This window comes from Scyliorhinus torazame, chromosome 5, assembly GCF_047496885.1.
Source record: "Scyliorhinus torazame isolate Kashiwa2021f chromosome 5, sScyTor2.1, whole genome shotgun sequence".
Classification (NCBI taxonomy): domain Eukaryota; kingdom Metazoa; phylum Chordata; class Chondrichthyes; order Carcharhiniformes; family Scyliorhinidae; genus Scyliorhinus; species Scyliorhinus torazame.
In genome coordinates, this window is record NC_092711.1 from 81,929,240 (window position 1) to 82,073,418 (window position 144,179).

Here is a 144,179-nt window from a genome sequence, read left to right on the forward strand (position 1 = left end):
ACAAGATTCACAAACCCTGGTTCGACCACACCTTGAAAGCTCAGCTCTGGGCAACAAACCTTAGGAGAATAGAATGGCCTCTGAGGGAGTGTAGAGCACAGATTTCCCTGAGTGATCATAAGATAATAAGGGGCTGTTTAGCACAGGGCTAAATCGCTGGCTTTGAAAGCAGACCAAGGCAGGCCAGTAGCACGGTTTGATTCATGTAACAGGCTCCCTGAACAGGCACTAGAGTATGGCGACTAGGGGCTTTTCACAGTAACTTCATTTGAAGCTTACTTGTGACAATAAGCCATTTTCATTCATTTAATTTCATCATCAAATCCCTACTGGTCAGAGAGGGGGCCATTCAGCCCATCAAGTCTGCACCAACCCTTCAAATGAGCACTCTTCCCATTTATGCTTCCTCCATCCACCCCACCTTATACCCATAACCCAGAACTTAACCTGCACATCCTTGGACATTAAGGGGCAAATTTAGCATAGCCTGCACATCTTTGGACGGTGGGAGGAAACTGGAGCACCCAGAGGAAACCCACGCAGACACGGGAGAATGTACAAACACCACACAGAGACCGGAATTGAACTGGGTCCCTGACGCTGTGATGCAGCAGTGCTAACCACTGTGCCACTGCTGAATCCCAAAGTTAAATTATATGGTGTGATTATAAAAAATAGAGAGTCATTGTGGCACAGCAGAGGTTATTCGGCCCAGTGAGGCTATGCTAGCTCCCGAGAGCAATCCAGTCAGTCTAATTCCCCTCTTCCATCCCTCTGTCCTCGTAGGTTTATTTCCATTAAATATTTATCCAATTTCCTTTTGAAAATATTCATCGTGTCCATTTCTGCCCTCCCCTCAGCCGTAACTTTAGGGTCATTACCACTGACTGTAAAATCGGTCCCCTTCACATCTCCCATATCTTTTACCCAAAACCTGAATGTGTCCCCGAGTCCTCGTACGATCAGTGAATGGGAACAGATTTTCTTTGTATATTTTACCTAAACCCATCAGAATCTTCGACGCCTGAATCAAATCTCCTCAACCACCTCTGCCGGAACCATTCTGCAAAATCTCTTCTGCACCTTCTCATGGACCTTCACATTCTTCCTAAAGAGTGGTGACCAGAAATAGACACAATTCTCGAATTGTGGCCTAATCAGAGCTTTATAAAGCAGTAAAACTTCTATTTTGTGCTCATTAACACCATTTATCAGCTCAAGAGGCAATTTAATAAAAGCAAAATACTGCAGGTTCTTGAAATCTGAGATAAAACAGAAAATTCTGGATAAACTCAGCAGATCTGGCAGCATCTGTGAAGAGAGAATTAGAGTTAATTTTCAGATCTAAATTATCTTTCCACAGAACTGCTTTGCTAACTACTCTCTGAATATATCCTGTCACTTCAGAGAGAAAAGCAGTTAGAAACCCCAGTCCCCTGTGTCCCTGCACAATCTTTAGCACTCTGCCATTAATTATATCTTTCCCCTCCCTAACCCCTTTGCCACCTGATTATGAGGGTTGTAATCCTTGGAATTTAGAAAATTAAAAAGGAATTGATCAAAGTTTTCAGGATGTTAATTGGAACTGACGAGGTAGATAGAGAGGAACTATTTCCACTGGTTGGGGAATCTCGGACGAGCAGACACATTCTAAACATAGAATCCGGTTCTGGCACCTTTTCAGGGAGAGAGTTCCAGATCCTGAAACCTCGGTTGCTGCAGAAACTGCTGAGTTCTGAAGGTTGTAAAGTGTTGAATGGAATGATGAGCTGCTGTTCCCCGAGCTCCCTTTGAGCTGCATTGGAACAGTTCAGGAGGCCAAGGGCAGTGAGGTCAGTGTGGGAGTGGGACAGATAATTAAAATATGAAGCAATCGTCCAGCATGCAGCCAAATCCTTGATAAAAGTCGCACAAACAAAGAAGAACAAAGAACAAAGAAATGTACAGCACAGGAACAGGCCCTTCGGCCCTCCAAGCCCGTGCCGACCATACTGCCCGACTAAACTACAATCTTCTACACTTCCTGGGTCCGTATCCTTCTATTCCCATCCTATTCATATATTTGTCAAGATGCCCCTTAAATGTCCCTATCGTCCCTGCCTCCACTACCTCCTCCGGTAGTGAGTTCCAGGCACCCACTACCCTCTGCGTAAAAAACTTGCCTCGTACATCTACTCTAAACTTTGCCCCTCTCACCTTAAACCTATGCCCCCTAGTAATTGACCCCTCTACCCTGGGGAAAAGCCTCTGACTATCCACAGTCTATCATCCTTCTTCTTGTGAAGTGATGAATCATTTCCACTTTCACCACCCTCCAGGGCTGTGAGATCCAGGTTATCACTCTGTGTAAAAAAAGGTCTTCATATTCCCCGCTGCATCTCAGGTTCTCTCATGTGAACAGCTTTTCTTTATCGACCTGATCTATGTCTGTATTAATTTTGTACACCTCCATCAATCTCCCCTCAATCTCATTTGTTCTGTGTAGAACAAGCCCAGTTTCTCCAACCTAACCTTGCCGCTAACGTCCCTCCTGGAACCATCCTGAATCTCCTCAGCACTCTGTAAGGATCCTCATATCCTTCATAAGGACTGGTGACCAGAGCTGGATATAATGTTGTGATCTAACCAGGACTTTAAAATTTCTTGTTTTAGTGCTCAACACCTCTGTTTATGCAGCTCAGACCCCTGATTTATGAACTAACCAGTTATAAGAAATGGGTCCCACGAATGCTTTGGTCATGACCCGTACTCATAAAGCATCAATGATGACACAAGTTTTAAAATAGTTCCTGTAATATTTGTCCTGAATACCAGACACCTTCCCCCAAGTTCTGGAAAGGGAGGGTTAATAAAACCAGGTACTCACAGTCTGCACAAACTTCGAATGTGACTCCAGACCCATTTGTAAAACTGAACAAATAAATCGCTGAATTTATTCTGACTCTTTTCTGTATCCCAGCTCCAGTAATCACTGATTGGGAAGGGACCAGAATCTCAGGAGGCTTCACACTGCTGTCTTCTCGCATGGAAGTGATCTCCTATCAGATTAATGTGCTTATGCTGTGAGTATTCAGTACAATATCTGAACCTGATTCTGCTTCCTGTCCACTATCCCCCCTCATCCATGGATCTTCCGTTTTACCAACTGGGGAAAAGGTTTGCCTGATTGATCTCGATGGTGGTGAGATTACCCAGAATGCCCAATCGGTCAGAAAGTCCCCTATCGGTGACTAAAGGAACCCAGGGTGAGGACGCAGGGCTGTGCTGTGTTCTGAGCATGCTCAGAGTGGCTGGTGGAGACAGACTGAAGGGGATCAGGCAGCTCAGGGAGGAGATTGTGAGCACAGGGGAGGAACTGGAGCCGGGAGAGGACCACAATTAGATGAGCCCAGACGATTATCAGACTGGCGATTACCACGATGTAGGTGAGGGAGCACAGAGGTGATGGTGAACAAGACCTGGTGTGAGTGAGGGCAGGAGAAGATGAGCTTTGGATGACCTCCAGTTCCTGTGAAGTTGAATCTGGGAGATGGACAAGACCCACATTAGAATAGTCCAGTTTAGAGGAAACAAAGGAATGGATGAGTTTCAGCAGCACATGAACTAAGACAGGGACATAACTGGACAATGTTACTGAGTGGAAATAGGCGGTGACAGTGATATGTGGACAGAAACACAGCTTGGGGTGAAATATTCCCGTACCAGCCTCCCCGAACAGGCGCCGGAATGTGGCAACTAGGGGCTTTTCACAGTAACTTCATTGAAGCCTACTCGTGACAATAAGCGATTTTCATTTCATTTCATTTTTCATATGCCAGAGATTGTGAAGAGTGTGATTCAGTCTCAGACAGTTCCCAGGGAGAGAAATGGAGTCGGCGGTGAGGGAGTGGAGTTTATAACTGGGAATGAAGACAATGGCTTTGTCCATCCAGTAGTGTATGTCAGATAAGTCAGGATGGTGTGCGAGTTGGAGGGGAACTTGGAAATGATGGTGTTCACATATTCCTGCTACCCTGCTCCTTCAAGGTGGTGGAGGTCGATGGTTTGGGAGATTCTCTCAATGTTCTGCTTGTTCTGAAGATATATTAAATACTTCTTTCAATCATTCAGCCTCTACTACTCCCTTTCTCTCTCCTTCTCGCAGTGTGTCAGAGTCTCGTGTAGTCTGGTCGCCACACTACCAGAAGGATGTGGAGGCTTCATAGAGGGTGCAGAAGAGACTTACCAGAATGTTGCCTGGTATGGAGGGCATTAGCTATGAGGAGCGGTTGAATAAACTCGGTTTGTTCTCACTGGAACGACGGAGGTTGATAGAGGTCTACAAAATTATGAGAGGCATACACAGAGTGGATAGTCAGAGGCTTTTCCCCAGGGGAGAGGGGTCAATTACTAGGGGGCATAGGTTTAAGGTGCGAGGGGCAAGGTTTAGAGGAGATGTACGAGGCAAGTTTTTTACACAGCGGGTAGTGGGTGCCCGGAACTCGCTACCTGAGGAGGTGGTGGAAGCAAGGACCATAGTAACATTTAAGGGGCATCTTGACAAATACATGAATAGGATGGGAATAGAGGGATACGGACCCAGGAAGTGTAGAAGATTGTAGTTTAGTCGGGCAGCATGGTCGGCACGGGCTTGGAGGGCCAAAGGGCCTGTTCCTGTGCTGTACTTTTCTTTGTTCTTTGTTCTAGATCCAGACCAGTTGGCAGGTTCTCTTCCCTGAAGGACATTAGGGCAGCACGGTAGCATTGTGGATAGCACAATTGCTTCACAGCTCCAGGGTCCCAGGTTCGATTCCGGCTTGGGTCACTGTCTGTGCGGAGTCTGCACATCCTCCCAGTGTGTGCGTGGGTTACCTCCGGGTGCTCCGGTTTCCTCCCACAGTCCAACGATGTGCAGGTAAAGTGGATTGGCCATGATAAATTGCCCTTAGTGTCCAAAATTGCCCTTCGTGTAGGGTGGGGTTACTGGGTTATGGGGATAGGGTGGAGGTGTTGACCTTGGGTAGGGTGCTCTTTCCAAGAGCCGGTGCAGACTCAAGGGGCCAAATGGCCCCCTTCTGTACTGTAAAGTCTATGATAAAATTCTATGAACCAGTTGTGTATTTACAACAATCCAGCAGGTTTCATGGTGTAAGGTTTTCGGGCAATTCGGCCTTTTTGGAACTGCCCAAGAATAAAAACTCAGAGACTGTAAACTGACTTTTCAGCCAAGAGAACGGAACCAGTTTTCCCAGCAGGCCTGGTCCGCTGAGCTGAGTAGGGAACATAAGTATTTACAAACCCCCCCCCTAGGAGCTACAAGGAAGAAGGAGCCAGACAACGAGATAAGATCAAAACACAGACCAAGGGGCACGGGAATACACAGGGGGCTTGCCTGCAAGCAGGACAATGGGATGGTCATAGCCCCATGCAGATGTAAATGACCTGGCCTCCACCAGAGCAGAATCCAATCAACACCCCATCAACATAGCAGCTATCTCCGGAGCAGATGGAAGTCTTTGAAAATCTTCAAGGGAGCTCAACCTCGTTATCTCAAAAAAACAGACTGGAGGCGGACCTAGGGGAGGTACTCCCATCTCGACAGGTCTGACCGGCTCAAAGGGGGCGGGACCAGCGGGAACTTTAAATCTTACCTTTTTCAATGCAAAAGGGGCTGGCCGATCACAGGACAAAGCCAGGTAAAACAATATAAAAGGGGCTGTGTTTTCGATTGGGGGTCTCTTCGTTCTTGGCTCGACCTCTGCACCCCTGACTTGACCTCTGCAGCCTGTGACCGTAAGTATCCTGCAGCAGCTTGCGAAACTCCCTTGACTTTAATAGTGGTTGAGGCTTTGGGGAAGGGAACTTGTTTTGTGCTTTGTGCTATTGCTAAAAACTGTGTAATCATAAGAATTTTCGTTGTGTCCGCTATATTACTTTTGAATAGACATAGTGTATATTAGAGCATAAGATTGTATTGTGTTTCTTCTGTTGATGATTTTGACCTGGGTTTTACAATAAACCTTGATTTGATGATAATTGGAGTCGTTTAAATTCTTCAATCCTTCACCAGCGATCTCTGACCAAGTCATTGTTAAAATACTCCTCACCTTAATTCCGGGTTCAGGAATCGAGGGTCATCTTGAGCGATTCACTCAGGACAGACTGCTGGTTAGGGAATAAACAGCAGTGTCCTATTCTCTCTCTTGGGAAAGCTACTCTAGTGGAGTAGGAACCGGGTGAGTGTTGCACCACCGGCAAGAGAGAGAATCACCTGGGTATTGGTAGGGGTCTGGAGATCTGTGTGATATAAGTCTCAGGCTGTCGGTTAGGAATAAACGGCAGGCTTGAATCAGTGCTCTCTTCAGTGGAAGTGTCCCAGCGCGACATTCCCTGGCCTCTGAAGTTTCAGTGCCAGCTGGAGAGAGACACACACAGATATTCAAACCCCAGATATCGGCCCAGTAGTGGAGTAGCGGAGATGGCACCCTCTACAATGGCGACCGCGGCAGGAGCCCGGTGGTTTGGAGTATGTGACTTGGCAGAGGGGGTGAGGGAACGAAGCAAAATGGAGGAGAGAATATCCTCATATTTGTGGCAAAAGGTCAACCTCACCAAACCTTGGGTCTCAGAATTGATCAATGCGGAGCAACCGGTAATGGCAGCGGCTGCATGGACAGAAAGCAAGGCGCACAAAAGGCACTTGGAGAAGGCAGTTTGGCTGGTTTGCCTGTCCGAGCAGGTAGTCAAGACAGAGGATAGGGTCGAAGAGTTAGAGCAGGAGTTGAGAGAAGTGAGGGCCAGCGCAGGGGACAGCGCTAGCGCAGCGGAACGACTGCGGGAAGAAATGGCAGAAATTAAACAGGACAGCGCGAGTGTAGCGGAACGACTGCGGGAAGAAATGGCAGAAATGAAACAGGAAAGCGAGTCTAACCGGTGTGAGAAGGACTATCTCCACTGCCAGATAGTGGAGGGTAAAGAAAAGGAACGGAGGCTCCAGGAACTCTATGCTCGCAGTACAGAGCAGTGTAGGAAGCTGGAGGGGAAGTTCCGGGACATCCAGGCAGCATACCGAGTGGCTCGCGAGGAAGTAGGGGACTGTGCCCATGGGCCGTGCCAGGCACGAATAACGGAGTTGGAGGAGGCCTTGTCCAGGTTCAGGGGACAGATACACCTGGTAGGTCCAGGGGGGTTCCCTAGGGGTAAGGTGCTCCTCGCAGCGGATGATTCCCCAAAGGCCAAGGGGAATAGACCGCCTCCTGAGGCACCGGGATTGTGTCCGGGCCGGCAGGGGGGGATCGGACTGCACGTTCAGGGGCAAGTCCAAGGGGGGTCGGCAGGGTACCCCCAGCTGGCGGCGTGTCCGCCTGGTTTCGTATGTGGGTCCCCATGGGATGGGGACAGACCGCTGCCTGGGATGCCGGTGATGGGGCCGGGTCAGCAGGTAGGGTTTGGACCGCCCGGTAAGGGGCAGGTCCAAGGGGGGTCAGTGGTGTATCCCCAGATAGCGGCGTCTCCTATATGGGTAGTTAGCCCGGGGACAGGGGGGCTACCCAACGAGGCAGGAGAGCTGGACAGTGGGGAGGAGGAGCAGGAACCCCAGGTAGGGCAGATGTGCCCTGTCAGGCAAAGAAGGTATGGTCCCCCGGCGGGGATGGCAAACAGGGGACCGGTTGAGGGCGACATTATCGTTCCTCATGGGGCATCCGCGCTCAGGGGGATGGTGGCCCACGTTCCCAGACTAACTCCAAAGGGGGATCCGTCGCTGCATTTTATGGAGGTGGAACAGGCTGCCAACATCAATGACTGCGACGAAGGGGAGCAAATAAAGATGCTCCTGATAACCCTAGATGCCCAGCTATGCAGGACAGTGACCTCTGGGAATGGGGGAAGACCTGACACCTGGGCGGCAGCACAGACTGCTGTTCTGGAGGCAATGGGCTTGAATCTGGGGAGCCCTTTCATGAGGGTGGGGGAAACCAAGCAGCAACCAGGGGAATCTCCCACTATGTTCGCAGACAGGCTGTGGACTGTCTATGTGGAGGCGTGTGGGGCTCCCGCGGATAGGCAGAATTTAGATGAGAGAACAGCCCACTGGCTGAAGACCCTCGTAGCTAACTGTCTCCCTCACATTAGGGCAAAGGCCGAACACTGGTTCGACCCGCAGAGTCCGGACCTTAATGAGGCAGAGGTCCTTAGGAAACTCACCCTTGCATATCGTAATGGGGAGAGGGGTGAGGACAAGCCCCTTAAGGGTAGGGTGCATGAAATCGCGCCAGCAGCCCCTAAGAGAGAGTGGAAGCATGAGGGCACCCGGACCTCCGACGAGAAACCGGTATGCTACGGGTGTGGGAAGGCCGGACATTTCAAGAGGGAATGTAAAAACCCTAGCAAGCAGGAGAGGGCTCCCGCAGTAGAGAGTCAGACCCCGGCGGTAGGAGCAGCTGCCCCGGGAACCATCGAGATAAGTAAAATTTTAGCCCTTTTGCAAGGCTCAGGACAGGGGGCAATGGCAACGGGCCAGGGCCTGCCCGCACCCACACCACAAGAACACGTATGACTACCCAGGGAGCAGCCTCAGGAAAAAGGGAGCGCAGGGGTAGTTCTAGCCCCAGACCCTGGTCCGGTCCAGGTGCAGGGTCCCATTCTGGAGGCTGCCTCAGGGGCTATTTGCAGTTTAAATCCCTTAAGGTGGGACCCATGCGAACGCCACATCAGTCAATTTAAATTGTTCCACCCCATAAGGACAAAAAAGAACAAGGTGGGGGGAAGACGGGGGGTGGTAGTGGAGAAACCCCCCGTAGAATTAACGACGGTGGGGGAGGTCCCTGACTCCACGGTCACACAACCGGTGACAAGGTGCTGTCCCGAAGGGGCAGTCCCAAAGAGACCGACAGTGCTGCAAGCACCCAACCCAGGGACAGTGATGATTCCCAAGCCCTTCCCTGTGGGTCAGGTGGCCTGCCTTAGTATAGAGGCTAAGGAGGCGGAGGAAGTGGAGGTATCACCTTGGGTTTGGGAACCAGTCAGGGGACGAAGGAGCAATCGGGTCTCCAAGCCCCCGGTAAGATGGTCCCCATCACACCTCCCTGTCACCCGGTCCCGCAGTAAGGGGGCCCGAGTAGAAGGGAGCGATGAGGGATCACCGAACCCTGTTGGGAAAGGAGAGGCAAGGGGCAGCCCGAACCCCCGGGAGGGGACGGTCTGGCCCGAGCCGTTGGACCAAACAAGTGGACTGCCCCAGTTTAGCGGGGCACAGTTTTAATTTGGCCACCCGGAGACGGGTGGCATTGTATATATCATATTCCTTTTTCTTTCCCCCTGCTAGTTCTAATTAGTGTGTAGTTGTGTGTGAAGTATTTAGGATCGTGGGAACACAGAAGCGCCTGGTGCAAGGGTAAAATGATGAAGCACCAGGCACTAGGACCCTGGGGAGCCGGGCTGTGGACACAGAACCACAGACAGGCTGCGGCAACTTCAAAGCAGGAGCTGCTGCTGCCACCGGATAGCGGCAGGCACTAGGACCCTGGGGAGCCGGGCTGTGGACACAGAACCACAGACAGGCTGCGGCAACTTCAAAGCGGGAGCTGCTGCTGCCACTGGATAGAACCCATGCACTTTAAGGTAGGTAGGGCTGTAGAGGCAAGAATGTGTTTTGTTTTTTACAGATGGGGCACCCGACGATGTGGAGTTTGAGGATCTTGGCGATGGTGGGACCGGGAGAACTCCGCAGAGGCGAGACAGAAGAGTCCTTCGACTGACCGGGTTAGGGTGACTGAGGGCAGGCGGGTGTGTTTAACCTGTGAGGGGGACGTTCCTTTGGGGAGATGGTGGTGGCCCAGGAAGCTGAGGCTGGACATGAGGGATCGGTCCTCGGACTGGGAACGCCTGGACACCAACACCTACCGGACCATCACGGGGTCACCGGGTAGGATCACCGTTTGCTGGGATAAGTGGTGGGCTTCTGACCAGGGCATTTATTTGTGTTCATGGGGATCTACCAAGGCATGTCCACAAGGGGCATTAATCACTTTTGTAAGGTGGTGGCAGAACCCAGGGAACGGGATGAATTGACCGCACTGGGGAGGGATGTGTAACGCCCAGGGAAGGGATGACTGTAGAAGCTACCGAACTGCTGGTTCAGGTAAAGCGACCCCTGCCCACAGCCCCACCGATCGACCCTCACAACTGTCCGATCACCACCAGGGGGGGGGCCTGAGAATGGTTTAGTGTTTGCCCCCACAAAGGAAATGTTGTACAGGGGGTACATTATGCTGTCGCCTCAGTTGGACTAAACCTCTCAGCTGCAGGTATCGACGATGGAGGATAAATGAAGAGCCTTCAACGGGAAGAAACGAAGTGCAGCCAAGAAAGGAGGATCCTTGGTGAAATAAAGAGATGCAATTGTAAATAGTTGTATGGATTCGCGGGTTTCAGTTACTTGATTGTGATATATGTACAGGGACCCTTACGTTTGGGGTTCCGGTGAAATGTGTACTTGATTGTGATATATGTACAGGGACCCTTACGTTTGGGGTTCCGGTGAAATGTGTATATGTTACTGTGTGTTTAAATTAGATATGGTCTTGTCTTTCCCTTTCATTGAAACCAGGGGTAGCCTAGATTAAGGGAACTGTCTTGGGAATTGTAATTTCGCATGTTGTTGGGGGGGGCCTACGGTCCACACAAGAGGAAATGATTGCCCTTCACCTGTGTCGATACGGTCCAAGCAGGTAGGGACGTATCGAAGGGGCATCTGTAAGGTTTTCGGGCAATTCGGCCTTTTTGGAACTGCCCAAGAATAAAAACTCAGAGACTGTAAACTGACTTTTCAGCCAAGAGAACGGAACCAGTTTTCCCAGCAGGCCTGGTCCGCTGAGCTGAGTAGGGAACATAAGTATTTACAAACCCCCCCCCTAGGAGCTACAAGGAAGAAGGAGCCAGACAACGAGATAAGATCAAAACACAGACCAAGGGGCACGGGAATACACAGGGGGCCTGCCTGCAAGCAGGACAATGGGATGGTCATAGCCCCATGCAGATGTAAATGACCTGGCCTCCACCAGAGCAGAATCCAATCAACACCCCATCAACATAGCAGCTATCTCCGGAGCAGATGGAAGTCTTTGAAAATCTTCAAGGGAGCTCAACCTCGTTATCTCAAAAAAACAGACTGGAGGCGGACCTAGGGGAGGTACTCCCATCTCGACAGGTCTGACCGGCTCAAAGGGGGCGGGACCAGCGGGAACTTTAAATCTTACCTTTTTCAATGCAAAAGGGGCTGGCCGATCACAGGACAAAGCCAGGTAAAACAATATAAAAGGGGCTGTGTTTTCGATTGGGGGTCTCTTCGTTCTTGGCTCGACCTCTGCACCCCTGACTTGACCTCTGCAGCCTGTGACCGTAAGTATCCTGCAGCAGCTTGCGAAACTCCCTTGACTTTAATAGTGGTTGAGGCTTTGGGGAAGGGAACTTGTTTTGTGCTTTGTGCTATTGCTAAAAACTGTGTAATCATAAGAATTTTCGTTGTGTCCGCTATATTACTTTTGAATAGACATAGTGTATATTAGAGCATAAGATTGTATTGTGTTTCTTCTGTTGATGATTTTGACCTGGGTTTTACAATAAACCTTGATTTGATGATAATTGGAGTCGTTTAAATTCTTCAATCCTTCACCAGCGATCTCTGACCAAGTCATTGTTAAAATACTCCTCACCTTAATTCCGGGTTCAGGAATCGAGGGTCATCTTGAGCGATTCACTCAGGACAGACTGCTGGTTAGGGAATAAACAGCAGTGTCCTATTCTCTCTCTTGGGAAAGCTACTCTAGTGGAGTAGGAACCGGGTGAGTGTTGCACCACCGGCAAGAGAGAGAATCACCTGGGTATTGGTAGGGGTCTGGAGATCTGTGTGATATAAGTCTCAGGCTGTCGGTTAGGAATAAACGGCAGGCTTGAATCAGTGCTCTCTTCAGTGGAAGTGTCCCAGCGCGACATTCCCTGGCCTCTGAAGTTTCAGTGCCAGCTGGAGAGAGACACACACAGATATTCAAACCCCAGATATCGGCCCAGTAGTGGAGTAGCGGAGATGGCACCCTCTACAATGGTCACTTTTTCCCAGTGCCGGCCCCACAAATGACCAGATTCGTTCAGCTCAATTTCACAACCTGCCTTTGTGTTTTTGTGGGTTCTCTCGCACTCCCTATTTTCTGTTTTAAATCAGTTTCACAGGGCGTTCGAAGGAGAGGATTTGCAGTCGGGAAACTTCATCAGATCAGGATCAGCTCCATTGCTCATTTACCGTAACCTGAATATCAGCGGATTTTGAACATGGAAGGAAACAGCACCATTCACAGTGGGGAGAAACCGTACACGTGTTGTGTGTGTGGACGAGGCTTCCGTCGTCATCAGGCCTGTCGAGACACAAGCAAAGTCACTCTGGGGAGAAGCCGCGGAAATGTGGGGACTGTGGGAGGGGTTTCATTTCCCCATCAGAGCTGGAAACACATTGATGCAGTCACACTGGAGAGAAACCGTCCTCCTGCTCCAAGTGTGGGAAGAGTTTTACTATTTCGGCTAACCTGCTGAGACACCAGCGAGTTCACACTGTGGAGAGACCATTTCAATGCTCAGACTGTGGGAAATGCTATAAAAGTTTCCAGGAACTGATGCTGCATCAACGTGTTCACACTGACGAGAGACCGTTCAGGTGCTCTCACTGCGGGACTGGGTTCAGGCGATCGTCCCTACTCACTGTACACCAGAGGATTCACACCGCGGAGAGGCCACTTATCTGCTCCAAGTGTGGAAGGAGATTCACTCAGTCATCTGACCTGCTGACGCACAAGAGAATTCACACTGGGGAGAAGCCCTTCACCTGCTCCGAGTGTGGGAAGGGATTCACTACCTCATCCACCCTGCTGAGACACCACCGAGTTCACACAGACAAGAGACCTTTTAAATGTTCAGACTGTGGGAAGGGCTTTAAAAGTTCCTGGGAACTGATGTACCATCAACGTGTTCACACTGACGAGAAGCCATTCAGATGCTCTCGCTGCGGGACTGGGTTCAGACGATCATCACAACTCACGACCACCACCAAATTCACACTGGCACAAGACCTTTCACCTGCTCCCAGTGTGGGAACGCTTTCACAACCTCATCCAGCCTGCTGAGACATCAGCGAGTTCATAAATAACTACAGTGATTGGAATTTTCCGTTAATCACAACCAGGACTGACCCAGGTTCATTGGGGTCTGGTTCTGCTGATGTTAATAAACCCCAGCCCACTTACAGGGACTCATATTCTGGCTAAAAGCCAAATAAATCAGCTTTGTGTTAAATACAGTGTGTTGAATCTTTTAAATATCTCAGATGCAAATTGGTTCCTTTTGATGAGCTCTCCCTCTCCTGTCTCCTCCATCCTCACCTCCAACAAGCGAGGAGCTGATGGAGCTTCTTTGTCACTGAGATTGAGACAATCTGATCAGCTGCCTCTGCTGCTTCCCTCCCTCCCACTAGCCCACCAGCCAAACTGTCCCTAAAGCTTCCTACTGCCCAAGCCCTGAATTCACATCTTTCTCCAGTCATTCTGAAAGATCTTGTCAAGATTGTGACGTTGAATTTTCTGTCTTCAAATCCCCTCTCTCTAACTCCCAGTAAGAGGAGTTTAGAGGTTTTCAGTGGAAATGCAGGATAGAAATTCAGAACAGACCATTCCAGTTTCTCTGGTACATTCCCCCAAATCTATGAATCTCGGTCCCACACACTCCCATCCCTCTCTGCTCATTGTTCCAGATTCAGTCTCCAGTTTCCTCCTGATTCTTTTCTCCTCTCCAGATTCTCTCTCCTCCTGTCCTTAAACTGGTGACTCAGACTGTGGCTCAATCGCACTCCTTCACTCTCATTCTAAGAAATATCCCAGCTCACAATTAATCATCTTTAACAACTTTATAATAATAATAGCTTATTGTCACAAGTAGGCTTTAATGAAGTTACTGTGAAAAGCCCCTAGTTATTACTGGTAATTTTCATGTTTGGGAAGAATCACCTTTTCCCAATTGTGGAGAACAGAAATCCAGCGGGCAGCTCAGAAATTCCTCCTCCCCAGGACTGTTTTAACAAGCTGCGTGTATCTGAGTTACATTTATACAGACTCACTCACTCAGTAAGTGATCAGATCTCAATGAGCTACAACAAGAGCTCTATTTATAATGAGTTTTAAACATGATAAAATGTGCCAAGCAGTTTCACTGGAAAAGGGGGACACATTGGGTCAGATGACCAAAGTCTTGGTCAAAGAGTTTGGTTATAAGGAGAGTTTTGAAGGTGGAAAATGAAGGGGAGGGGTTTACGGATGAAATTCCAGAGATTGGGGTCCAGGCAGCTGATGGCACGGCCCCCAATTGGGATGTGATTAAAATCAGGGATGAAGGTCATCCAGGAATGGTGCTCCATGTCATAGATTATCATAGAATTTACAGTGCAGAAGGAGGCCATTCGGCCCATCGATTCTGCACTGGCTCTTGGAAAGAGCACCCTACTTAAGCCCACACCTCCACCCTATCCCCATAACCCAGTAACCCCACCCAACACTAAGGGCAATTTTGGACACTAGGGGCAATTTAGCATGGCCAATCCACCTAACCTGCACATCTTTGGACTGTGGGAGGAAACCGGAGCACCCGGAGGAAACCCACGCACACACGGGGAGAACGTGCAGATTCCGCACAGACAGTGACCCAGCCGGGAATCGAACCTGGGACCCTGGAGCTGTGAAGCAATTGTGCTAACCACTATGCTACCATGCTGCCCTAAATGTATGTGGGCCTCAAAGCCCAGACTTTTGGGACAGTTTGACCATCCCTGGTCTCAGATAAAAATAATTCCCTGATAAACATCTTGTAAGATCTTGGTTCATCTGTCACATAAAAAGTTCGGACCAGTTGAGTCCTCCTGTGCACTCGATGGGGATTGACTTTAACAGATTTAAAATCCTCTCAATCTCAGGGTCACATCAAGAATATATTTCAGTCGAGATTTAAATATATAAATATTGAAAAACTGAACAGAAATGGGGACAGACAGCAGCTCAATCATTTTAAAGTGAGAAATGAATGGTCTCTGTTTCAGGGGGACTCCTTCAGAATGAACACTTCCCACCAGCAGCACCAACCCCCCTCCCCCTCCCTGTTCACTGAACATTCCTTCACCCACTCATCCTCCCATTGCACATCCACCCAATGGCCCCCAGCCTGGATTCACATTCAGCATGAACTCAGTGAAAGACTGAGCTGGCCCCGGGATGTAAGAACGGACAAGAGCTGGAAGTGGTTCCAGTCAATACAGTTTGTGCATCATTATTAAATAAAGAAATGTCATATCTTGTTAAACCCCCATTTCAGACACTTGGTGAATTACAATTTGGAGCCCAGACCCTGTTGCTTCTACTTGGTGCATCCTGTGTGGTTTCAGCAGAGGTAGAGACAGGCTGCTCACATCCCTGCTTTCACTGCCCAGAGGCTTGTGGTCTCCACCCTCTGGGTTTCAGAGCCCCTGAGGGTCCTGGGACAGACTGACCCATCTGTACCTGTGCGGGGCAGATTCAGCTGGAGACGGGGCGGCATGTTGGATACTGCCTGTGGGTTTGGGGGGGAACGGGTCTAAGGTGGGAGCTCTTTGAGTGGAGTTCACAGATCCATGTCGCCTTCCTCCACCATCCCTCTCCTGGACCAGCGTCACATCATTCCTCCCACTCTGCTGCTGACCAGCTTGGTGAAGATCAGTGACATGTTGACAGTATCTGTCATCCTGTTCAAGGCAGAAGACATCTCCTGCACGGCCGTTGTCATGACCTACACTGACCCATTTCAGAACCGTGCTTGAAGCTCCATGGAGGTAGCCACTCTCTCCATGACACAGTCTCTGGAACCTCCTCTAGCCCTACAACTCTCCAAGCCCCCTCACTCCTCCTATTAGGGGAGAAGGTGGCATCGTGGTAATGTCACTGGATTAGTGATCCAGAGGCCCAGGCTAATGCTCTGGAGACACGGATTCAAATCCCAAATCCAATGAATAAACCTGGAATTCTAAAGTTAGTCTCAGCGGCCGTGACAACTATCATCGATTGTTGGAAAAACCCATCTGGTTCACTAATGTCCTTCAGTGAACTGAAGTAAATCTGCCCTCCTCACCTGGTCTGGCCTACATGTGACTCCAGACCCACAGCAATGTGATTGACTCTAGTGCTGAGCTGGCCACTCAGTTGAAGGACAATTAGGAATGGGTAACTAAACCCGGCCTTTCCAGTGACGTCCACATCCCATAAAACAATCACAAAAAAATCCTCACCCCCTTCAGCTCCTTGACTTGCTTCACTCCACCATTGGCAGAGGCACTTTCACCTACCGAGGTCCTGAGGGCTGGAAACCCCTCACTAAACCGGTCTCCTTACCTTTTCCACCCAGCTTCTGTCCCTCTGTGAAGGGTCTCCGACATTTTAACCTGTTGATGGGTTAATGCCAGTTGTTGTTGTCGCTGCCTCACATTGGAAAACTCAGGAATGTCACAAAAACACTCGGAAACTTCAGACCGAAGATTCTCAGCTGGAAACTTCACCTTCAGTCAGGAACAGATCACAGCTTTGCATCATCTCTCATTGGACAGCACATTTTGTAAAACAAATCACCATCTAATAATGTTCTTAAATGTCAGAAATTCATTGACTGTGAATAAAATGAGCTCTCTCTGGCTCTCAGTAACAAAGCTTCCACAGCAGCTTGCTGGGTGACACACACAGCACAGGCCTGTTCTCTCTGTCACAAACCCTGAAACCAGATTTCTAAACTGGAGAAGGTTGGATCTGACGACCCGAATATAAACCAACTGTCTGAGTAAAGGTTAAAACGGTTCGACAGGAAAATCACTTTGGACAGGAAAGATTTTCAAAGTGATCGGTGCTGGATTCAGATTAACACCAAACACTCTGACTGGATCCAGGGGAAGGAGAACACAAGAATCTCCAGCCCCGGAGATCAGCTCCATCTGTCCGAGTGTCTGATCCGGGATCAGTAAACCATTCCGAGGAGACCGACACCTCCAGCCCCGGAGATCAGCTCCATCTGTCCGAGTGTCTGATCCGGGATCAGTAAACCATTCCGAGGAGACCGTCACCTCCAGCCCCGGAGATCAGCTCCATCTGTCCGAGTGTCTGATCCGGGATCAGTAAACCATTCAGAGGAGACTGTCACCTCCAGCCCCGGAGATCAGCTCCATCTGTCCGAGTGTCTGATCCGGGATCAGTAAACTATTCCGAGGAGACTGTCACCTCCAGCCCCGGAGATCAGCTCCATCTGTCCGAGTGTCTGATCCGGGATCAGTAAACCATTCCGAGGAGACCGTCACCTCCGCCTGGAGATCAGCTCCATCTGTCCGAGTGTCTGATCCGGGATCAGTAAACCATTCCGAGGAGACTGTCACCTCCAGACCCGGAGATCAGCTCCATCTGTCCGAGTGTCTGATCCGGGATCAGTAAACCATTCCGAGGAGACTGTCACCTCCAGCCCCGGAGATCAGCTCCATCTGTCCGAGTGTCTGATCCCGGATCAGTAAACCATTCCGAGGAGACTGTCACCTCCAGCCCCGGAGATCAGCTCCATCTGTCCGAGTGTCTGATCCGGGATCAGTAAACCATTCTGAGGAGACTGTCACCTCCGCCTGGAGATCAGCTCCATCTGTCCGAGTGTCTGATCCGGGATCAGTAAACCATTCCGAGGAGACTGTCACCTCCAGCTCCATCTGTCCGAGTGTCTGATCCGGGATCAGTAAACCATTCCGAGGAGACTGTCACCTCTAGCCTCGGAGATCAGCATCTCCCTGATCCAGGACCAGTGATCCATTCTCACATGTAATTGGTCACATGTATTTTCTGCCGATTTAGCTGGTGTACCGAATCTAAACTGTTGCTTTTTCATAAACTGGTTTAAAATCACCAATGACTTGGATCCCCTTTTTGGGTAAACTGACTCCTGGAATAAAATCTTCCAGTTTCCAGCACTCATCATTAATCTTGTTGCCTCTAAGCGCAGTTGTAAAGGAGCCTTGTCTGTATCTCGGAGCTCTGAACCATGGAAGGGAGCGACTGAGGCACATTTCTTACACACCTCAGGGTTAACCCACACATTCAGTTCTGGATCTGATTGACAGCAGCGAAAACAGCTGAATCCAATCCCTGGAGACACTCATGAAGTCGCTGGTGTTTCAGCATAAGTTGTAAGTCAGTGAATCCATTCCCACACTCGGGGCAGGTGAACGATCTCTCTCCAGTGTGAACTCGCTGGTGAATCATCAGCCCATCGCTGCTTCTAAAGCTCTGCTCACAGGCAAAACATTTAAAAGGTTTTATATCAGAGTGAATTTGTTGGTGTTTCAGTAGGTGATAAGACTGAAGGAATCCCTTCCCACACACAGAGCAGGTAAACGGTCTCTCCCCAGTGTGAATTCGCTGATGTACAGTAAGTTCAGATGATCGCCTGAAGCCAGTCCCACAGTGAGAGCATCTGAATGGTCTCTCGTCAGTGTGAACACGTTGATGATATGTCACTTTCCCGGAAGTTTTAAAGCACTTCCCACAGTCTGGACATTTAAAAGGTCTTTTATCAGTGTGAACTCGCTGGTGTTTCTGCAGGTTAGATGTAGCAGTGAATCCCTTTCCACACAAGGAGCAGATGAATAGCTTCTCCTCACTGTGAATGAGTTGGTGTCTCAACAGATACTTTTTGCTTTTAAATTTCATCTCACAGTCAGAACATTTGAAAGGTGTCTGATCAGTGTGAACATACTGGTATGTCAGCAGGCTGGACGACTGAGTGAATCCCTTCCCACAGGTGGAGCAGGTGAATGGCCTCTCCCAGTGTGACTGCGTCGATGCATTTCCAGTTCAGAAGTGTAACTGAATCCCTTCCAACAGTGCCCACATTTCCACGGTTTCTCCATGGTGCCGGTGTCCTTGTGTCTCTCCGGGATGAATGGCAAGTTGAACTCTCGTCCACACACATGACATGTACGGTTTCGCCCCACTGTGAATGGTGTGATGGTTTTTCTGTCTGTGCAACTGGTTAAATCTCTTTCCACAGTCAATTCACTGGAACACTCACTGTCTGTGTGGGTCTCTGTGCTTTTCCAGTCACACTGATGTTTAAAATCTTTTCCCACAAACTGAACAGACAAACATTACTTCTTCCACATTCAAAGATATTCAGGTTCTAAAGAATTGAGTGACTCTTTCAGATCTTGATGTTTGGTTGGAGTTTTCTGTCGGCCAATCCTCTGCTTCCAATATCCTGTAAAAGACGTTAATAAAAGTCATCACTGTCAGTCCAGGATAGAAATTCTGAACAGACAATTCTAGTTTCTGTGGAACATTTTTTCCTCTCTTGTTCCCCCAAAGCTGTCAATCCCCGTCCCACACACTCTCCCTCCTCCCTGGGCTGAAATCCAATCCCATCTCACCATCTGCACCATTTCTTTCCTCCACTCCCAGTTTTCTCCCTCCCTCTCCTCTGCCCGGGTTCAGTTCTCCAGCTCCTGTCTGCAGACTGACAATAAAATCAATGGGTCTTATTGGGGGGTTTACGGCCTACACTCAACCGCCTGAATCCAGCTTCATACCTGCACTGCGCATGCTCCAGCTCACAATCGCTGGGGAGTTATTGACGGTGGCTGCTGACCAATAAGAGGAGAGCGATCCGGGTCTGGATTTTCCATGGATTTAACGGCCGCCATCTTGGGAAAGGAAGTCGGGTCTTTTGCTCTTGGAGCAGGGCGCTTGGGCGGCCATCTTAGTATGGGAAGAGGGAGTGGGCGGGCCTTCCTCCCCACTCAAAGGCCCCGGGGAAAACAGCGACCGCCGCCATCTTGGGAATGGAAGTCGGGTCTTTTGCTCTTGGAGCAGAGCGCTGGGGCGGCCATCTTGGTTAGAGAAGAGGGAGTGGGCGGGGCTTCCTCCCCGGTGACAACACCCGGGTCACCCGGCGGCCGCCGCCATCTTGTGGCGGGATTTTCTACCCGGGTCTTTAGTGAAGGACAATGAGCTGGAGCTGAGGTTGGAAAGTGTTCAGAGGAAGGTCTGAAATCAGATTTACAGCCAAATATCTGTAAGAACCACAAAGTTCACATTCAGTATGTTTGCCAAATGAAATCACAATGCTGCAAACACTCAGTTGTGAAGAAGAATCAGATTGCATTGGAAATGTTAACTCTCTCTCAGAAGCTGCCAAACCTGCTGAGGATTTCCACAACTTTCTGTTTTCACTTCACATTTCCAGCTTCTGCAGAGTTTTACTCAAATTATTATGTTTTTGAAATACTGTTACATAACCTGTTAAGAGTAAAGCAATTGTCACCATTTAAATGTCCAAATCAGTGATATTTATTTGTTTAACTGAGACTGGGCTGTTCAGGAGCAAAGTCAGAAATCACTTCACAGAAAATATAGTGAAATCTACAATTCTGTTCAGATTCTGTCAATAGAAACTATAAAAACTGATAGATTTAAGTTTGTGAGACAAGAGTATTAATGGTTATAGAATCAAGGGAGTTGGATGGATTGAAAAACAGATCAGGCATCTGCAAACTGGAGCTTCATGTCTGAGGTTGAACTGATTCTGGTTTTGTTTTGAAGGTGGTGTTGGTTTCCTGTCCTGTCGATCATCTCCACACCCGTGGGTAATTTGCTGGAGGTGAGATAATCTTTATTTGTGTCACAAGTAGGCTTACATTAATACTGCAGTGATTAACTATGATTAACACAAACTGATTTGACTTGATTTTTATTCAGAATTTAATTTCTTATAACAGGCTTGGAGTTTATGCATCATAATAATAACGGTCTTTATTATTGTCACAAGTAGGCTTATATTAACACTGCAATGAAGTTACTGTGAAAATCAACTAGTTGCCACACTCCAGCGCCTGTTCGGGTAAATTGAGGGAAAATTCAGAATGTCCAGTTCAACTTACAATTCACCTCACGTCTTTCAGGACTTGTGGGAGACCCATGCAGACACGGGGAGAATGTGCAGACGCCGCACAGTGACCCAAGTGGGAATTGAACCCAGGTCCCTGGTGCTGTGAAGCACCAGTGCTAACCTCTGTACTACCGTGATGGGGAAAAGGGTTCATGCAGTGACACAGCCCTGTCTGATCCCAGTCTTCGCTGAGATAGTGTCTGGGGTGTGTCCATTGATGAGGATCATGGCTTGTGTGTCATCATTGTGCAGGCGGAGGATGGTGGCCAATTTCTGAGGACAGCCAAATTTGAAGAACATACTGAATAAAACATCACTTTGACGGTGTGAAGTGCTTTTGTGAGGTTAGAAAAGACCAGGAACTGTGATTGATGCTGTTCCTTGTATTTTCCTTGGGTTTGTCAAGTAGTGTAGATCATGTCTTTGGTGCCTCCATGAAGGGAGAAATCCTACCTGTGACTTGGGAAGGAGCTCTTTGGCCACGAAGAGGAGATCATTGAGGAAGATCCTGGCAATGATCTCTGTGGCAGACAGCAGGGAGTCGCCTGTGCAGTTACCACAATCAGACTTGTCTCTCTTGAATATAGTCACAGTGTCTCTGAGATCCCCCGGCATGCATCCATCTTCCCAGGTGAGGAATATGAGATTGTGTAGCTATGCCAGGAGTGTAACCCCGCCATGCTTCAGAATTTCAGCAGCGATTCATTCTGCTCCAGAGGCCGTGTTGTTTTTCAGGTGTTGAATGGCTTTTTCACTCTGCTCCCGATTGGGGTCCAACGTGGACTGAGCCGGACGCGATACTGGGGAATGGACTTGAGGACGTTAAAGCCAAAGACAGAGTCTCGGTCGAGGGGTTCTTCAGAATGTTCCCTCCAGTGAGCACTGACTGACTCTCTGTCCTTGATGAGTTCCCCTCCACACTTTGCTCTCAGCCATTGCCTGCTTAGGTCATCAATTGTATTGGCAGCGCTGGTGAAACCGTGCATGCCATTGCTTTCCATGAGCTGTTGGCTATCCCTCACTCTTTCTACCCTCTAAAGGCTTCAGAAACGTGGAGCAGGCACCTCAAAGGCACTGGAGTAGTACTTCCAGCAGTGCCTTCAGAAGATGCTCCAAATCCAGGGGCAAGGAGGGCGATCCAACAGAGGGGAGGGAAAGAGAAAACTGGGAGTGGGGGAAAGAAAGTTGGGGGCAGATGTTAGTGTAGTGGCCATCACTAAGGAGAAGGTGCTGGGGAAGCTGAAAGGTCTGAAGGTGAATAAATCACCCAGACCGGATGGACTACACCCCAGGGTACCGAAGGACATAACTGCGGAGTTTGTGGAGCCATTGGTGGTGATCTTTCAGGATTCACTGGAGTCAAGGGGCTCCCAGGGGACAGGGAAGTGACGAATGTAACACCCCAGTTTCAGAAAGAAAAGAGATAGAAGATGGGAAATTATAGGCCGGTTAGTCTGGATGGGATTACGGAGTTCTTGGAAGTGCATCGTGAAATAGGACTGTCAGCACGGTTTCATCAAGGGGAGGTCATGCCTGATAAATCTGTGAGAATTCTTTGAGTAGGTAAAAACAAAGGAGAGCCAGTGGATGTGATCCATTTGGGTTTCCAGAAGGCCTTTGACAAGGTGCCATACAACAGGCTACTAAATAAAGATAATAGACCATGGAATTAGGGGCAAGGTACTGGAAAGGTTAGAGAATTAGTTGACAGGCGGCGAGTGGGGATAAAGGGGTCTATTTCAGGATGGCAGCCGGGGACTATTAGGGAACCACAGGGGTCAGTGTACATTAACGATCTGGAAGAAGGTATAGAGGGCACTGTTGCTAAGCTTTCAGATGATAGAAAGATGTGTAGAGGAACAGGTAGTGTTGAGGAAGCGGAGAGGCTGCAGAAGGACTTGGACAGGTTAGGAGAGTGAGCAAAGAAGTGACAGATGTTATAGAATATGGAAAAGTGTGAGGTTATGCACTTTGGAAGGAATAATCGGGGCAAACTATTTTCCAAATGGGGAACGACTTCTTGTTAGGTGAATTGGACATTCTGAATTCTCCCTCTGTGTACCCGAACAGGGGCCAGACTGTGGCAACGAGGAGATTTTCACAGTTGCAGGGTTAATGTAAGCCTACTTGTGACACTAATAAAGATCATCATTATTATTATTACCTGGAGTTCTGTGTACAGTTCTGGTCGCCACATTATAGGTAGGATGTGATTGCACTGGAGGGGGTGAAGAGGCGATTCACCAGGATGTTGCCTGGGATGGAACGTTTCAGTTCCGAAGCGAGGTTGGATAGGCGTGGGTTGTTTTCGCTGGAGCAGAGAAGACTGAGAGCCGACCTGATCGAGGTGCACAAAATTGTGAGGAGTGTGGTCAGGGTGGATAGGGAGCCACTGTTCCCCTCAGTTGAAGGGTCAGTCACAAGGGGACACAAGTTCATGGTGAGGGGCAAGATGTTAAGCAGGGGGGTTGAGGAAAAACCTTTTCACCCAAAGGGTGGTGACGGTCTGGAACGCACTTCCTGGGAGGGTGGTAGAGGCGAGTTGCCTCACATCCTTTAAAAAGTACCTGGATGAAGACTTGCATGTCAGAACATTCTAGGCTATGGATCAACTGCTGGCAAATGGGGTTAGGTCGGTAGGTCAGGTGTTTTTCGTGTGTCGGTGCAGACTTGATGGGCGATAGGCCTCTTCACTGCTGCTGTTGATACAATGTTAGGTGGCATTGTAGGCAGCCCAGACGATGGCATAAAATTGCAAGGAGATATTGACAGACCAGGTGAATGGGCAAATTTGTGGCAGATGGAATTCAGTGTAATCAAGTGTGAGGTTATCCGTTTTGAACCAAAAAAGAATAAAACCGAGGACTTTCTAAATGGAAAGAGGTTAAGTACAGTGGATGTCGAAGGTGCACAGATCCTTAAAATGCCACAAACAAGTGCAGAAATCATCAAAAAGGAATGCCAGCATTTATATCTAGAGGATTGGAGTATAAAGTCACAGAGGTTATGCTGCAGCTATACAAAACCCTGGTAAGACGCCACTTGGAGAACTGTGAGCCATTCTGGGCACCACACCTTCGGGACGATATTGTGGCCTTGGAGGGAGTGCAATATAGATTTACTAAAACGATACACCACGATACCTGGACTACGGGGGTTAGGTTACGAGATAGATTATTGATTGATTGGTTTTATTTATTGTCACGTGTGCCGAGGTACAGTGAAAAGTATTGTTCTGCGGACAGTCCATAAAGATCGTTCCATACATGAAATAAACCCATAGGACCTACATAAATACAGAGGCAAGGGGTGAGCATACACAGTGCATTCCTACTCAGTAGAGAAGATGTGTGAAGAGATCAGTTCAGTCCATAAGAGGATCATTCAGGAGTCTGGTAACAACGGGGAAGAAACTGTTGTTGAACCTGTTAGTGCGTGTTCTCAGACTTTTCTCTGATGGGAGAAGTTGGAAGAGAGAATAACCCGGATGGGAGGGGTCTTTGATTATGCTGCCCACTTTCCCAAGGCAGAGGGAGGTGTAGACAGAGTCAGTGGATGGGAGGCAGGTTCGTGTGATGGTCTGGGCTGTGTTCGCGATTCTCTGTAGGTTCTTATGATCTTGGACCAAGCAGTTGCCATACTAGGCTGTGATGCAGCCAGATGGGATCCTTTCTATGGTGCATCTGTAAAAGTTGGTAAGAGTTAATGTGGACATGCTGAATTTCCTTAATTTCCTGAGAAAGTATAGACACTGTTGTGCTTTCTTGGTCGTAGAGTCGGCGTGGGTGGTCCAGGACAGATTGTTGGTGATGTGCACACCTAGGAATTTGAAGCTGTCAACCATCTCCACGTCGAACCATTGATGCAGACAGGGGTGTGTACGATGCTTCGCTGAAGTCAATGACCAGCTCTTTAGTTTTGCTGACATTTAGGGAGAGATTGTTGTTGTTACGCCACTCCACTTGGTTCTCTATGTCCCTCCTGTAGGTATTGAAGATGTCGAGGGATATGATGGATAGTGTGTGAAAACGGTGCTGAGGTAGATCAGCCAATGATCCCATTGAATGGTTCAGCAGGCTCGATGGGCCGAATGGCCGACTGCAGCTCATATTTGTTGTGGTCTCCTGGACAGGAAGCTGTGAGCTTGGATTTGTCAATCAGCCTGAATCAGCACCTTCAGGAGAATAGGGAGGGTGAATATTAGATACAGCAGAGTGAGAATAGAGGGAGATTGTGTGGGATGGAGATTTTCAGCTTTCAGGGAATAAGAGAGGAAAAAATGTGACATAGAAACTAGAATTGTCTGTTCTGAGTTTCTATCCTGTACTGACAGTGATGAGTTTTGTAAATTGTTTTTACAGGATATTAGACGAGGAATTACAGACAGAAATCTCAAACATCAAGTCTCGATCTGATAGTCACTCGATTCCCTGGAACCTCACTATCTCCCGCCTTTGAATCGAGAAGGTGAAATGTTTTCCCGAACTGACAGCTAAAGATTTCAAACATCAGCGTGACAGGAAAAACACCGAGACCCACACAACACACACCCGAGTGAGAGTGTTCCAGTGAACTGACTGTGGAAACATCAGTGTGACTGGAAAAGCACCGAGACCCACACAACACACACCCGAGTGAGAGTGTTCCAGTGAACTGACCGTGGAAACATCAGTGTGACAGGAAAAACACCGAGACCCACACAACACACACCCGAGTGAGAGTGTTCCAGTGAACTGACCGTGGAAACATCAGTGTGACAGGAAAAGGACCGAGACCCACACAACACACACCCGAGTGAGAGAGTTGCAGTGAACTGACTGTGTAAACATCAGTTTGATTGGAAAAACACCAAGACCCACACAACACACACCCGGGTGAGAGAGTTCATAGACTCCCAGAATTTACAGTGCAGAAGGAGGCCGTTTGGCCCATCGAGTCTGCACCGGCCCTTCAAAAGATCACCCTGCCTAAGCCCACACTTTCACCCTATCACCGTAACCCAATAACTCCACCCAACCTTTTCCGACACTAAGGGCAATTTATCAAGGCCAATCCACCTAACCTGCACGTCTTTGGACTGTGGGAGGAAACCAGAGCACCCGGAGGAAACCCACTCAGTCACGGGGAGAACGTGCAGACTCCAAACAGAGAGTTCCAGTGAACTTACTGTGGAAAGAGCTTTAACCAGTTACACAGCCTGAATAAACATAACATTCACAGTGAGGAGAGACCATACCCATGTTGTGTCTGTGGAAGAGGCTTCAATAGATCATCCAACCTGCAGAGACACGAGGAGACCCATAACATGGAGAAACCGTGGAAATGTGGGGACTGTGGGAAGGGATTCCGAGCCCCATCTGAGCTGGAGACCCATCGACGCAGTCACACTGGGGAGAGGCCATTCACCTGCTCTATGTGTGGGAAAGGATTCACTCAGTCCTCCAGCCTGCAGAGACACCAGCAAATTCACACTGGGGAGAGGCCATTCACCTGCTCTCAGTGTGGGAACGGATTCACTCTGTTATCCAGCCTGCGGACTCACCAGCGAGTTCACACTGGGGAGAAACCATTCACCTGCTCAAAGTGTGGGAAAGGATTTACTGAGATATCCACCCTGCGGACCCACCAGCGAGTTCACAATGGGGAGAGACCATTCACCTGCTCTCAGTGTGGAAAGGGATTCATTACTTCATCCACCCTGCGGAAACATCAGCGAATTCACACTGGGGAGAAGCCATTCACCTGCCCTCAATGTGGGAAAGGGTTCCGTTTATCATGCACTCTGCGGATCCATCAGCGAGTTCACACTGGGGAGAGGCCATTCACCTGCTCTCAGTGTGGGAAGGGATTCATTACTTCATCCACCCTGCGTATCCATCAGCGAGTTCACACTGGGGAGAGGCCACTCACCTGCTCTCAGTGTGGGAAGGGATTCAGTGATTCATGCACCCTGCGGAGACATCAGCAAGTTCACATTGGGGAGAGGCCGTTCACCTGCTCTCAGTGTGGGAAGGGATTCTCTCGGTTATCCACCCTGCGGAGACACCAGCGAGTTCACACTGGGGAAAGGCCGTCCAACTCTCAATGTGAGACGGGATTGCATGCTTGATCGGACCTGCTGTGACACCAACAGTTTCACAATCGATTCCAGAGGTTGGATTCTGCTGTTATTGTTTCTGCTCTACACCCAGGACTGCATTTTGTTCATTCTGACAGGTGGTCAGTGGGGATGGTCGGAGGGTTTCTTTCTGCTGGACTGGCCGGTCTCACCACTTTGCCTCCAGTGGGCTGATGCTCTTTGAGCCTTGTTGCTAATACCTGGCTTCAAATTGCACAAGGATCGCAGAATGAAAGCGTGTTTGGAAGTTGAAAATATTTATTTTCCATTTCTGTTTCAAACCCCTCAAAGCGGGCCACGTTGGCATGGAGATGGACCCTGGTGGTTACATGGTTCCATTTATTTGTGCGTTACAGAAGAAAACTATCAGGATGTCAGGATTAGGGTAGCACAAGTGATTAGCACTGTGGCTTCACAGCGCCAGGGTCCCAGGTTCGATTCCCTGCTGGGTCACTGTCGTGTGGAATCTGCACGTTCTCCCCGTGTCTGCGTGGGTTTCCTCCGGGTGCTCCGGTTTCCTCCCACAATCCAAAGACGTGCAGGTTAGGTGGATTGGCCATGATAAATTGCCCTTAGTGACCAAAAAGGTTAGGAGGGGTTATTGGGTTACGGGGATAGGGTGGAAATGAGGGACTAAGTGGGTTGGTGCAGACTCGATGGGTTGAATGGCCTCCTTCTGCTCTGTTATGTTCTATGTTCAAGGTGAGGGTCAGTTTGTCTGAGGTGGACTGGGAAACTGATTGGTGCAGAGAATACCTAATATTTAAGGAATTATGAATTCCTGTGGCGGCTATGAGGGAGTAAGTCGCACATTTGGTGGCTCCCGCTGTGGCTGGACATTTGGACCTTTCCCCCTGACTTTTTTTCGGTTTTACATGCTAAACTCTAAGGTGGAGGCAATTGGGCACTGTTTCCACATATTGGTGTGTTTGGAAAAAGAACCAGACGTGCACAAAAGGCAGAAATAAGAAGACAAGCAAGGGCTGGGTTGAAGCTGCAGCAGAAGACAACATGGCTGATGACTGGACCCCTGGTGTGACGGCCCAGCCATCAACGGAGCAGTTGATGCAGGTCATCCAGGATGGCTTTGCAAGGCAGACACAGGACTGGCTACATCCGATAAAAGAGTCGATTGATCGGCTGGAACACAGATTGGACGCCCAGGATCGGGCGATCCAGAAGCTGGAGAAAGTGCTAGCGATCAGGAGGAGCACCAAACGGTGGTGGAGCTGGAGGTGGGGATGCTGAAGGATCAGCAGAAAAGGCTTCTGGAGAAGGTAGAGGACCTGGAGAATAAGTTCCGCCGGCAGAACTTAAGAATCGTTGGACTCGCGGAGGGGACTGAGGGAGCTGATGCTGGCACATACGTCGCGGGTATGTCTCAGAAGCTTCTGGGAGATGGGGCATTTCCCCGACGTGGAGGTGGACAAGGCATACAGAGCGCTGGCAAGGAAGCCGCAGCGGGGGACCCTCCGAGGGCGATGGTAGTTAGGTTCTACAGGTTCCTTGACAAGGAATGTATTCTTCAGTGGGCCAAGCGTACGCGGAGCTGTAAGCGGGACAATGGTATCCTGTACGTTTACCAGGACCTGAGCGTGGAGGTGGCCAGGAAGAGGGCCAGCTTCAACCAAATCAAGGCAATCTTTTTTAAGAAGCAGGTGAAGTTTGGGTTGTTGTATCCGGCTCGTCTCTGGGTCACATATGGGGACCAGCACCATTATTTCGAGTCGTCCGAGGACGCAATGGACTTTGTGAAAAGAAAAGGGCTGATGGCGAACTCAGAACTTTTTGAACTACGATGTAACTTTTTGATGCCTGTTTGTCTTTTTTCTCTTCTGTATTTGAGTTCTGTTTAAGAAGGGGGAAGTAAGTTATTTGTTTCTTTGTTCTGGTGGGGGTGGTGGCAGTGCCTTTTACTTTGAATTACTTTGAATTGCACTACTGTGGGATTTTCTTTTAACTGGGTGATTGTTTGGGGACGGCTAGATGAGAGAAGTTGTTTGGATGAGGGGAGGGAGGGAACAATAGATGGGAGACTATCTGGCGCCGGAGGCGAGGGCCACCAAGCTAGCTGGGTGAGCTAGCTCACGGAAGCAAAGTGGGGGGGGGGGGGGTATATGGTTAGTTTATGGCATGGGTTAGGTTACAGAGTGTTGTTGCTGGGAGAGGGGAAGGGGGGTAGTTGTTCTGCTGATGAGGGAGGGACTTGGGTTGAGGGACAGAGTGGAGGTCGGGGCTGCCGGGGGGTGGGCTGGAGGAGGCGCGGCGCCAGACACAAAGACTGGAGGGGTCGCAATTTTGATTAACAAGCGGGTGCTATTTGAGGTGGGCAGCATAGTTTTGGATGGGGAGGTCATTATTTTATGGTTAGTGGTAAGCTGGAAGAGATGAAGGTAGTTTTGGTTAACGTGTATGGGGCAAATTGGGATGACGTGGAATTTATAAAGAGGAGTTGGGGAAGATACCTGACCTGGACTCGCACAAGTTGGTCATGGGAGGGGACTTTAATACAGTTATCGATCCCGGTCTGGATCGGTCGTTTTCAAAAACGGGTAGGGTGCCATCAACGGCAAAGGAACTGAAAGGGTTCATGGAGCAGATGGGGGGGGGGTGGGGGGGGGGGTGGTGCGGGGGGCGGTGGATCCATGGAGATTTAGGCAGCTGACGGTGAAGGAGTTCTCTTTCTACTCCCACGTACATAAGGTTTATCCCCGGATCGATTTCTTCATCTTGAGCAGGGCTTTATTGGCGGGGGTGGTGGATGCGGGGTATTCGGCGACTACTGTCTCTGATCATGCTCCACATTGGGTTGAACTGCAGGTTAGTGAAGAAGGTTATCAGCGCCCGCAATGGAGGTTAAATGTAGGGCTGTTGGCGGATGAAGCGGTGAGCGAAAGGCTGAGGAAATGCATGCAAAATTACCTGCAGGTAAATGACATGGGGGAAGTCTCAGCAGCGGTGGCCTGTGAGGCGCTGAAGGCAGTGGTGAGAGGGGAGCTGATTTTGATCCGGGCCTACAGGGATAGGACAGATAGGGCAGAGACGGACCGACTGGTAAAGGAGATTTTGCAGATAGATAGGAGATACGCGGAGACCCCGGGGGCAGAGCTTTTAAGGGAACGGCGGAGGCTGCAGGCTGAGCTTGGCGTGCTGACCACAGGGAAGGCAGTGGAGCAGCTTAGAAAGGCAAGGGCAGCGATCTACGAACACTGGGAGAAAGCCAGCAGAATGCTTGCACAGCAACTCAGAAAGAGGGAGGCAGCTCGGGAAATAGGGAAAGTAATTGATGGGGAGGGGAACTTGGTGGGAGATTCGGCAGGGGTGAACAAGGCATTCAGGACTTCTATAGTAGGCTGTACAGGTCGGAGCCCCCCACGGGGCCGGAGAAGATGAAACGTTTCTTGGAGGGGCTGACTTTCCCAAACGTGGGTAGGGAGCTGGTAAAAGGGCTAGGGGCCCTGATCAGGGTGGAAAAGATATTGGAGGGCTTGAAGGCCATGAAGTCGGGTAAAGCAGGGCCAGACGGGTACCCAACGGCATTCTATAAAAAGTTCTCCGGGATATTGGGGCTGGTCAAGGTTTTCAATGAGGCAAGGGACAGAGGGGTTCTGTCCCCGACGATGTCACAGGCCACAATTTTGTTGATTCTGAAACGGGACAAGAACCCGGAGTTATGTGGGTCTTACAGGCCGATATCCCTGCTGAATGTGGATGCCAAACTGCTGGCCAAAATTTTGTCCTCCAGGATTGAGGATTGTGTGCCGGACGTTATCATGGAGGACCAGACGGGGTTTGTTAAGGGCAGGCAGTTGGTGGCCAATGTAAGAAGGCCCCCGGAAAGTAGGGAGGTGGAGGTAGCAGTTGCGATGGATGCGGAAAAGGCTTTTGACCGGGTTGAGTGGGATTATTTATGGGAGGTACTGGGACGATTCGGATTTGGGAGGGGCTTTATCGACTGGGTCAGGCTGCTGTACCAGGCTCCTGTGGCAAGTATACGGATGAATGGGACAACTTCTGACTATAGATTGCACCGGGGGACGAGACAGGGATGCCTCCTCTCCCCACTGTTGCTCACATTAGCTATAGAGCCACTGGCAATTGCTCTGAGAGCTTCAAGTAGTTGGAAGGGGCTGGTCCGGTGTGGGGGGTGGAACACAAGAGTCTCGCTTTATGCCGACGACCTGCTCCTATACGTTTCGGATCCAATAGAGGGGATGGACGAAATTATGGGAATATAAGGGGAATGTGGCCAGTTCTCGGGGTACAAACTAAATATGGGGACAAGCGAGATGTTCGTAATTCAGGCGAGGGGTCAGGGGAGGTGACTGGGTGAGCTGCCGTTTAGGTAGGGGACAGTTTTAGATATCTAGGTATACAAGTGACGTGGGACTGGGGCCGGTTGCCTACATTGAACTTGTCCCGTTTAGTAGAGCAAATGCGGGGCGACTTTCGGAGATAGGATGCACTCCCATTGTCGCTAGCTGGGAGAGTGTAGATGGTGAAAATGACGGTCCTCTCGAGATTTCTGTTTGTATGTCTCCCCATCTTCATTCCGTGGTCCTTTTTTAAGCGGGTCAACAAAATTATCATGGGCTTTGTGTGGGCGGTGGAGGTAGTAGTTGCGATGGATGTGGAAAAGGCTTTTGACCGCGAGTGAGGAAGGCGATGCCCGAGCGGAGTCGGGGAGAGGGGGAGCTGGCGCTGTCGAATTTTAGTAACTATTACTGGGCGGCTAACATAGCCATGATTAGGAAGTGGGTGGTGGGGGCGGGGTCAGCCTGGGAGCGGATGGAGGCGGCTTCGTGTAAAAGCACCAGTCTGGGGGCGTTGGTAACGGTGCCTCTGCCGTTCCCGCCAGCGCGGTACTCCACCAGCCCCGTAGTGGAGGCTGCCCTGAGAGTTTGGGGACAATGGAGGAGATATGTGGGAGCATCGGTCTGGTCCCCAATTTATGATAATCATCGGTTTGACCTGGCGAGCATGGATGGGGGGGTTCCGAATATGGTGGAGGGCGGGGATTGAGAGGATGGGGGATTTGTTCATAGAAGGGAGCTTTCCGAGCATGAGGTCTCTGGAGGAGAAATTTAGGTTGGTGAGAACAAAGAACAAAGAACAAAGAAATGTACAGCACAGGAACAGGCCCTTCGGCCCTCCAAGCCCGTGCCGACCATACTGCCCGACTAAACTACAATCTTCTACACTTCCTGGGTCCGTATCCTTCTATTCCCATCCTATTCATATATTTGTCAAGATGCCCCTTAAATGTCCCTATCGTCCCTGCCTCCACTACCTCCTCCGGTAGTGAGTTCCAGGCACCCACTACCCTCTGCGTAAAAAACTTGCCTCGTACATCTACTCTAAACTTTGCCCCTCTCACCTTAAACCTATGCCCCCTAGTAATTGACCCCTCTACCCTGGGGAAAAGCCTCTGACTATCCACTCTGTCTATGCCCCTCATAATTTTGTATACCTCTATCAGGTCGCCCCTCAACCTCCTTCGTTCCAGTGAGAACAAACCGAGTTTATTCAATCGCTCCTCATAGCTTATGCCCTCCATACCAGGCAACATTCTGGTAAATCTCTTCTGCACCCTCTCTAAAGCCTCCACATCCTTCTGGTAGTGTGGCGACCAGAATTGAACACTATACTCCAAGTGTGGCCTAACTAAGGTTCTATACAGCTGCAACATGACTTGCCAATTCTTATACTCAATGCCCCGGCCAATGAAGGCAAGCATGCCGTATGCCTTCTTGACTACCTTCTCCACCTGTGTAGCCCCTTTCAGTGATCTGTGGACCTGTACTCCTAGATCTCTTTGACTTTCAATACTCTTGAGGGTTCTACCATTCACTGTATATTCCCTACCTGCATTAGCCCTTCCAAAATGCATTACCTCACATTTGTCCAGGTTAAACTCCATCTGCCATCTCTCCGCCCAAGTCTCCAGACAATCTAAATCCTGCTGTATCCTCAGACAGTCCTCATCGCTATCCGCAATTCCACCAACCTTTGTGTCGTCTGCAAACTTACTAATCAGACCAGTTACATTTTCCTCCAAATCATTTATATATACTACAAAGAGCAAAGGTCCCAGCACTGATCCCTGTGGAACACCACTGGTCACAGCCCTCCAATTAGAAAAGCATCCCTCCATTGCTACCCTCTGCCTTCTATGGCCTAGCCAGTTCTGTATCCACCTTGCCAGTTCACCCCTGATCCCGTGTGACTTCACCTTTTGTACTAGTCTACCATGAGGGACCTTGTCAAAGGCCTTACTGAAGTCCATATAGACAACATCTACTGCCCTACCTGCATCAATCATCTTAGTGACCTCCTCGAAAAACTCTATCAAGTTAGTGAGACACGACCTCCCCTTCACAAAACCGTGCTGCCTCTCACTAATACGTCCATTTGCTTCCAAATGGGAGTAGATCCTGTCTCGAAGAATTCTCTCCAGTAATTTCCCTACCACTGAAGTAAGGCTCACCGGCCTGTAGTTCCCGGGATTATCCCTGCCACCCTTCTTAAACAGAGGAACAACATTGGCTATTCTCCAGTCCTCCGGGACATCCCCTGAAGACAGCGAGGATCCAAAGATTTCTGTCAAGGCCTCAGCAATTTCCTCTCCAGCCTCCTTCAGTATTCTGGGGTAGATCCCATCCGGCCCTGGGGACTTATCTACCTTAATATTTTTTAAGACACCCAACACCTCGTCTTTTTGGATCACAATGTGACCCAGGCTATCTACACCCCCTTCTCCAGACTCAACATCTACCAATTCCTTCTCTTTGGTGAATACTGATGCAAAGTATTCATTTAGTACCTCGCCCATTTCCTCTGGCTCCACACATAGATTCCCTTGCCTATCCTTCAGTGGGCCAACCCTTTCCCTGGCTACCCTCTTGCTTTTTATGTAAGTGTAAAAAGCCTTGGGATTTTCCTTAACCCTATTTGCCAATGACTTTTCATGACCCCTTCTAGCCCTCCTGACTCCCTGCTTAAGTTCCTTCCTACTTTCCTTATATGCCACACAGGCTTCGTCTGTTCCTAGCCTTTTAGCCCTGACAAATGCCTCCTTTTTCTTTTTGACGAGGCCTACAATATCATTCGTCATCCAAGGTTCCCGAAAATTGCCGTATTTGTCTTTCTTCCTCACAGGAACATGCCTGTCCTGTATTCCTATCAACTGACACTTGAAAGCCTCCCACATGTCAGATGTTGATTTGCCCTCAAACATCCGCCCCCAATCTATGCTCTTCAGTTCCCGCCTAATATTGTTATAATTAGCCTTCCCCCAATTTAGCACATTCATCCTCGGACCACTCTTATCCTTGTCCACCAGTACTTTAAAACTTACTGAATTGTGGTCACTGTTACCGAAATGCTCCCCTACTGAAACATCTACCACCTGGCCGGGCTCATTCCCCAATACCAGGTCCAGTACCGCCTCTTCCCTAGTTGGACTGTTTACATATTGTTTTAAGAAGCCCTCCTGGATGCTCCTTACAAACTCTGCCCCGTCTAAGCCCCTGGCACTAAGTGAGTCCCAGTCAATATTGGGGAAGTTGAAGTCTCCCATCACCACAACCCTGTTGTTTTTACTCTTTTCCAAAATCTGTCTACCTATCTGCTCCTCTATCTCCCGCTGGCTGTTGGGAGGCCTGTAGTATACCCCCAACATTGTGACTGCACCCTTCTTATTCCTGATCTCTACCCATATAGCCTCACTGCCCTCTGAGGTGTCCTCTCGCTGTATAGCTGTGATACTCTCCTGAACAAGTAGCGCAACTCCGCCTCCCCTTTTACATCCCCCTCTATCCCGCCTGAAACATCTAAATCCTGGAACGTTTAGCTGCCAATCCTGGGGGGGAACAATTTCAGATATCTACAGGTGCGGGACTTTCTGCACAGACAGATACCATCCTTCCCACTCCTGCCACTAAGGGGGATCCAGGTCAGGGTAGTTTCCAGAGGATGGGTGGGGGAGGGGAGCGTCTCTGACATCTACAAAGTACTCATGGAGGCAAAGGAGACGCAGACAGAGGAGCTGAAGCGTAAGTGGGAGGAGGAGTTTGGAGGTAAGATGGAGGATGGCTTATGGGCGGACGCATTGAGTAGAGTCAACGCGACCGCAGCATGCGCCAAGCTTAGCCTGATCCAATTCAAGGTGGTCCACCGGGCCCACATGACAGTGGCCCGGATGAGCAGATTCTTTGGGGTAGAGGACAGGTGCGCAAAATGTGCGGGAGGACCAGCGAACCATGTTCCCATGTTGTGGGCGAGTCCAAAACTTAGGGGATACTGGCAGGGGTTTGCTGACGTCATGTCCAAGGTATTAAAAACAAGGGTGGCGCCGAGTCCAGATGTGGCGATTTTTGCGGTGTCGGAGGACCCGGGAGTCCAGGAGAAAGAGGCGGACGTTCTAGCCTTTGCTTCCCTGGTAGCCCGGAGATGAATACTGCTAGCTTGGAGGGACTCAAAGCCCCTGAAGTCGGAGACCTGGCTATCGTACATGGTGAGCTTTCTCTGCCTGGAGAAAATTAAGTTGGCCCTGAGAGGGTCACTCTTGGGGTTCGCCCGGAGGTGGCAACCATTCATTGACTTCTTCGCGGAAAATTAATCGTCAGCAGAAGTGTGGGGGGGGTGTCAATTAGGCAGGTCCTGGGGTGATGGGAGTTGTATTGTTCCATGTAAATTGTTTATATTGTTGTTTACAATGCCAAAAAATACCTCAATAAAATTGCTTATTAAAAAAAAATATTGAAGGAATTATTACATATTTATCAGGGGGTCGGTTTGCTCAGTTGGCAGGATGACTGGTTTGTGATGCAGAGCAAGGCCTACAGTGAGGATTCAACTCCCGTACAGGCTGAGTTTATTCATGAAGGCCCCGCCTTCTCAACCAAGCCCCTCGCCTGAGGTGTGCTGACCCTCGGGTTAAATCACCACCAGTCAGCTCTCTCTGTCAAAGGGAGAGCTGCCTATGGTCCTCTGGGATTTTTGGACTTTTATTTCACATATGTACAACAAATATAGATTCCTTTAAGGAACAAAAATCATTCCAACAGGAAAAAAAATGTAACCGCGGCGAACAAGAAAAGTTAAAGATCCCATCAGATCAATGGAAGAGGCTCACAACCTGGTCAAAATAGTAGGAAACCTGAGGATTGGGAATTTCCGTGAGAATTCAGCAAAGGAGGACCAAGAAACAGATAAAGCAAAATATAATATGAGAGCAAACTGGGGAGAAACATAAAAAACGACTGGAAAAGCTTCCATCGGTATGTAAAAAGGAAAAGATTGTCAAAGACAAATGTGTCCATTCCAGGCAGAGACAGGACAGTTCATAATAGGGAATGAGGAAATGGCAGAGAAACTAAACAATGTGTGTCCGTCTTCACAGAGGAAGATGCAAAAATTTCCCCAAAACACTAGAGACCCAAGGGCCTCGTGAACACAAGGGTCTGGAAGAGATAAGAATTAGTGAAAAAGTAGTACTGGAGAAATTAATGGGGTTAGGAGTGAATAAATCCCCAAATGCTGATGATCTACATCCCAGTGTTGGAATGAGGTGGCTGTAGAGATCGTTATTCCTCATTCTAAATTCTCCTGGCTCTATCTGAATGGACAAACCTTTGTCTGAGCCAAACGTTTCCTTTTTACGTACCTACAGAAGCTTTTAGTCCATTTGTATGTATTTTGCTGGTTCACATTCATATTCTATTCTCCCTCGCTTTCTCAGTATCTTGGTCCTTTGCTGTATTATAAAATCCTCCCAATCCTCAGGTTTATTATTATTTCTGATAACTTTATCAGCCTTTTCTTTCAATCTTATCCAATATTTCACTTCCTCTGGTAGTCACGGTTCTCTTGATGTTTTGGGGTTCTTCAGCCTTGAAGGAATGTAAATTGTGTAATAATTATTGAAAGTCTATCCATTGCCTGTGGACTGTCACACCTTTTAATGTATTTACCCCAATCCACCTCAGCTAATTTGTCCCTTCTACCTTCATAATTTCCTTCAAACTTAATACTCTGGCTTCAGATTGGAATACCTCATATTCAATATTCTGGTCACTCATCCCTAAAGGTTATTTTTCAGCGTGATTATCAATTAGCCCTTTATCATTGCATAATATTAAATCTACAAAAGCCTGTTCTCAAGTTGGTTCCTCAACTTACTGCTGTAGATAACTGTCCCTAACACACACACCGGAAACTTGTCCTCCACAGCATTAGTGCTCATTAGGTTTACCCAGTCTATATGCAGATTTTATGGTGCCCATTAATGTTTTACCCATTCTGCATGCTTCTCTAATCTGATTAATACCATGTCCCACACAACCCCTGCTGTTTGGTGGCCTACAACAGCTCTTACCAATGTTTCCTGCCCCATGCTGTTTCTTGGCTTCACCCAAACACATTCCACATTTTGTATTCCTGATCTGAGATCCACCCTTACTAATGTTCTGATGCCGTCCCTTATTATCCGAGCAACACCACCTCCTTTTCCTTTTTTCCTGCATCATCAACAAACTCAGTGACCATACCTTTGGTCCTGTCATCAAAGTCATTGATATGAATTGTGAAACGTTGATGTTCCAGCACTGATCCCTGTGACACACCGCTCATGACATCTTGCCAACCAGAAAATGGCCTATTTGTGCCTACACTCGGTTTTCTGGCAGCTCGCTAATCTTTCCCTGTGAAAGACAGTTCTGGGATTAAAGACTGCCAGACGGCGAAAAGAACGGAAGTAAATCCTCGGGAATGAATCATCACTTTGGACTGATTCTGAGACAATTAAGTTTCGACTTCCAGGGCAGACTAACTAATCGTGGAGTGCGACTTTAGATTGTGTAACTTTGGTACGGTAGCACAGTGGTTAGCCCTGTTGCTTCACAGCGCCAGGGTCCCAGGTTCGATTCCCACTTGAGTCTGCACGTTCTCCGTGTCTGAGTGGGTTTCCGCCAGGTGCTCCAGTTTCCTCCCACAAGTCCTGAAAGATAATAATCTTTATTATCATAAGGTGGCTTATATTAACACTGCAATGAAGATACTGTGAAAAGCCTGTAGTCACCACACTCTGTTGACTGTTAGGGTACACAGATGGAGAATTCAGAATGTCCAATTCACCTAACAGCACGTTTTTGGGGGCTTGTGGGAGGAAACCAGAGCACGCGGGAGAACCCCACGCAGACACAGAGAGAACGTGCAGACTCCACACAGTGACCCAAGCCGGGAATCAAAACTGTGACAATGGAGCAGTGAAGCAACAGTGCTGACCACTGTGCTACTGTGTTGCCCACAATGTGCTTGTTAGGTGAATTGGACATCCTGAATTCTCCCTCAGTGTACCCGAACAGGCGCCTGAGTGTGGCGACTAGGGGATTTTCACAGTAACTTCATTGCAGTGTTAATGTCAGCCTACTTGTGACAATTATAAAGATTATTATTAATATTATAAACGGGCAAAGTTCTATGTGTAAGTTAAAGTAGCTTCTAGTTTATTTGTTGCATTAAAAGTCATAAAACGTGAAGTCCGTTGTGTGATTCTTTAATTTGTTGACTGAGAATTCAATTTCTTTTTCTTGCTGACCTGCATGGAGGTTCCAATCCACAAATATTGACTTCCCATTTGAGTCTCGGGCACCTTTCTGTCTGTATCGCTCGTGTCAATGACAGCCAGGTGATGGAGCTGAGGGCTGAATTTAGCTGAGCATAAAGGGGCCTATCCACTAATACACAGGAAGGCACTGGAGGCCTGACTGGGAAACGGATCTCGTACTAATCGGGGGGGGGGGGTGACTGGGTCTGATCGTAATGCGACCCCCAGGGTTCAGTGCCCCTGTGTCCAAAGCACGGAGTCGTAGGAATGGAGTACAGAGGAGCTGAAGGAAAACCATTTGGGACCGGAAGATTGTGAACATCTTTTTACTCTGGTTGTCTTTAATCCTCAAGTAATTTTCTGTTAGTTTTTTTAAACCATGTTCTGTTTCGTCAATTAACTTTTAACCAGAAAATATTTGAATTTGTTGGACTTTTCCTGATTGAATATGTTCACTTTCGGGAGAGTGGGTGAGAGGGATTGACAGGCTCTTTAACAGAAAGTGAGTTCCTCTAAGGTAATTGGCAAAGGAGCCAGAGGGGTTGAGGAGATTTGATTTTTCTTTTGACACAGTGTTTGAAAATGGGTTTAAGGAATCAATCGTGACTGACGAATTTATCAAGGTTCACTGAGGAAGTGACAAGGGATGTCAATAAAGGGGAACCTGTAGATGTGCTTTATCTGGATTTCCAGAAGATATTTCCCAAGGTGCCACATCAAAGGTTATTGCACAAAATAAGAGCTCAGGGTGTGGGGGCAACACATCAGCATGGATAGAGGATTGGTTAGCTAACAGGAAGCAGCCAGTAGGTATAAATGGGTCATTTCTGGGTGGGTAAGATGGGACAAGTGGAATGTCACCAGGATCAGTGCTGGGCTCTCAACCATTTACAATCTGTATGAATGTGTTGGATGATGAGATTGAACGTATGACTCAAATGCAGGCAGGGAAGTAATTTGTGAAGTGGATTGTATGTGTGGAGCAAACATTTCAACATTTGTTACTGAAATGTGGCAACAAGATGGAACAATCCACAAACAATTCAGGGGCTGATTTAAAGGAATAACTAGGCCGTACTTGCATTACTGTCTGTGCGGAGTCTGCACATTCTACCAGTGTCTGCGTGGATTTCCTCCGGGTGCTCCGGTTTCCTCCCACAATCCAAAGATGTGCAGGTTAGGTTGATTGGCCATGATAAATTCCCTTAGTGTCCAAAACAAAAAGGCTGGGTAGGGTTACGGGATAGGGTGGAGATGTGTGCTTAGGTAGGGTGCTCTTTCTAAGGGCAGTGCTGACTCGATGGGTCGAATGGCCACCTTCTGCACTGTAAATTCTATGGAGGGAATGTCACCATGGGAACAAAAAGTCCCTGGTTTCAGTTGGTGATTGGGGAGAAGGGTTAGGACAGGTGAGGGAGAAGGTTAATACTGTCATCATTCAGAACAACACAGACTATAAAGGAACAACTGAGGAACTTCTCTGTCCAATTTAATATTCACATAATATATTCAGAGACAGAATGACAGGAACTTGCAATCAGTTTGCAGATAACTCCGATATTTTCCATTCTTAAATATTTTGTCTTGAAAGATACCAAATGGGATGAAGCCAAATCTTTAAAAGGCAAATTCTTTGGTTCAAATCGCCACTGTGCTGTCAGTGGAAAGGGTTAACTTCTCTGCTCTCAAGGGTGTTGGAACAAACGTGCTCAAATGTGCACAACTCAGGACCTGAGGAAGGAGCAGCGCTCCGAAAGCTAGTGACATCGAAACAAACCTGTTGGACTTTAACCTGGTGTTGTAAGACTTCGTACTGTGCTCACCCCAGTCCAACGCCGGCATCTCCACATCATAATTACTGTGATGTGGAGATGCCGGCGTTGGACTGGGGTGAGCTGAGTAAGAAGTCTGACAACACCAGGTTAAAGTCCAACAGGTTTGTTTCAAACACTAGTTTTCGGAGCACTGCCCCTTCCTTCTTCCTGAGGAAGGAGCTGCGCTCCGAAAGCTAGTGTTTGAAACAAACCTGTTGGACTTTAACCTGATGTTGTAAGACTTCTTATCATAATTACTGAGTGAAAGTAAATCTTTAAGTATGAATTGCAATTTATTTGTACAATTGTAAAAGGCAGAGAAAAGTTGGATTCTCTTAAGTTAAACTTCAGCCTTATCGTTGTGCATTGGGTTTCACAATCATTTGGAAGCTCCACCCTCTTTAAGTCTTTTTGGTCTAAGAAGGTTGAAGCTTTGGTTACCTGTGAAAGCTGATTGTTTTACTTTTATTTTTCTTTAGTTTTATTTGAGTCATTTGGAAAAGTGCCTGAAGAAAGAGGAGAAAACACATTTGGGCAAAGCAGAACAAGTTGCCAAAAGAATTGAGAAAACAAAGTTTAAAATGGTGTTACGTAAAGTCCTGACCTGAGGAAGGAGCAGTGCTCCGAAAGCTAGTGACATCGAAACAAACCTGTTGGACTTTAACCTGGTGTTGTAAGACTTCTTACAGTAATTATGATGTTACTTTTCTCAGCACAGACTCCTTAGATAAAATCTCAATTGTTCACTTCTCTTGTAGCTGGTGTGTGGAGAAGATCATGTTCACTATAGACATGTCAGCACAGAAACCGCACTGTGCTTCTGGACACACTCAGTCTGCAAGTAGATGAATCTTGTAAACTTGACCCTCATGAAGGTCTTCCCAGTGATGCTAAGGAGTGAGACATCCCTGTAGTTGTTGCAATCTCCTCTGTCACTGCTGTTTTTATAGGTTATGATGATTTTAGCATCATACACATGGAATTGTTCCAACTTCCCAACAGAGGAGGTCATGAAGGTGTGACAGTCGATGGGATTTTGTGTTTGAGGAGTTCAGCTGGAATTCCATCCTTGCCGGGCACCTTTCTGCTTGCTCAGCAATCAATGGCCTTTTCCAGCTCAACCATGACAGGAAGCTGCAGGAGAGTCAGACAGCGACTGGGAGATGTCCGTCTGACGGAGCACAGCTGTCAGTCATGTTCAACCCAGCGGGACATCTGTTTACATCTGTCAGGATGTCACTCTCTGAGATTTCAGGGAACAACTTTGGTGATGGTCAGACCCAGAGCCCTCTTCTTCCCAGCACACAGAGATTTCTGTTATCTTTTTAATATAAATTTAGAGTAACCACTTATTTTTTTCCAATTAAAGGGGCAATTTAGCATGGCCAATCCACCTAACCAGCACATCTTTGGGTTGTGGGTGTGAGACCCATGCAGACATGGAGAATGTGCAAACTCCACGCAGACAGTGACCTGGGGCCGGGATCGAACCCAGGTCCTCAGCGCCATAGGCGGCATTGCTAACCACTGAGCCACTGTGCAGCCCGAGATGTCCATTATCACAGGCCGTTTGGAGTTATTGACGTTGGCTGTCCAGTGTTTATTTGCACAATCTCTCCATGTTTTACACAACTGTCTTGACTACTTTCAAGTGATGCCTTGTTCTCGGTGTTGGGTTTATGTTGTACATCAGATCGGCTTTGCTTTTTGCTTCAATGACAGATGTCATCTCTGCTGAGGGGCTCTCAAACCAGTCTGTGTTATGGGTTCCACCTTTCCCATAGAATCCTGTCGGATCTTTCCAGTGCAGACGGAGGCCATTTGGCCCATCGAGTCTGCAGCGACCCTGTGAAAGAGCACTCAACCTCGGCCCACTCCCCCGCTCTATCCCCCTAACCCTGGCTGCTGCTGCTGTGTCAGAAATGATTGAACTCAGTGACTTCCAAGTTTCATCAATATCAATGTTGATTGATGAAGTTTTTATTGATGTGCCTGTGAAATATTTCAGTTTAGTTTAATGCTCCTTGATAATGTCATTTCACAATGGACATGTTACTGTGAGGAATGTGAGAGTAACAATTGTCAGCAAGGATTAATCAGCACTTTCTAATTGGAGATGTTAATCAGTGGAACCTTTCAAACTCTGAATTGTAGATTTTGTATCAAACGTCATTTAGGATGATCCTGTTAAAGAGTTCTTAAATGAAGGAGAATATCAGACGGTGTGCTTTGAAAATGGGACATCGCAGCCTTGAAAATTAGTGACATCTTAAAATATTAAACTGCAGCCAGTTCTATGGTTTGTTCACATCAGCAGAATCAAACCAGATATGGTCAGATCATCAATGCTGGATGTGAATAACAGCAGCATAAACAGTAAAATCCAATCCCTGCAGTCACTTGTCAACTTGCTGATGTCGCAGCTCATATTGTGACTGAGTGAATCCCTTCCCACAGCGTCGATGGTCGGTCTCGGCCCTTTGTGAATTTGTTGGTGTGCACTGAAGGTGGATGATTTCCTGAGTGTCTTTCCAATGAAACTACAGCTGAATAGCTTCTCCATAGTAACTTCACTGGTGTCTGAGCAGACTGGATGATTGAGTGAATCCCTTCCTGCACACTGAGCAGGTAAACGGTCTCCCGGTGTGAACACGATTGTGTACACTGAGATTAGATAAAGACGTGAACCACTTTCCACAGGATATGGATATCTGAGGACTGAGTAAATGTGTTGGTGTAACATGAGTCTAGCTGACTGAGTAAATCCCTTCCCACACACAGAACAGGCGAACAGCCTCTTCTCAGCATGATATCGCTGGTGTAACATGAGGCCAGCTGATTGAGTAAATCCTTTCCCACACTCAGAGCAGGTGAATGGTCTCTCTGCTGTGTGAATACGCGGTGGGTTTCCAGCAGGCATCGATAATTGAATCCCTTCCCACCGTCCCCACATTTCCATGTCTTCATCATCCAGATGTCCTTGTATCTCTCCAGTTCGGACACCCAGTTGAAGCCTTGTCCATGCAGAATACATGGATGTTTCCTCCTCCACACGAATGGTGCAGGCTGTGTATTTGGTTCAAGCACTTTGCGCAGTCAGTGTTCTGGAACTCAGATGTGCCTGTGTCTCTGTGCTTTCCCAATCACATTGCTGTTCGTACTGTTCTCCCACAGATAGAACAGACAAACATTTCTCAAATAGAACATAGAACATTTCTCCTTCACATTCAATGGCCATTGATTAACAGCTACTCACGAAGCCATTAACTCCGCCAAATGCTGTTGTAATATTTGGTTGAGTTTCCAGTCTTTGAATTCTCCCCTTTTAATCCCCTGTAAAAGGAGTTTACAAAATCCATCGCTGTCAGTACAAAATAGACATTTAGAAAAGTCAATTCTAGTTTCGCTGGAATGTTTGTTCAATTCTTGTTCCCCCAAAGCTGTAAATCCCAGTCCCACACACTCTCCCTGTGCTGAAATCCAAATCCATCTCACCATTTCTTTCCTCCACTCCCAGTTTTCTCGCTCCCTCTCCTCTGCCTGGGTTCAGTTCTCCAGCTCCTGTCTGCAGACTGACAATAAAATCAATGGGTCTTATTGGGGGGTTGGGGCCTCCAGCGGGTGTTTGTGAATCCTCCCCACCCACCTGCCAGGGTTTCCTTCCTTCCCAGAGATCAGAGTCCTCATTGATTTGAGTGCAAAGTGAACACTCTTATTTCTTGTCCTCCTCCCCCATCCTCTGATGTGAACCATCCTCCAGTGTCTGAAGCAGGATGGTGCCCGTTAACCTGGGCCTGTTCCCAGGTTGCGTTTTGTACTTTAACCTGGTGTAAGACTTCTTACTGCGCTCACCCCAGTCCAACGGTGGCGTCTCCACATAATGATTGTGAAGGGTTTGCTCCAGCTCACAATGCCCGGGGAGTGATTGGCGGCTGGTCCTCCAACCAATCGCAGTGAATGAGGGGCGGGGCTGAGTCAGGATCTCCCTCATTGACTGAGAATCTGCATCATTCTGAGTTCTTCCCATTGGCCGCGGGTTCCACAACTTCATTTCTTGCCTGAGAGGTGTTGACCAATGGGAAGATTTGAGGACCGGATGGACTCGGTCCTCCAGCCAATCAGACTGCGGGCTGTGTGTGAATTACGACTGAGTTTACGATTGAAATGTCTTCCTGAGTCAAACCTCGGAGTAAAACACTTTGTTTCCACTTCAGCGGACTTTTAAAAAAAATTCCATTGCCCGTTCTACAGAACTGTTACAAAAAGCAACAACAAACGTTAACCCTGTTTCTCTCGCCACATGTGGCACAGTCGGTACCACTGCTGCCTCACAGCGTCAGTGACCAGTGTTGAATTCCGGCCTCGGATGACTGTGTGGAGTTTGTGCATTCGCCCCATATCTGTGGGGGTTCCCTCCGGGTGCTCCAGTTTTCTCCCATGTGCAGGTTTGGTGGATTGACTATGCTAAATTGCCCCTTAGTGTCCAAAGATGAGATGGGTTTACGGGGCTAGGGGAAGGGAAGTGCACCTGGGTGCGGTGCTCTTTTGTGGGGTAGGTGCAAACCCGATGGGCTGAATGGCCTCCTTCTGCACTGTAGGGATTCTCTGATGCTGTCAGACCCGCTGGGTTAATGTCGCATTTACTGTTTTCAATCTACATTATACACATTTTTAATCCACTAATTATATTTATTGAACCACTGTACCATCAACTGCTCGGAGCAGTGTGTTGATGTTTCAGCTACTTTGTAGGATTTTCGCTCTCACAGTCTGATGGGTCTGTCTGGGGGTATTTCCCTGGTACTGTCTATGTGTTTGGGTGTTTGTGTATTTTAGGGAACATGTAGAACTTCCTTCGTTCTGCCCGTTGTCCCCTCAGATATTCCCATCTGTTTTTGCTTAATGTGTCTGGGGTCTGAGTTCTTCTAGTCTGTCTCCAATTCTCCTTCCTGTCTCAGGCATATGGGTCAAGGTAGCTTGGTGTTGTGATTTGTGTTGTTTACTTGTCTGTCTGTCTCCAGCAGGTATTGTTGTCTCTCGATAATGATTGTGCTGATACCCTTATCTTCTGGTCTGATGAACATATCCGTGTTGGATCCAAGCTCCCGGATTGTCTGTCTTTCTCTCCGGGTAAGATTCTGTTTGTCTCTTGTATTTCACTGTGACAGGGCAGAGACCCGATTGAAGGGATTCAAACATGGGAGTTCTGGGAAAGATGGGCAAGGATTTGGGAGGTGACAACATGTTCAAAGAGTTTGGAGAGGAGAGGGAGGTTGAAGATGGGGCAGTAATTTGTAAGGATGGCAGGGTCAAGGGTTTGTTTTATTGAGGGGGTGATGATGGCAGATTTGAAGGACAGAGGGACAGTAGCTGAAGAGAGAGAAATGTTGACAATATCCATGGACACAGGGTAGTTGGCTGATCAGTAGCTCAGTGGGAATAGCGTCGATGGAGCAGGAGCTGGGTCTCATGGACAACAGAAGAATATAAGAATTAGGAACAGGAGTAGGCCATCTGGCCCCTCGAGCCAGCTCCGCCATTTAATGAGATCATGGCTGATCTTTGTGGACTCAGCTCCACTCTCCGGCCCGTACACCATATCCCCGAATCCCTTTATTCTTTAGAAAGGCATCTATCTTTTTCTTAAAAATGTTTAAAGAAGGAGCCTCAACTGCTTCACTGGGCAAGGAATTCCAGAGATTCACAACCCTTTGGGTGAAGAAGTTCCTTCTACACTCCGACCTAAATCTACCTCCCCTTAGTTTAAGGCTATGCCCCCTAGTTCTGCTTTCCCCGACCAGAGGAAACAACCTGCCCGCATCTATCCTATCTATTCCCTTCAGAATTTTATATGTCTCAATAAGATCCCCCTGCATCCTTCTAAACTCCAATGAGTACAGTCCCAGTCTACTCAACCTCTCGTCATAATCTAATCCCCTCAACTCTGGGATCAACCTAGTGAAACTCCTCTGCACTCCCTCCAGTGCCAATATGTCCTTTCTCAGGTAAGGAGACCAAAACTGAACACAATACTCCAGATGTGGCCTCACCAACACCCTATGCAATTGCAGCATAACTTCACTAGTCTTGAACTCCATCCCTCTCGCAATGAAAGACAAAACTCGATTAGCCTTCTTAATCACCTGTTGCACCTGCACACCAACATTTTGCGACTCGTGCACCAGCACACCCAGGTCCCTCTGCACAGCAGCATGTTTTAACATCTTACCGTTTAAATAATAATCCATTCTGCTGTTATTCCTCCCAAAATGGATAGCCTCACACTTGGCAACTTTGAATTCCATCTGCCAGACCCTAGCCCATTCACCTAACCTATCGAAATCCTTCTGCAGACTTCCGGTATCCTCTGCCCTTTTTGCTTTACCACTCATCTTAGTGTCGTCTGCAAACTTTGACACATTGCCCTTGGTCCCCAACTCCAAATCATCTATGTAAATTGTGAACAACTGCGGGCCCAACACTGATCCTTGAGGGACCCCACTAGTTACAGGTTGCCAACCAGAGAAACACCCATTTATTCCCACTCTCTGCTTTCTGTTAGTTAACCAACAAGATGAGCTCTGAGAGGGCATGAGGGGAGATGGGAGAGAAACTAGAGAAAGATGTGGGTTCAAGCTCGGGAAAGGATGAAATTTAGAGGCAGTTTGGTCCGGTGGGCTCGTGGAAGGGAGGGAAGCAGCAGAGGCAGCTGATCGGATTTACTCAATCTCAGTCACAAAGAAGCTCCACAAGCTCCTCACACTTCTTGTTGGAGGTGAGGATGGAAGAGACAGGGGAGAGCGAGAGTACTTCAAAAGGAACTAACTTGTGTCAAAGATATTGAAATGTTTCAACACACTGCGTATTTAACACAAATCTAATTTATTTGACTTTTAGCAAATATATTAGCCCCTGTAAATGGGCCGGAGTTTGTTATCAGCAGAAAGAGACCCAAATGAATATGGTTCAGTCCTGAATGTGAGGAACAGTAAAATCCAATCATTGTCGTTACTTGTGGCCTCGTTGGTGACTCAGCAGGTGGGATGACCGAGTGAATCCCTTCCCACAGAGGGAGCAGGTGAATGGCCTCTCCCCAGTGTGCATTCGCTGGTGCTTCAGCAGGTTGGATGACTGAGTAAATGCCTTCCCACACTTGGAGCAGGTGAATGGTCTCTCCCCAGTGTGACTGTGTCGATGAATTTCCAGCTTGGATGGGGCAGTGAATCCTTTCCCACAGTCCGCACATTCCCACGGTTTCTCCTCAGTGTGACTGCATTTGTGTCTCGTGAGGTCTGATGATCGACCGAATCCTCGTCCACACACACAACACGTGTACGGTTTCTCCCCACTGTGACCAATGCTTTTTTCGTCCATGATCAATGATATTCAGCAACGATAAATTGAGGACTCTGACAGATCCTGATGTGACGCTTGGTTTGCGTTTCTGGACTTTGAACCCTCCCCTTCGAACACCTTGTAAAACTGATTGAAAACAGAAAATAGGGAGTGAGAGAGAACCCACAAAAACACAAAGGCAGGTTGTGAAATTGAGCTGAATGAATCTGGTCATTTGTGGGGAAAAAGTGACCGTGAAAACTGCTGGATTGTCATAAAAACCCAACTGTCCTCTTTGGTAGGAGAGAGAAAGAGGTGAAGAGGGATTTTGTACATCTACAAGACATACTAAGAGAGTAGTTGGCAAAGCAACTTCGATCTTGAGCTTCATAAACAGTAACATTGATACCAAAACTATACTTCTGGTGGCACAGTGGTTAGCACTGCTGCCTCACAGCGCCAGGGACCCGGGTTCAATTCCGGCCTTGCTAAGTGTGGAGTTTGCACTTTATCCCCGTGTCTGCGTGGGTTTCCACCCGGTGCTCAGGTTTCCTCCAACAGTCCAAAGAAGGGCACCTTAGGTGGACTGGCCTTGATAAATTGCCCCTTAGTGTCCAGGAATGTGCAGGTTAGGTGGGGCTATGGGGTTACAGGGACAGGGTAGGAGTGTGGGCCTAGGCAGGGTGCCCTTTCAGAGAATCACTGCAGACTCGATGGGCCGAATGGCCTCCTTCTGCACTGCAGGAATTCTATGGTTCTAATTCTATGCTATGAATCTTTCTAAAGCTCTGGTCACCACTCTTCAGGAAGAATGTGAAGGTTCTTGGAGAAGGTGCAGAGGAGATTTACCAGAATGGTTCCAGCAAAGGAGGTTGAGGGGAGATTTGATTCAGGGACACAAGATTATGCCAGATTTCCATCGGGTGGACAAAGAAACTCTGTTTCCATTCACTGATCGTACAAGCAGTCGGGACACAGATTTCAAGCTTTGGGTAAAACCTGGATTGAACAATACAAGATCCTGAGGGGTTTTGACAGGGTGGATGTGGAGAGGATGTTTCCTCTTGTGGGAGAATCTGGAACAAGGGGGTCACTGTTGCAAAGTGAGGGGTCACCCATTTCAGATGGGGATAAGGATTTTGTTTTCTCTTGAGGGTTGCAAGACTGGGGGATGCACAGTGCTTAGCACAGCTGCCTCATGTCGCCAAGGACCCGGGTTCGATCCCGGCCCCGGGTCACTGTCTGTGTGGAGTTTGCACACACCCACAAATCCAAATTAATGGCAGCACGGTAGCAGTGTGGATAGCACAATTGCTTCACAGCTCCAGGGTCCCAGGTTCGATTCCGGCTTGGGTCACTGTCTGTGCGGAGTCAGCACATCCTCCCAGTGTGTGCGTGGGTTTCCTCCGGGTGCTCCGGTTTCCTCCCACAGTCCAACGATGTGCAGGTTAGGTGGATTGGCCATGATAAATTGCCCTTGGTGTCCAAAATTGCCCTTAGTGTTGGGTTGGGTTATGGGGATAGGGTGGAGGTGTTGATCTTGGGTAGGGTGCTTTTTCCAAGAGCCGGTGCAGACTTGATGGGCCAAATGGCCTCCTTCTGCACTGTAAATTCTATGATCTATCAAAGATGTGCAGGGTAGGTAGATTGGCCACGCTAAAATTGCCCCTTAATTGCAAAAAATGAATTGGGCTCTCTAAATTTATGTTAAAAAAAACAGGGCGAGAGAGTAGATTCAGTAAGGATGTTCCCAATAGTGCGTGTGTCCAGAAATAGGGGTCACAGTCTGAGGATACGGGGTAGACCATTTTGGATAGAGATGAGGAGAAATGTCTTCACCCAGAGAGTGGTGAGCCTGTGGAATTCGTCGCCACAGGAACTAATTAAGGCCAAAACATTGCATGTTTTCAAGAAGTAGTTAGATACAGCACTTAGGGTGAAGGGGACCAAAGGATATGGGGGGAAAGCAGGATTAGGCTATTGAGCCTAATCAGCTCTGATCGTAATGAATGGTGGAGCAGGCTCGAAGGGCCAAATGGTCTCCTCCTGCTCCTATTTCCTACGTTGCTCCGTATCTCTGCATGTAAATGGTCCAGGAGGTATGAGGAAGAATGTTTTTACACAGCCAGTGGCAATGACCTTAAACTTGCTGCCGATGACGGAGTTTGGAAATAGACACAATAAATGATTTTTTTTTTTTTAAATTGGATAGAAACCTGAGAGAAATAAAGCTGTGAGGATCCAGATAATAATAATAATATTTATTAGTGTCACAAGTAGGCTTACATTAACACTGCAATTAAATTACTGTGAAAATCCCCATCTCGTCACACTCCGGCTCCTGTTCGGGTGCACTGAGCAAGAATTCAGAATGTCCAATTCACCTAACAAGCACGTCTTTCGGGGCTTGTGGGAGGAAATCGGAGGCAATTTGGCGTGGTCAATCCACCTAACCTGCACATCTTCAGGTTGTGAGGGCGAAACCGACGCAAACATGGGGAGAATCTGCAAATTCCACACGGACAGTGACCCAGAGCCGGGCTCGGCCCTGTGAGGCAGCAGTGCTAACCACTGACGTGCTGCCAGCTGACTGAATTTTTTGTCTAATCTCGCCTTGTAATTTAACCCCAGGGGGTTCAGATATCACTCGGGTAAATCTGTGCTACACTCCCTCCGAGGCCATTCTATCCTTCCTCAGGTTTGTTGTCCAGAACTGAACACAGTTCTCCAGGTTTGGTCTAACCAGGGTTTGTGAATCTCGAGGCTTTCCCAGTCATACTGAGACCTGAAATCTTCCCCCACAGACAGAACAGACAAACCTTTTACCTTCCACACCCAGATGCTGCTGATATTCAGGTACTAATGTATCGAGTGATTCTGTCAGACCGCGATGTAACGTTTGGTTTGTGTTTCCCGTCTGTTAAACCTCCACTTCCAGTATCCTGTAAATTTACAGAAACCTCACTGTCAGTTTAGGATCGAAATTCACAACATTCTCTCCTCACCAACTTTGATTAAATGTATTCCTGGAGGTTTAATCACATGACCTGTCCCCCATCCTCCAGCCATTAATCGGTCAACACATCCATCCTTGTGACACTCTGCCTTCCTCGGCCAATTGGGAAGCAAAAGGACTCATTACCTTACAGGACAGTGTTTGACTAGGGCAGCATGGTGGTGCAGTGGTTAGCACTGCTGTCTCACGGCACCGAGATCACAGGTTCGATCCCGGCTCTCGGTCACTGTCTGTGTGGAGTTGGCACATTCTCCCCGTGTTTGCGTGGGTTTCACCCCCACAACCCAAAGATGTGCAGGGTAGGTGGATTGGCCACGCTAAATTGCCCCTTAATTGGAAAAAATGAATTGGGCACTCTTAATTTATTTTTAAAAAGGACAGTGATTGACTGTCAGTCAATTAACCTTTATCCCATTTTCAATATTTTTATATCCACTGAAGAGAAATGTTCAAAAATCTTTTTTACTGTCCGAATGATTTTCCAGAGACCCAAAATTAATATTTTTACTGTCCTAATCATGTTCCAGAGTCACAAAAATATTTTTGACTGTCCCAATGATTTTCCAGACACCCAGACATGAATCTCACCAAGGCAGAAGGTAAAATTTTAATTCATTGAAAGTTTACTGATGACCATGAAACGATTGTCGATTGTTGCAAAGACCCATCTGGTTCACTCCTGTCTTTCAGTGAAGGAAATCTTCTATCCTTACCTAGTCTGGACTATATGTGACTCCTGATCCACAGTCAGCTGGTTGACTCTTAAAATGCTCTCTGAGATGCCCTCAGTTCAAGGGCAATTAGTGATGGGCAGTGAATGCAGGCCCAGCCAGCGACACCCACATCCCGTGAATGAATAGAAAAGAAAACTGCCGTCCTTACCTGGTCTGGCCGACACGATTCCAAACCACAGCAATGTGGTTGATTCTTTAAATGCCCTCCGAGATGGCCGAGCAAGCCACTCAGTTCTCGGGAAATTAGGGATGTGCAATAAATGTTGGCCCAGCCAGTGACTCCCACAAATGATTAAAATAAAATCCTGGAGACTCCAGTCAGTCAATCCGGAAGATTTGGCATCTGGTGCAGGCTCGCAGCGCATAATAATAATAATCACTTATTGTCACAAGTAAGCTTCAATGAAGTTCCTGTGAAAAGCCCCTAGTCGCCACATTCCGGCACGTGTTCGGAGAGGCTGGAACGGGCATTGAACCCACGCTGCTGGTCTTGTTCTGCATTACAAGCCCACTGTGCTAAGCCAGCCACTTCCCTGCGGCTCCTTGTCCTCTGTAAAGATGGCGGCCGGTAACCCGGGCCTGTCACCGCTCAGCTCTCTCTGTTCGGTGCTGTCTAAGACCGGGCCATTAACATTTTCCTCGGGAGTTGAAGCCTCCACGGGGTATTTATGAAGCCTCCCGGCTCACTCCGCAGCTTCTATCGCTCCCCGGCCACCCACCGGCTCCAATCCTGAAAGTCGCTCGATTGTTTCTTTCCCGCTCCTCGCATCGTCAGCGACAACCTGAACTGCGCCTGCACTGGACACAGCCCGAACAGCGCATGTGCGAGGAGCTTCGGTCATGTGGATAGAGCACATTCTCAGCTGCTACTCATGTTGGGTAATAAACCCACCATTGAAATGGATATTTTTGATATAAATTATGCTTCGCAAACTGACTATGCTTACACACAAAGGTCGATAACTCCAGGTCCCGATAACCCGAATGGTGCTGTCAGAATTCAATATGAGGATTGGTTTTGAGTTTCCCGTCTTCGACTCCCTTTCTAAGCCCCTGTGAAAGAAGTTTACAAAGGCATCACTGTCAGTCCAGTCATGAAATTCAGGAAAGGCGAACTTTCTCCTGGTTTGAGTTTGCTGTGTGTAAATCCTCCCCTACAAATCCCCTGTAAAAGGAGTTTCCAAAATTAATCGCGGTCAGTCCAGGATAGAAATTCACAACATTGTCCCCTCCTGCTCCCTGGTCCAGGATGACCGCTCATGCCCCCCGCTGCACACTGACCCTCTTGTCATCAGCAGTGATTTGAGGGTGGTGTCTACTCATGGTTGTGAGTTTCTACCTGGGTCTTCATGTGGCTGAACAGAGCCGCAGAGCTTTGGACACATGGGGCAGGATGACTAATAAGACAGTGAAATCCAGAGACCAGGATTGTCTTCCTTTTCTTTCCATCTCCGCCACCACTTTGCCTCATCAATAAGACATTGGGACTCAAAGACTAATCCAGTTTTTTTTTATTTTTATTAAATATTTTATTGAAAATTTTTGGTCAACCAACACAGTACATTGTGCATCCTTTACACAATATTATAACAACACAAATAACAATGACCTATTTTATAAACAAAAAATGAATAAATAATAAATAACAAAAAATGAAAACTAGCCCTAATTGGCAACTGCCTTGTCACAAGTAACACTCTCCAAAAATATAATTTAACAGTCCAATATATAATTATCTGTAGCAACGACCTATACATACTATACAGTATATATTAACAACCCTGAGAGTCCTTCTGGTTCCTCCCCCCCCCCCCCCACACCGATCCTGGGCTGCTGCTGCTGCCTTCTTTTTCCCATTCCGTCTATCTTTCTGCGAGGTATTCGACGAACGGTTGCCACCGCCTGGTGAACCCTTGAGCCGACCCCCTTAGGACGAACTTAATCCGCTCTAGCTTTATAAACCCCGCCATGTCATTTATCCAGGTCTCCACCCCCGGGGGCTTGGCTTCTTTCCACATTAGCAATATCCTGCGCCGGGCTACTAGGGACGCAAAGGCCAAAACATCGGCCTCTCTCGCCTCCTGCACTCCCGGCTCTTGTGCAACCCCAAATATAGCCAACCCCCAGCTTGGTTCGACCCGGACTCCTACTACTTTTGAAAGCACCTTTGTCACCCCCATCCAAAACCCCTGTAGTGCCGGGCATGACCAAAACATATGGGTATGATTCGCTGGGCTTCTCGAGCACCTCGCACACCTATCCTCCACCCCAAAAAATTTACTGAGCCGTGCTCCAGTCATATGTGCCCTGTGTAATACCTTAAACTGAATCAGGCTTAGCCTGGCACACGAGGACGAGTTTACCCTGCTTAGGGCATCTGCCCACAGCCCCTCCTCGATCTCCTCCCCCAGCTCTTCTTCCCATTTCCCTTTTAGTTCATCTACCATAGTCTCCCCTTCGTCCCTCATTTCCCTATATATATCTGACACCTTACCATCCCCCACCCATGTCTTTGAGATCACTCTGTCCTGCACCTCTTGTGTCGGGAGCTGCGGGAATTCCCTCACCTGTTGCCTCGCAAAAGCCCTCAGTTGCATATACCTGAATGCATTCCCTTGGGGCAACCCATATTTCTCGGTCAGCGCTCCCAGACTCGCGAACTTCCCATCCACAAACAGATCTTTCAGTTGCGTTATTCCTGCTCTTTGCCACATTCCATATCCCCCATCCATTCCCCCCGGGGCAAACCTATGGTTGTTTCTTATCGGGGACCCCCCCAAGGCTCCAGTCTTTCCCCTATGCCGTCTCCACTGTCCCCAAATCTTCAGTGTAGCCACCACCACCGGGCTTGTGGTGTAGTTCCTCGGTGAGAACGGCAATGGGGCTGTCACCATAGCCTGTACGCTAGTCCCCCTACAGGACGCCCTCTCTAATCTCTTCCACGCCGCTCCCTCCTCCTCTCCCATCCACTTACTCAGCATTGAAATATTAGCGGCCCAATAATACTCACTTAGGCTCGGTAGTGCCAGCCCCCCCCTATCCCTGCTACGCTGTAAGAATCCCTTCCTCACTCTCGGGGTCTTCCCGGCCCACACAAAACTCATGATGCTCTTTTCAATCCTTTTAAAAAAAACCTTCGTGATCACCACCGGGAGGCACTGAAACACAAAGAGGAATCTCGGGAGGACCACCATCTTAACCGCCTGCAACCTCCCTGCCATTGACAGGGATACCATATCCCATCTCTTGAAATCCTCCTCCATCTGTTCCACCAACCGCGTTAAATTTAACCTATGCAATGTGCCCCAATTCTTAGCTATCTGGATCCCCAGGTAACGAAAGTCCCTTGTTACCTTCCTCAACGGTAGGTCCTCTATTTCTCTACTCTGCTCCCCTGGATGCACCACAAACAACTCACTTTTCCCCATGTTCAATTTATACCCTGAAAAATCCCCAAACTCCCCAAGTATCCGCATTATTTCTGGCATCCCCTCCGCCGGGTCCGCCACGTATAGTAGCAAATCGTCCACATACAAAGATACCCGGTGCTCTTCTCCTCCCCTAAGTACTCCCCTCCACTTCTTGAAACCCCTCAACGCTATCGCCAGGGGCTCAATCGCCAGTGCAAACAATAATGGGGACAGAGGGCATCCCTGCCTTGTCCCTCTATGGAGCCGAAAATATGCAGATCCCCGTCCATTCGTGACCACGCTCGCCACTGGGCCCTGTACAACAGCTGCACCCATCTAACACACCCCTCTCCAAAACCAAATCTCCTCAACACCTCCCACAAATAATCCCACTCCACTCTATCAAATGCTTTCTCGGCATCCATCGCCACTACTATCTCCGTTTCTCCCTCTGGTGGGGCCATCATCATTACCCCTAACAACCTCCGTATATTCGTGTTCAGCTGTCTCCCCTTCACAAACCCAGTTTGGTCCTCGTGGACCACCCCCGGGACACATTCCTCCATTCTCATTGCCATTACCGTGGCCAGGACCTTGGCATCTACATTTAGGAGGGAAATAGGTCTATAGGACCCGCATTGTAGCGGGTCCTTTTCCTTCTTTAAGAGAAGCGATATCGTTGCTTCAGACATAGTCGGGGGCAGTTGTCCCCTTTCCTTTGCCTCATTAAAGGTCCTCGTCAGTACCGGGGCGAGCAAGTCCACATATTTTCTATAGAATTCGACTGGGAATCCATCCGGTCCCGGGGCCTTTCCCGCCTGCATGCTCCTAATTCCTTTCACCACTTCTTCTACCTCGATCTGTGCTCCCAGTCCCACCCTTTCCTGCACTTCCACCTTGGGAAATTCCAGCCGATCCAAGAAGCCCATCATTCTCTCCCTCCCATCCGGGGGTTGAGCTTCATATAATTTTTTATAAAATGTCTTGAACACTCCATTCACTCTCTCCGCTCCCCGCTCCATCTCTCCTTCCTCATCCCTCACTCCCCCTATTTCCCTCGCTGCTCCCCTTTTCCTCAATTGGTGTGCCAGCAACCTGCTCGCCTTCTCCCCATATTCGTACTGTACACCCTGTGCCTTCCTCCATTGTGCCTCTGCAGTGCCTGTAGTCAGCAAGTCAAATTCTACATGTAGCCTTTGCCTTTCCCTGTACAGTCCCTCCTCCGGTGCTTCCGCATATTGTCTGTCCACCCTCAAAAGTTCTTGCAGCAACCGCTCCCGTTCCTTACTCTCCTGCTTCCCTTTATGTGCCTTTATTGATATCAGCTCCCCTCTAACCACCGCCTTCAACGCCTCCCAGACCACTCCCACCTGGACCTCCCCATTATCATTGAGTTCCAAGTACTTTTCAATGCACCCCCTCACCCTTAGACACACCCCCTCATCTGCCAATAGTCCCATGTCCATTCTCCAGGGTGGGTGCCCTCCTGTTTCCTCCCCTATCTCCAAGTCCACCCAGTGTGGAGCGTGATCCGAAATGGCTATAGCCGTATACTCCGTTCCCCTCACCTTCGGGATCAATGCCCTACCCAGCACAAAAAAGTCTATTCGCGAGTAGACTTTATGGACATAGGAGAAAAACGAGAACTCCTTACTCCTAGGTCTGCTAAATCTCCACGGGTCTACACCTCCCATCTGCTCCATAAAATCTTTAAGTACCTTGGCTGCTGCCGGCCTCCTTCCAGTCCTGGACTTCGACCTATCCAGCCCTGGTTCCAACACCGTATTAAAATCTCCCCCCATTATCAGCTTTCCCATCTCTAGGTCCGGAATGCGTCCTAGCATCCGCCTCATAAAATTGGCATCATCCCAGTTCGGGGCATATACGTTTACCAATACCACCGTCTCCCCCTGTAGTTTGCCACTCACCATCACGTACCTGCCCCCGTTATCCGCCACGATAGTCTTTGCCTCGAACATTACCCGCTTCCCCACTAATATAGCCACCCCCCTGTTTTTCGCATCTAGCCCCGAATGGAACACCTGCCCCACCCATCCTTTGCGTAGCCTAACCTGGTCTATCAGTTTCAGGTGCGTTTCCTGTAACATAACCACATCTGCCTTAAGTTTCTTAAGGTGTGCGAGTACCCGTGCCCTCTTTATCGGCCCGTTCAGCCCTCTCACGTTCCACGTGATCAGCCGAGTTGGGGGGCTTCCTACCCCCCCCTTGTCGATTAGCCATCACCTTTTTCCAGCTCCTCACCCGGTTCCCACGCAGCTGTATCTCCCCCAGGCGGTGCCCCCCCGCCCATCCTCTCCCATACCAGCTCCCCCCTCTCCCCAGCAGCAGCAACCCAGTAATTCCCCCTCCCACCGCCCCCCCCCCGCTAGATCCCCCGCTAGCGTAATTACTCCCCCCATGTTGCTCCCAGAAGTCAGCAAACTCTGGCTGACCTCGGCTTCCCCCCGTGACCTCGGCTCGCACCGTGCGACGCCCCCTCCTTCCTGCTTCTCTATTCCCGCCACGATTATCATAGCGCGGGAACCAAGCCCGCGCTTCTCCCTTGGCCCCGCCCCCAATGGCCAACGCCCCATCTCCTCCACCTCCCCTCCTCCCCCCATCACCACCTGTGGGAGAGAGAAAAGTTACCACATTGCAGGATTAGTACATAAAACCCCTCTTTGCCCCCCACATTCGCCCCACCACTTTGTTCGAACGTTCTTTTTAATAACCCGCTCATTCCAGTTTTTCTTCCACAATAAAAGTCCACGCTTCATCCGCCATCTCAAAGTAGTGGTGCCTCCCTCGATGTGTGACCCACAGTCTTGCCGGTTGCAGCATTCCAAATTTTATCTTCTTTTTATGAAGCACCGCCTTGGCCCGATTAAAGCTCGCCCTCCTTCTCGCCACCTCCGCACTCCAGTCTTGATAAACGCGGATCACCGCGTTCTCCCATTTACTGCTCCGAGTTTTCTTCGCCCATCTAAGGATCATTTCTCTATCCTTAAAACGGAGGAATCTCACCACTATGGCTCTGGGAATTTCTCCTGCTCTCGGTCCTCGCGCCATCACTCGGTATGCTCCCTCCACCTCCAACGGACCCGCCGGGGCCTCCGCTCCCATTAACGAGTGCAGCATCGTGCTCACATATGCCCCGACGTCAGCTCCCTCCACACCTTCAGGAAGACCAAGAATCCTCAGGTTGTTCCTCCTTGCGTTGTTTTCCAGTGCCTCCAACCTTTCCACACATCGTTTCTGATGTGCCTCCTGCGTCTCCGTCTTCACCACCAGGCCCTGTATATCGTCCTCATTCTCGGCTGCCTTTGCCTTCACGACCCGAAGCTCCCGCTCCTGGGTCTTTTGTTCCTCCTTTAGCCCTTCGATCGCCTGTAATATCGGGGCCAACAGCTCTTTCTTCATTTCCTTTTTGATCTCTTCCACACAGCATTTCAAGAACTCTTGTTGTTCAGGGCCCCATGTTAAACTGCCACCTTCTGACGCCATCTTGGTTTTTGCTTGCCTTCCTTGCCGCTGTTCTAAAGGATCCACTGCAATCCGGCCACTTTCTCCTCCTTTTTCCATCCGTATCCAGGGGGGATTCCCTTCTGGTTTACCGCACAGTGTTTTTAGCCGTCAAAATTGCCGTTGGGGCTCCTATCAAGAGCCCAAAAGTCTGTTTCACAGGGAGCTGCCGAAACGTGCGACTCAGCTGGTCATCGCCGCACCCGGAAGTCGACTAATCCAGTTTGATGGACAAGTTGTCTCCATTCTGAACAATGGGGAACAAGCTCCTCCCACTCATTGTAACATCGCCCCGACAAAGAGACAAATGCGCATGCGCCCTGATGCACATTAAACAAAGCTGGCGGCCATTAACCCGAGCCAAACATGAGGAGCTGCAGCCCCGCTTGGTGCAAATGGGGTCCCGGAAACTTTTTCCCGAAGATTGCAGCTTGCAACAGCTTTACACAACGTTTCTGCCCACCCCCGAGATCTCTCGCTCCCTCCATATTGTTAAACGCCTCTTACCAATTTCGGATTTAAGGAGGCGCTCTTCTCCTTCGCCATGACCCACACTGCGCATGCTTCAATCACAGCCCCGCCCCTCATTCACTCCGATTGGTTGGAGGACCTGCCGCTCCCGGTCGGTCCTCCAGTCCTGCACCTCCTCCTCCTATTGGTCTGGAGCCGCCCTCAATCACCTGGCATTGTGATGGTTCCAGATGGCGAGAGCGGCCACAGGCTCAGGCTGACTCGCTGATTGTCCAATAATAACAGTGAGAGTCTCAGTGGGACAATCAGACAATAATAGTGGAGATGGGGCCCAGAGGATAACCAGCAAAGGATTCACTCACTTTGAGAGAAACAAACACAGTGTCTGTTCCAATAATAAGAATCAGGCTGCAATGTGTGAGTGAACACATCATTGGATCCAATGTAGAATCATAGAATCTCCTCAGTACAGAAGGAGGCCATTCGTCCCATTGAGTCTGCAGCAACCCTCTGAAAGAGCATCCTACCTTGGCGAATTCCCCACCCTATCCCCACAACCCCTCCCAGTGACAATTTAACACAGTCAATCCATCTGACCTGCACATCTGTGGACTGTAGGAGGAAACCAGAGCATCCGGAGGAAATCTGCGCAGACACAGGAAGAATGTACAAACTCCACATAGACAGTGACCCAAGGTCAGAATGAATCATAGAATCTACAGTGCAGGAGACCATTCGGCCCATCGAGTCTGCACCTGCATTACCTGATCTGGCCAACTCACTGGAATGTGGTTAATTCTGAATTGCACTCTGAAATTTCGTAGTAAGCCATTCAGTTTAAGGGCAATTAGGAATGGACAACCCAGCTGGTTTGCCCGTGACACTCACATCCCATAAAGAATAGAGAAAATCAAAGGGCTGTTTCCAGTGCCGGTTTCCAAGGAATCAGTACTGGGCCCTTCACTCCTGGTTACATCATTGATTTGAGAGTAAATGTGGGAACATGAACAAGAAGTTTACCTGTGACACAAAAATGATTAAACACTTGATAGTGAGGAAGAAAGCTGGAGGGAAAACAAGGCAAAGGATTACATGATAAATGGCAGGGCAGGACTAGTTAGGCCAGAGCTAGTTTCCTGTGTACAGGAAGATTGCACTAGAGAAAGTACAGAGGGGATTTAACAACATCAGCCAGAAATTAACAATGTTTGCTCTGAGGAACGTTTGGATAAACTGGGGCTGTTTTCTTTGGAACAGAAAAGACTGAGGAGAGACCAAAATTAAATTATGAAAAGCAGCCTGGCTGGCTCAGTCGGCAGAGCATGGGAGTCTTAATCCCAGGGCCGTGGGTTAGACCCACGTTGGGCGCTTCAGCTTCTTTAATCTGAGAACATTGAGCTGAACTGTTTTATGGGTGGCACAGTGGTTACCACTGTTGCTTCACAGCACCAGGGTCCCGGGGTTCAATTCCCACTTAGGACACTGTCTGTGCGGAGTCTGCACGTTCTCCAGTGTCTGTATGGGTTTCCTCCCACAAGTCTCGAAAGACGTGCTTGTTAGGTGAATTGGACATTCTGAATTCTCACTTTGCATACCTGTAGCGCACAAAGACTCCGAGAGACGAATAGAGTGAAGTCGATGAGGCTTTATTAAGCGTGTCTGTTCCCCCGCAGCTCGGTAGTAGACTGGCCTGCGGGGGAGGACTCCAGCTTCTTATACTCCGCCTTCAGGGCGGAGCTAGAGGTCAACGGCCAACCAGGACCCGGGATCTGTCAGCCAATGACATTAGGGCTTCCAGTCCCACATGACCCCTAATACATACTACCACATTCACCCCTTGTCAAAAATGAACCAGGCGGGGTGATGCTTCGCATGGTGGTAAGGGTTTACAGGGCTGGTCCTGGGAGGAAAACATTCATGTGGCAATACAGTATGTACAATTTTGTCCTGTTTCAACTATTTACCGAAGGTATCGGGAGAAAAAGCAAAATGTTCTTGTGAAAAGTCCATATATTGATTTAGATCGACGCCACGAGTCGGTCGGGCGGTCTGGTCGTCCGTGTCGATCGCCTCGGCCCCGGTGGTGGTGGTGGTGTTTGTTCCGGTGTTGTCGTCTCCGGGAGCCTTACGGTTTCAGCTTGGGCTTTATTCTTGGTCGGGCCTGGGGGGAGGGGGACTGATCCTCCTGGGAAGGGGGCGGTCGCGGGGTGCGGCGGTGGCAGGAAGGGGGGGGGGTTGGGTGAATGGTGTCGGGGGGGGGGTGTGTGTTGCCGGCGGGCACCAGATCTCGCAGGGAGACCGTGTCCTGTCGGCCGTCGGCGTACTCCACGTAAGCGTACTGCGGGTTCGCGTGGAGGAGGTGAACCCTTTCGACCAACGGGTCCACCTTGTGTGCCCGCACATGCTTTCGGAGCAAGATGGGTCCTGGGGCCGCCAGCCAGGTCGGCAGCGACGTTCCAGAGGAGGACTTCCTAGGGAAGACAAGGAGACGCTCATGCGGCGTTTGATTAGTGCTCGTACACAATAGCGACCGGATGGAGTGGAGAGCGTCCGGGACGATACAAGATCTCATAGTTGAAGGTGGAGAGCTCGATCCTCCACCTTAAGATCTTGTCGTTTTTGATTTTGCCCCGCTGTGCATTATCGAACATGAAGGCTACCGACCGTTGGTCGGTGAGGAGAGTGAATCTCCTGCCGGCCAGGTAATGCCTCCAATGTCGCACAGCTTCCACTATGGCTTGGGCTTCCTTTTCCACTGAGGAGTGGCGGATTTCTGAAGCGTGGAGCGTTCGGGAGAAAAAGGCCACGGGTCTGCCCGCTTGGTTAAGGGTGGCCGCTAGAGCTACGTCGGAGGCGTCGCTCTCGACCTGGAAGGGGAGGGACTCGTCCATGGCGCGCATCGTGGCCTTTGCGATATCCGCTTTGATGCGGCTGAAGGCCTGGCAAGCCTCTGTCGACAGGGGGAAGGTCGTGGTCTGTATTAGAGGGTGGGCCTTATCTGCGTACTGGGGGACCCACTGGGCGTAGTATGAAAAGAACCCCAGGCAGCGTTTCAGGGCTTTTGAGCAGTGCGGGAGGGGAAATTCCATGAGGGCGCGCATACGTTCGGGATCGGGGCCTATTATCGCATTGCGCACTACGTAGCCCAGGATGGCTAGCCGGTTGGTGCTAAAAACGCACTTGTCCTTGTTGTACGTGAGGTTCAAGGCTTTAGCGGTCTGGAGGAATTTTTGGAGGTTGGCGTTGTGGTCCTGCTGGTCGTGGCCGCAGATGGTTACATTGTCGAGATACGGGAACGTGGCCCGCAACCCGTGTTGATCAACCATTCGGTCCATCTCCCGTTGGAAGACCGAGACCCCGTTTGTGACGCCAAATGGGACCCTTAGGAAATGGTATAATCGCCCGTCTGCCTCGAAGGCTGTGTACTTGCGGTCACTTGGGCGGATGGGGAGCTGATGGTAGGCGGACATGAGGTCCACGGTGGAGAAGACTTTCTATTGGGCAATCCGATTGACCATGTCGGATATGCGGGGGAGAGGGTACGCGTCTAGTTGTGTGTACCTGTTGATGGTCTGGCTATAGTCTATGACCATCCTTTGCTTCTCCCCTGTCTTCACTACTACCACCTGTGCTCTCCAGGGACTATTGCTGGCCTGGATTACGCCTTCCTTTAGTAGCCGCTGGACTTCGGACCGAATGAAGGTCCGGTCCTGGGCGCCGTCTGCTCCTAGTGGCGACGGGTTTGCAATCCGGGGTGAGGTTCGCAAACAAGGACGGGGGTTGCACCTTGAGGGTTGCGAGGCCGCAGATAGTGAGTGGGGGTATTGGGCCGCCGCATTTGAAGGTAAGGCTCTGTAGATTGCACTGGAAGTCTAATCCCAGTAATGTGGGGGCGCAGAGTTGGGGAAGGACGTGTAGCTTGTAGTTTTTGAACTCCCTCCCCTGCACCGTTAGGGTAACTATGCAGAAACCTTTGATCTGTACGGAGTGGGATCCTGCAGCTAGGGAAATCTTTTGTGCGCTGGGATAGGTGGTCAAGGAACAGCGTCTTACCGTGTCGGGGTGGATAAAGCTCTCCGTGCTCCCGGAGTCGACTAGGCATGGTGTCTCGTGCCCGTTTATTAGCACCGTTGTCGTCTGGAGTGTCCGGGGCCGAGCTTGGTCGAGCGTTATTGAAGAGAGACGTGGTTGTAGTAGTGGAGCGTCTTCCTCGAACCCCGTGGAGCCGTCGACACTGGGGTCCGTTGTTGCCGCCCAAGATGGCGTCGGGGATGAACAAAATGGCTGCCCCCATACATCGCACGTGGCTGGGGGTCACAAGATGGCGGCGGGGGTGGACAAAATGGCCGCCCCATGCGTCGTACAGGTCTGGGGTGGTCCAAGATGGCGGCGCCCTTCCTCCCCTCGTGGTGGCCGGGACCCAAAATGGCGGCGTCTGCGGGTCGCACATGGGGCGCTGGGGGGGTTGGGGAGCGTTAGGAACGCGCGGGGCTCCCTCATCTCTGGACACAGCAGTGGTCGGGACCCAAATTGGTAGCGCTGGCGGGTCATACGTGGGGCGTGGGCGGGCGGGGGGGGGGGGGGTTGGGGGGCGTTAGAGCCGTGCAGAACTCCCTCTTCTCCGGGGAGAGCGGTGGTCGGGACCCAAAGTGGTAGCGTAAGCGGCGTGCAGGGCTCCCTGTTCTCCCGGGACTGCGGTGGTCGGGACCCAGAGTGGCTGCGCCTGCGGGTCGTACATGGGGCGCTGGGGGGGGTTGGGGAGCGTAAGCGGCGTGCAGGGCTCCCTGTTCTCCCGGGACAGCGGCGACCTCGCGGGACCGGCACACAACCGCGAAATGGCCCTTTTCCCCGCAGCTCTTGCAGATTGCTGCACGGGCCGGGCAGCGCTGCCGGGGGTGTTTCGCCTGGCTGCAGAAATAGCAGCGGGCGCCCCCGGTGCGACTTGGTGTTTGGACCGCGTAAGCCTGTGGGGTGCCCGGGGGGGTGGGGGGTGGGGGGGGTGCGTTTGTCGCGACGGGTACGTACGGAGCCCAATGGGCTGCCGCGCGGTCGGGGCCGTAGGCGCGGGTATTACGCGCGGCCACGTCTAGGGAGGCTACTAGGGCCCGTGCCTCTGAGAATCCTAGTGACTCTTTTTCTAGAAGTCTTTGGCGGATTTGGGAGGAGTTCATACCTGCCACAAAAGCATCGCGCATTAACATGTCCGTGTGTTCATTTGCGTTCACCGAAGGGCAGCTGCAGGCTCGTCCCAAAATTAGTAGCGCGGCGTAGAATTCATCTATCGATTCTCCGGGACTTTGCCGTCTCGTTGCGAGTTGATAGCGAGCGTAGATCTGGTTTACTGGGCGGACATAGAGACTTTTCAGTGCTGCAAACGCCGTCTGGAAATCCTCTGCGTCTTCGATGAAAGAGAAAATCTCCGTGCTTAACCTCGAGTGCAGGACCTGTAGGTTTTGGTCTTCTGTGACCCGGCCGGTGGCCGTTCTGAGGTAGGCCTCGAAACAAGTCTGCCAATGCTTGAAAGCTGCTGCCGCGTTCACTGCGTGGGGGCTGATCCTCAGGCATTCCAGGATGATCCTGAGCTCCATAGTCCTTTTTAGGCACGCTTAATAAATTGTAGCGCACAAAGACTCCGAGAGACGAATAGAGTGAAGTCGATGAGGCTTTATTAAGCGTGTCTGTTCCCCCGCAGCTCGGTAGTAGACTGGCCTGCGGGGGAGGACTCTGGCTTCTTATACTCCGCGAGGTCAACCAGGACCCGGGATCTGTCAGCCAATGACATTAGGGCTTCCAGTCCCACATGACCCCTAATACATACTACCACAATACTCGAAGAGATGCCAGAGTGTTACTACCAGGGGATTTTCACAGTAACTTCATTGTAGTGTTAATGTAACCCTACTTGTGACAATAATAAAGATTATTCTAAATGTATAAAATTCTGGGGGATCATGGTGGCACAGTGGTTGTGTGCCTGCGTGCTGGGGACCCGGGTTCGATCCTGGCCCCGGGTCACAGTCTGTAAGGGATTTGCACATTCTCCCATTGTCTGTGTGGGTAGGTGGCTTGGCCAAATTAAATTGCCCCTTGATTGGAAAAAAATAGAAATTTACATTTTTTTAAAATTTTGAGGAATCTAAATAGATTGGATAGGAAGGTCCTATTCCCTTTGGTTGAGGGATACATATAAAAGGGGGCAGAGATTTAGGGGGGGACGAGGAGGTTTAGAGGGTGGTGAAGATCTGTGGCATGCTGCTGAAATGATGGCAGAAACCCTCATAACATTTAAAAAGTATTTAGATAGACATCTCAATTGATGTAACTTAAAAAGCTACAGACCACAATCTGTAAATTGAGATTAGGCTCAATACTTACTTTGTAGCCACGATGAGCTGAATGAAATGCAACACAAACAACAAACTTTAATAAAATCTGTGAGAGTAACTCTCACCACTAAGAAGATCAGCAGTTTGCTAAGTTTAGCGGCCAAGTATGCTAATGCGGTAATTTTAAAATGTACCTGCACACATAAGAGTACAACAGCAAATTATTTAACTTCCCCAATGTGATCGGTGTAATTAGTCTCAAATTTAACCCGGAATGGTCATTTAAATTTTCCCAGTCACTCTGATATCTGAAATCTTTATCCACGGACAGAACAGACAAACCATTTTACCTCCCAATGATATTCAGGTCCTGATGAATCGAGTAAGTCTGCCAGATGATGATGTGATGTTTGGATTGAAGTTCCCGTTAGTAAATCCTCCTCTTTCGAAAGGAATTTCCAAAGGAATTTCACTCTCAGTCCAGGAGAGAAATTCACAAGATTTTCTCTTCCGGGTCCTGGAGGCCGCGCATGCGCCCTGCTGCACCTGAGAAAGATGACGGCCGCGCATGCGCCCTGCGGCATATCGCCCCCGAATCAGATGACAGCCGTTAACAGGGGCCGATCAGAGAGAAAAGCGCCGATGCGGCCGCCCCATTCAGTACAGACACCGAACTGTGTCAAAAGTGCCTGAACCAATTTATCAGCCTGAGTAACGTAATGGAATAATGGCGGATAAGACTACCCGGAATGCCGGGGGCGGATGAATACGCCCTATCTCCATCACAGTAGCCAGAACGCGCAGGCGTCAGAATGTCCCGCCCCCGGAAGTAGCCTCTCTGTGCGGAGCATGCGGGGTGCTGCTCCGGGCAGAGCGCAGCCGCAGTGAGAGTGAGTGATGCTCCCACAGGCTGAATGAGAGTCGCCGCGAGCGGGGACAATGGTGAGAACCCAAACCCCCCCCAATAAGACCCATTGGTTTTATTGTCAGTCTGCAGACAGGAGCTGGAGAACTGAACCCAGGCAGAGGAGAGGGAGGGAGAAAACTGGCAGTGGAGGAAAGAAATGGTGCAGATGGTGAGATGAGTTTGCATTTCAGCCCAGGGAGGAGGGAGAGTGTGTGGGACGGGGATTTACAGCTTTGGGGGAACAAGAGAGGAAAAAATATTCCAGAGAAACTAGAATTGTCTGTTCAGAATTTCTATCCTGGACTGACAGTGATGACTTTTGTAAATTCCTTTTCCAGGATATTGGAAGTGGGAGGATTGGCCGACAGAAAACTCAAACCAAACATCACATCGAAATCTGACAGTCACTCGATTCATCAGGAGCTGAATATCATCAGTCTTTGAATTTGGAAGGAGAAATATTTGTCTGTTCAGTTTCAGCGGTGCGACTGCAAAAGCAGCGAGATATAGGAGAATACTGAGATTCAGGCTACTAGACTAGAAGGGCTTGAGGTTCATAAGGAGGAGGTGTTAGCAATTCTGGAAAGTGTGAAAATAGATAAGTCCCCTGGGCCGGATGGGATTTATCCTAGGATTCTCTGGGAAGCTAGGGAGGAGATTGCTGAGCCTTTGGCTTTGATCTTTAAGTCATCTTTGTCTACAGGAATAGTGCCAGAAGACTGGAGGGTAGCAAATGTTGTCCCCTTGTTCAAGAAGGGGAGTAGAGACAACCCCGGTAACTATAGACCAGTGAGCCTTACTTCTGTTGTGGGCAAAATCTTGGAAAGGTTTATAAGAGATAGGATGTATAATCATCTGGAAAGGAATAATTTGATTAGAGATAGTCAACACGGTTTTGTGAAGGGTAGGTCGTGCCTCACAAACCTTATTGAGTTCTTTGAGAAGTTGACCAAACAAGTGGATGAGGGTAAAGCAGTTGATGTGGTGTATATGGATTTCAGTAAAGTGTTTGATAAGGTTCCCCACGGTAGGCTACTGCAGTAAATACGGAGGCATGGGATTCAGGGTGATTTAGCAGTTTGGATCAGAAATTGGCTAGCTGGAAGAAGACAAAGGGTGGTGGTTGATGGGAAATGTTCAGACTGGAGTCCAGTTACTAGTGGTGTACCACAAGGATCTGTTTTTGGGGCCACTGCTGTTTGTCATTTTTATAAATGACCTGGAGGAGGACGTAGAAGGATGGGTGAGTAAATTTGCAGATGACACTAAAGTCGGTGGAGTTGTGGACAGTGCGGAAGGATGTTACAAGTTACAGAGGGACATAGATAAGCTGCAGCGCTGGGCTGAGAGGTGGAAAATGGAGTTTAATGCAGAAAAGTGTGAGGTGATTCATTTTGGAAGGAATAACAGGAAGACGGAGTACTGGGCTAATGGTAAGATTCTTGGCAGTGTGGATGAGCAGAGACATCTCGGTGTCCATGTACATAGATCCCTGAAAGTTGCCACCCAGGTTGAGAGGGTTGTTAAGAAGGCGTACGGTGTGTTAGCTTTTATTGGTAGAGGGATTGAGTTTCGGAGCCATGGGGTCATGTTGCAGCTGTACAAAACTCTGGTGCGGCCACATTTGGAGTATTGATTGCAATTCTGGTTGCCGCATTATAGGAAGGATGTGGAAGCATTGTAAAGGGTGCTTCCCAGAGGAGATTTACCAGAATGTTGCCTGGTATGGAGGGAAGATCTTACGAGGAAAGGCTGAGGGCCTTGAGGCTGTTTTCGTTAAAGAGAAGAAGGTTAAGAGGTGACTTAATTGAGGCATACAAGATGATCAGAGGATTGGATAGGGTGGACAGTGAGAGCCTTTTTCCTCGGACGGTGATGTCTAGCATGACGGGACATACCTTTAAATTGAGGGGAGATAGACGTAGGACAGATGTCAGAGGTAGGATCTTTACTCAGAGAGTAGTAAGGGCATGGAATGCCCTGCCTGCAACAGTTGTGGTCTCGCCAACACGAAGGACAGTCAAATGGTCATTGGATAGACATATGGACGATAAGGGAATAGTGTAGATGGGCTTTAGAGTGGTTGCACATGGAGGCGCAACATCGAGGGCCGAAGGGCCTGTACTGCGCTGTAATGTTCTATGTTCCCTGAGTGAGAGTGTTCCAGTGAACTGACTGTGGAGAGAGCTTTACCCAGTTACACAGGCTCACGTCATTCACTGCAGGGAGAAATTAAACGGCTGTTTGTGTGTGGACAAAGCTTCAACCGGGAGAAACATGCGGACACCCTCACCATGGAGAAACTGTGGAAATGTACGGACTGTCGAAAAGGATTCAGTTACCCATCACAATTGGAGGTTCATCGTCACAGTCACACTGGGGATAGACCGTTCACCTGCTCCATTTGTGGGAAGGGATTCACCCATTCATACAACCTTCTGACACACCAGCGAGTTCACACTGAGGAGAGGCCATTCACCTGCCCTGTGTGTGGGAAGGGATTCACTCGGTCATCCCACATTGTGACTCACCAACTTGTTCACATTGATAAAAGACCGTTTACATGTCCTGACTGTGAGAAGAGTTTTAAATGTAAAAAGGATCTGCTGACACATCAACGTATTCACACTGGGGAAGAGACTGTTCTCCTGCTCCCTGTGTGGGAAAGGATTCATTCAGTCATTCCACCTGCAGACACATCAACGTGTTCACTCTGATCACAAACTTTTTAACTGTCCTGACTGAGAAGAGCTTTACAAACAAAAAGGATTTACTAACACACCAATATGCTCACACTGGGGACTGACCGTTCACCTGCTCTGTGTGAGGGAAAGGATTCAGCCGTCCAAGTGCCCTACTGAACTACCAGAGAATTCACACTGGGAGAGGCCATTCACCTGCTCTGACTGTGGGAAAGGATTCATTAATTCATCCAACCTTCTGATACACCAGCAACTTCATACAGGGGATAGACTGATCACCTGTTCTGAATGTGGGAAGGGATTCACACGTTCATACAACCTTCTGACACATCAGCATGTTCACAGTGAGGAGAGGCTGTTCACTTGCTCAGTGGGTGGGAAGGGATTCACTCATTCATACAACCTATTGAATCACCAGCAAGTTCATACTGGGGAGAGGTCGTTCACCTGCTCTGTGTGGGGGTAGGGATTCAGTCAGTCATCCACCCTGCTGACATGCCAGAGAGTTCAAACTGGGGAGAGGCCGTTTATGTGCTCCATACGTGGGAAGGAATTTTCTCATTTATCTTATCTTCTGAAACATCATCGAGTTCACACTGTGGAGAGGCCGTTCACCTGTAATGTCTGTGGAAAGGCATTTACTCAGTCATCCCACCTGCTAACACACAAGCGACTACAAGGTTTGGATTCTACTCTGATTGATGCTGCTAATTACGTCCAGGACTGAATCAGGTTCACTCTTGACAGTCTTAATCTGCTGATGAGATTTAATATTCTGAATAAATGTGAAATAAATAAGCTTGGTTTGAAATATTGCAGATTTTTGTCTTTCCCACCTGAGTGTTTAACAGCACCTGGCTGGAGCTCAGAAAGGACAATCTGGAGGAGGATCACATGGCAGGAACAGAACTTCAGCCTGGACACAGTCCTTCAGGGTCACACTGAGAGGGACAAAAGACACCTCTCTTCACTGACAGCAAAGTCCCGGTGTGGGTTAATCCTGAGGTGTGAGAGAAATGTGTCCCAGCCGCTCTCTTCATGGTTCAGAGCTCCTAGGCATGGAACAGAAGCTCCTTTACAACTGTGTTCAGAGTCAAGAAGAACAATGGTGAATGCTGGAAACGTGCTGTCAAATCAGAGATTGGTGTAAAACTGTGATGTTCCTGATTGAATGTAAAGCAGCTGGTTTAAGTTTCCAGAGTGAAAATGTGGTTATGTGACAGTCACAATGAATTAATTGAACAGAAACCTACTTAAAATAGATTGTTGAAGTCTGCGTTAAAATAACAGCTGGAGGAGTTCACAGGAGCCTGGTAACTGCCGGGACAATTAGACAACGGTTTGATTCCCAGATAAAGAAGGATTGCCCAGCTAAATAATTCTACAGATTCTCTACCCTCTGAGAGAAGAAATGTCTCCTAATCTCTGTCCTAAATTTGAAATCCCTTACTCTGAGATTATGCCCTCTTGTCCTAGACTCTCCCACAAGAGGAAACAAGATGATTTTTCAGGCTGTGTAAATGGTTCCACAGACAGTTCACTGGATCACTCTCACTCGGGTGTGTGTGTGTCTCGGGGCTTTTCCAGTCACACTGATGTTTGAAATCACTTCCCACAGTCAGAACAGACAAGCACATTGACAGTTTGTGATATTTAGATCCTAATGAATTGAGTGACTTGTCAGATCTCGATGTTATATTTGGTATGAGTTGCCCAGCTGCCAATCCTCCCGTCCTAATGCCCGAAAAAGAAGTTTACAAAAATGATCACTGTAAGAATAGGGTAGAAGTTCACAACAGATCATTCTAGTTTCTATCAAACCTTCTTTCCTCTCTTGCTTTCCCCAAGCATGTGGTCCAGTCAAAATAAAAGACCAAAATCAACTAGAAATCGCAACAAAAGTGTCGGGAACCTTCCTAACTGAACCAGAATATTGTTCCCAGTGTCTCTGAAACACTCTGTCCACTGAGGTATCCACTGGTTGTGGAAGGTGTCAAGCATTCCGGCGGGTACCGCATGCTCCCTCTGCAGGGCCACTGGGAATAGACAAGACCACGGAATAGAAGTCGGCAGCCAGAGTAACCCCCCCACCCACCCATTAACACTGCCAGTTACTGTGAAAAGGCCCAAGTCGGCACATTCCGGCGCCTGTTTGGGTACACAGAGGGAGAATTCAGAATGTCCAATTCACCTAACAGCACGTCTTTCGGGACTTGTGGGAGGAAACCGGAGCACCCGGAGAAAACCCACAGGGAGAATGTGCAGACTCTGCACAGACAGTGACCCAAGCTGGGAATAGAACCTGGGACCCTGGAGCTGTGAAGCAACAGTGCTATCCACTTTGCTACCATGCTGCCTATCCCACCCAGCTACAATGCACTGTTTTAACCAGACCCAAGAGTAGATTCAAGATGTCACATTCGGCACAAGGATACTAGATATTATAGACTGTAAGATCCACAAACTCTGTCAAGATGGCTGCAACTTAACAGGTTATTATGGACATTAAACTGTGGGCAATATCTCTGTGACCAATATTTAGTTTAACACGGACCTGAATAAGGAAACTTTGCAGCCACCTGTGAAGTTTAAATGTCTCGTTGTGTCAGGATGAACCACCATTTGAGGAAAATGAAATCTCTGGACTGTTGGATGTTGGACTGTTGGACAGGAGAATGAGCTCGAATTGGGACAGAGTGAGTGAGTGAGCATCGTAAATTGCGATTGTATCGGGGTGTTCTGGGTCTCAGACTTGTAACCCTGCAGTTAATTGTCAGGGATGCAGTACAATAAACCCTGAACAAAGCAAATGTGTGTGTGAAGCAAGTGAAGCAGCAGGAAACAGCTGAACCAGCAGAGCTGAATGTCTGCCAGTGCAGCCACAAGACTGAACTTATTCCAGCTTCCAGGTCCACATGAGAACCAACGTCCTGGCTATTCACCTACAAGAAGCTTCAGAGCCTCATGATAATTATTTATTTCTAAAAGCGCTTCACTCCAACTAAAGGACCTGCTCAACAAGAAGACAACAGGCCTGCAGCGATATAAAGATTGCAGCCTACATTCCATTTTCATCATTACAGCTTCAACTTGATTATCATAGAATTTACAGTGCAGAAGGAGGCCATTCGCCCCATCGAGTCTGCACCAGCTCTTGGAAAGAGCACCCTACCCATGGTCAGCCCCTCCACCCTATCCCCATAACCCAGTAACCCCACCCAACACTAAGGGCAATTTTGGACACTAAGGGCAATTTATCATGACCAATCCACCTAACCCGCACATCTTTGGACTGTGGGAGCACCCGGAGGAAACCCACGCACACACAGGGAGGATGTGCAGACTCCGCACAGACAGTGACCCAAGCCGGAATTGAACCTGGGACCCTGGAGCTGTGAAGCAATTGTGCTATCCGCAATGCGACCGTGCTGCCCACTAATTAGTTGATCTGTAACTAATTTCTGTGTATGTGTCAGTGAGTGTGAAAGAGACGAGAGACTGAGATGTTCAAACATCCAGGGAAATAGTGTGATAATAAATAACCTTTCCTTTAAAAATCACCAGTAAGCCTGCTGCTGAAATGTATTTTAAATAAATCACACTGAGGGCAAGGAAATATCACACAAACTTCCTGATAATGGACTGGAAAGGACCACGAAATGTAATCAAACGCTGTATAACCCCCTTCAGGTAGCTATACAGAGGCTGCAGCCTCTCGCGCTGAATGTCTACGTAATTCAGAGATACCTCCAGGCTACAAACATCAGCTTCAGCCTGGGAGTGGGTGAAAAACTGTTGATCTGTAATCTTCGCCGGGCACTAGGACCCGCCTGGGAACGGAAACCTTCAGGTTCCGCCCATCAGCTGTTGCATCACCGAGACGCCAGCGCATGCGCTCTGCTTCCCCAAGATGGCGGCTGTGAACCAGGGCCTGGTCCCGGGAGAGAGCTGACCGGCGGTGATGTGACCTGAGGATCACCGCACCTCAGGCAAGGGGCCAGGTTGGGAAGGCGGTGCCTTCAGGAATAACTGGGAAGGTGATGTTTGGTCAGTTGCTGCAGTCTGTGTGGTGAAGGTGCTGTCACAGTGGTGTGAGGTCAGGAAGTACAGGATTATCACCCAGCAATGATCAATTAAGGGGAATGTAAATCCAGCTCAGGCTGCTTTCAGATTTGAAAGGGAGCTAAGGTGTGTCCTCAGAGCTGGTGGTGAAAGCTGCAGCTGGTGAAAGAGTGGCTAAGGTAAATATTGGTCCTTTAGAGGATGAGAAGGGAGATTTAATAATGGGAGATGAGGAAATGGCTGAGGAACTGAACAGGTTTTTTGGGTCGGTCTTCACAGTGGAAGACACAAATAACATGCCAGTGACTGATGGAAATGAGGCTATGACAGGTGTGGACCTTGAGAGGATTGTTTTCACCAAGGAGGTCGTGATGGGCAAGTTAATGGGGCTAAAGGTAGCCAAGTCTCCTGGACCTGATGGAATGCATCCCAGAGTGCTAAAAGAGATGGCTAGGGAAATTGCAAATGCACTAGTGATAATTTACCAAATTCACTAGACTCTGGGGTGGTCCCGGCGGATTGGAAATTAGTAAACGTGACACCACTGCTTAAAAAAGGTTTGGAACTCTCTCCCACAAACAGCACGTGAAGCTCGATCAGTTGTTAAGATTAAATCTGAGGTAGAGTTTTGTTAAGCAAAGATATTCAGAGATATGGAGTTAGGTCACAGATAGGCCGTGATCTCACTAAATGGCAGGACAGACTCGGGCTGAATGGCCTACTCCTGTCCCTATGTGTATTTCTGTGATTCTGAAGTTCAGACAATAATACCATGACAGGGGCAGCACGGTGGCGCAGTGGGTTAGCCCTGCAGCCTCACGGCGCTGAGGTCCCAGGTTCAATCCCGGCTCTGGGTCACTGTCCGTGTGGAGTTTACACATTCTCCCCATGTTTGCGTGGGTTTCGCCCCCACAACCCAAAAATGTGCAGGCTAGGTGGATTGGCCACACTAAATTGCTCCTTGGAATAAAAATGAATTGGGTACACTAAATTTTTAAAAAAGAATACCATGACAGGGAAAGAGTCCGGATTAGAACCTGAGTTAGTCCGAGCTGCAAACCATCCCTCCAGATCCTTGCCCTTCATGGATTTAATGAAGGCCAAGGCAATAGTTGGATTACTGAAAGACTTGACGGAGTTGTTGGATACCATTTTTCGGGTCTCACGATAAAGCCTGACGTAATTCACTCCCCACAGGATTGAGCTGCCTTTGAACTTCATCGAAGCATGAATGCTTTGTTTGTGTTGCTGCCGAAAGTCCTGAATCCACCCTCCCTCCTGGGGCCAGACGCCACCTCACCGTACCAGTCTCCAGGACCTTCTGGCGATCTTTCCAGTTGTGGAAGTGAATGATTACAGGCCTGGGATGAAAACTATCCCTCAGCCTCAGAGATACAATGCACCCTTTCTAATTTGAAAAACCCAGGCTTCACATCCAGCTTGAGAAAACATGGCTTCTGGTCCTCGAAGAATTGACGGGAGCCTTACCCTCCACACCTTCTGACAGGCCGACGACTCGGATGTTCTTTCTCCGACCCTCAGTTCTCCAAGTCCTACAGGACCTCCGCCAGCCACTCGGCTTGTTTTCAAAGGATTGAATTCTTGCCCCCGTTGAGGAGGCATCTTGCTGAACGTTCAGGATTCTCTCCTCCGGATCATCGAGCCTCTTCATGGTGTTTTGCAGCTGGGCCTCATGAGCTCACAGATATTGAGTCAGCACACTCCGCCTCTGGTCAATAACAAGGATAATATCAGCAGTCATCATTTTCGCCGCCTCCCGGAGAGCTCGGGGTCGAGAGACCTCCCGAGTGTCAGGCCGCCATGTTGAAAAGGGGGCTCCATTTCCGCTGAATCCACCTGCGCTGTTTTATTGGTGCATTTCTTCACTTTTTCTGGCATAATCCTACCAGACCGAACCCTGAAGTCTTCCAGGACATAACAAATATGAATTCAGGATTAGGTAGATGAGTGCCAGGCGATCAGGATAAGTGACAGATTATAGGTGAGTGGTACCAGAACCTGCAGAAAACCAGCTACTCCCATGCCAGTGTCACATGCCCCCCCCCCCCCCTCCTCCCGCAGGGTTATGGGGAACTGGCAGGAAAATGGAGAGAAAGCTGAGATGAGGAGGGATTTCTTTATTCGAGGATGTGGTGAAGCTTTGGAATTCTCTACCCCAGAGGATTCTGGAGCTTCAGTCATCAAGTATTTTCAAGATACAGATTGATAGGTTTCTAGATATTGAAGACGTCGGGGGATATGGGGGATAGTGTGGGAAAACGGTGCTGAGGTAGATTGACCAATGATCCCATTGAATGGTTCAGGTTCGATGGGCCGAATGGCTGACTGCAGCTCATATTTGTTATGATCCCCTGGACAGGAAGCTGTAAGCTGGGATGTGTCAGTCAGCCTGAATCAGCACCTTCAGGAGAATTAGGAGGGTGAATATTAGATACAGCAGAGTAAGAATGGAGGGGAGAGTGTGTGGAATGGAGATTTACAGCTTTTGGAGAACAATAGAGGAAATAATATTTCATAGAAACTAGAATTGTCTGTTCTGAGTTTCTATCCTGTACTGACAGTGATGAATTTTGTAAATTGTTTTTACAGGATATTAGATGAGAAGGAATTCCAGACAGAAATCTCAATCATCACGTCTCGATCTGACAGTCACTCCCTTCCTTGGATCCTGAATATCATCGGCCTTTCAATCTAGAAGGAAAAATGTTTCCCCGAACTGTCAGCAAAATATTTCAACCGTCAGTGTGACTGAAAAAGCACCGAGACCCACACAACACACACCCGAGTGAGAGAGTTCCGGTGAACTGACTGTGGAAAGAGCTTTAACCAGTTACACAGCCTGAAAAACATCACAACATTCAGAGTGGGGAGAGACCATACCCGTGTTGTGGACAAGGCTTTGACTGATCATCCAACCTGGAGAGATGTGAGGAGACCCAAAACATGGAGAAACCGTGGAAATGTGAGGACTGTGGGAAGGGATTCAGAGCCCCATCTCAGCTGGAGATTCATCAACGCAGTCACACTGGGGAGAGGCCGTTCACCTGCTCAAAATGTGGGAAGGGATTTACTCAGTTCTCCAGCCTGCAGGCTCACCAGCGAGTTCACACTGCGGAGAGGCCATTCACCTGCTCTCAATGTGGGAAGGGATTTACTCACGTATCCAACCTGCGGAGGCACCAGCGAGTTCACACTGGGCAGAGGCCGTTCACCTGCTCTCAGTGTGGGAAAGGATTTAGTCAAGTATCCAACCTGCAGTCACACCAGCGAGTTCACACTGGAGAGAGGCCGTTCACCTGCTCTCAATGTGGGAAAGGATTTAGTCAAGTATCCAACCTGCAGTCACACCAGCGAGTTCACACTGGAGAGAGGCCGTTCACCTGCTCTCAATGTGGGAAAGGATTTACTGACGTATCCAACCTGCGGAGGCACCAGCGAGTTCACACTGGGCAGAGGCCGTTCACCTGCTCTCAGTGTGGGAAAGGATTCACTCGGTTATCCCACCTGCGGAGACACCAGCGAGTTCACACTGGGCAGAGGCCGTTCACCTGCTCTCAGTGTGGGAAAGGATTCACTCAGTTATCCCACCTGCGGAGACACCAGCGAGTTCACACTGGGCAGAGGCCGTTCACCTGCTCTCAGTGTGGGAAAGGATTCACTCAGTTATCCCACCTGCGGAGACACCAGCGAGTTCACACTGGGGAGAGGCCGTCCACTTCACAATGTGAGACGGGATTGCATGTTTCACCACACCTGCTGTGACACCAACAATTTCACAATTGATGACAGGGGTTGGATTCTGTGTTATTGTTTCTGCTCTACATCCAGGACTGCATTTTGTTCATTCTGACAGGTGGTCAGTGGGGATGGTCGGAGGGTTTCTTTCTGCTGGACTGGCCGGTCTCACCACTTTGCCTCCAGTGGGCTGATGCTCTTTGAGCCTTGTTGCTAATACCTGGCTTCAAATTGCACAAGGATCACAGAGTGAAAGGGTGTTTGGAAGTTTGAAGATATTTAGTTGCCATTTCTGTTTGGAACCCAGCAAAGCATGCCACGTTGTCATGGAGAGGGGCACGGGTGATTACATGGTTCTTTTGTTTAAGTTATCTGGGCGTTCCTCACAGAAGAAAACTATCAGGGTACGAGGGGCAAGTTGTCTGAGGTGGACTGGGAAACTGATTGGTACAGGGAATACCTCGTGTTTAAGGAATTATTACATATTTATCAGGGTTGGTTATCTCAGTTGAGTGGACGACTGGTTCGTGATGCAGAGCAAGGTCAACAGTGAGGATTCAACTCCCGTACTGGCTGGGTTTATTCATGAAGGCCCCACCTTCTCAACCAGGCACCTCGCCTGAGGTGTGCTGACCCTCGGGTTAAATCACCACCAGTCAGCTCTCTCTCTGTCAAAGGGGAGAGCAGCCTCTGGTCCTCTGTGATTGAACAACTTTAATTTCACATATATACAACAAATATAGGTTTCTTTAAGGAACGAAAATCCAAAGGAAAAGTGCTGTAACCGTGGCTAACAAGAAAAGTTAAAGATTCCATGAGATCCATTAGAATTCAGCAAAGGAGGACCAAGAAACTGATGAGAGCAAACTGGCGAGAAACATAAAAATCGACTGGAAAAGCTTCTACAGGAATGTGAAAAGGAAAAGATTAGCAAAGACCAATGTGGGTCCATTCCAGGCAGAGACAGGAGAGTTTATAATGGGGAGTAAGGAAATGGCAGAGAAACTGAACAATGTGTGTCTGACTTCACAGAGGAAGATACAGAAATTGTCCCCAAAACACCAGAGAACCAAGGGACTGGCAGAGATTAGTATTGGTGAAAAAGTCGTATGGAGAAATTAATGGGCTTAAAAGTTAATAAATCCCCAAAAGCTGATGACCTACATCCCAGTGTTGAACGAGGTGGCTGTCGAGATCTCTATTCCTCATTCTAAATTCTCCTGACTCTATCCGGAACGGACAAAACTGTGTCTGAGCCAAACATTTCCTTTTTACGTAGCCATAGAAGAGTTTACAGTCCATTTTTAAGTATTTTGCCAGTTCACATTCTATTCTATTCTCCCTTTGTTTCTCAGTGTCTTGGTTGAAAACTGAAGTAAATCCTCGGGAATGAATCATCACTTTGGACAGGTTCTGAGACAATTAAGTTTCGACTTCCAGGGCAGATTAACTATAATCGTGGAGTGTGATTTTAGATTGTATAAAGGGCGAAGTTCTAGTTTATAGTTTAATGTGTAGGTTTCCGAGTTAAAGTAGCTTCTAGTTTGTTTTTTTGTTGCATTAAAACTCATAAAACGTTAAGTCCCGTCGTGTGATCCTTTAATTTGTTGACTGGGAATTAGATTTTTTATAAGAAGTTGCTGACCTTTATGGAGATCCTAATCCACAAGTTTTGTCTTCCTATTTGACCCTCGGGCACCTTTCTGTCTCTATTGCTCGTGTCAGTGACAGCCAGGTGATGGAGCTGAGGGCTGAATTTAGCTGAGAATAACGGGGCCTGTGTCCCAGTTGGGGAACTACCATGGGCGTCGCTAATAGAGACAGGAAGGTGTTGGAGGACTGACTGGGAACTGCACCTCCAACCAATCAGCGGTGGGGGGGGGTGACCGGGGCTGACGGTGATGTGACCCCCAGGGTTCAGTGCCTCCGTGTCCAAAGCGGGGAGTCACGGGAACAGGGTACAGAGGAGCCGAAGGGAAACCATTTGGGTCCAGAACATGGTGAACATCCTGTTACTCTGGTTGTCTTTGATCCTCAAGTAATTTTCTGTTAGTTTTTTTAACCATGTTCTGTTTCGTTAAGAAACTTTTAACAGGAAAATATTTGAATTGGTTGAACTTGTCTTGATTAAATTTATTCACTTTAGGAAAAATGGGTGAAATGGGTTGACAAGCTCTTTAACAGAAAGTGAGTCCCTCTAAGGTAATTGGCAAAGGAGCCAGAGGGGTTGAGGAGATTTGATTTTTCTTTTGACAGTGTTTGAAAATGGGTTTAAGGAATCAATCGTGACTGACTAATTTATCACGGTTCTCTGAGGAAGTAACAAGGGATGTCAATAAAGGGGAACCTGTAGATGTGCTTTATCTGGATTTCCAGGAGGTATTTCCCAAGATGCCACTTCAAAGGTTATTACATAAAATAAGAGCAGCGAATGAGCTGGGGTGAGGTGGACCCTGGTAACATTATGGACATTGAAATATCTGGTCTCAGTGATGGTGTGGATGTGGGGTCAGAAACTCATCTTGGGGTCAGATCTGACACGGAGATTGTGCAGAGTGTGGTTCAGCCTCAGACAATTCCCAGGGAGAGGGATGGTCTCGGGAGTTAGGGAACGGAATTTGTAGTGGTGATTGAAGTCGATGACTGGTCTTCCCAATTTTTAATTGGAGGAAAGCCTTTCATCCAGTACTGGACGTGGGATACGCAGTTTGATAATTTAGTAACAGTGGAGGAATGGAGAGGGATGGGGGTGAGGTAGAGCTGGGTGTTGTCAGTGTACATGTGAAAACTAACACGGTGCTTTTGGATGATGTCACCTCACGAGAAATATGAGGGGCTGAGGATAGATCCTTTGGGAACACCGAGTACAAGGGATTTGGAGAGTAAAGGGAGATTGGAGATCATAGAATTTATAGGGCAGAAGGAGGCCATTCGGCCCATCGAGTCTGCACCGGCTCTTGGAAAGAGCACTCTACCCAAGCCAACAACCCCACCCTATCCCCATAACCCAGTAACCCCACCCAACACTAAGGGAAATTTTGGACACTAAGGGCAATTTAGCATGGCCAATCCACCTAACCTGCACATCTTTGGATTGTGGAAGGAAACCGGGGCACCCGGAGGAAACCCACGCACACACGGGGAGAACGTGCAGACTCCGCACAGACAAGCTGGGAATCGAACCTGGGACCCTAGAGCTGTGAAGCAATTGTGTTAACCACTATGCTACCGTGCTGCCCTAAATGTCTTGGAAATTTGTAGAGATGGTGGGGTCAAGTGTTATGTTTAGGATAGGCGATGATGCTGCATTAAAGTGAGAAGGACAGAACCAAATGAGAGAGAACTGGAAACATATTAACTAGCATAGAGAGGTTGGATGGTCAACTGTTTTGTGAGAATGGAGTCAAGGGAACAGAAGTTGGGTCTGATGGACAATATAAGCTCGGAGGGAGTGAGAAGATTGGAGAGAAACTGGAGAAAGATCCGAGTTCAGGGCTCAGACGAGGAGGAACTTTAGACAGTTTGGTCTGGTGGGTTAGTGGGAGGGAGGGAAGCAGCAGAGGCAGCTGATCAGATTGCCCCAATCTCAGTGACAAAGAAACCCCATGAACTCCACATACTTGTTGTCGGAGGTGAGGATGGATGAAACAGGGGGAGGGGGGAGAACATTTCAAAAGGAAGAACTTTTGTTAGAAATATTTTGAAATACTTGATGCACATTGTTTCACGCAATGCTGATTTATTTGACTTTTACCTGGAATATTAACCCCTATAACTGAGCTGGAGTTTATTTACTGTTAATGGCATAGCCAAAAAGGAAATTTGAGACATTTGTCCTCCCAGTTTGTCTTTGCAATTTGTATAGCACAAGGAGAGGTTGTGAACCAGAGAAATGATGTCCCTGACTACTTGTGATGGTTTCATTGCAAAGTAAATGTTTATGATGGAATAGGAAAATAAATAAAATGATATAGAAGTACACTTAAAATAAGGCAATGGCTTCACACATCCCAATACTTTAAACAGTTCCAAACAATCTTAATTTAACTACCTCAGAGCGAACCTCCCCAATCTGTCCAGCAACGCCTTATGGATTTAAAGATCTACAAAATGCAGAAACCTTGTCCCAAACTGCCTTTACTCCAATTTGCTCCTGAGGTTAACCAGCAGTTAACGGGCTTTTCAAATCTGGCTTCCTTCACACAGCTTTCTGGGCTGAGATTCAAACAGCATCTTCACAGGTTTCAGGGGCTTTTAACAGTAACTTAATTTGAAGCCTACTTGTGACAATCAGCATCCCCTTAACTACATTCTTTCCCTTTGATCTCTCCATCACTTTACCCAATTTCTTTTGAACTAATTTCTCCCAGAATTGATTAACATAATCTCTTTACTTCAACATTCATAATTTTAAAAAGTGAATTTACTTTATCCATATTTCATTCATGACACCTTTCTTTCACACCTTGTGTTGCTCTGTTTCTCTGGTTCTAAATATGGGGGTTAATATGGTCACCTTCCTTAATCCTAATTGTGTTTGCTTTAGTCGCCAGGTATCTCTCGATACCGCCACAAGGTTCAAATCCGAATACTAATCAAAGAGCCAATACACCAGTTAGTTAGTTCAAAGTCAATACTATTTATTTACACACACAGTAAGATCTACGTGTCTTTGGTAGCCGTTGGCCTTGCTTTGTTTGTGCTTTCGGTTGGGGAACTGGCGCCGGGATGCCTGAAACAGTATCGGTTACCTGAGTGGCTTTCCTTTGTTCCCGGAGATGGGCCATCAATATGCGAATCGACCTATAGTTTCAATTCCGTCTGGGAGCTGTCTCCCCAATCTGCATTCGGGCTCTGTGCCTGCTTGTTTTCCTAACATTGTCCACAGTTCCCTATATTCTTTGCGAGCGTCCATTTTGTATTCTGGAAGTGGCCATCCCAGATGGCTACACTTGCATATTTTATCTTTTGAATCACAACACCCATTTACATCTGTTTCTGTTCGCTACCCAACCTGACTACATTTTTTCGGTAAACATCTGGTTTGAAGTCTAGCCGGGCTCATTAACACATCAAACTCAGTTTAAATTCACACAGCTACTCTATCTCCCATCGTAAGGACCACTTCACCAGTTGCATAAAATGATAATATTACACATAGAAAATAGTTCAATTTCTTAGATTCTTCTGACAAATTTTCTTGATAAAACATCAGTAGAAATCAACGTTTATGAACAAGGTTCATTCCTGGATGTGATTAACAGTAAAATACAATCACTAATTATTTACAAACACGCTGGTGACTTGTCAGGATGGACAACCGAGTGAATCTCTTCCCACACACGAAGCAGGGGAACGGTCTCTCCCCAGTGTGAACTCGCTGGTGTCTTTGCAGAGTGGATGACTGAGTGAATCCTTTCCCACACTCGAAGCAGGTGAATGGCCTCCCCCTGGTGTGAATTCGCTGGTGTACAGTCAGTAGAGATGATTGCCTGAACCCTGTCCCACAGTGAGAGCATCTGAATGGTCTCTCATCAGTGTGAACAAGCTGATGGCGCATCAGATCCACAGGACTTTTATAGCACTTCCCACAGTCAGTGCATTGAAATGGTCTCGCTTCAGTGTGAACCTGCTGGTGTTTCAGCAGGGTGGATGAATCGCTGAATCCCTTTCCACACTTGGAGCAGGAGAATGGCCTCTCACCGGTGTGAACTCGCTGGTGTTGTAGCAGCCCTGATGATCGAGTGAATCCCTTCCCACATTCGGGGCAGGTGAACGGCCTCTCTCCAGTGTGAATTCGCTGGTGTACAATGAGTTCAGATGACTGCCTGAACCCAGTTCCACAGTCCAAGCACCTGAACGGTCTCTCATCAGTGTGAGCTCGCTGATGGCGCATTAGGTTGAGGGAACTTTTATAGCACCTCGCACAGTCTACACATTTAAAAGGTCTCTCGTCCGTGTGAACCTGCTGGTGTTTCAACAGAGTGGAAGAATCAGTAAATCCCTTTCCACACTTGGAGCAGATGAATGGCCTCTCCCCAGTGTGAACCCGCTGGTGTTGTTGCAGCCCTGATGATCGAGTGAATCCCTTCCCACACTCTGGGCAGGTGAATGGCGTCTCCCCACTATGAACTCGCTGGTGTCTCAGCAGATTGGATGACCAGGTGAATCCCTTCCCACATTCTGGGCAGGTGAACAGTCTCTCCCCAGTGTGACTGGGCTGATGGGCTTCCAGCTCCGAAAGGGATCTGAATCCCTGCTCACAGTCCCCACATTTCTCCGCACTGCTAGCATTGCTATTTTCTTGCATGTTAAAAATCTGATGATATTCAGATCCTGATGTGATGTCTGTTTTCAGTTTCCCAACTGCAAATCCTCCCCTTCTAACACCCTGTGAAATTGATTTAAAACAGAAAAAAAGGAGTGAGAGAGAACCCACAAAAACACAAAGGCAGCTTGTGAAATTGAGCTGAATTCATCTGGTCATTTGTGGGGCCGGCACTGGGAGAAAGTGACCATGAAAACTGTTGGGTTGTCACAAAAATCCAACTGTTTCAGTGATGTCCTCAGGGAAGGGAACCTACCATCCGGTCTGGACCTACACAGGATTCTGGCCTTTATATGAACAAATGAAACAGGAGCAGGAGTAAACAATAAGCCCCATTGAGCTGCTTCAACGTTAACTATGATAATTGCTGATCTTGGTTTAATCTCCTATTTCCTGGCCTCCTCCTCAAATCCTTTGATTCCCTGAAAAATCTCTCCATCTCTGGGTTAGAAATTTCTGCCATTTTAATCTTGGGAAGACTGAAGCCATTGTCTTCACTCCCTGCTACGAATTCCACTTCCTAACCATTCAATCCGTCCATCTCCTCAGAAACTGTCTGAGGATTGTGCAGAGTTGAGGGGCTGAATGTCCTCCTTGTGCACTGACGGGATTCTATGATTGTCAGTCTAGGATAGAAATTTCCAACGTTCTTTCTCCTGCTCCCTAATCCAGAATGACCGATCATGCTCGCTGCTGTACTTTGCCCCTCGTCGTCATCAGCAGTCCTTCAATTTGAGGATGACGTCAGCTCAGAGTCTTGAGTTTCTGCCATGATGGACAGAACCACAGATCTTGAGACCATGAGGTATTGGGATCAGGAGAGCAGGATGTATTTCCCTTTCTTTCCATCAATCCATCGCCCCAACATTCAGACATTGGGACTCAAAGGGTGATGTAGATTGATGGACATGTTGTCTCCATTCTGAACAATGGGTAACAAGCTCCTCCCACTCATTGAAACATTGCCCCCTAGAAAGATGACGGCCACGCATGCGCCATGGTGCACACATTCCAATAAAGATGGTGGCCATTAACCCAGGCTGAAAATGAGGAACTGCAGCCCCGCTCGGTACAATCTGGGTCTGGTAAACACTTTTCCGAGGTTACTGACTCACACAAGGTGCTTCCGCAGCGTTTCCGCCATTCCCCGCGATCTCTCCCTCTCTGCATGTTGTTAACCAACGCTTACTTACTGCGGGTGTAAAGAAGCAGCCGCTCTTCGTCGCCATTACCCACACTGCGCATGCTTCAATCACAGCAGGCCCCGCCACTCTTTCACTCCGATTGGTTGGAGGACCAGCCGCTCCCGGTCGGTCCACCAGTCCTGCCCCACCTGATCCTATTGGTCCGGAGCCGCTGTCAATCACCTGGGCATTGTGACAGTTTCAAATGGTGAGAGCGGCCACAGTCAGTATCTGGAGAACCATAACTAAATTTTGTTTTCATAAAATAGTGAATTAGTCATGGTTTGTTGACAGCAAAATATAATCAATTTCTGGTGTGTGTTACTCTGTCGCTGTTATAGATCATAGAATTTATAGTGCAGCAGGAGGCCATTCGGCCCATCGAGTCTGCACCGGCTCTTGGAAAGAGCACCCTACCCAAGGTCAACAGCCCCATCCTGTCCCCATAGCCCAGTAACCCCATCCAACACGAAGGGCAATTTTGGACACTAAGGGCAATTTAGCATGGCCAATCCACCTAACCTGCACATCTTTGGACTGTGGGAGGAAACCGGAGCACCCAAAGGAAACCCACGCAGACACGGGGAGGATGTGCAGACTCCGCACAGGCAGTGACCCAAGCCGGGAATCGAACTTGGGCCCCTGGAGCTGTGAAGCAATTGCGCTAACCACTATCCTACCGTGCTGCTCACCTGAATATAAATTATACTCATTCTTAATAGCAAAATATACCAGTACAATTAGCAGTGTGCGTTTGTGTAGCGTCAATTTATAAAGAAATGCTGTTGGTGAATGTCCAGGCTTGTGCAACACTTACCAGGACATAAAACAATAATCAAATTAATTTAAGAATGAAATGTTCCAGCTGCTGCCTGTCGGTATTTCCCGTTCTGAGCTGCACAATGAACAACAACAAACCACACCAAGCATACTCAAATATTAACTTATATTCCCCTCTGTTCAACTGGTGTGGATGCTCTTTGTCGACAAGCTGCGGGCTTTGTGTATATTTCCCCCTTCTGCGTTCATTTCCCTAGAATTGATATTCTGATTTTCTGTTTTCATCAAGTGTCCGACCGGTGTTAAGTTATGATCATATCCACCAGAGGGCGACATGGTCACACGTTTCCCGCTGCTGCCTCAAGGCTCACAGTTGACCGCATGGAGAGGGACACTGCGATTTGCTAAACTATAGAAGACGTGTCTCAATAAAGGAAGAAGATTCAACAATAGCTCTGATTGGTTAATTAATAGAAAGCAAAGAGTGGGGATTAATGGGTGTTTCTCTGGTTGGCAAGTGGTGTCCCTCAGGGATCAGTGTTGGGCCCACAACTGTTCACAATTTACATAGATGATTTGGAGTTGGGGACCAAGGGCAATGTGTCCAAGTTTGCAGACGACACTAAGATAAGTGGTAAAGCAAAAAGTGCAGAGGATACTGGAAGTCTGCAGAGGGATTTGGACAGGCTAAGTGAATGGGCTAGGGTCTGGCAGATGGAATACAATGTTGACAAATGTGAGGTTATCCATTTTGGTAAGAATAACGGCAAAAGGGATTATTATTTAAATGATAAAATATTAAAACATGCTGCTGTGCAGAGAGACCTGGGTGTGCTCGTGCATGAGTCGCAGAAAGTTGGTTTTCAGGTGCAACAGGTGATTAAGAAGTCAAATGGAATTTTGTCCTTCATTGCGAGAGGGATGGAGTTTAAGACTAGGGAGGTTATGCTGCAATTGTATAAGATGTTAGTGAGGCCACACCTGGAGTATTGTGTTCAGTTTTGGTCTCCTTACTTGAGAAATGACGTACTGGCACTGGACGGTGTGCAGAGGAGATTCACTAGGTTAATCCCAGAGCTGAAGGGGTTGGATTACGAGGAGAGGTTGAGTAGACTGGGACTGTACTCGTTGGAATTTAGAAGGATGAGGGGGGATCTTATAGAAACATATAAGATTATGAAGGGAATTGATAGGATAGATGCGGGCAGGTTGTTTCCACTGGCGGGTGAAAGCAGAACTAGGGGGCATAGCCTCAAAATAAGGGAAGTAGATTTAGGACTGAGTTTAGGAGGAACTTCTTCACCCAACGGGTTGTGAATCTATGGAATTCCTTGCCCAGTGAAGCAGTAGAGGCTCCTTCATTAAATGTTTTTAAGATAAAGATAGATAGTTTTTTGAAGAATAAAGGGATTAAGGGTTATGGTGTTCGGGCCGGAAAGTGGAGCTGAGCCCACAAAAGATCAGCCATGATCTCATTGAATGGCGGAGCAGGCTCGAGGGGCCAGATGGCCTACTCCTGCTCCTAGTTCTTATGTTCTTATATTCTTAAGGAAATGTCAAGGCAATTACCGGGGTATATAGAAAATGCTGTTTTTGAAAGAAGAATAAGGTCACGATTTCAAAGTGTCTCGGGCAATATAGATCGTGTGACCTCATCCCTGACTCGAAGATTCTAGATTCTAGTCCGTCAAGTCCTTCCCGATATATTTCTTCTCAGTGACTTGCACAGTGAGCAGGTGCAGGGTGGTCACGGTGTAGGGAAGATTCAATCGTCGCTATTTCCTCTCCATCAGTTCCGAGTGCAGCTGAGAGTCAGCGCACACTTCACTCAATATTGAGACTGCGGTATCCCCGCCCACAGCTTCCGGTTGCTGCTCTCACTCTGGCCCAATTGTGTTACTGGAGAGATTGCTGCTGCTGGTTCATTCCTCTCATTGGCCGGATCAGCAGTGCAGTGGGGCGGGGATCTGTATTTCTGTCTCTGACAGAGGATTTCTCTCATTGTAGAATTACAAACTCAAGAAGGACCATGAGGCACCGTCTCGCTTCGCTCCTCATCATTATCTCACTTCTCAGTAAGTATTTCTTTCCCAGTAACACTCCTTTCTCCTCCTGACTGCTGTAACCCAGATGTTATTGTTGGTAAAATGACAGTGATTATTTTGCAAATTCTTTTATTGCTTAATATGAGGCTGGCTCTGATTGTCATTCTCGCTGTCACTTCTGTTAGAATGGAGCCATCAAGACACCGTGGAACAAAAGGAACCTGAAATAACGGTTACAGAGGAAAGTAATGTCACATTAACCTGCACCTTGAAAACAAGCGATTCTAGCCCTACTGTGTACTGGTACAGTCAGCAGCCCGAGAAAACTCCAATGTTCATGCTCCGTCTTATTGGACTGAATGTGCAAAGGAACACCGACCTCAATGATCGGTTTTCTTCTACGTTTGATAAAAAGAACAAGACTACCGAGCTGACGATCAGTAACACAATGATCTCCGACAGCGCCGTGTATTTCTGTGCCATGAAGCCCACACTGCTGCAGAGATATGCTGGATCCCGTACAAAAACCCCACACTGGCAGTTCCAGCTGCTCCTCATGGGTAGTTCAGTTTCCATAGTGACAGTTACAAAATTTGTAAGAAAACAACTCAAAAACAGCAAGAGGTGAGGTCCACTTGCACAGTTATTCTAGTTGACAATTGCAGCTCGCTTCATAACAGATATAAGATTGACGAATCGATCTGTGATTCCTTAACTCCTGCTTCTTGTTCATATCCTGGTGTACAGACTCACTCACTCAGTAAACTAGCAGGTCTCACTGAACGACAACAAATGCAGCAATTTATGTACATGTCGAGCTTTTCAAATCATTACATGTCCCATTGAGTTTCAGAGGAACATTTAGCTCGTATGGCCAAAAACGTGGTCAAAGAGTTTGGATATTTGGGGTGGCACAGTGGCTAGCACTGCTACTTCACAGCGCCAGGGACCCAGATTCAATCCTGGCCTTGGGCGAGTCTGTGGCGTTTGCACGATCTCCCCGTATCTGATTTGGTTTCCTCCCTCAATCCAAAAATATGCTGTGGATAAAACATGCAGAATAGGTGGATTAGGTGGATTTAATAAACTTCAATCAGGTCCCCATCAGCCTACTCTGCTCCAAGGAATACAACCCCAACCTAACCAGCCTCTCTTCATAGCTGAAACACTCCATCCCCGGCATCATCCTGGTGACTCTCCACTGCACCCTCTCTACTGCAATCAAATCCTTGCTGCAGTGTAGTGACCAGAACTGCACACAATACTCCAGCTGTTGCCTAACATGCGTTCCTACAGCTCCTTCATAACCTCCCTGCTCTTATATTGAACGGAAAATAAACTCAAATATTTCATAAGCCTTCTTAACCACTTGTCCTCTACCTTTAGAGGTCTATGGATCCGCACCCGGGTTCCCTCTGGTTACTGTAATTCCTAGCGTCCTACCGTTCATTGTATATTCCCTTGCCTTTTTAGTCCTGCCAAGATGTATCACCTCGCACTTCAGAGTCCATTTGCCACTATTCTAAGGTTTTCCTCCTCACTATCAACCACATCAACAATTTTCTCGGAGTCTCCGAACTTACTGATCATACCTCTTGCCAGCGTCCTTGGGTTACACGGAATGTGGAGCTGAGGCCATGGTCACTTTAGTCATGATCTCATTGAATTGTGGAGTAACTCGAGTGGCCGATTGACCGACTTCCTGCTCCTACGTCGGATGCTCATATGGCAATGGAAAGGCCCTGCATTTTCCCGAGTGTTTGTTATCCTTCAATGGTGTGGTGAACCCTATGCCGCAGCCGGTTCGCGGTACTTGTTGTCAGAAAATTATCTCATCTTGCTTCATTGCAGCAGAGAAATGCATTCCTCCGATTGCCAGCGACACTCCAGTGAAAGGCAAGGCTAGTAGTATTGGGCAGCCAATATCTGGATATAAATGTGTACGTGGCACACCCGGAAGTTTGTAACTTGGAATTAACCTAATGACAGGAATGTTACAGCACTCGGAATCGCAGACACACAGAACCACACAGTTCAGACGAGGCCCTTCGGCCCCTCGTGTCTGCACCAACACGCGAAAAACACCGGACCGACCGACCGAACCCTATTTGCCAGCACTTGGCCCATAGCCTTGAATCTTATGACGTGCCATGTGCTCATCCTGGTACTATTTAAAGGATGTGAAGCAGACTGCCTCTACCACCCTCCCAGGTAGTTTATTCCAGGCCGTCACCACCCTCTAGGTAAATAAGATTTCCCTCAAATCCCCCATTACCTCCTGCTCCTCATGTGATGTGCTCAGAATTTAGTTTTTTTCAGAGACCAGATTGTGCGGAATTATTTCCATCAGCTGAAGGTTCAATGTTTTGTAAAGAAGACAGGGGCAGATGGATGATATTTCCTGTTGCGGGTGCTTGTGGGGAAAAATTAATCAAAGGACTTTGATTGGCTCAGCACAAGGAGCTCAGGGGAGCCGAGCAGCGACACAAAGGAACAGACGGGATTCGAACCCGCGAATTTTGGTTTACGAGACCAACGCCTTTCCTTTTGGCCACCGCACCGTGTGGAGGTGAACGATATTAATTGCACTGTGAGTTGTCACCATTTGCCAAAATTGATGAGAGAAGAAGAATCAACAGAACATTTCAAAAGTTATTGTCAGGGCGAAAAGGGCCAATAGAAATATCTCTTACAAATAGGTGCAGGTAGCGTCAGTTGAACCCCCCCCCCCCCTACCCCCCGAACTATCGCGGGGAACCGCCTCTCGATCTCCTCGTTATGATCTCCCTACTTAGGATTTCCTTCACTGCAAAACCCCCATTCTCCCCTCACTGAGTAACCGGATATTCTTGTTCATTAAATAATATTGAGATGGTGTGGGTGACCGTTATGTTGGTCGATATGAGGCTGATTCTGAATTTTGACATTTGAATTGTTTTCTGTTCGTTTTTATCAGACTGGCACTGGAGCGGGTCCAGCGGAGATTCACACGGATGATCCCAGGAATGGTAGGCCTAACATACGATGAACGTCTGAGGATCCTGGGATTATATTCATTGGAGTTTAGGAAGTTGAGGCGAGATCTAATAGAAACTTACAAGTTAATGAATGGCTTCGATAGGGTGGATGGAGGGAAGTTGTTTCCATTAGCAGGGGAGACTAGGACCCGGGGGCACAGCCTTAGAATAAAAGGGAGTCACTTTAGAACAGAGATGAGGAGAAATTTCTTCAGCCAGAGAGTGGTGGGTCTGTGGAATCCATTGCCACAGAGGGCGGTGGAGGCCGGGACGTTGAGTGTCTTTAAGACAGAAGTTGATAAACTCTTGATTTCTTGAGGAATTAAGGGCTATGGAGAGAGAGCGGGTAAATGGAGTTGAAATCAGCCATGATTGAATGGTGGTGTGGACTCGATGGGCCGAATGGCCTTACTTCCGCTCCTATGTCTTATGGTCTTATGGTCCAGCATGTTCAGAGGTTATTTCCTCTCAACAGGACACCGGCGGTCCGTCAGGAACAACAATCCGGGAATTTACCGAGGAGACGGTGCGTTCCTCAGGGAATGCTGCACTCTCAGAGTTCCTGGCCTCTGGATGATATGTTAAATTGAGGACACTGCCTTCCTCCGGAATGTATCTCTGTGCGAAGCAGACACAGTGAAACACATACCAATGGAGGTATTTACACCGCATGGCCACCATTTCCAAAAAAAGAGCAGGAGAGACGCCCTGTCCAATATCCATCCACCAATCACAGTTACTGTAACAGCGGGACGATTAAATATTACTGTATGGGATGATATGCTGAGTTCCATTGGCTGCTGGGTTTTCTACAATTTATTATAACAGGGACGGTGAAACACTTTGGAACCTGAAGCTCTATAAATATTCTAATTTCATTCTCCAAACTGCCCCCTTCCATTGCTTTATTTTGGCAATACATTTATTAGTGCTAAAAGTGTATGTTAGAATTGAAAAGTTGAGATATCACCTCGATTTCAGGCTCCATTTCAGACTCGCCGCTCATCACAGTGTTTGCCTAACACTCTGTTACGCTGAGTGGTGACAGTTTTTGTACACGTTCAGCCCAGCTCTGTGTCTCTGTGGGTCTCAGCGCGCAGTAATACACCGCGGAGTCTGTCAGCTCTGTATTAGTCACGCTCAGCCGGGCGGTGCGGATTGTATCATTGAGCTCCGCTGAAAAACGGTCCCCTGGGGATCTCTCTGTGTTCCCGGTGTATTTACTAATCTGCAGCAGGAACTCCATGGATCCGCTGGGGTACTGACGGTACCAGAATAGGTAAGGATTGCTCGTGCTTGTAGCTGTATAATTACAGAACAACTGAACATCATCTCCTTCACTCCCTGTGACTGCAGCCGGTGTCTGTGAAACAGAATCTCCTCGACAATGTCCTGTAAGAACCAAGAGTGATTTTAAATTAAACAATGCGAATTCACTAAGTCTATACAGCAGATTCGTCCCGTCATCCTGAATACTAATCTCAGAGAATGATCAGACAAGACAATAGAAATATATTTTCCACAGCTCAGTGGTCGCAACGGGAAAATGTTTGGACGGATTAAATAAATCTTCTAACACAAAGATTCCGTTCTTTCTAACGAGATCCGGTCCTCACCTTCAGTCACTGTAACTGGAAGCGCAAAGTCCTAACGGTCTGTGTGTTTGACAGTCTGCTGTTTGTCAAGGTCATTCACTGGCACCAGAGGAGCTTCAATCTCAGCCCAACTCTTCCGCTCTCATCCCCTCGGGAAATGTGCCGACTTCCAGCAGTGTTCCGTGCTGGGACCAGCGAAATTCGGATGCCCTTTCGAAGTTGGGGTCAATCTATTTGTCCGACCACCCACACCACCCCCTTGTATTGAGCGAACTGCCTGACAGAATGTCATGTGTAGAAAAGCTGTGACATAAAGAGTTGAGCAACTTGTGAACTTACCGGTTAAAAGCGAGACCGCTGTGAGGAATAAATACAAAGTAACAGGCGACATGTTTGCAGAGAGATCGTGGCAGCTTTCAGCAGAACTGGCTGAGGCTGAAATTGTTTTCGTCAAGAGTTGAGAAGAGGATGAGTCACATCCGAGTGCCTGCTGATTGGTACATTGCTCACAACGTCATCGAGTCACATCCAATTGCCTGTAAGCTCCTTTTCTCTTCAATTGAATCAATGTTCTCACAGGGCTTTGGATCTCCAGTTCATCCTGTTGGCGCAGATCGAAAGCGACAACGTGAATTTGTTCATCCCCATGCGAATCTTTAAATAGTAAGAAGTCTTACAACCTCAGGTTAAAGTCCAACAGGTTTGTTTCGATATCACTAGCTTTCGGAGCGCTGCTCCTTCCTCAGGAGCAATCTTTAAATAGGTTGACAGGAACAGGTTATTTATAATGTGAGGTAGGCAGTTGTTTCACCCAGAGCTGGAACAAATGAAATTCTAATGAATTTGGTGGGCATTGTTGTAAACAATGGGTGTTTGGATGAGAACTCTGTATTTTGCATGAACATTACGCCTTGCGAATGTGATGATATACTGAGCCGTTGTTGCTCTCTTTGTTTGGCTCTTAATTTGGCTCTGCTTAATTATGTTTGCTCAAGAGTCGCCAGGTATCTTTCGACACCGCCACATGGTTCAGAACCGGGGCTATTTAGCACACTGTGCTAAATCGCTGGCTTTGAAAGCTGACCAAGGCAGGCTAGCAGCATGGTTCATTCCGGTAACAGCCTCCCCGAACAGACGCTGGAACGTGGCGACTAGGGGATTTTCACAGTAACTTCATTTGAAGTCTACTTGTGATAATAAGCGATTTTCAATTTCAACCGAATACTGATCAATGACTCGATACACCAGTTAGTAAGTTCAAAAGCAATGCTCATTCATTTACACACAGTCAAATCTACTCATGCATAAACTCTACAAACTAGACAACCACTATTACTAAAGCCTATACTTAGTTTCGGGTGCCCACTCAGTCAGAGGAACAATGGCCGTTGCTCGGTTCTGAGGCTGATGGGTTGAGTTGTTTACAGTGTAGCCACTCGGAGCGTCTATCTCGTAGTGTGCGTTGACTTGGGACTTACTTGGTCTGATGCAGCTGCCAGGCAGGTTTCTCTCTCGGTGAGAGCCAAAGCCAAAGGAGGAAGATTCTCCCTTGGGGAACATCTTTTATACTGAAAAGAGGTTCGCGCGCTTTTGGGCGGGCCTTGAACTTAACCTCAACTAATTGCGTCTTTCTCAATCAGTCGAATCGATTTTCCTCCAATAGAGGGGTGGTTTCCTGATCGCTGGGTGTGTCCTGGTGACTGTTAGTCTGCTTTGTCTTAGCCTATCCTCGCTCCGGGGAGTCTGCCTTAACATTCTGTATTTAAATGTTTCCCTTTTGTCCCAGGAGATGGCTCATTAGTATGTAGATTGATTGGTAGTTTCTGTCCTGTCTGAGAGTTTAAGGTTCTAGTCAACAGACAGAGCTTGCACCTGCTTGTTTCTTAACATTGTCCAATTTTCCCTGCATTCTTTGCAAGTGTCCATTTTGTAATCGGGACGTGACCACCTCAGAGGCTACACCGTCAGCAACATAGATGTGCAGGATAAGTGGATTAGCCATGCGAAAATTGTCCCTTAATGTCCCAGGATGTGCAGGTTAAGTGGGGTTGCAGGGTTTAGGGCTGGGGAGTGGGCCGAGGTAGAGTGCTCTTTCAGAGGGTCGGTGCAGACTGGATGGGCCAAATGCCTGACGCCACCCCCTCCCCCCCAAGCCCCGACTCCAGTCCAGCCTGACCCTCCCACTCCAGTCCTGCCTGACCCTCCCCCACTCCAGTCCAGCCTGACCCTCCCAGTCCAGTCCAACCTGACCCCCCCACTCCAGTCCAGCCTGACCCTCCCACTCCAGTCCAGCCTGACCCTCCCACTCCAGTCCAGCCTGACCCTCCCACTCCAGTCCAACCTGACCCACCAACTCCAGTCAAACTGACCCTCCCACTCCAGTCCAGCCTGACCCTCCCACTCCAGTCCAGCCTGACCCTCCCACTCCAGTCCAGCCTGACCCTCCCCGCTTCAGTCCAGCCTGACGCTCCCAGTCCAGTCCAACCTGACCCTCCCACTCCAGTCCAATCTGACCCTCCCACTCCGATCCAGCCTGACCCCCCAACTCCAGTCCAGCCTGACACTCCCACTCCAGTCCAGCCTGACCCCCCAACTCCAGTCCAGCCTGACCCTCCCACTCCAGTCCAGCCTGACCCTCCCACTCCAGTCCAGCCTGACCCTCCCACTCCAGTCCAGCCTGACCCTCCCACTCCAGTCCAGCCTGACCCTCCCGCTCCAGTCCAGCCTGACCCTCCCACTCCAGTCCAGACTGACCCTCCCACTCCAGTCCTGACCCTCCAACTCCAGTCCAGCCTGACCCTCCCACTCCAGTCCAGCCTGACCCTCCCACTCCAGTCCAGCCTGACCCTCCCACTCCAGTCCAGCCTGACCCTCCCACTCCAGTCCAGCCTGACCCTCCCACTCCAGTCCTGACCCTCCAACTCCAGTCCAGCCTGACCCTCTCACTCCAGTCCAGCCTGACCCTCCCACTCCAGTCCTGACCCTCCCACTCCAGTCCTGACCCTCTCACTCGAGTTCAGCCTGACCCCCCAACTCCAGTCCAATCTGACCCTCCCACTCCAATCCAGCCAGACCCTCCCACTCCTATCCAACCTGAAACTCCCACTCCTACCCAGACTGACCCTCCCACTGCAGTCCTCAAACCCTCACTCCAGTCCGGCCCGACCCTCAACTCCAGTCCAGCCTGACCCTCCCACTCCAGTCCATCCTGACCCTCCCACTCCAGTCCAGCCTGACCCTCCCACTCCAGTCCAGCCTAGCTCTCCCACTCCAGTCCTGACCCTCCCACTCAAGTCCAGCCTGACCCTCCCACTCCAGTCCAGCCTGACCCTCCCACTCCAGTCCAGCCTGACCTCCCCACTCCAGTCCAGCCTGACCCTCCCACTCCAGCCCAGCCTGACCCTCCCACTCCAGTCCAGCCTGACCCTCCCACTCCAGTCCTGACCCTCCCACTCCAGCCCAGCCTGACCCTCCCACTCCAGCCCAGCCTGACCCTCCCACTCCAGTCCAGCCTGACCCTCCCACTCCAGTCCTGACCCTCCCACTCCAGTCCTCACCCTCCCACTCCAGTCCATCCTGACCGCCCCAATCCAGTCCAACCCTCCCCTCCCACTCCAGTCGAGCCCGATAGCCCACTCAGTCCAACCCCACCTTACTAGCTCTGGTGCGATCTGAACCCCTTCAGTCCAGCCTGACCCTCCCACTCCAGTCCTGACCCCCCTCCCACTCCAGTCCAGCCTGACCCTCCCACTCCAGTCCTGACCCTTCCACTCCAGTCCAGCCTGACTCTCCCCCTCCAGTCCTGCCCCTCCCTCTCCAGTCCAGCCTGACCCTCCCACTCCAGTCCTGACCCTTCCACTCCAGTCCAGCCTGACTCTCCCCCTCCAGTCCTGCCCCTCCCTCTCCAGTCCAGCCTGACCCTCCCACTCCAGTCCTGACCCTCCCACTCCAGTCCTGCCTGACCCTCCCACTCCAGTCCAGCCTGACCCTCCCACTCCAGTCCAGCCTGACCCTCCCACTCCAGTCCAGCCTGACCCTCCCACTCCAGTCCAGCCTGACCCTCCCACTCCAGTCCAGCCTGACCCTCCCACTCCAGTCCTGCCTGACCCTCCCACTCCAGTCCAGCCTGACCCTCCCAGTCCAGCCTGACCCTCCCACTCCAGTCCAGCATGACCCTCCCACTCCAGTCCAGCCTGACCCTCCCACTCCAGTCCAGCCTGACTCTCCCACTCCAGTCCTGACCCTCCCACTCCAGTCCAGCCTGACCCTCCCACTCCAGTCCAGCCTGACCCTCCCACTCCAGTCCAGCCTGACCCTCCCACTCCAGTCCAGTCCTGACCCTCCCACTCCAGTCCAACCTGACCCTCCCACTCCAGTCCTGACCCTCCCAGTCCAGCCTGACCCTCCCAGTCCAGTCCAGCCTGACCCTCCCACTCCAGTCCTGACCCTCCCACTCCAGTCCAGCCTGACCCTCCCACTCCAGTCCAGCCTGACCCTCCCACTCCAGTCCTGACCCTCCCAGTCCAGTCCAGCCTGACCCTCCCACTCCAGTCCTGACCCTCCCACTCCACTCCAGCCCGACCCTCCCACTCCAGTCCAGCCTGACCCTCCCACTCCAGTCCTGACCCTCCCACTCCTGTCCATCCTGACCCCCACCCACTCCAGTCCAGCCTGACCCTCCCACTCCAGTCCAGCCTGACCCTCCCACTCCAGTCCAGCCTGACCCTCCCACTCCAGTCCAGCCTGACCCTCCCACTCCAGTCCAGCCTGACCCTCCCACTCCAGTCCAGCCTGACCCCCCCCCCCCACTCCAGTCCTGACCCTCCCACTCCTGTCCATCCTGACCCCCCCCCACTCCAGTCCAGCCTGACCCTCCCACTCCAGTCCAGCCTGACCCCCCCCCCCACTTCAGTCCAGCCTGACCCTCCCACTCCAGTCCTGCCTGACCCTCCCACTCCAGTCCAGCCTGACCCTCCCAGTCCAGTCCAACCTGACCCCCCCCCCCACTTCAGTCCAGCCTGACCCTCCCACTCCAGTCCTGCCTGACCCTCCCACTCCAGTCCTGACCCTCCCACTCCAGTCCTGCCTGACCCTCCCACTCCAGTCCAGCCTGACCCTCCCAGTCCAGTCCAGTCTGACCCTCCCACTCCAGTCCAGCCTGACCCACCCCACCACTTCAGTCCAGCCTGACCCTCCCACTTCAGTCCAGCCTGACCCTCCCACTCCAGTCCAGCCTGACCCTCCCACTCCAGTCCAGCCTGACCCTCCCACTCCAGTCCAGCCTGACCCTCCCACTCCAGTCCAGCCTGACCCTCCCACTCCAATCCAGCCTGACCCTCCCACTCCAGTCCAGCCTGACCCTCCCACTCCAATCCAGCCTGACCCTCCCACTCCAGTCCAGCCTGACCCTCCCACTCCAGTCCAGCCTGACCCTCCCACTCCAGTCCAGCCTGACCCTCCCACTCCAGTCCAGCCTGACCCTCCCACTCCAGTCCAGCCTGACCCTCCCACTCCAGTCCAGCCTGACCCTCCCACTCCAGTCCAACCTGACCCTCCCACTCCAGTCCAGTCTGACCCTCCCACTCCAGTCCTGACCCTCCCACTCCAGCCCAGCCTGACCCTCCCACTCCAGTCCAACCTGACCCTCCCAGTCCAGCCTGACCCTCCCAGTCCAGTCCAGCCTGACCCTCCCACTCCAGTCCAGCCTGACCCTCCCACTCCAGTCCAGCCTGACCCTCCCACTCCAGTCCAGCCTGACCCTCCCACTCCAGTCCAGCTTGACCCTCCCACTCCAGTCCTGACCCTCCCACTCCTGTCCATCCTGACCCCCCCCCACTCCAGTCCAGCCTGACCCTCCCACTCCAGTCCAGCCTGACCCCCCCCCCCCCACTCCAGTCCAGCCTGACCCCCCCACTCCAGTCCAGCCTGACCCTCCCACTCCAGTCCTGACCCTCCCACTCCTGTCCATCCTGACCCCCCCCACTCCAGTCCAGCCTGACCCTCCCACTCCAGTCCAGCCTGACCCCCCCACTCCAGTCCAGCCTGACCCTCCCACTCCAGTCCTGACCCTCCCACTCCAGTCCATCCTGACCCTCCCACTCCTGTCCATCCTGAACCCCCCCACTCCAGTCCAGCCTGACCCTCCCACTCCAGTCCAGCCTGACCCTCCCACTCCAGTCCAGCCTGACTCTCCCACTCCAGTCCAGCCTGACCCTCCCACTCCAGTCCAGCCTGACTCTCCCACTCCAGTCCAGCCTGACCCTCCCACTCCAGTCCATCCTGACCCTCCCACTCCTGTCCATCCTGAACCCCCCCACTCCAGTCCAGCCTGACCCTCCCACTCCAGTCCAGCCTGACCCTCCCACTCCAGTCCAGCCTGACTCTCCCACTCCAGTCCAGTCCTGACCCTCCCACTCCAGTCCAGCCTGACCCCCCCCCACTCCAGTCCAGCCTGACCCTCCCACTCCAGTCCAGTCTGACCCTCCCACTCCAGTCCAGCCTGACCCTCCCACTCCAGTCCAGTCTGACCCTCCCACTCCAGTCCAGCCTGACCCTCCCACTCCAGTCCAGCCTGACCCTCCCACTCCAGTCCAGCCTGACCCTCCCACTCCAGTGCAGCCTGACCCTCCCACTCCAGTCCAGCCTGACCCTCCCACTCCAGTCCAGCCTGACCCTCCCACTCCAGTCCAGCCTGACCCTCCCACTCCAGTCCAGTCCTGACACTCCCACTCCAGTCCAGCCTGACCCTCCTCCCTCCAATCCGACTCGACTCCTGCGCCTCCCATTCCCTCTTCTTTGTTCCTTCGGACACACGTCCGGTCTGAGACCCCCTCCCTTGCTGTTCGATCACCGCGCCCCCCGCCCCCCCCCCCCCACCCCATTGTACCGCCCCCCTCCTCGTCCGATACCCCCGCCTTGCCTGCCCCACTTACCTTTTTAATTGTCCCTTTAAACACTTCTCTTCCGGTAGGTAGTGCCGCAAGAAATAGGTGCTTCTTACCTCGCTGCGCCTCAGTTGCCCCGCGCCGGACAAAGATAGATAGCTTCTTGATTAATAAGGGGATCAGGTTTATACAGAGAAGGCAGGAGAATGGGGATGAGAAACACATCAGCTGTGATTGACCGGCGGAGCAAACCTGATGGGCCAAATGGCCTCATTCTGCTCCTGTGTCTTATGGCCTTATGTTCCAGAAATGGGACAGGTATTTTGAGGCGCACATTGTAGTGATTGTCGCTGCCACCAGAGGGCAGTGAGAGACTGGGTGAGTATATAGAGTGAAGAAAATGTGATGGAAGGAACCAATATGGAAACAGAAACTTTATTTTAACACTGATATGAAACTTAAAATTTAAAAAGTTATTTATTATCATGTGTTTTCACTGTTGCTATTACTGTTGGGGTGTTACAAATGTCCGATAGATAGACGAGTTCGCCTTTGACGTGTTCAAATTAGAAAATGATAGGAGGACCTTCATCAGGATCTTCTTGTCAAACCGAGTGGTCAGATTTGCAGGAAGAGTGAGTGAGGAGTGTGCAATAACGCTGCAGGAAGAGTGAGTGAGCAAAAGGCACCGCAATCGCTGGACAGCTGACGTGAAGGTGAGATTTAGTCTCTCCCGCAAGAAAGTAGCTAGAACAGGAAGGAGGGAATACCTGTTCTCATTTGTTACTATGCAACTTGTCGGCAGTTCAAGTGAATAATTGCACCGTGCACTTACCAGTATACACCGCCAGAGAGCAGTGTGATGTATGGAAAGTATTTAACGTGGGAGGTCAGGTGTGTGCTCTCAGTGCGAGCTGGTGTCAGCGTGAAACGTGGAGAATGGGTGGTTAAACATTAAGGAATGCTCAGCTCATTTAGTTAGTTCAACAGAAACACGTCACTGAGTGTACCCGAAGTAAGTGTTTGGCACCCCGTTAATTTTTCAGAACAGAGTATTCATCTCCTGGTTCTGAGCCGAGCTCGGTATTGCGTGTTAACTGATAATGCTTCGGGTTCACACAGGCATTTTGCTGTTTTTCATTCTGATCTGCACGGAGGTTAGCGGAGAAACTGAGATGCTGCAGCTCCCTGGGTGGATGGTTGTTAGTGAAGCGGGTAATGTATCCATGAACTGCACCAGCAGCATTGCATTTGACCTCGTATTCTGGTACAGACAGTACCCGAACCAGTCACCCCAGCATCTGGTAATGGCCACAAGAGGAACCGACCAACACGGGAGGATTACAGCGGCAATCGGTGGAGACAACAAGCTCAATATCCTGACTGTGAAAGACACGCGAGTTACAGACACCGCCACATATCTCTGCGCTGTGAGCCACAGTGTAACTAACGGAGGGAGACCCAATACAAAAACCTGCACCGTCTTACCAAGCCGCTTTGCTGTGTCTGAAATATCGGCATTTCATGAGGCGGGATGTGGAATTCCATGGAAAGGGGGAATGAGAACAAAACGTAGCGAGAAGGGGAAGATTTAAAAAGGGTGAAACATGAAGAGAGTTGGATATACGGTCGAAGGGGAAGCGTTAACATGCAAACCGGAGTGAGTGAAAGAAGAATACGTAAAGATACGTAAAAAAACGCACGTTCTGAAACAATGAAAAGAGAAAAGTAAAAAAGTGAAAAATAACGAGTGTGATGCATAGAGTGAAGGATCAGGTAAAATCATAAATGAAGCGACTCAGACATAATGTAAAACGGCCTTTGTTTTAACATCATTCAATCTTCCTTGATAATTCGACGTTATGGCTTGAAAAACGGCGTTTGAAGAACTGCTATTGGGTATTGCTCGTTACGTAAATCTACACCCTTTCCACAGTTCTGTCCATATAAATTACTCCCACTGGGAACCCCGCCAGAGGGCGAGGTGTTCCAAGGTATTTCCTGTTATCAACTTTAAATTATCGACAAAGGACTCGTGGTAACGCTGCGAGCTGCCGTCCCGACAACAGCTTGTTCAAACTCTGATACACATTGTCTGCCCTGTGATAGTGGAGGTCTTTCCCAGTTTGTTATTGCTGCCTCAGCAAGGGTCCTGGGATCTGTATTTCCCGAACCTTTTCCTGAAATCCACAATGAACATCAAACTGTTTTATTTCAGTTAGTCAGGATGTGGTTAGTGCTGAGGCTTCGAATGTTTACAATTTAGATAAATGACTTGGATGGTACAGAGAGATGTAGGAAAGTAAATGTTGAAGAGGACCGTAGGGGCCTATAAAAGGGCATGGACAGGGTAAGTGAATGGACAAATGTCTGGCAAACAGACTATAATGTGGAAAATATGAAATGACTAATTTTGGGAAGTAGACACAGAGAGAAGCTCATTATCTGAGGAATTGCAGTGGACTGAGATTCAGAGGGATCTGGGTTTCCGCGTGCCTGAATCACAAACGTCAGTTTCCAGGTGCAGCCAAGAATGAGAATATTGTTATTTATTGTGAGGTGAATTCATCACAAAAACATGGAGGTTATGCTTCAATCATAGAGGGTATGCGTGGGATCACATCTGGAATATTGTGCAGTAGGGTGCGATTTGTTGCAAGTTTATAATGGTCCCCGACTGTAACTATCACTGTGGAGGCTGGATTATTGTTTCTTTGCTGAGCACTAACTGGGACTCTGACTGCTGGGTTTTTGTACGGGACCCGCTATATCTGTAGCAGTGTGGGCTGCAAGGCACAGAGATACAGTGCGCTGTCAGACATCAGCGTGTTGCCTATCATTAGCTCGCTAAGTTTCGCAGTTTTGTTTAAGGTTGCTGAAACGCGATTGGTGATGTCAGGGTGTCTGTAAAGGTTCTCTCCCAGAACACGAAGCATGTAATGTGGAGCCTTCCCGGGACTCTGACTGTACCAGTACACATACGGGTTAGGAGCGCTCGTCTTCAAGTTGCAGGTTAGTGTGACATTGCTTTCCTCTTCAATCTTTATTTCTGCATCCGGCTGCTCCACTGTATCCTGGTGGCTCCAATCTGACATAAAAAATAGATTAAGAACAACAATCAGTATCAACCCCAAATTGATCAACTTAATCTTCACCACCACTATTGTTTTTACCAACAATAACATCGGAGTTACAGCAGCCAGGAGGAAAATGGAGTTTTACTGGGAAGGAAATACTTACTGAGAAGTGAGATAATGATGAGCATCTGAGTGAGCCGGTTCCCCATGATCCTTCCTGGGTCTGGAACTCTGCAGTGCGAGGAATCCTCTGTGAGAGGCAGAAATACAGATCCTCGGCCCACAGCTGATCGAACAATGGCAGAGACAGCAATTTCTCCATTGACACAATTGGGTCAGAGCGAGAGCAGCAAGCGAAAGCTGTGGGCGGGGATACCGCAGTCTCAATATTGAGTGTGTGGTGACTGTCAGCTGCACTCGGAGCGGAAATAGGAAGGGGTGAATCTGCAGAAGACTGTGACCATCCTGCACCTGCTCACTGCTCCAGCCACTGAGAACAAATCGAGCGGGAGGGACATAAAGCAACGAGAATCAGAGAATCTTGGGAGCACAGAATGAGGCCATTGGAATAATTAACTAAATCATTTTTTATTCCCACATTTTGCATATATACTTGTGTTTTTGTTCAAGGTACATATCATTTCCTTTTGAACGCTGCTATTGAATATTGTGTCACCATTTCAGGCAGTGTGTTTACAGATTTGAACACATGGCAGTGTAATGAGTGAATGTGATATTTCCCTGCCTTTCTCTCTCTTAACCTGGCGTACATGAATTATCGAATGTTCTACTGATTGAAACAATTGCATCTGATCCTTTTCATTGAACGTCTTAAAATCGTCAGCACTACAACTAATAATCTCCCTGAACTGATTGAGAAGCGAAAAACAGTCCCCGTCAGTCATTGAATGGCATCCTGGTCCCATTCCATGTAATATATCCCAAATCTCTGCATTATATCAAAATGGTGATTCCACGATCTCTAAGCCATTATTTATTAACGTTTAACTTTACTTTAAAAATCAGAAACGTCAACGAATATTAACATTGTGGCGGATCAGTTCCCATTTAGACTTCCTGGAAGATGATGTTTGATATTCGTGTTTTCATGTGGGAGTCATTAAACTCGACATTTTCTCAATGACCCTCATTCTAAACCTGTTTCAACAGAATCCGATAGCAGAAAGCGTCAAATCCAACCATGCTAATTAGAAAGTCACGTGGAATCATCACCAAAGCCAATAGGGATGGTTTCCTGACCGAGGTCACAATAAGCCTGACCCCGTACAGTGTGTGGGTGGAACATTGAGATGAACAGGGCCCGGATTCCCCCTCTCCCCTCAATCTCTGGCTCATTCCATTCCCATTCACTCAGAGAGATTCAGTCAAACATGTTTCTGGTCATACCACTGGCGCTGTTGCGCAGTAAGTGATGGGATTATACCCTTTAAAACACTTCAGCAGATTGGTGCAACGAGTTTGTATTATTATTTAATGTATTGAACGATGCCACATAGAATCATAGAATTTACAGTGCAGAAGGATGCCATTCGGCCCATCGAGTCTGCACGGGCCCTTACAAAGAGCACCCTACTGAAGCCCACGTCTCCACCCGATCCCCGTTACCCAGTAACCCCCACTTAATATTTTTTGGACACTAAGGGCACTTTAGCATAGCCAATCCACCTAACCTGCACAACTTTGGACTGTGGGCGGAAACCGGAGCACCCGGAGTAAACCCACGCAGCTGTGAAGAAGGCCTATGGTGTGCTAGCGTTCATTAACAGAGGGATTGAATTTAAGAGCCATGAGGTGATGATGCAGCTGTACAAAACTTTGGTAAGGCCACATTTGTAGTACTGTGTACAGTTCTGGTCGCCTCATTTTAGGAATGTTGTGGAAGCTTTGGAAAAGGTGCAAAGGAGATTTACCAGGATGTTGCCTGGAATGGAGAGTAGGTCTTACGAGGAAAGGTTGAGGGTGCTAGGCCTTTTCTCATTAGAACGGAGAAGGATGAGGGGCGACGTGATAGAGGTTTATAAGATGATCAGGGGAATAGATAGAGAAGACAGTCAGAGACTTTTTCCCCGGGTGGAACAAACCATTACAAGGGGATATAAATTTAAGGTGAATGGTGGAAGATATAGGGGGGATGTCAGAGGTAGGTTCTTTACCCAGAGAGTAGTGGGGCCATGGAACACACTGCCTGTGGAAGCAGTTGAGTCGGAAACATTAGGGACCTTCAAGCAGCTATTGGATAGGTACATCGATTACGGTAGAATGATATAGTGTAGATTAACTTGTTCTTAAGAGCAGCACGGTATCATTGTGGATAGCACAATTGCTTCACAGCTCCAGGGTCCCAGGTTCGATTCCGTCTTGGGTCACTGTCTGTGCGGAGTCTGCACATCCTCCCCGTGTGTGCGTGGGTGTCCTCCAGGTGCTCCGGTTTCCTCCCACAGTCCAAAGATGTGCAGGTTAGGTGGATTGGCCATGATAAATTGCCCTTAGTGTCCAGAATTGCCCTTAGTGTTGGGTGGAGGTGTTGACCTTCGGTAGGGTGCTCTTTCCAAGAGCCGGTGCAGACTCAATGGGCCGAATGGCCTCCTTCTGCACTGTAAATTCTATGATAATCTATGATTAATCTAGGATATAGCTTCGGCACAACATCGTGGGCCGAAGGGCCTGTTCTGTGCTGTATTTTTCTATGCTCTATGACACGGGGAGAATGTGCAGACTCCGCACAGACAGTGACCCAGCCGGAAATCGAACCTGGGATCCTGGCGCTGTGAAGCAATTGTGCTACCCACTATGCTAACCACTATGCCTGTACCGATATTATGGACATCTCAGAAAATGGAAACTTACGCTCAGTCATACAGATCGACACAACTTTAGATCGATTCACTTTCACCTTATCCACTTTTATTCCTCTACTTTTACAGATGGACTATGTCAGTCACTTAATTTCCGGTGTTGTTAAGAAGGACGATCAGTGCAGTTAGATTATGAATATACAGACCAGGTTACAGAAACTGGGCTTTATGCACTGGTCTAGTGTCCCGGATGGAGACAAGCTACGTTATATTAACTTATTTTTCCACCCCTTTCTGGAATTCCTGATTTCATTTCGGACATTGCGTTTCTCACTGAACCCCTTTGTTTCTCTCATTGTCTATCTGTCTGCTTCTCCTGTTCCATCTTCGTTTGCCTCCCTTCGTTTTCCCGTCTGTATGACCTCTATATATTTGTATGTGTTCCCTTCACTGTTTCTTAACCATATTTTCAACTATTCCCTTCCTGCCTCCCTCTCTCCTTCGTTTCTCTCACTGTCTGCCCCAACCTGCCTCTCTCTCATTTCTATCGTTCCCTTTCCTCAGGGTTATCCCTGTATATCCAACGGGGTTGTCCTATCTATGTCTCCATATCTATCATGGTTTCTTCCTCTGATTCATTCACTGTCTTTCTTTCATATGTCGCATTTCTCCGCGTTGCACATCTAATATTAAATATTTTTCTCAGCACTTCTATCGCAATATCTTTAGTTTACAAAATGGTATCAATACTCCAAACACAGCTTCACATTATCTTCCCAGTGTTGTACCTGTTGCTCTCGGCTTATTAATAATTCGGATTTATTTTAAATAAGAACAATCTGCTGATAGGTTTAGAAAGTCCAGGTTTTTCTGCTCTGCATGCCATTCTCTTTGTCACACTGCGGCAGTGTTTTTGTACGAGGCTCCCTCTGGTTGCTGTCACTGTGTCTCTCAGTCCGCAGTAATACACCGCGCTGTCAGACAGCCGCAGCTCCCGGATGCTGAAATTCCCCTCACTTTTAGTCCTGTCTAGGGATGCAGAAATCCGAGTCCGCACGCCCTCTGCTCTGATAACATCTCCGTAATTAGGGATGGAGATCAAGAATGCAGTGGTTCTATCTCGGTCCTGACGGTACAGCTGTAAAGAATATGCAGTATCTGTTGTCGAATATCTGAAATCAATGGTCATCGATTCTCCTGCAAACTTTGTGGCTGTAACAGGCTCTTGTGAGACAGAATCTGCACCACTCACACCTGCAAACAATTAGAAACAAGGTTGAACTTTCTGTATCACTTTGTAAGAAGCAAGGTGATCAAGGTAATTATATATATTACAAATAGAGAGAAAACACAGTTAAAGGGGTCTGTCAGTGTCCTGAACAAGCTTGAGATTGTGCAACTTGGGAACTTACCAGTTAAGAGACTGGCCGTTGTTAGGTATGAGTAAAAGGTAATGCACAACATGTTCACGGAGCTGATGGTGGATTTGAACACAGTGAGTTACAGCTGAATTGTTGCAGAGAAGAATTCAGAAGATGTCGAGTAATATCCGGCCTCACGACCTGCTCATTACTGACAGATCCAACAGGTGACACCCAATCAGTTCACGACTCCTTTGTCCTACGTTTCATCCAGTTAGATCCGTTCGATTGTTCTCCAATCTATGACGTCAGAGCGAGAAGCACGGAACCACTCCGTGGGCAGCACAGTTGCATAGTGGTTAGCACAATTGATTCACATCTCCAGGGTCCCAGGTTCAATTCCCGGCTTGGGTACCGTCTCTGCAGAGTCTGCACGTTCTCCCCGTGTGTGCGTGGGTGTCCTCCGGGTGCTCCGGTTTCCTCCCGCAGTCCAAAGATGTGCAGGTTAGGTGGATTGGCCAGGTTAAATTGCCCTTAGTGTCCAAAATTTTTTTTTTGAGAAAGGGCACTGATGGTGTTATGTGATGTTGTGATAACCGCGGAAGAGTCTACTGTTTAGCGAGCTGTTCACGGAACTCGGAAAATTGTATTCAGCGCCACAGAAAGAAATGATTCGGGGTAACCGCTCGTTATAAAGTTGTTTCGTTTATATTAACAGGTCACAATTCAGGTTACAGAACTGATTCAGAGAGAGGAGAATTTTTTCTATTCGCTCATGGGACGTGGGCGTAGCAGGCTGTGAAATTATTGCCCATCCCTAATTGCCCTTGAAGGGACAGTTAAGATTCAACCACATTGCTGTAGGTCTGGAGTCACGTGTAGGCCAGGCAAGTAAGGATGGGAAATTTCCTTCCCTACATTCGTGAACCAGAACATCGACAATGTTTTCATAATCGTCATTAGTCCTTTAATTCCAGATTAACATGCAACCATCTCCTGTGACGTGATTTGAACCTGCACCCAGAGCATTAATCTGAGACTCTGGTTTACTAGTCCAGTGATAGTACCACTACACCACCGCCTCCCCAAGAGTGCTTTGTTGGTTTGTGTGCAGACTGACTGTGCCTCTGCAATAATGTGGGACTCAGCGCACAGTGATATACGACAGAGTCAGAGACTGTAACCACTGTGATATTTAAAGAAACTTTCTTGACTTGGCCCAAATCATCCGAAAACCGGCCTGGGAAATCTGAAGACTTTTTCCAATTCCCCGTATTCGATTTCTTCAGGAAATATCTCGGAGCTACCTCTGGACACTAGATGTGCCAGAAAAGAGTCTGGTGAGTAAATTTTGCTTTGTAACTGCAGATCGATTGCGCCGTCTATCTTTCCTCAACCGGTAATTCAGGCGGCTCCTTGGAAACTGAATCTTGGCCAATGCTTCTGTAACAACATTTAGAATGTGTCAGAAATCTGTGAGAAAATATAACCCATGAAACACACACTGAGGATTTGAGCTCAGACTCACCGGGCACCAAGACCATTATTATCAATAAAGCACACAGGGAGCACATGGTTCCTGATTGGACAGGAAACAGCGACACTGTTTCAAATATGTTGCTGTTTAAAGTGTCATATCAAAGAGTAAACTCAGATCAGAGGCCATGATGTGGAGATGCCGGCGTTGGACTGGGGTGAGCACAGTAAGAAAGTTTTACAACACCAGGTTAAAGTCCAACAGGTTTGTTTCGAATCACTAGCTTTCAGAGCGCAGCTCCTTCATCAGTGCTCCAAAAGCTAGCGATTCGAAACAAACCAGTTGGACTTTAACCAGGTGTTGTAAGACTTCTTACTCAGATCAGAGGCAAAGAGGAAACGCAGATCAATTCTTGGGAAATTGAGGGGCATTATCAGTGCTGTCATTGGTTGGTCTCTCAGCTCTGACGTCAGCTGAGGACCAATCACTGCTTGCTGAAGATTTAATGAGTGTCTCTCTCCAATCATATTCCAGCCCTGGCTGTGTTGTTCAATCTTTTTCACTATGTTGCTCTGTCTCACATCAACAGTCATTCTCTTTCTTTCTCGGTTTAAATTGTGTTCCTCGATCTCATGTTCATATCTTTCCTGAGGTCGATTTTTCTTTCTAATTAAGATGGAAGATGAAATAAATGTCTTAAAACCAGTTTACTGTTCCGATATTAATAAGACCCAGGAATGATCATAATTAATAATTATTGTTTTAAGTGTACCAGGGATTAGTCACCCAACTCCCCACCAAGATGCGTTTCCAGAGCTACTCTTGTACGGGTAAAGTACTGATTTCAGTCAAGCTTTATTTCTAACACAGGAAATTTAAAATGTGGTAGGTCACATTTTAAACGGGCCTGCTGATAGATTGACACCTGGTCCATAACTTTTACATTTACTGATATATGTTGTTCACCCGGGAGACATGCAGGTGTGCGTGAATGGGGTGGGGAAATGATAGAATTTGATCCAGGAGGAATAAAACCGCCAAATGTTACATTTTCCAACAGTGACAACCATTGAACTCCTTGAGGGGAGACCATTCAGTTGGAGCTGCGTTATCCCGTTCATTCTTAATAAGATCAAACTCCTCATACCGAATCCTTGATCATAGAATTCAGAGTGCGAAGGAGGCCATTCAGTCCATCGAGTCTGAACCGACCCTTGGAAAGAGCACCCTATTTGCGCCCACACCTCCACACTGTAACCCAGCAATTCCACCGTACCTTCAGGGCATTCTTTCTGGCTGTATCACAGCTTGGTATGGAGCCTGCTCAACCCAAGACAGCAGGAAACTACAAAAGGTCGTGAATGTGGCCCAGTCCATCACGCAAACCAGCCTCCCATCCATTGACTATCTATAATTTCCGCAGCCTCCGAAAGGCAGCCAGCATAATTAAGGACCCCATGCACCCCGGACATACTCTCTTCCACCTCCTTCCGTCAGGAAAAATATACCAAACTTTGAGGTCACGTACCAACCGACTCAAGAATAGCTTCTTCCCAACTGCCATTAGACTTTTGAATGGACCTACCTCATATTAAGTTGATCTTTTCTCTACACTTTGCTATGACTGTAACATTATATTCTGCAGTCTCTCCTTCCTTCCCTATGTACGGCATGCATTGTTTGTACAGCATGCAAGAAACAATACTTTTCACTGTATTCTAATACATGTGACACTAATAAATCAAATCAAATCAAATTAAAGGGCACTGAGGGCCAATTTATCGTGGCCAATCCACCTAACCTGCACATCTTCGGACTGTGGGAGGAAACCGGAGCACTCGGAGGAAACCCACGCAGACACGGGGAGAACATGCAGACTCCACACAGACAGTCACCCGCAATGGAAGCCGGGACCCTGGAGCTGTGAGGCAGCAGTACTAAGCACTGTGCCAGCGTGCCGCCCTGTGATTGTCGACCTGCTCCAGTTTTTGTATGAGGACCATAGGACACTGATTCACTGTGGGTCTCAGCGCGCAGTAATACACGGCGCTGTCTGTCATCTTCAAATCTGTCATGGACAAGTGAAAAGTGCTTTTTGTCGTGTTGAGTTTCCCGCTGAAGTGTTCAAAGCCGGGAGCCGTCTGTTTAAACCCATTATTATCAGCTCTGAGCAGATACTGAGGAGCTCGGTGTGGATACTGACGATACCAGAACAGGCCATAGCTTGTAGCTGAACTCGGTACAGAGTAACTGCTGGGTATGACTGAATCGTCACCCTCTTCTGCGTCGACTTCTCGTTCTACCTGGGACACTGAGTCTCCCTTACTCATCCCTGAAATTAGCAACAAATATACAGCGGGTTAGACGAAGTAACTTGCGGAGAATGTGCACCCGAAGATAAAAATGTAAATAAATATAAGGATTGGGGAATTTAGGACAGGCGTTCAATCTAACTGACCTGTTATCAGGACAATAACCAGAGACAGACAGAGTTTCACCCTCATGGTTCCAGTCTGAACTCCAGAAACAGAGGCAGTGATCACTGTCTGTACCAGTCCTGCAATTGCGGAAGTTTAAAAAGTCAGGGGGATGTCATGAGGTTAAATGCGATTTCTTCTCTCCGCCTATTGTCACGTCTTAAAACAGTCGCTTCCTCTGGAAGGGAAACATGCTCTTTCATAAGTGCTCAGAGAGCGCCCTCCCGTGGACGGCTCAGCCTCATATTGAAAACACACCCACTGCAAAGACATACACAATAAAGATATACAACCATACAGACATAAGTTCGTCGACATAAAACCAGAAGCGCTCTGGAGATTTTTGATATATATTAGCCTGAGTAGCTAACGATGAAATTACGTAAATAAATGCGCCCCCCGTGTTCACCAGAAGCCTCGAATATATCAGAGAATCAGCAGAAATATAGACACAGAGACAAGTAAACAAGTAAACTGACAGATCCCCAAACTGATCTACTCAAACATAGATACAGAGACCAACACTTAAAGCGATAAATAAAGAGAGTAACACCGCCAGAGACAAACAGACCTTCGAATTTTCAGATTGAGCTTTCTGAAATGAAATTCCCTGAGGTTGTGTCAGTGTGGTAATATCGGGGAGACATCTGTTGCCATTAAACTGTGCATTTCAGCAACATGAACATCCATGGAATGTATTTGTCACTAACCGTGATCATGAATTTGTGCATGCGGCCAGATTGTTGACCCGTTCGTAGAATCAATGTTCTGGAATGGATTTATGTTTTTCAGACAAGCATATTGTCGATGCATCCGTAACATGAGGGAGGCTGGTTAGAGTAAGACAACCATTCTCGGAGACGTGCTATCGGATTTCAAGGACAAAGGCTTCCTTGAACGGTAGATTGTGTCCCCGGATAGAATAGTGCGGCTAACATAGAATTTGGAGTTCTGCTTTTCAGAATGGTATGATATTGCTATTTGGTTGTTTCATTTATTTTTACAGCTTTGACTGTGTGTCCATTCCACTATCGATACAACTCTCTTATATTTACCAATCTACTGTTGAATTAGCTTCGGTCTCTCTTTATCGATCCCAATCTATCATATCTCCAGTTATCTCACTCGTCCTGTCAATCTCACAAAAATAAACTCCTGGTTTGTCTCCGAAAGAAGGGAATCATGAAAAGACGCGAAAGGTTATCAGCTTTAATATCCATTCCGTCTCTCCGTCTATATCAATCTACCTCCCTATCTACCTCCCTATCTATCTATCTATCTATCTATCTATCTATCTATCTATCTATCTATCTATCTATCTATCTATCTATCTATCTATCTATCTATCTATCTATCTATCTATCTATCTATCTATCTATCTATCTATCTATCTATCTATCTATCTATCTATCTATCTATCTGTCTGTCTGTCTGTCTGTCTGTCTGTCTGTCTGTCTGTCTGTCTGTCTGTCTGTCTGTCTGTCTGTCTATCTATCTATCTATCTATCTATCTATCTATCTATCTGTCTATCCATCCATCCATCCATCCATCCATCCATCCATCCATCCATCCATCCATCCATCTATCTATCTATCTATCTACCTACCTATCTATCTATCTATCTATCTATCTATCTATCTATCTATCTATCTATCTATCTATCTATCTATCTATCTATCTATCTATCTATCTATCTATGTATCTATCTATCTATCTATCTATCTACCTACCTATATTTCTATCCATCTATCTATCTATCTATCTACCTATATATCTATCCATCTCTCTCTCTCTCTATCTATATATTTTGCACTGAGTGCTGAATGGGTTTTGCACTGAGTGCTGAATTTGGTGCATTTGAGTGCTATAGTGAGAGTTTGGTGAATGAGGTAGTATAAGGCTTCATTTTTATCTAAAGTCTAGTCTTTCTTTTATTTAGTTAATTAACTTAAAAGTTGCTGTTTGGTTTAGAAGAAGGTGAATTTTCAATCAGCTTTAAACAAAGCTTCTACTTGTAGGCACCTGCAGCTGGAGCTTGTTAATTAGTTAATTGGATTAGGCCAGTTTTCAGAGGCTAGATTCACAGGATAAAAGTGATCCCCTACAGTGCAGGCTTTGTTTGCACTGAGTGCTGAATTTGGTGCATTTGAGTGCTATAGTGAGAGTTTGGTGACTGGGGGTGTATAAGGCTTCATTTTTATCTAAAGTCTAGTCTTTCTTTTATTTAGTTAATTAACTTAAAAGTTGCTGTTTGGTTTAGAAGAAGGTGAATTTTCAATCAGCTTTAAGCAAAGCTTCTACTTGTAGGCACTTGCAGCTGGAGCTTGTTAATTAGTTAATTGGATTAGGCCAGTTTTCAGAGGCTAGATTCACAGGATAAAAGTGATCCCCTACAGTGCAGCCTTTGTTTGTACTGAGTGCTGAATTTGGTGCATTTGTGTGCTATAGTGAGAGTTTGGTGACTGGGGGAGTATGAGGCTTCATTTTTATCTAAATTCTAGTATTTCTTTTATTTAGTTAATTAACTTAAAAGTTGCTGTTTGGTTTAGAAGAAGGTGAATTTTCAATCAGCTTTAAACAAAGCTTCTACTTGTAGGCACTTGCAGCTGGAGCTTGTTAATTAGTTAATTGGATTAGGCCAGTTTTCAGAGGCTAGATTCACAGTATAAAAGTGATCCCATACAGTGCAGACTTTGTTTGCACTGAGTGCTGAATTTGGTGCATTTGAGTGCTATAGTGAGAGTTTGATGACTGAGGGGGTGCTGGATTTGGTGCATTTGAGTGCTATAGTGAGAGTTTGGTAACTGAGGGAGTTAGGTGAAGAGGGAGTAAGGCGCTCCTTTCATTTTGTTTCCTACATTTCCGCAAAGAGTGAGAAGAGAGCCAGGAGTTTACAGAGAGTGCAACTGACCGGGCAGCTATATTCTGTAAGGCAAGAAGGGATGGAGGCTAAGCCAGTTGCATGCTCCTCCTGTAGGATGTGGGTGGTGAGGGATACCACCGGTGTCCCCGCTGACTATACCTGCGGGAAGTGCACCCAACCCCAGCTCCTCAAAGACCGTGTTAGGGAACTGGAGCTGAAGCTGGATGAACTTCGGATCATCCGGGAGGCAGAGGGGGTGATAGAGAAGAGTTACACGGAGGTCACCACACCCAAGGTACAGGACAAGAGTAGCTGGGTTACAGTCAGGGGGGAAAAACAAACAGGCAGACAGTGCAGGGATCCCTCGTGGCCGTTCCCCTTCAAAACAAGTATACCGTTTTGGATGCTGTTCGGATGGATGACCTACCGTGGTAAGGCCCTAGCGGCCAGGTGTCTGGCACTGAGTCTGGCTCTGGGGCTCAGAATGGAAGGGGGAGAATAGAAAAGCAATAGTTGTAGGAGATTCAATGGTTAGGGGAATAGATAGGAGATTCTGTGGTCGCGTGCGAGTCTCCCGGAAGGTATGTTGCCTCCCGGGTGCCAGGGCCAGGGATGTCTCGGATCGTGTCTTCAGGATCCTTAAGGTAGAGGGGGAGCAGCCAGAAGTCGTGGTGCACATTGGTACCAACGGCGCAGGTAGGAAAAGGGGTGTGGAGGTAATAAATGAGTTTAGGGAGTTAGGCTGGAAGTTAAAAGGCAGGACAGACAGAGTTGTCATCTCTGGTTTGTTGCTGGCACCACGTGATAGCGAGGCTCGGAATAGGGAGAGCGTGCAGCTGAACACGTAGCTGCAGGAATGGTGTAGGAGGGAGGGCTTCAGGTATTTGGATAATTGGAGCGCATTCTGGGGAAGGTGGGACCTGTACAAGCAGGACCGGTTGCATCTGAACCAGAGGGGCACCAATATCCTGGGAGGGAGGTTTTCTAGTACTCTTCGGGAGGGTTTAAACTAATTTGGCAGGGGAATGGGAACCGGATTTGTAGTCCAGCAACTAAGGTAGCCGATATTCAGGACGCCAAAGCATGTAAGGAGGCAGTGGGGGAGGGAACACTGACAAATGAGAGTACTTGCAGGCACGGAGATGGGTTGAAGTGTGTATACTTCAACGCAAGAAGCATCAGGAATAAGGTGGGTGAACTTAAGGCATGGGTCGGTACTTGGGACTACGATGTGGTTGCCATCACGGAAACTTGGATAGAAGAGGGGCAGAAATGGTTGTTGGAGGTCCCTGGTTATAGATTTTTCAATAAGATTAGGGAGGGTGGTAAAAGAGGTGGGGGGGGGGGGGTGGCATTGTTAATTAGAGATAGTATAACAGCTGCAGAAAGGCAGTTCGAGGAGTATCAGCCTACTGAGGTAGGATGGGTTGAAGTCAGAAATAGGAAAGGAGCAGTCACCTTGTTAGGAGTTTTCTATAGGCCCCCCAATAGTAGCAGAGAGGTGGAGGAACAGATTGGGAAACAGATTTTGGAAAGGTGCAGAAGTCACAGGGTAGTAGTCATGGGTGATTTTAACTTCCCAAACATTGAGTGGAAACTCTTTAGAGCAAATAGTTTGGATGGGGTGGTGTTTGTGCAGTGTGTCCAGGAAGCTTTTCTAACACAGTATGTAGATTGTCCGACCAGAGGAGGGGCAATATTGGATTTTGGTAATGAACCAGGGCAAGTGATAGATTTGTTAGTGGGGGAGCATTTTGGAGATAGTGACCACAATTCTGTGACTTTCACTTTAGTAATGGAGAAGGATAGGTGCGTGCAACAGGGCAAGGTTTACAATTGGCGGAAGGGTAAATACGATGTTGTCAGACAAGAATTGAAGTGCATAAGTTGGGAACATAGGCTGGCAGGGAAGGACACAAGTGAAATGTGGAACTTGTTCAAGGAACAGGTACTACGTGTCCTTGATATGTATGTCCCTGTCCGGCAGGGAAGAGATGGTCGAGTGAGGGAACCATGGTTGACAAGAGAGGTTGAATGTCTTGTTAAGAGGAAAAAGGAGACTTATGTAAGGCTGAGGAAACAAGGTTCAGACAGGGCGTTGGAGGGATACAAGATAGCCAGGAGGGAACTGAAGAAAGGGATTAGGAGAGCTAAGAGAGGGCATGAACAATCTTTGGCGGGTAGGATCAAGGAAAACCCCAAGGCCTTTTACACATATGTGAGAAATATGAGAATGACTAGAGCGAGGGTAGGTCCGATCAAGGACAGTAGCGGGAGATTGTGTATTGAGTCTGAAGAGATAGGAGAGGTCTTGAACGAGTACTTTTCTTCTGTATTTACAAATGAGAGCGGCCATATTGTTGGAGAGGACAGTGTCAAACAGATTGGTAAGCTCGAGGAAATACTTGTTAGGAAGGAAGATGTGTTGGGCATTTTGAAAACCTTGAGGATAGACAAGTCTCCCGGGCCTGACGGGATATATCCAAAGATTCTATGGGAAGCAAGAGATGAAATTGCAGAGCCGTTGGCAATGATCTTTGCGTCCTCACTGTCAACAGGGGTGGTACCAGGGGATTGGAGAGTGGCGAATGTCGTGCCCCTGTTCAAAAAAGGGACTAGGGATAACCCTGGGAATTACAGGCCAGTTAGTCTTACTTCGGTGGTAGGCAAAGTAATGGAAAGGGTACTGAAGGATAGGATTTCTGAGCATCTGGAAAGACACTGCTTGATTAGGGATAGTCAGCACGGATTTGTGAGGGGTAGGTCTTGCCTTACAAGTCTCATTGAATTCTTTGAGGAGGTGACCAAGCATGTGGATGAAGGTAAAGCAGTGGATGTAGTGTATATGGATTTTAGTAATGTATGTGATAAGGTTCCCCATGGTAGGCTTCTGCAGAAAGTAAGGAGGCATGGGATAGTGGGAAATTTGGCCAGTTGGATAACAAACTGGCTAACCAATAGAAGTCAGAGAGTGGTGGTGGATGGCAAATATTCAGCCTGGATCCCAGTTACCAGTGGCATACCGCAGGGATGAGTTCTGGGTCCTCTGCTGTTTGTGATTTTCATTAATGACTTGGATGAGGGAGTTGAAGGGTGGGTCAGTAAATTTGCAGACGATACGAAGATTGGTGGAGTTGTGGATAATAAGGAGAGCTGTTGTCGGCTGCAAAGATACATAGATAGGATGCAGAGCTGGGCTGAGAAGTGGCAGATGGAGTTTAACCCTGAAAAGTGTGAGGTTGTCCATTTTGGAAGGACAAATATGAATGCGGAATACAGGGTTAACGGTAGAGTTCTTGGCAATGTGAAGAAGCAGAGAGATCTTGGGGTCTATGTTCATACATCTTTGAAAGTTGCCACTCAAGTGGTTAGAGCTGTGAAGAAGGCCTATGGTGTGCTAGCGTTCATTAACAGAGGGATTGAATTTAAGAGCCGTGAGGTGATGATGCAGCTGTACAAAACTTTGGTAAGGCCACATTTGGAGTACGGAGTACAGATCTGGTCGCCTCGTTTTAGGAAGGATGTGGAAGCTTTGGAAAAGGTGCAAAGGAGATTTACCAGGATGATGCCTGGAATGGAGAGTAGGTCTTACGAGGAAAGGTTGAGGGTGCTAGGCCTTTTCTCATTAGAATGGAGAAGGATGAGGGGCGACTTGATAGAGGTTTATAAAATGAGCAGGGGAATAGATAGAGTAGACAGTCAGAGACCTTTTCCCCGGGTGGAACAAACCATTACAAGGGGACATAAATTTAAGGTGAAAGGTGGAAGATATAGGGGGGGGTGTCAGAGGTAGGTTCTTTACCCAGAGAGTGATGGGGGCGTGGAATGCACTGCCTGTGGAAGTAGTTGAGTTGGAAACATTAGGGACCTTCAAGCAGCTATTGGATAGGTACATGGATTACGCTAAAATGATATAGTGTAGATTTATTTGTTCTTCAGGGCAGCACGGTAGCATTGTGGATAGCACAATTGCTGCACAGCTCCAGGGTCCTAGGTTCGGTTCCGGCTTGGGTCGCTGTCTGTGTGGAGTCTGCGCGTCCTCCCCGTGTCTGTGTGGGTTTCCTCCGGGTGCTCCGGTTTCCTCCCGCATTCCAGGGATGTGCAGGTTGGGTGGATTGGCCATGATAAATTGCCCTTAGTGTCCAAAATTGCCCTTAGTGTTGGGTGGAGGTGTTGACTTTGGGTAGGGTGCTCTTTCCAAGAGCCGGTGCAGACTCAATGGGCCGAATGGCCTCCTTCTGCACTGTAAATTCAATGATAATTTATGATTAATCTCGAACAATGTTCGGCACAACATCGTGGGCCAAAGGGCCTGTTCTGTGCTGTATTTTTCTATGTTCTATGTTCTATATCTATCGATCTATCAGAGTGATTTTTGGAGATCTCGTGAAGAATAAGTTGCATCTATTCAATCTCCACTGTAAACATTTCTGTATGGCTGGATCGTCAGAACTAAAGTATGATTCTCACTTTCGTATTCATTCGTATAATGAAATTAACATTCATTTTCCTATCATTCTGGACACGCCAAAGAATATCACAATTTTCACATTGAATGGGCTGCAGCTCACTGACAGCGTTGTCTCCTTGTGTGTGCCATGGTCAACAGATTGAGAAAGGCTCCGGGACAACTCTGACCTTTATTGCCTTCTGTGATATCATTTAAAAGGAAATTCATTCAAACGGACCACCAGGTGGCGCATCCCACCGCCTGTCACGCTGCAGGAACCAACTCATGACCATAAGACCCAGGAGCAGAATTAGGCTACACGGCCCATCGAGTCTGCTCCGCCATTCAATCATGGCTGATATTTTTCTCATACCCATTCTCCTGCCTTCTCCCATAACCCCTGATCCACTTATTGATCAAAAACCTATCTATCTCTGTCTTAAAGACACTCAGCGATTTGGCCTCCACAGCCTTCTGCGGCAAAGTGTTCCATAGATTCAGCACCCTCTGGGTGAAGAAATTCCTCCACATCTCTGTTCTAAAGGATCGTCCCTTTATACTGAGATTGTGTCCTCTGCTTCTAGTTTTTCCTACAAGTGGAAACATCCTCTCCACGTCCACTCTATCCAGGCCTCGCAGTATCCTGTAAGTTTCAATAAGATCCCCCTCATTCTTCAAAACTCCAACGAGTACAGACCCAGAGTCCTCAACCGTCCCTCATACCATAAGCTCTTCATTCCAGGGATCATTCTTGTGAACCTCCTCTGGACACTTTCCAAGGCCGTAATGTGGCAGGGGATGGGAACCGATGCAGGAATTTGGAAGGTAGTAAAACAGGGACAGAAACAAAAGGCAGTAAGGGGGAAAGCGTAAGGCAGAGAAGCCATCGTCAAAAATCAAAAAGGGCGACAGTACAAGGTACAGTGACTGAGGTGAGCTCAGTGAATAGGACCAGTAAAACGAAAAGGAATAAAACGGGAAGTAAAAACATTAATGGTAAGCGACACGGCAGGTTGTTACATGAAAATATGGGTTCAACGACAAGGAAAATTAGGAGAAAGGTTAAGAGGAAATATAACTTAGGAGACGTTACTGATCGAGGTGTTAACTTTCAAAACAGAGGTAAAAAAGCCAACATAAGTGTACTTTACCTGAATGCTAGTAGTATTCGGAATAAGGTAAATGAGTTGATGGCGCAAATCATCGTGAATGACTATGATTTAGTGGCCATTACTGAAACATGGTTAAAGGATGGTCACGATAGGGAGTTAAATATCCAAGGGTATCAAACTATTCGGAAGGACAGAGTGGATGGTAAGGGAGGTGGTGTAGCTCTGTTATTTAAGGATGACATCCGGGCAATAGTAAGGGATAACATCGGTGCTATGGAGGATAAGGTTGAATCCATTTGGGTGGAAATCAGGAATAGTAAGGCGAAAAGTCACTGATAGGCGTAGTCTATAGGCCACCAAATAGTAACATTATGGTGGGACAGGCAATAAACAAAGAAATAACGGATGCATGTAGAAATGGTACAGCAGTAATCATGGGGGATTTTAATCTACATGTCGATTGGTTTAACCAGGTCGGTCAAGGCAGCCTGGAGGAGGAGTTTATAGAATGTATCCGTGATAGTTTCCTAGAACAGTATGTAATGAAACCTACGAGGGAACAAGCGGGCCTAGATCTGGTCTGTGCAATGAGACAGGATTGATTCATGATCTCATAGTTAGGGATCCTCTCGGAAGGAGCGATCACAATGTGGTGGAATTTAAAATACAGATGGAGGGTGAGAAGGTATAATCAAACTAGCGTTTTGTGCTTAAACAAAGGAGATTACAATGGGATGAGAGAAGAACAAGCTAAGGTAGACTGGGAGTAAGGACTTTATGGTGAAACAGTTGAGGAACAGTGGAGAATCTTCCAAGCGATTTTTCACAGTGCTCAGCAAAGTTTTAGACCAACAATAAGGAAGGACGGTAGAAGAGGGAAGATTGACCGTGGATATCTAAGGAAATAAGGGAGAGTATCAAATTGAAGGAACAAGCATACAAAGTGGCAAAGATTAGTGGGTGACTACAGGACTGGGAAATCTTTAGCGGGCAACGGAACGCTACTAAAAAAGCTATAAAGAAAAGTAAGATAGATTATGAGAATAAACTTGCTCAGAATATAAAAACAGATGGTATACGTTTCTGCAAATATATAAATAAAAAGTGTGGCTACGGTAAATATTGGTCCTTTAGAGGATGAGAAGGGATATTTAATAATGGGAGATGAGGAAATGGCTGAGGAACTGAACAGGATTTTTGGGTCGGTCTTCAAAGTGGAAGACACAAATAACATGCCAGTGACTGATAGAAATGAGGCTTTGACAGGTGAGGACCTTGAGAGGATTGTTATCACCAAGGAGGTAGTGATGGGCAAGCAAATGGGGCTAAAGGTAGACAGATCTCCTGGCCATGATGGGATGCATCCCAGAGTGCAAAAAGAGATGGCTAGGGAAATTGCCACTAGTGATAATTTACCAAAATGCACTAGACTCTGGGGTGGTCCCAGCGGATTGGAAATTAGCAAACATGACACCACTGTTTAAAAAAGGAGGTAGGCAGAAAGCGGGCAATTATAGGCCAGTGAGCATAACTTCGGTAGCAGGGAAGATGCTGGAATCTATCATCAAGGAAGAAATAGCGAGGCGTCTGGATGGAAATTGTCCCATTGGGCAGACACAGCATGGGTTCATAAAGGGCAGGTCATGCCTCACTACTTTAGCGAATTTTTTGAGGACATTACCCGTGCGTTAGATGACGGGGAGCCAATGGATGTGGTATAGCTCGATTTCCAGAAAGCCTTTGACAAGGTGCCACACAAAAGGTTGCTGCATCAGATAAAGATGCATGGCATTAAGGGTAAAGTAGTAGCATGGATAGAGGATTGGTTAATTAATAGAAAGCAAAGAGTGGGGATTAATGGGTGTTTCTCTGGTTGGCAATCAGTAGCTAGTGGTGTCCTTCAGGGATCAGTGTTGGGCCCACAATTCTTCACAATTTACATAGATGATTTGGAGTTGGGTACCAAGGGCAATGTGTCCAAGTTTGCAGATGACACTAAGATGAGTGGTGAAGCAAAAAGTGCAGAGGATACTGGAAGTCAGCAGAGGGATTTGGATAGGCTAAGTGAATGGGCCATGGTCTGGCAGATGGAATACCATGTTGACAAATGTGCGGTTATCCATTTTGGTATGAATAACTGCAAAAGGGATTATTATTTAAATGATAAAATATTAAAACATGCTTCAGAACTAGGGGGCATAGCCTCAAAATAAGGGGAAGTAGATTTAGGACTGAGTTTAGGAGAAACTTCTTTACCCAAAGGGTTGTGAATCTATGGAATTCCTTGACCAGTGAAGCAGAAGAGGCTCCTTCATTAAATGGTTTTAAGATAAAGATAGATAGTTTTTTGAAGAATAAAGGGATTAAGGGTTATGGTGTTCGGGCCGAAAGGTCGAGCTGAGTCCACAAAAGATCAGCGATCTCATTGAATTGCGGGGCAGGCTTGAGGGGCCAGATGGCCTACTCCTCCTCGTAGTTCTTATGTACTTATGTTCTTATGTAACATCTTTCCTTAAATACAGGGTGCAAAATTGCTCACAATACTCCAAATGGGATCTGACCAGAGCATTATACAACCTCAGAAGTACATCCCTGGCCTTGTATTATACCCCTCTTGACATGAATGCAAACATTGCATTTGCCTTCCTAACTGCCGACTGTATCTGCACTTTAACCTTAAAAGAATCGTGAACAAATACCCGCAAGTCCCTTTGTGCTTCTGATTTCCGAAGCATTTCCCCATTTAGAAAATAGTCCATGCCTAAATCCCTCCTTCCAAAATGCATAACCTCAGACTTTTCCACATTGTATTTCATCTACCACTTCATTGCCCACTTTCCTAGTCTATCCAGATCCGTCTGCCGTCTGCCTGCTTCCTCAATACTACATTTCCCTCTACAGACCTTTGTACAGATCTTTTATTCCCTTTTCTTCTCATTTACTTAATGATCTATTGAGCTGCTCACAGAAAAATACTTTTCACTGTACCTCGGTATACGTGACAATAAACAAATCCGATCCAATCATCTGAAACTTAGCAACAGTGCCTTCAGTTCCTTCTTCCAGATCATTAATGTATATTGTGAAAAGTTGTGGGCCCAGCACAGACCCCTGAGGGACACCACTAGTCACCAGCTGCCATCCTGAAAAAGACCACTTTATCCCCACTCTCTGCCTTCTGCCAGTCAGCCAATCCTCTATCCATGCCAGGATCTTGTCCTTAACACCATGGTCTCTTAACTTATTTAACAATCATCTATGCGGCTCCTTATTAAAGGCCTTCTGGAAATCTAAATAAATGACCTCCACTGGTTCTCCTTTGTCTAACTTCCTGGTCACATCCTCAAAGAACTCTAACAGATTTGCCAGACATCACCTCCCTTTGACAAGCCATGCTGACTCAGCCCTTTATTTACCATACACTTCCAAGTACTCCGCGATCACATCTTTAATAGCAGATTCTAAAACCTTGCCAATGACCAAAGTCCGACTAACCGGCCTATAATTTTCCGTCTTCTGCCTCCCTCCCTTCTTAAACAGTGGTGTTACATTAGCCACTTTCCAGTCATCTAGCACCCTTCCTGCCTCCAGTGGTTCCTGAAAGATTACCACCAATGCCTCCACAATCTCCTCAGCTATCCCGGGGTGTAGTCCATCCAGTCCAGGTGACTTATCCACCTTCAGACATTTCAGTTTCTCCAGAACCTACTCCTTAGTAATGGCCACTGCACTCACCTCTGCCCCCGGAGTCTCCTGGGGCTTGGGCATCCTGGTTTTCCACCGTGAAGACTGATGCAAAGTAACTATTCAGTTCGTCTGCAATTTCTTTGTTTCCTATTATTACTTCTCCAGCCACGTTTTCTATTGATTCAATGTCTATTTTTGCCTCTCTCTTACCTTTTATATATTGAAAAAAACTCTTCATATCTTCTTTTATATTACTAGCTAGCTTGCACTCACATTTCATCTTCTCTCCACTTATTGCTTTTTTAGTCGTCCGCTGCTCACTTTTAAAAACTTCCCAATCCTCTGGCTTCTCACTAATTCTCGCCACTTTGTATGCCTTTTCTTTTGCTTCTATGCTACCCTTGACTTCCCACGGCAACCATGGATGCCTTGTCCTCCCCTTAGCATGTTTCCTCCTCCTTGGGGTGAATTTCTGCTGTGCCTCCCGAATAGCCGCCCCAAACTCCTGCCATTGCTGTTCCACTGTTTTCCCTGATACGCTCTTCTTCCAATCAACTTTGGGCAGCTCCTCCCTCATGTCTTTGTAGTTACCCTAATTGAATTGCAATACCGTTACATCTGTTTCCAGCTTCTCCCTCTAAAACTGCAGGATAAATTCTATCATATGGTGGTCACTGCTCCCGAAGGGTTCATTCACCTCAAGATCCCTAATCAAGTCTGCCTCATTACACATTACCAAATCCAGAATTGTCTGTTCCCTAGTGGGCTCTACCACAAGCTGCTCCAAAAAAACATCTCTTAAACACCCCACAAATTCCTTTTCTTGGGATCCACTACCAACCTGAGTTCTCCAGTCCCCCTGAATATTGGCCCCCCATGATTAATGTGAGAGTGTCGTTTTTACTTGCACTGCCGCCTCTTAGCGCCAGGAACCCGGGGTCAATTTCGACCTTGGGTCACTGTCTGCGTGCTGTTTGCACGTTCTCCTCGTGTCTGCAAGGGTTTCCTCCGGGGACTCCGGTTTCTTCCCACAATCCAAACCGAACGACTTCGGGAATGAGTGAGGATTCAGTCTTCCCCTCACGAGCTTCACTCATGTCGTACATCCAGGATGTGCTTGTCTGCAAAACATAAACGCATCTATTGAAACCAATTATCCGGAAGGGTCGACAGTATGGTCGTTTTTGTACATCAACGATCATGGTTAATGAGAAATACATTCCTGGATGTTCGTGTTGCTATAATGTATAGTTCTATAGAAATTATTGTACAACACAATGTTGCCACACTGACACAACCTCAGGGGATTCCATTTCGGAAAGCTCACTTTGAAAAGTCGATGGTTTTTCGCAGCCTCTCTGACTCATTGCTCTTTTGTGTGTCTATGGTTGTCTTAATCAGTTTTATTGTCTACTGCAGTGTTTGTCTCTGTGTCCGTGCTTGTGTTTCTTCTGTCCTATAATCGGGGCTTCTGGTGAACACGGGAGGCGGACATATTCACTTACTTTTATCTCGTGATTCAAGAATCTCCAGAGCACTTCTGGTTTTAAGTCAACGTGTGGTGCAACTTATGTCATAATCTGTGCGCGTCGGATTGGTTGTTTATCTCTATGACCAAGAAAGCACAACAGTGCCTGTACCTCCTCAGGAAACTAAGGAACTTCGGCATATCCGTACTGACTCTTACCAACCTTTACAGATGCACCATGGAAATCATCGATCTTGCTGGGTCAATGCCTGGTATGGTAACAGCTGGACCCAAGACCAGAAGAAACCACAGAGTGTCGTAAACACAGCCCATTCCATCCCGCGAACCCACCTCCCATCTAATGACCCTTTCTACACCTCCCGCTACCTTGGGAAAGCGGGCAGCATAATCAAATAACCCCCCCCCCCCCCCCCGCAACCACCTGGGTTATTCTCTCTTCCAACCTTTTCCACCGGCCAGAAGATACAGAAGTCTGAGAACAGGCACTAACAGATACAAAAACAGGTCCTTCCCCGCTGTTACCAGACTGCTGAATGACCCTTTCATGGACTGAACTGGTCTCTCCAAGCATCTTCACTGCTGTTGCAGCAACTTACTCAGTATGCTTCACCTGGTGTCTATGTATTTACATTGTGTATTTATCGTAAGTCCTATGTTTTTTCATGTATTGAACGATCTCTCTGGACTGTACGCAGAACAATACTTTTCACTGTACCTCGGTACACGTGATAATAAATCTAAATCTAAATCTAGGTGTGCATCTTCGCATGGGGCCGTGTGCCCGTATTCAATATGGGGTAGTGCTGTCCACTAGAGGGCGCTTTCTGATCACATATGAAAGATCGCGACCCGTTGTGGGGAAAGCGACTGCTTGAAGACGTAAAAATGGGGCGGAGAAAATAAATCGTATTCGACCTCTTAACATCCCTCTGACTGTTTCAACTTCTCCAGTTGTAGGTCTGGTGCAGACAGTGATCACAGTCTCTGTTGCTGGAGTTCAGACTGAAACCATGGGGGTGAAACACTGTCTGTCGCTGGTTATTGTCCTGATCACAGGTCGGTTATGTTGAACGTCTGTTCTAAATTCCCCAATTCTCATATTTATTACAATTTCCATCTCTGCAAACTCATCCTCCTCATGTTACTCCTCATTGTATAGAGGTATACAAAATTATGAGGGGCATAGACAGAGTGGATAGTCAGAGGCTTTTCCCCAGGGTAGAGGGGTCAATTACTAGGGGGCATAGGTTTAAGGTGAGAGGGGCAAGGTTTAGAGTAGATGTACGAGGCAAGTTTTTTACACAGAGGGTAGTGGGTGCCTGGAACTCGCTACCGGAGGAGGTGGTGGAAGCAGGGACGATAGTGACATTTAAGGGGCATCTTGACAAATACATGAATAGGATGGGAATAGAAGGATACGGACCCAGGAAGTGTAGAAGATTGTAATTTAGTCGGGCAGCATGGTCGGCGCGGGCTTGGAGAGCCGAAGGGCCTGTTCCTGTGCTGTACATTTCTTTGTTCTATGTTCTTTGTACTCCTTCTAACCCGCTGTCTTTCTGCTGTTTATTTTTAGAGATGAGTAACGGAGAGTCAGTGTCCCAGGCAGAACAAGGAGTCGAAGTAGAAGAGGGTGAAGATTCAGCAATACACTGCAGCTACTCTGTACCGAGTTCAGCTCGAGAATATGGCCTGTTCTGGTATCGCCAGTATCCACACCGAGCTCCTCAGCATGTGCTCAGAAGCGATAGTTATGGATATAAAAAGACGGCTCCCGGCTTTGAACGCTTCGGCGGGGATCACAACACGTCACGAAACATTTTCACTTTGTCCCTGATAGATTTGAAGATGACAGACAGCGCCGTGTATTACTGCGCGCTGAGACCCACAGTGAATGAGGGCCCGGCGGGGCTCACACAAAAACTGGCGCGGGTCGTCAATCAAGCATTCGGTATCAGAAAAACACAAGGAGTTGAATCTCAATAAAAATGAAAGGGACATTGCAGCTTCATCTGAATGTTTTTTCCTCGCACAGGTCAATGGTTGTCACAGTTGGGAAATGTGACAAGTGGCGGTCATATTACTCCGGGAACAAATTCCATAATTCCCCGATCCCAATTCGCACAAACCTCCAAATCTCCCGGATGAATAACTTAATATATCTGTAAATTTAAAACTTCTGGATCAGCTGACAGTCTATCAGGCAGTACCTTTCAAAAGTGATGTGATTGCACATTTATCACATTTTAAATGTTCTTGGGGAGAAATAATGACTGACTGAAATCAGTACATTACACGAGTAACCCCACTGGTACAGCAACACGGTGTGGATTGGGTGACTATTTATCTCCGGTACCCTTAAAACAGTCATTATTAATTATGGTCGTGCACTGAAAGGCCTGATTAATACCTGCGCATTAGACTGAGTTTAATATATTGATCTCACCTTTCAGCTTAACGAGAGCAGATAGGTAGACAGATTTTGGAAAGGAGTAAAAGCAACAGGGTTGTTGTGATGGGAGACTTTAACTTCCCCAATATTGACTGGGACTCACTTAGTGCTCCGGGCGTGGACGCGGTAGAGTTTGTAAGGAGCATCCAGGAGGGCTTCTTAAAACAATATGTAAATAGTCCAACTAGGGAAGGGGCTGTACTGGACCTGGTATTGGGGAATGAGGCTGGCCAGGTGAAAGAAGTTTCAGTAGGGGAGCATTTCGGGAACAGTGACTATAATTCAGTAAGTTTTAAAGTGCTGGCGGACAAGGATAAGAGTGGTCCAAGGGTGAATGTGCTAAGTTGGGGGAAGGCTAATTATAACAATATCAGGCGGGAACTGAAGAACCTGGATTGGGGGCGGATGTTTGAGGGTAAATCAACATCTGACGTGTGGGAGGCTTTCAAATGTCAGTTGAAAGGAATTCAGGACCGGCTTGTTCCTGTGAAGAAGAAGGATAAATACGGCAAATTTCGGGAACCTTGGATAACGAGAGATATTGTAGGCCTCGTCAAAAAGAAAAAGGAAGCATTTGTCAGGGCTAGAAGGCTGGGAACAGACGAAGCCTGCGTGGAATATAAGGAAAGTCGGAAGGAACTTAAGCAAGGAGTCACGAGGGCTAAAAGCGGTCACGAAAAGTCATTGGAAATAGGGTTAAGGAAAATCCCAAGGCTTATTACACGTACATAAAAAGCAAGAGGGTAGCCAGGGAAAGGGTTGGCCCACTGAAGGACAGGGGTGGGAATCTATGTGTGGAGCCATAAGGAGGATAAGGTTGAATCCATTTGGATGGAAATCAGGAATAGGAAGGCGAAAAAGTCACTGATAGGAATAGTCTATATGCCACTAAATAGTAACATTATGTTGGGGCAGGCAATAAACAAAGAAATAGCTGATGCATGTAGAAATGGTACAGCAGTTATCATGGGGGATTTTAATCTACATGTTGATTGGTTTAACCAGGTCGGTCAAGGCAGCCTTGAGGAGGAGTTTATAGAATGTATCCGCGATAGTTTCCTATGACAGTATGTAATGGAACCTACGAGGGAACAAGCGGTTCTAGATCTGGTCCTGTGTAATGAGACAGGATTGATTCAGGATCTCATAGTTCGGGATCCTCTCGGAAGAAGCGATCACAATATGGTGTAATTTAAAATACAGATGGAGGGTGAGAAGGTAAAATCAAGCACGAGTGTTTTGTGCTTAAACAAAGGAGATTACAATGGGATGAGAGAAGAACTAGCTAAGGTACAACAAAGAACAAAGAACAAAGAAATGTACAGCACAGGAACAGGCCCTTCGGCCCTCCAAGCCCGTGCCGACCATACTGCCCGACTAAACTACAATCTTCTACACTTCCTGGGTCCGTATCCTTCTATTCCCATCCTATTCATATATTTGTCAAGATGCCCCTTAAATGTCCCTATCGTCCCTGCTTCCACTACCTCCTCCGGGAGCGAGTTCCAGGTACCCACTACCCTCAGCGTAAAAAACTTGCCTCGTACATCTACTCTAAACCTTGCCCCTCTCACCTTAAACCTATGCCCCCTAGTAATTGACCCCTCTACCCTGGGGAAAAGCCTCTGACTATCCACTCTGTCTATGCCCCTCATAATTTTGTATACCTCTATCAGGTCGCCCCTCAACCTCCTTCGTTCCAGTGAGAACAAACCGAGTTTATTCAACCGCTCCTCATAGCTTATGCCCTCCATACCAGGCAACATTCTGGTAAATCTCTTCTGCACCCTCTCTAAAGCCTCCACATCCTTCTGGTAGACTGGGACCAAAGGCTTTATGGTGAAACAGTTGAGGAACAGTGGAGAACCATCCAAGCTTTTTTTCACAGTGCTCAGCAAAGGTTTATACCAACAAAAGGGAAGGACGGTAGAAGGAGGGAAAATCGACCGTGGATATCTAAGGAAATAAGGGAGAGTATCAAATTGAAGGAAAAAGCATACAAAGTAGCAAAGATTAGTGGGAGACTAGAGGACTGGGAAATCTTTATGGGTCAACAGAAAGCTACTAAAAAAGCTATAAAGAAGAGTAAGATAGATTATGAGAGTAAACTTGCTCAGAATATAAAAACAGATAGTAAAAGTTTCTACAAATATATAAAACAAAAAAGAGTGGCTAAGATAAATATTGGTCCTTTAGAGGATGAGAAGGGAGATTTAATAATGGGGGAAGAGGAAATGGCTGAGGGACTCAACAGGTTTTTAGGTCGGTCTTCACAATGGAAGACACAAATAACATGCCAGTGACTAATGGAAATGAGGCTATGACAGGTGAGGACCTTGAGAGGATTGTTATCACCAAGGAGGTAGTGATGGGCAAGCTAATCGGGCTAAAGGTAGATAAGTCTCCTGGTCCTGATGGAATGCATCCCAAAGTGCTAAAAGAGATGGCTAGGGAAAGTGCAAATGATCTAGTGATAATTTACCAAAATTCACGAGTCTCTGAGGTGGTCCCGGCGGATTGGAAATTAGCAAACGTGACACCACTGTTTAAAAAAGGAGGTAGGCAGAAAGCGGGTAATTATAGGCCAGTGAGCTTAACTTCGGTAGTAGTGAAGATGTTGGAATCTATCATCAAGGAATAAATAGCGAGGTATCTAGATGGAAATTGTCCCATTGGGCAGATGCAGCATGGGTTCATAAAGGGCAGGTCATGCCTCACTAATTTAGTGGAATATTTTGAGGACATTGCCCGTGCGGTAGTGTAGAGGGTGCCATCTCTGCAACTCCACTACTGGGCCGATATCTGGGGTTTGAGTATCTGTGTGTGTCTCTCTCCAGCTGGCACTGAAACTTCAGAGGCCAGGGGATGCCGCACTGGGACACCTCCACGGAAGAGAGCACTGAATCAAGCCTGCCGTTTATTCCTAACCGGATGCCTGAGGCTTATATCACACAGATATCCAGACCCCCACCAATGCCCAGGTGATTCTCTCTCTTGCCGGTGGTGCAACACCCACCCGGTTCCTACTTCGCTGGAGTAGCTTTCCCAAGAGAGAGAATAGGACACTGCTGTTTATTACCTAACCAGCAGCCTGTCCTGAGTGAATCGTTCAAGATGACCCTAGATTCTCGAACCCAGAATTAAGGTGAGGAATATCTTAACAATGACTTGGTCAGAGATCGCTGGTGAGAGATTGAAGAATTTAAACGACTCCAATTATCAGCAAATCAAGGTTTATTGCAAAACCCAGGTCAAAATCATCAAACAGAAGAAATTATAATAAAGTCTTAAACTCTAACACAAACTAAGTCTATTCAGAAAGTACTATAACGGACACAACGTAAAATCTTATTGTTACACAGTTTTAGCAATGACACAGAACACAAATCAAGTCCCCTTCCCCAAAGCCTCAACCACTATCAAGGTCAAGGGAGTTTCGCAAGCTGCTGCAGGGTACTTACAGTCACAGGCTGCAGGAGGTCAAGTCAAAGGTGGAGAGGTCAAGCCAAGAGACCCTCAATCGAAACACAGCCCCTTTTATATCCGTTTACCTGGCTTTTTCCTGTGTTTGGCCAGCCCCCTTTGCATTGAATTGGTAAGGTTTAAAGTTCCCGCTGGTCCCGCCCCCTTTGAGCCGGTCAGAGCTGTCGACTTCCGGGTTTTCCTCCCCCTTTGCGTTGTATCGGTCCAAGTTTAAAGTTCCCGCTGGTCCCGCCCCCTTTGAGCCGGTCAGAGCTGTTAGCTTCCGGGTTCTCCTCGCAGGTCCGCTCCTTCCAGCCAGGCAGACCTGCCGCGATTTGAATTTGGCGCCGACTCCGCCCCCTCCACCCAGTGAGTTCCTGCCGGTGGCTTCAGTCAGGATTGGAGTACCTCCCCCAGGTCCGCCTCCAACTTGGTTTTTTTCTACCGTTTATCTTCAAGGGGCTTTTCCAGTGCAATATACTGAGCCCAGACAGTCTGCTTTTTGGGATAACAAGGTTAAGCTCTCTTGTGAAGATTTTCAAAGTCTTCCATCTGCTCCGGAGATGGCTGCTATTCTCACCTTGCTATGTTGATGGGGTGTTGATTGGATTCTGCTCTGGTGGAGGCCAAGTCATTTACATCTGCATGGGGCTATGACCATCCCATTGTCCTGCTTGCAGGCAGGCCCCTTACAGCATTACCATGCCCCTTTGTCTCTGTGTTTAATCTTATCTAGTTGTCTGGCTCCTTCTTCCTTGTAGCTCCTGGGGGGGGGGGGGGGGTTGTAAATACCTACGCCCCTACTCGGCTCAGCGGACCAAGCCTGCTGGGAAATTTGGTTACGTTCCCTTGGCTGAAAAGTGTCCAGTTTACAGTCTCTGGGTTTTATCCTTGGGCAGTCCAAAAAGGGCCGAATTGCCCGAAAACCTTACAGATGCCCCTTCGATACGTCCCTACCTGCTTGGACCGTATCGACACAGGTGAAGGGCAATCATTTCCTTTTGTGTGGACCGTAGGCCCCCCCTCAACAACATGCGAAACTACAAGTCCCAAGACAGTTCCCTTAATCTAGGCTACCCCTAACTTCATTGAAAGGGAAAGACAAGACCATACTTAATTCAAACACACAGTAACATACACACATTTCACCGGAACCCCAAACGTAAGGGTCCCTGTACATATATCACAATCAAGTAACTGAAACCCGCGAATCCATACACCTATTTACATTTGAATCTCTTTATTTCACTAAGGATCCTCTTTTCTTGGCTGCACTTCGCTTCTTCCCGTTGAAGGCTCTTCATTTTTCCTCCGTCGTCGATACCTGCAGCTGAGAGGTTCAGTACAACTGAGGCGACAGCATAATGTACCCCCTGGTACAACATTTTCTTTGTGGGGACAAACACTAAACCATTCTCAGGCCCCCTGGTGGTGATCGGACAGTTGTGAGGGTCAATTGGTTGGGCTGTGGGCAGGGGTCTCTTTACCTGAACCAGCAGTTCGGTAGCTTTTACAGTCATCCCTTCCCTGGGCGTTACACATCCCTCCCCACTGCGGTCAATTCATCCCGTTCCCTGGGTTCTGCCACCACCTAACAAAAGTGATCGATGCCCCTTGTGGACATGCCTTGGTAGACCCCCATAAACACAAATAAATACCCTGGTCAGAAGCCCACCACTTATCCCAGCAAACGGTGATCTTACCCGGTGACCCCGTGATGGTCCGGTAGGTGTTGTTGTCCAGGCGTTCCCCGTCCGAGGACCGATCCCTCATGTCCAGGCTCAGCTTCCTGGGCCACCACCATCTCCCCAAAGGAACGTCCCCCTTACAGGTTAACCACACCCGCCTGCCCTCAGTCACCCTAACCCGGTCAGTCGGCACCTGTATCTCCTCGCAGAGTACAGAGGCCTCTCCATAGGTGAAGCTCTGGTGGCTGGAGTACCTGGTCGAGTTCGACCCCAGCCACCCAGGCCACCTCCCCAGGTGTGAGTAGCGGGTCTGCTCTGTGGCCACCTGGTCTCCCTGTCCGGTAGTGACAAGAGGGGCTCTGCCGCCAGAGCACCCATAGACAAAGGACTCTTCTGTCTCGCCTCTGCGGAGTTCTCCCGGTCCCACCATCGCCAAGATCATCAGCAAGCTCCACATCGTCGGGTGCCCCATCTGTAAAAGAGACAAAACACATCCTTGCCTCTACAGAACTACCTACCTTAAAGTGCATGGCTTCTATCCAGCGGCAGCAGCAGCTCCCGCTTTTAAGTTGGGAAATTGACATGAAATTGCCGCAGCCTGTCTGTGGTTCTGTGTCCACAGCCCAGCTCCATCAGGGTCCTAGTGCCTGCTGCTTAATCATTATATCACTGCACTATGCGCTTCTGTGATCCCACGATCCTAAATAACCCACACACCACTTAACATTAATTAGAACTAACAGGGGGGGAATGCTATATACAATGCCACCCGTCTCCGGGTGGCCAAATTAAAACTGGACCCCGCTATACTGGGGCTGTTCACCTGTTTGGACCACCGGCTCGGGCCAGACCTCCCCCTCCCGGGGGTCCGGACTGCCCCTTGCCTCTCCTTCCCCAAAGGGGTTCGGGGATCCCTTTCTGCTCCCTCCGGAGACTGGGCTACCTGTGGCAGCACTGGATAATGTCCTACACCCCCCACCGTTCCCTTCTACTGGGGACCATCTTACCGGGGGCTTGGAGACCCGATTGCTCCTTCGTCCCCTGGATGGTTCCCACGCCCAAGGTGATACCTCCCTCTCCTCTGCCTCCCTAGCCTCTATACTAAGGCAGGCCACCTGACCCACAGGTAATGGCTTGGGAATCGTTACTGTCCCTGGGCTGGGTGCTTGCAGCACTGTCGATTTCTTTGGGACTGCCCCTTCGGGACAGCACCTTGTCACCGGCTGTGTGACCGTGGAGTCAGGGACCTCCCCCACCGTCGTTAATTCTACGGGGGGTTTCTCCACTACCACCCCCAGTCTTCCCCCCACCTTGCTCTTTCTTGCCCTTATGGGGTGGAACAATTTAAATTGACTGATGTGGCGTTCGCAGGGGTCCCACCTTAAGGGATTTAAACTGCAAATCGCCGCTGAGGCAGCCTCCAGAATGGGACCCTGCACCTGGACCGGACCAGGGTCTGGGGCTAGAACTACCCCTGTGCTCCCTTTTTCCTGAGGCTGCTCCCTGGGTAGTCATACGGGTTCTTGTGGTGTGGGTGCGGGCAGGCCCTGGCCCGTTGCCATTGCCACCTGTCCCGACCCAGCTGCTAGGCTCTGCAAAAAGGCTAAAAGTTTTTTTAATTCGATGGTTTCCGGGGCAGCTGCTCCTGCCGCCGGGGTCTGACTCTCTACTGCGGGAGCCCTCTCCTCCTTGCTAGGGTTCTCACACTCCCTCTTGAAATGCCCGGCCTTACCACACCCGTAGCATACCGGTCTCTTGTCGGAGGTCCGGGTGCCCTCATGCTTCCACTCTCTCTTAGGGGGTGCTGGCGCGATTTCATGCTCCTTACCCTTAAGGAGCTTTTCCTCACTCCTCTCCCCGTTGCGATATGCGAGGGTGAGTTTCCTAAGGACCTCTGCCTCATTAAGGTCCGGGGTCTGCGGGTCGAACCAGTGTTCGGCTTTTGCCCTAACGTTAGGGAGACAGTTGGCTACTAGGGTCTTTAGCCAGTGGGCTGTTCTCTCCCCTAAATTCTGTCTATCCGCGGGGACCCCGCACGCCTCCACATAGACAATCCACAGCCTGTCTGCGAACATATTGGGAGATTCCGCTGGTTGCTGCTTGGTTTCCCCCACCCTCATGAAAGGGCTCCCCAGATTCAAACCCATTGCCTCCAGCACAGCAGTCTGTGCTGCCGCCCATGTGTCAGGTTGTCCCCCATTCCCGGAGGTCACTGCCCTGCATAGCTGTGCATCTAGGGTCATCAGGAGCATCCTTACTTGCTCCCCCTCGTCGCAGTCATTAATGCTGGCTGCCTGCTCCACCTCCATAAAATGAAGCGACGGATCCCCTTTTGGAGTTAGCCTGGGAACGTGGGCCACCATCCCCCTGAGCGCGGATGCCCCATGAGGAATGATAATGTCGCCCTCAACCGGTCCCCTATTCGCCAGCCCCGCCGGGGGACCATACCTTCTCTGTCTGACAGGGCACATCTGCCCTACCTGGGGTTCCTGCTCCTCCACCTCCCCGGCGTCCAGCTCTCCTGCCCCATTGGGTAGCCCCCCTGTCCCCGGGCTAACTACCCAAATAGGAGACGCCGCTATCTGGGGATACACCACTGACCCCCCCTTGGACCTGCCCCTGACCGGGCGGTCCGAACCCTACCTGCTGACCCGGCCCCATTACCGGCATCCCAGGCAGCGGTCTGTCCCCATCCCATGGGGACCCACATACGAAACCAGGCGGACACGCCGCCAGCTGGGGGTACCCTGCCGACCCCCCTTGGACTTGCCCCTGAACGTGCAGTCCGATCCCCCCCTGCCGACCCGGACACAATCCCGGCGCCTCAGGAGGCAGTCTATTCCCCTTAGCCTTTGGGGAATCATCCGCTGCGAGGAGCCCCTTGCCCCTTGGGAACCCCCCTGGACCTACCTGGTGTACCTGTCCCCTGAACTTGGACAAGGGCTCCTCCAACTCTGTTATCCGTGCCTGGCACGGCCCGTGAGCACAGTCCCCTACTTCCTCGCGAGCCACTCGGTACGCTGCCTGGATGTCCCGGAACTTCCCCTCCAGCTTCCTACTCTGCTCTGTACTCCGAGCATAGAGTTCCTGGAGCCTCCATTCCTTTGTCTTACCCTCCACTATCTGGCAGTGGAGATATTCCTTCTCGCACCGGTTAGACTCGCTTTCCTGTAGGCTGTCCTGTTTCATTTCTGCCAATTCCTCCCGCAGTCGTTCCGCTGCGCTAGCGCTGTCCCCTGCGCTGGCCCTAACTTCTCCCAACTCCTGCTCTAATTCTTCGACCCTTCGCTCTGTTTTGGCTACCTGCTGGGACAAGCAGACCAGCCAAACTGCCTTCTCCAAGTGCCTTTTGTGTGCCTTACTCTCTGTCCATGCGGCCGCCGCCATTACGGGTCGCTCCGCATTGATTAGTTCTGAGACCCAAGGTTTGGTGAGGTTGACCTTTTGCCACATATACGAGGAGATTCTCTCCTCCATTTTACTTTGTTCCCTCACCCCCTCTGCCAAGTCACATACTCCAAACCACCGGGCTCCTGCCGCGGTCGCCATTGTAGAGGGTGCCATCTCTGCTACTCCACTACTGGGCCGATATCTGGGGTTTGAGTATCTGTGTGTGTCTCTCTCTAGCTGGCACTGAAACTTCAGAGGCCAGGGGATGCCGCACTGGGACACCTCCACGGAAGAGAGCACTGAATCAAGCCTGCCGTTTATTCCTAACCGGAAGCCTGAGGCTTATATCACACAGATATCCAGACCCCCACCAATGCCCAGGTGATTCTCTCTCTTGCCGGTGGTGCAACACCCACCCGGTTCCTACTTCGCTGGAGTAGCTTTCCCAAGAGAGAGAATAGGACACTGCTGTTTATTACCTAACCAGCAGCCTGTCCTGAGTGAATCGTTCAAGATGACCCTAGATTCTCGAACCCGGAATTAAGGTGAGGAATATCTTAACAATGACTTGGTCAGAGATCGCTGGTGAGAGATTGAAGAATTTAAACGACTCCAATTATCAGCAAATCAAGGTTTATTGCAAAACCCAGGTCAAAATCATCAAACAGAAGAAATTATAATAAAGTCTTAAACTCTAACACAAACTAAGTCTATTCAGAAAGTACTATAACGGACACAACGTAAAATCTTATTGTTACACAGTTTTAGCAATGACACAGAACACAAATCAAGTCCCCTTCCCCAAAGCCTCAACCACTATCAAGGTCAAGGGAGTTTCGCAAGCTGCTGCAGGGTACTTACAGTCACAGGCTGCAGGAGGTCAAGTCAAAGGTGGAGAGGTCAAGCCAAGAGACCCTCAATCGAAACACAGCCCCTTTTATATCCGTTTTACCTGGCTTTTTCCTGTGTTTGGCCAGCCCCCTTTGCATTGAATTGGTAAGGTTTAAAGTTCCCGCTGGTCCCGCCCCCTTTGAGCCGGTCAGAGCTGTTAGCTTCCGGGTTCTCCTCGCAGGTCCGCTCCTTCCAGCCAGGCAGACCTGCCGCGATTTGAATTTGGCGCCGACTCCGCCCCCTCCACCCAGTGAGTTCCTGCCGGTGGCTTCTGTCAGGATTGGAGTACCTCCCCCAGGTCCGCCTCCAACTTGGTTTTTTCTACCGTTTATCTTCAAGGGGCTTTTCCAGCGCAATATACTGAGCCCAGACAGTCTGCTTTTTGGGATAACAAGGTTAAGCTCTCTTGTGAAGATTTTCAAAGTCTTCCATCTGCTCCGGAGATGGCTGCTATTCTCACCTTGCTATGTTGATGGGGTGTTGATTGGATTCTGCTCTGGTGGAGGCCAAGTCATTTACATCTGCATGGGGCTATGACCATCCCATTGTCCTGCTTGCAGGCAGGCCCCTTACAGCATTACCATGCCCCTTTGTCTCTGTGTTTAATCTTATCTAGTTGTCTGGCTCCTTCTTCCTTGTAGCTCCTGGGGGGGGGGGGGGGGGGGGGGGTTGTAAATACCTATGCCCCTACTCGGCTCAGCGGACCAAGACTGCTGGGAAATTTGGTTACGTTCCCTTGGCTGAAAAGTGTCCAGTTTACAGTCTCTGGGTTTTATCCTTGGGCAGTCCAAAAAGGGCCGAATTGCCCGAAAACCTTACAGTAGATAACGGGGAGCCAATGGATGTGGTATATCGGGATTTCCAGAAAGCCTTTGACAAGATGCCACACAAAACGTTGCTGCATAAGATAATGATGCATGGCATTAAGGGTAAAGTAGTAGCATGGATAGAGGATTGGTTAATTAATAGAAAGCAAAGAGTGGGGATTAATGGGTGTTTCTTTGGTTGGCAATCAGATGCCAGTGGTGTCCCTCAGGAATAAGTGCTCGGCCCATAATTGTTCACAATTTACACAGATGATTTGGAGTTGGGGACCAAGGGCAATGTGTCCACGTTTGCAGACGACACTAAGATGCGTGGTGAAGCAAAACGTGCGGAGGATACTGGACGTCTGCAGAGGGATTTGGATAGGCTAAGTGAATGGGCTAGGGTCTGGCAGGTGGAATACAATGTTGACAAATGTGCGGTTATCCATTTTGGTAGGAATAACAGCAAAAGGGGTTATTATTTAAATGATAGAATATTAAAACATGCTGCTGTGCAGAGAGACCTGGGTGTGCTAGTGCATGAGTCGCAAAAAGTTGGCGAACTGGTGCAACAGGTGATTAAGAAGGCAAATGGAATTTTGTCCTTCATTGCTAGAGGGGTGGAGTTTAAGACTAGGGAGGTTATGCTGCAATTGTATAAGGTGTTAGCGAGGCCACACCTGGAGTATTGTGTTCAGTTTTGGTCTCCTTATTTGAGAAATGACGTACTGGCACTGGAGGGTGTGCACAGGGGATTCACTAGGTTGATCCCAGAGCTGAAGGGGTTGGATTACGAGGAGAGGTTGTGTAGACTGGGACTGTACTCGTTGGAATTTAGATGGATGGCTTCTTATAGAAACATATAAAATTATGAAGGGAATAGATAGGATAGATGCGGACAGGTTGTTTCCACTGGTGGGTGAAAGCAGAACTAGGGGGCATAGCCTCAAAATAAGGGGAAGTCGATTTAGGACTGCGTTTAGGAGGAACTTCTTCACCCAAAGGGTTGCGAATCTATGGAATTCCTTGGCCAGTGAAGCAGTAGAGGCTCCTTCATTAAATGTTTTAAAGGTAAAGATAGATAGTTTTTTGAAGAAGAAAGGGATTAAAGGTTATGGTGTTCGGGCCGGAAAGTGAAATGAAAATCGCTTATTGTCACAAGCAGGCTTCAATTAAGTTACTGTGAAAAGCCCCTAGTCGCCACATTACGGCGCCTGTTCGGGGAGGCTGCTACGGGAATTGAACCGTGCTAGCTGGCCTGCCTTGGTCTGCGTTCAAAGCCAGTGATTTAGCCCTGTGCTGAGTGGAACTGAGTCCACAAAAGATCAGCCACGATCGCATGGACTGGTGGAGCAGGCTCGAGAGGCCAGATGGCCTACTCCTGCTCCTAGTTCTTATGTTCTTATGTTCTTAAATGGGCGAGGTACTAAATCATTATTTTGCATCAGTATTTACCAAATAGAAGGAATTGGTGGATGTTGAGTCTGGAGAAGGGTGTGTAGATAGAAGATCCCTTCTGGGTCACATTGAGATCCAAAAAGACGAGCTGTTGGGCGTCTTGAAAAATATTAAGGTAGATAAGTCCCCAGGGTCTGATGGGATCTACCCCAGAAGACTGAAGGAGGCAAGAGAGGATATTGTTGAGGTCTTGAACGAAATCTTTGGATCCGCACTGTCTTCAGCTAAGGTCCCGGAGGCCTGGAGAAGAGCCAACGTTGGTCCTTTGTTTAAGAAGGGTAGCAAGAATAATCCAGGGGGCTACAGGCCGGTTGCCATACATCACTGGTCGGGAAATTACTGGAGACACTTCTTCGAGACAGGATCTACTCCTATTTGGAACCAAGTGGACGTATTAGCGAGAGGCATCACGGTTTTGTGAAGGTTTTTTTTTCGAGGAGGTCACAAAAATAATTGATGCAGGTACGGCAGTGGATGCTGTCTATATGGACTTCAGTAAAGCCTTTGACAAGCTCCCTAATGTCAGACTGGTACAAAAGATGAAGCCACACGGGATCAGAGGTGATCTGGCAAGATGCATTCAGAACTGACTAGGCCATAGAAGGCAGAGAGTAGCAATGGATGGGTGCTTTTCTGATAGGAGGGCTGTGGTTATTGGTGCTCTGCAGGGATCAGTGCTGGGACCTTTGCTGTTCGTAGTATAAAAAAATGATTTGGAGGAAAATGTAACTGGTCTGATTAGTAAGGTTGCGAATGATACAAAGTTTGGTGGAATTGCGGATAGCGATGAGGACTGTCAGAGAATACAGCAGGATTTAGATCGTTTGGAGACTTGGGCGGAGAGATGGCAGATGGAGTTTAAGCCGGAAAACTGTGAGGTAATGCATTTTGGAAGGTCTAATAAACGTAGGGAATATACAGAGAATGGTAGAACCCCCAAGAGTTTCGACAGTCAGAGAGATCTAGGTGTACAGGTCCACAGGTCACTGAAAAGGGCAACACGGGTGGAGAAGGTAGTCAAGAAGGCATACGGCATGCTTGCCTTCATTGGCCGGGGCATTGAGTATAAGAATTGGCAAGTCATGTTGCAGCTGTATAGAACCTTAGTTAGGCCACACTTGGAGTATAGTGTTGAATTCTGCTCGCCACACTACCAGAAGGATGCGGAGGCTTTAGATTGGATGCAGGAGAGAGTTCCCAGGATGTTGCTTGGTATGGAGGGCATTACCTATGAGGAGAGGTTGAATAAACTCGGTTTGCTCTCACTGGAACGACGGAGGTTGAGGGGCTACCTGATAGACGTCTCCAAAATAATGAGGGGCATAGACAGAGTGGATAGTCAGAGGCTTTTCCCCAGAGTAGAGGGGTCAATTACTAGGGGGCATAGGTTTAAGGTGCGAGGGGCAAGGTTTAGAGGAGATGTACGAGGCACGTCTTTTACACAGAGGGTAGTGGGTGCCTAGAACTCGAGGCCGAAGGAGGTGGTGGAAGCAGGGACGATAGTGACGCTTAAGGGTATCTTGACAAATACATGAATAGGATGGGAATAGAGGGATACGAATACCGGAAGTGTAGAAATTTTTTGTTTTAACTGGCAGCATGGTCGCCGCAGGCTTGAAGGATCGAAGGGCCTGTTCCTGTGCTGTACCTTTCTTTCTTCTGTATTCTTTCACCTTGATTAGATTTAAAGATCTATCGAAAAAATGTTATAAACATTAATTTCGAAGGAAAGCGAGTTACAACCAGAAAAAGCCTAAATGCCTGATAATGTGAGACAGCGAAAAGGGAACAAGACTGAAAAACACAACCAGGGGGGAATCTGATTGGAGAGAGCCAGCAGTGTTTAGTCCTCAACTAACAATGATTGGTCCACAGCTGACGGCAAAACTGAGAGACTAGCCAATCGCAGCACGGAGGGACGCCCCTCAATTTCCCAACAAGTGAAGGCTGCCTCTGATCTGAGTTTACTCTGTGTTATGAGACTAGAAGCAGAACATATTTGAAACAGTGTCGCTGTTTACTGGCCAATCAGGAACCATGTGCTCCCTGTGTGCTTTACTGATAATAATGGTCTTGCTGCTTGAGTCTGAGCTCAAATCCTCAGCCTGTGTTTCATGGGTTATATTCACTCACAGATTTCTGACACATTCTATATTTTGTTACAGGAACCAGTGGCCAAGATTCAGTTTCCCAGGACCCGCATGAATTAACGGTTGAGGAAAAACAGACAGCCATATTTTTTTCCGTTCTCAAGTTTCTCCCCGTTGACATGTTCTATTGATTCTTCTACCCTCGTCAATTTCGGCGCCAGACGCCAAATGGTATCAAATCACAGTACAATTAATGCCATTGACTTGCGCCCGGTGCGGTGGCCAAGAGGAAAAGCGTTGGTCTTATAAAACAAAAATCGCGTGTTCGAGTCCCGCCCGTGCCTCGGTGCGGCTGCTAGCCTCCCCTACGTTATTTCGGAGTTTCCTTTGTACTGATCCATTCAAAGTCGTCTTTAATCATCTTCCACAAACAACCACAGCATGGAATATCATTCACCTATCCCCATCTTCTTTCTGTGACATTGAACTTTCTGCTAATTAAAGTAATTCTGTATAATCTAGTCTCTGATAAAAACAAAATTCTGAGAGCGTCCGTTTACTCGCTTTTGTAGCTTCGTTATGATCAAAATAAACAAAACTAGTTTGTTCAGCCCTGTTATCGTTCTGATTTATAACCACCGCCTGTCCTCCAAATTCTTAGCATTCTTTCGACTTCGTCGTCCCAGGGCTAAACAGAGAACTCCAGCGGTCATTTGCACAAATTAAGCATCATTTTCTGATTCAAAACACCAACAGTAGCAACAACAGTGTCCAAACAGCTGAAATTTAGATTTCTGGCTCGGTTTGCCGCCATGGTATGCATTGCAGTAAACTCTGAATGCACTCAACAGCCGAATTCTGACGCGAAGTAAACAGAACCCGGCAGCAGAGGGCGCCAAATTCAGGCACGGGCGTCACAAACTCACTTGATGGTATCGGCCAAGCCGGTGGGATGGGAGGTGAGTGAGATCATAGTAGACCTCCCCTCCACCACCAACCGCCCCCCCCCCCCCCCCGCACTTCACTGAGCTGAACAGAGCCCGGGCTCGCTCTCTCCTTCCAATCTCTGACTCAGTCCAGTCCAATTCACTGAGAGAGACTCAGTTAGAGATGTTTCTGGTAATACTGGCGGCGCTGTGACACAGTGAGTAGTTATAATGCTCATCAAACCGGATTAGCATATTAGGACTCATGGGCCAAAATATAATTCACGATCGGTAATATCTATGTGGTGCCTAGATGGGAGATTCCACATAATCTTGCAGAAAATAGCAAATTGGATCAACTCAGTATAAACACAGGGTGGCGCGGTAGCGCAGTGGTTAGCACTGCTGTCGCATGGCATTGAGGACCTGGGTTCAATCCGGCCTCGGGTCGCTGGCTGTGTGGAGTTTGCATATTCTCCCTGTGTCTGCGTGGGTCTCACTCCCACAACCCAAAGATGTGCAGGGTAGGTGAATTAGCGAACGACGTCATAAAGCTGTACTTTCAAAGTTCTGGGTCTGGTGCCTATTTGTCAGTGGACATCTTTGAAATGTGAGCTAATGGCACCGTCAGAGTTATCACATTGTAAAGATCCTGTCGTAAAAATAATGACTGAAATCAGTACTTTACAAAGGTAACCCTAGTGGAACCGCATCACGGTGTAGAGTTGGTTGTCTATTTATCCCTGGTCTCCTCAAAACAGTAACTATTAACGACGCTCATGCTCTGGGTGGCACTCGTTAATTCTTGTGCATTAGGCTGAATTAAAATGATTCCTTTCACCTTTCGCCTTGATTCGAGATAAAGATCTATCGAAACAAATAGATAAACATTACTTCGAAGAAAAGCGAGTTACACCCAGAAAAAGTCAAAATGACGGATAACATGAGACAGAAAAAGGGAACAAAACTGAAAAACACAACCAGGGCTGGAATCTGATTGGACAGACTTAGCTGTGTTTCGTCCTCAACTAACAGAGGCTGTTCCACAGCTGACGTAAAAGCTGCGAGACGAGCCAATCGTAGCACGGAAGAACGCCCCTCAATTTCCCAACAAGTGAAGCCGGCCTCTGATCAGAGTTTACTCTGTGATATGAGACTAGAAGCAGCAACGTATTTGAAACAGTGTCGCTGTTTACTGTCCAATCAGGAACAATGTGCTCCCTGTGTGCTTTGCTGATAATAATGGTCTTGCTGCCCGGTGAGTCTGAGCTCGAATCCTCAGTCTGTCTTTCATGCGTTATATTTACTCACAGATTTCTGACACATTCTCTATGTTGTTACAGGAACCAGTGGCAAAGATTCCGTTTCCCAGGAGCCGCCTGAATTAACGGTTCAGGAAGAACAGACGGTAATATTGAACTGCAGTTACAAAGCACAATACTCCACGGCAACTCTCTTCTGGTACATCCAGTATCCCGGGAAAGCTCCGAGATATTTACTGGAAATGTTCGGCAAGGAACAGGGCGATAAGTCACCAGAGTTTTCTGACCGGTTTTCTGCTGATTTGGACAAAGACAAGAAAACCGTTCCATTAACTATCACCGGGGTCCTTGTTTCTGACTCCGCCGTGTATCTCTGTGCTCTGAACCCCACACTGTTACAGAGGCACAGTCAACCCGTACAAAAACCGGTAAGGCACTCTCACCTCCTCTTCACTGAATCAGATCTGTCAGTAGGATTGTGAACTGCTAATATTAATAAAACAATATTATAAATGACAGCTTGCCCGAATGATCTCTTTCTGTTATGCTGAATGTTTGTCATTCCGATTTACTGGACTCCGAGCAGCTCTGTAAATGGGAGGCTTTGGTTCTGTTATCAGAACAACATGAACTGTTTCCAATCCGTGCCCCATCTCAAATATTTGATTTAATGCTCGTTTTATTATTAGTCTGTAGCACAGAGAACGTAGTTGTTATTTCGCTGAGTTTCTTCAAGAAGGGTTCCAAAGATCTGCGGATATTAAGGCAAAGAAGATAGTTGTGGATAGTGCAGGAGGGTGGATGTGAGGTAGATCAGCCAGGATCTTACTGAATGACAGACCAGGCCCGAGTGAAGGCTCCTATTTCTTATTCTCTGAAGCTATTCCGTTCAATTCATTGTTCTGAGAACAGTTTCATCTGATTCCATGCTCTTTGTTCTGATGAAATGTAGGACACAGGAGCTCAGGGCTGATTGGGTGTCGCCTTTAGACTCTGTCAGTAATGAACCAATCAGTAGCGAGGTGGGATATGATTCAACATCTTGTCAAGTCTTATCTGAAACAATTCAGCTTTAACTCACTCTGTTTAAATCCACCAGCAGCTCTGTGAACATGTCGACTGTTACCTTTTACACATCCCTCACAGCTGCAGTCCTCTTAACTGGTAAGTTCCGAAGTTGCACAATTTTCACTTTGCTTGTGATATCGACATAGAAATCGTCATTTAAATGTATCTCCCCTCCGTTTGCAATCTGTTTCCTTAACTTGAAACAATCGTGATAATGAAAAAACAATGTCTCCATTTCTAAATGTTTTCAGGGGTTAGAGGTGAAGACTCCGTCTCTCAGGAGCCGCTCGCAGTGACACAATATGAAGGAGACTCAGTGATCATTAATTACAGCTATTCGACCACAGCTGCTTCATATTATTTACAGCTGTACCGTCAGGACCTGAATAAAGCTCCCACATTACTGATCTACGTTCATAACTATGGAGCAATTTCCAGAACAGTGGGCGTGGAGTCTCGATTTTCTGCATCAATAAACACTTCGAAAAGTGGCGGGAATTTCACCATCCGGGAGCTGAGGCTGTCTGACAGCGCGGTGTATTACTGCGGACTGAGAGACATAGTGACAGAAACCAGAGGGAGCCTCGTACAAAAACACTGCCGCAATGTGGCAAAGAGAATAGCGGACTGAGGCGGAAAAGCTGGACTTTATGAACCGATCAGCAGATTTTTCTGATTTGAAATAAATCCAAATGATTGACAAGCAAGAGATAATAATAATCTTTATTGTCACAAGCAGACTTACATTAACACTGCAATGAAGTTACTGTGAAAATCCCCTAGTCACCACACTCTGGCGCCTGTTCCGGCAGAGGAGGTTTCCTCTGCTCCATTTTACATCGAATACATTTTGAGCATAACGTTATGATATGTTTAGAGCATTTATTCCAGTTTCCAAATTAAATATATTGCGACAAAATTGCTGAGCAAATATTTGATATTGTGTTCCAGTCTTTAAAGGAGTGACACACACCGCGTAAATGCAGTAGCGGGCATATAACACTGAGGGGTGCTCAGGACAAAAGTGCAAAAACTTCGTTTGTGCATAAAGCCTTGTCCGGTGCGTTCAGATTCGCCAGGGCGCTCCTGGCGCTTTCTCGTGCTCTTTTCCATTTGGCTTTTGTATTTAGTTGGCTTTGTTACCATTAGTCCAGGTGTCCAGAACACCAAATCTGACCTTAAGGATAATTTACTTATTTACCATGAGTCATCAACTTCTAATCATGTCCGGAAAATAACTCCTGTACTTTTTCTGTATTGAG

At 48.2% G+C, this 144,179-nt stretch overlaps 2 protein-coding genes and 4 long non-coding RNA genes across 7 annotated transcripts; 3 read left to right on the plus strand and 3 right to left on the minus strand.

The window, feature by feature from the left end:
- The first annotated feature begins 2,963 nt into the window (after positions 1–2,963).
- On the plus strand, positions 2,964–13,320 carry LOC140418658 (uncharacterized). Its single transcript, XR_011945205.1, has 2 exons — positions 2,964–3,062; positions 12,200–13,320. It is a non-coding gene; the product is annotated as an uncharacterized lncRNA (long non-coding RNA).
- A 6,548-nt stretch (positions 13,321–19,868) lies between these two features.
- LOC140418655 (uncharacterized) lies at positions 19,869–78,365 on the plus strand. Its single transcript, XM_072502218.1, has 5 exons — positions 19,869–20,130; positions 20,658–20,715; positions 25,365–27,075; positions 53,925–53,937; positions 76,017–78,365. The coding sequence occupies exons 3-5, from the start codon at positions 26,309–26,311 to the stop codon at positions 76,809–76,811; spliced, it is 1,575 nt and encodes a 524-aa protein (XP_072358319.1). The 5' UTR covers positions 19,869–20,130; positions 20,658–20,715; positions 25,365–26,308; the 3' UTR covers positions 76,812–78,365.
- LOC140418661 (uncharacterized) lies at positions 24,178–37,963 on the minus strand. The gene is made up of 2 exons (XR_011945208.1): positions 36,789–37,963; positions 24,178–25,177 (listed from the first exon to the last, which is right to left on the minus strand). It is a non-coding gene; the product is annotated as an uncharacterized lncRNA (long non-coding RNA).
- Positions 42,480–66,045, minus strand: LOC140418656 (uncharacterized). Of its 2 annotated transcripts, XR_011945203.1 has the most exons (4): positions 65,708–66,045; positions 52,576–52,681; positions 50,705–50,820; positions 42,480–48,025 (listed from the first exon to the last, which is right to left on the minus strand). It is a non-coding gene; the product is annotated as an uncharacterized lncRNA (long non-coding RNA). The 2 variants fall into 2 exon arrangements; XR_011945202.1 differs by lacking the exon at positions 52,576–52,681 and having other exon boundaries at positions 65,708–66,039.
- LOC140418657 (uncharacterized) lies at positions 66,284–69,777 on the plus strand. The gene is made up of 2 exons (XR_011945204.1): positions 66,284–66,433; positions 66,603–69,777. It is a non-coding gene; the product is annotated as an uncharacterized lncRNA (long non-coding RNA).
- A 3,038-nt stretch (positions 78,366–81,403) lies between the features above and the next one.
- LOC140418646 (uncharacterized) lies at positions 81,404–84,364 on the minus strand. The gene is made up of 2 exons (XM_072502203.1): positions 84,306–84,364; positions 81,404–83,175 (listed from the first exon to the last, which is right to left on the minus strand). The coding sequence occupies exons 1-2, from the start codon at positions 84,339–84,341 to the stop codon at positions 82,066–82,068; spliced, it is 1,146 nt and encodes a 381-aa protein (XP_072358304.1). The 5' UTR covers positions 84,342–84,364; the 3' UTR covers positions 81,404–82,065.
- Between the last annotated feature and the right edge of the window lie 59,815 nt (positions 84,365–144,179).

Bases quoted from the DNA above. Each gene is read 5' to 3' on its own strand.
- LOC140418655 (XM_072502218.1), top strand. From the start codon at position 26,309: ATGGAGAAACCGTGGAAATGTGGGGACTGTGGGAAGGGATTCCGAGCC.
- LOC140418646 (XM_072502203.1), bottom strand. From the start codon at position 84,341: ATGGCGACGAAGAGCGGCTGCTTCTTTACACCCGCA. The intron at 83,176-84,305 runs GTAAGTAAGCGT...TCAATTTCACAG, and splicing joins GCTGCTTCTTTACACCCGCA to GGTGTTAGAAGGGGAGGATT.